This window comes from Peromyscus californicus, unplaced genomic scaffold, assembly GCF_007827085.1.
Source record: "Peromyscus californicus insignis strain IS unplaced genomic scaffold, ASM782708v3 Scaffold_4__1_contigs__length_199733344, whole genome shotgun sequence".
Classification (NCBI taxonomy): Eukaryota; Metazoa; Chordata; class Mammalia; order Rodentia; family Cricetidae; genus Peromyscus; species Peromyscus californicus.
The window spans coordinates 193,179,762-193,323,940 of NW_026294562.1; the positions used below are offsets into that span (position 1 = coordinate 193,179,762).

General features: G+C 40.0%; 3 protein-coding genes, 1 long non-coding RNA gene and 4 pseudogenes across 10 annotated transcripts in view; 5 read left to right on the forward strand and 3 right to left on the reverse strand.

Moving 5' to 3' along the window:
• Positions 1 to 11,136: 11,136 nt before the first annotated feature.
• LOC128124274 (zinc finger protein 54-like) lies at positions 11,137 to 18,844 on the forward strand (annotated as a pseudogene).
• A 14,320-nt stretch (positions 18,845 to 33,164) lies between these two features.
• On the reverse strand, positions 33,165 to 34,261 carry LOC128125159 (non-histone chromosomal protein HMG-17-like). The gene has a single exon (XM_052762232.1). It carries the CDS (start codon positions 34,244 to 34,246, stop codon positions 33,974 to 33,976), a length of 273 nt encoding a protein of 90 aa, XP_052618192.1. The 5' UTR covers positions 34,247 to 34,261; the 3' UTR covers positions 33,165 to 33,973.
• On the forward strand, positions 34,245 to 39,155 carry LOC128124275 (zinc finger protein 664-like). Its single transcript, XM_052760443.1, has 4 exons — positions 34,245 to 34,289; positions 36,749 to 36,875; positions 37,909 to 38,622; positions 38,707 to 39,155. Exons 1-4 carry the CDS (start codon positions 34,245 to 34,247, stop codon positions 39,153 to 39,155), a joined length of 1,335 nt encoding a protein of 444 aa, XP_052616403.1.
• An 8,804-nt stretch (positions 39,156 to 47,959) lies between these two features.
• Positions 47,960 to 61,452, forward strand: LOC128124276 (zinc finger protein 54-like; annotated as a pseudogene).
• An 8,347-nt stretch (positions 61,453 to 69,799) lies between these two features.
• Positions 69,800 to 105,050, forward strand: LOC128124430 (zinc finger protein 420-like; annotated as a pseudogene).
• Positions 96,208 to 101,940, reverse strand: LOC128124432 (uncharacterized). Its single transcript, XR_008222850.1, has 2 exons — positions 101,839 to 101,940; positions 96,208 to 99,917 (listed from the first exon to the last, which is right to left on the reverse strand). It is a non-coding gene; the product is annotated as an uncharacterized LOC128124432 (long non-coding RNA).
• A 3,217-nt stretch (positions 105,051 to 108,267) lies between the features above and the next one.
• LOC128124431 (suppressor of cytokine signaling 5-like) lies at positions 108,268 to 118,172 on the forward strand (annotated as a pseudogene).
• An 8,605-nt stretch (positions 118,173 to 126,777) lies between these two features.
• The window catches only part of LOC128124429 (zinc finger protein 54-like), an 18,947-nt gene continuing 1,545 nt past the window's right edge, over positions 126,778 to 144,179 (reverse strand). Inside the window, exons 2-7 of one of the 7 annotated variants that reach the window (XM_052760676.1) lie at positions 141,378 to 141,556; positions 140,299 to 140,347; positions 136,980 to 137,038; positions 132,798 to 132,905; positions 130,675 to 130,801; positions 126,778 to 128,850 (exon numbers count right to left, since the gene is read on the reverse strand). In XM_052760676.1, the coding sequence (XP_052616636.1) occupies positions 127,025 to 128,850; positions 130,675 to 130,801; positions 132,798 to 132,827 (1,983 nt within the window). In that variant the 5' untranslated portion in view covers positions 132,828 to 132,905; positions 136,980 to 137,038; positions 140,299 to 140,347; positions 141,378 to 141,556 and the 3' untranslated portion in view covers positions 126,778 to 127,024. Of the gene's footprint in view, positions 128,851 to 130,674; positions 130,802 to 132,797; positions 132,906 to 133,744; positions 134,760 to 136,979; positions 140,482 to 141,377; positions 141,557 to 144,179 lie in introns of those variants that run through there. The other 6 variants (XM_052760678.1, XM_052760677.1, XM_052760674.1 and 3 more) reach the window with 6 other exon arrangements.

Below are 144,179 nucleotides of genomic sequence, written 5' to 3' on the forward strand. Positions count from 1 at the left end.
AACCTCATGATGCCATTGTTTTTTTCTGCTGAGTAGTATTCCATTGTGTATATGTACCACATTTTGTTTATCCATTCTTCAGTTGAAGGGCATCTGGGTTGTTTCCATGTTCTGGCTATTACAAACAATGCTGATATGAACATAGCTGAACAAGTGCTCTTATGGTGTGGTTGAGCATTTCTTGGGTATATGCCCAAGAGTGGTATAGCTGGATCTTGGGGGAGATTGATTCCCAATTTTCTAAGAAAGCGCCATATTGATTTCCAAAGTGGTTGTACAAGCTTGCATTCCCACCAGCAGTGGAGGAGAGTTCCCCTAGCTCCACATCCTCTCCAGCATAAGGTGTCTTCAGTGTTTTTGATCTTAGCCATTCTGACAGGCGTAAGGTGGTATCTCAGAGTTGTTTTGATTTGCATTTCCCTGATGATTAGGGATGATGAGCAATTCCTTAAATGTCTTTCGGCCATTTGAGTTTCCTCTGTTGAGAATTCTCTGTTTAGTTCTATAGCCCATTTCTTAATTGGACTGTTGGGCATTTTGATGTCTAATTTCTTGAGTTCCTTATATATTCTGGATATCAGTCCTCTGTCAGATGTGGGGTTGGTGAAGATCTTTTCCCATTCTGTAGGCTGTCGCTTTGCCTTGTTGACCGTATCCTTTGCTCTACAAAAGCTTCTCAGTTTCAAAAGGTCCCATTGATTGATTGTTTCTTTCAGAGTCTGTGCTACTGGTGTTCTATTTAGGAAGTAGTCTCCAATGCCAATGCGTTCAAGACTACTTCCTACTTTCTCTTCTAGCAGGTTCAGAGTAGCTGGATTTATGTTGAGGTCCTTGATCCACTTGGACTTAAGTTTTGTGCACGGTGATAGATATGGATCTATTTGCAGCCTTCTACATGTTGATATCCAGTTTTGCCAGCACCATTTGTTGAAGATGCTTTCTTTTTTCCATTGTGCACTTTTGGCTTCTTTGTCAAGAATTATATGTTCATAGGTGTGCGGATTAATGTCAGGGTCTTCAATTCGATTCCATTGGTCCACATGTCGGTTTCTATGCCAGTACCAAGCTGTTTTTATTACTGTAGCTCTATAGTAGAGCTTGAAGTCAGGGATAGTGATGCCTCCAGAAGTTGTGTTATTGTACAGGATTCCTTTGGCTATCCTGGGTTTTTTGTTTTTCCATATGAATTTGAGTATTATTCTTTCCAGTTCTGTGAAGAATTGTGTTGGTATTTTGATGGGGATTGCATTGAATCTGTAGATTGCTTTTGGTAAGATTGCCATTTTTACTATGTTAGTCCTGCCTATCCATGAGCATGGGAGATCTTTCCATTTTCTGACATCTTCTTCAATTTCTTTTTTCAGGGACTTAAAGTTCTTGTCATATAGGTCCTTCACTTGCTTGGTTAGTGTTACCCCAAGGTATTTTATGTCATTTGTGGCTATAGTAAAGGGTGATGTATCTCTGATTTCCTTCTCCACTTCTTTGTCCATAGGAGGGCTACTGATTTTTTTGAGTTGATCTTGTATCCTGCTATGTTGCTGAAGGTGTTTATAAGCTGTATCAGTTCCTTGGTGGAATCTTTGGGGTCGCTCAAGTATACTATCATGTCATCTGCAAATAGGGAAAGCTTGACTTCTTCCTTTCCAATTTGTATCCACTTAATCTCCTTATGTTGTCTTATTGCTCTGGCTAGAACTTCAAGTACTATATTGAATAAGTATGGGGAGAGTGGACAGCCTTGCCTCGTTCCTGATTTTAGTGGAATTGCTTTGAGTTTCTCTCCATTTAATTTGATGTTGGCTGTTGGCTTGCTGTAAATTGCCTTTATTATGTTTAGGTATGTTCCCTGTATTCCTGATCGCTCTAATACCTTTATCATGAAGGGGTGTTGGATTTTGTCAAATGCCTTTTCTGCATCCAGTGAGATGATCATATGGTTTTTTTCTTTGAGTTTGTTTATATGGTGTATTATATTGACGGACTTTCGTATGTTGAACCACCCTTGCATCCCTGGAATGAATCCTACTTGATCATGGTGGATAATTGTTTTGATGTGTTCTTGGAGTCTGTTTGCCAGTATTTTATTGAGTATTTTTGCATCAATGTTCATGAGGGAGATCGGTCTGTAGTTCTCTTTCTTTGTTGTATCCTTGTTTGGTTTAGGAATTAGGGTAATTGTAGCCTCGTAGAAGGAGTTTGGTAATGTTCCTTCTGTTTCTATTGTGTGGAACAATTTAGAGAGTATTGGTATTAACTCTTCTTTGAAGATCTGGTAGAATTCTGCGCTGAAACCATCTGGTCCTGGGCTTTTTTTGGTTGGGAGACTTTTAATGACTGTTTCTATTTCGTTAGGGGTTATTGGACTATTTAAATAGTTTATCTGGTCTTGATTTAACTTAGGTATGTGGTACCTATCCAGAAAGTTATCCATTTCTTTTAGGTTTTCCAGTTTTGTCGAATAGAGGTTTTTGAAGTATGACCTGATGATTCTCTGGATTTCCTCAATGTCTGTTGTTATGTCCCCCTTTTCATTTCTGATTTTGTTGATTTGGATGCTCTCTCTCTGTCTTTTGGTTAGTTTGGATAAGGGCTTGTCTATCTTGTTGATTTTCTCAAAGAACCAACTCTTTGTTTCATTAATTTTTTGTATTGTTCTCTTTGTTTCTATTTTATTGATTTCAGCTCTCACTTTGATAATTTCCTGGCGTCTATTTTTCCTGGGAGACTGTGCTTCTTCTTGTTCTAGAGCTTTCAGGTATGCTGTTAAGTCTCTAGTGTGAGATTTCTCCAACTTATTTATGTGGGCATTTAGTGCTATGAATTTCCCTCTTAGTACTGCTTTCATAGTGTCCCATAAATTTGGATATGTGGTGTCTTCATTTTCATTGATCTCTAGGAAGTCTTTAATTTCTTTCTTTATTTCTTCCTTAACCCATTGGTGATTCAGTTGGGTATTATTCAGTTTCCATGAGATTGCAGGTTTTCTGTAGTTTTTGTTGTTGTTGAAATCCAACTTTAGACCATGGTGGTCTGATAGAACACAGGAGGTTATTCCAATTGTTTTGTATCTGTTTAGATTTGTTTTGTGGCCAAGTATGTGGTCAATTTTAGAGAAGGTTCCATGGGGTGCTGAGAAGAAGGTATATTCTTTTTTGTTAGGATGGAATGTTCTGTAGGTATCGATTAAGTCCATTTGAGTCATGACATCAGTTAAGTCCTTTATTTCTCTGTTAAGTTTCAATTTGGGAGATCTGTCCAGTGGTGAAAGTGGGGTGTTGAGGTCTCCCACTATTAATGTGTGGGGTTTTATATGTGATTTAAGCTTTAGTAATGTTTCTTTTACATATGTGGGTGCCCTTGTGTTTGGGGCATAAATATTCAGAATTGAGACTTCATCTTGGTGGATCTTTCCTGTGATGAGTATGTAATGCCCTTCTTGATCTCTTTTGATTGATTTTAGTTTGAAGTCTATTTTGCTGGATATCAGGATGGCTACACCCGCTTGTTTCTTAAGACCGTTTGATTGGAAAGTCTTTTCCCAGCCTTTTAATTTTAGGTAGTGTCTATCTTTGAATTTGAGATGTGTTTCTTGTATGCAGCAGAAAGATGGGTCCTGCTTTCGTATCCATTCTGTAAGCCTATGTCTTTTTATAGGTGAATTAAGTCCATTGATATTGAGGGAAATTAATGACCAGTGATTGTTCATTCCTGTTATTTTTTGGTGGTGATGTGTGGGTACTTCTATACGTTGGGGTTTACTGCTGTGGCTTTATCTGTTGCCTGTGTTTTCGAGGGTGTATCTGACTTCCTTAGGTTGGAATTTTCCTTCTAGTGCTTTCTGTAGGGCTGGGTTTGTGGATAAGTATTGTTTAAATCTGGCTTTGTCATGGAATGTCTTGTTCACTCCATCTATGGTGATTGAAAGTTTTGCTGGGTATATTAGTCTAGGTTGACATCCATGGTCTCTTAGTGTCTGCATTACATCTGTCCAGGTTCTTCTGGCTTTCAAAGTCTCCATTGAGAAATCGGGTGTTATTCTGATGGGTTTGCCTTTATATGTCACTTGGCCTTTTTCCTTTGCTGCTCTTAATATTCTTTCTTTATTCTGTATGTTTTGTTGTTTAACTATTATGTGGCGAGGGGACTTTTTTTGGGGGTCTAGTCTGTTTGGTGTTCTATAAGCTTCTTGTATCTTCATAGGCATTTCCTTCTTTAAGTTGGGAAAGTTTTCTTCTATGATCTTGTTGAATATATTTTCTGTGCCCTTGAGTTGGTATTCTTCTCCTTCTTCGACCCCTATTATTCTTAGGTTTGGTCTTTTCATGGTGTCCCAAATTTCTTGGACATTTTGGTTCATGACTTTGTTGGCATTAGTGTTTTCTTTGACTGATGAATGTATTTCTTCTACTGTATTTTCAACGCTAGAGATCCTCTCTTCCATCTCTTGCATTCTGTTGATTATACTTGCATCTGAAGTTCCCAATCGTTTTCTCAGATTTTCTATTTCCAGCATTCCCTCTGTTTGTGTCTTCTTCATTTTTTCTATTTCCCTTTTCAGGTCTTGGACTGTTTCCTTCATTTGTTTCATTGATTTTTCTTGATTTTCTCTCAGTATTTTATTGTTTTCTTCCAGGACTTTATTGATTTCTTCTAATTTGTTTGCCCTTTCCTCTAGTTGTTTACAGCGTTCTTCACATTTTTTTGTCTTTTCCTCTACACAAGCCTCTAGCTTCTTCATGATGTCATTCATAAGGCTGTTTTCTTCTGCTTCTTCCAATTTCTGATGTTCAGGTCTAGGTGTTGGAGGAGGGCTAGGGCCTGGTGATGCTGTATTGCTATTCATTTTGTTGTATATGTTTCTGCCTTGACGTCTGCCCATCTCCTTGTGCTTCGTTACTGGCCTTATCCGCACACTTGGTTCAGCCAGACCAGTGTTCCAAAAGGGAAGTCCGGAGCAAGATGGGAGCTGGGGGCCGGCCTCTAAGTCTCAGGAAGAGGCTTGGGGCTCAGGCGGATGGGCGTGGGGGCAGGGCGTGGAGACTGCAGGGTCTGCCAGGGGTCTTGGAGAAGGGGATCCTTCCCGGTGGGGCTAGCAGGGAACCTGCCCGGTGGCCAGAACCTGGGGCCAAGTTGGGCAGGTCTTCCCTGGAGTGGCTGGTGCCCAGAGATGGGGTCTGGGGCAAGGAAGGGTACTCACCAGTTTTCCAAAAGGGAAGTCCGGAGCAAGATGGGAGCTGGGGGCCAGCCTTTAAGTCTCAGGAAGAGGCTTGGGGCTCAGGCGGATGGGCGTGGGGGCAGGGCGTGGAGACTGCAGGGCCTGCCAGGGGTCTTGGAGAAGGGGATCCTTCCCGGTGGGGCTAGCAGGGAACCTGCCCGGTGGCCAGAACCTGGGGTCAAGTTGGGCAGGTCTTCCCTGGAGTGGCTGGTGCCCAGGGATGGGGTCCGGGGCAAGGAAGGGCACTCACCAGTTTTCCAAAAGGGAAGTCCAGAGCAAGATGGGAGCTGGGGGCCAGCCTCTAAGTCTCAGGAAGAGGCTTGGGGCTCAGGGGGATGGGAGTGGGGGCAGGGCGTGGAGACTGCAGGGTCTGCCAGGGGTCTTGGAGAAGGGGATCCTTCCCGGTGGGGCTAGCAGGGAACCTGCTCGGTGGGTGGCCAGAACCTGGGGCCAATTTGGGCAGGTCTTCCCTGGAGTGGCTGGTGCCCAGGGATGGGGTCTGGGGCAAGGAAGGGTACTCACCCGAAAAGTATTTTTGAATGGTTGGCTGAAGCATTTGTCAAAAGCTGGACTACTGAAAGGGATTTGTTTATGCCTAATATCCCTTGGCTTAGTGTTAATGAAGGGAATTAAAGGCACAGGGAAACTGCAATGCTACAGTGTGTATGCTGTGTAAAACCCAGTCATCTCTAATGGAAAGACCCAGAAGACATGCCCTTCACAAGTCCTATAAGATGCAAACCGGTGGTAGGGGTACCAGCACATTTGAAATGTTTCATTGTCATCCTCGTCCTTGTGCCAAACCTTACTGTTGGTGATGATGTTGCTCTACTGGACCAATGAAATGCAGTGAGTTTACTTGGGCTCCAAGGTAACAATGGCCAGGTAGCTGCAATGAACTGCCAGAGGCAAGGTGATCATTGTTATCATAATAGGCAACATAGACAAAACAATGTTTGTACTGGCCCATCCCATTATTGTCAGTGCAGGCAAGGTGAATTTTATAGTGGCATGACTCATATGGTGTTTCTAGGCATGAAATAGACAAGAATTCTACAGCACTTCTGTTTGATCTGTATGAGCAGAAAAATTCTCTAACAAATGGAAGAAAGGCTGCATAGGATCATGTAATAGACAATCTTGACAAGTGAATCAATTTCTAGACTTGAGCCAGTTTGAAGACCTAGACCCACTTGAATGAAGGCCAGGTTCCCCTGAGGAAGGATCCTGATAAGAAAACTAAAATTTTTGCAGATAGCATTTCCCCAGTTCTTCCCCAGAGAGACCATGGCCTTTTACAAGGGTAACTATACCTTGGGGAAAGGAAACAATCATACTTTCCAGGGTATGTTGGATACTGATTCTGAACTGATGCTGACTCCAGACTATCCCAAGAAACATGGTGACCCTCCAGTTAAAGTAGGGGCTTATGGAGGCCAGGTGATTAATGGAGTTTTGGCTGATGTCTCATTCACTGTAGGTCTAGTAGGTCCCCAGATTCATCCTGTGGTTATTGCCCTAACTACTTTGGCATGTCCACTGTTCTTGGTTTTGTCCAGCCCACATTTGGGAGGTCATGTTGGTGAGATTTTATAAACATAGCTTCTGATATTGTTAGGTGTGGTGGTTATTCTTGGTTATCAATTTTACTATATCTGAAATGAACTAGAATCCAGAAATGGAGGGCATACCTGAGAGACATGATTTTTGCTTATTTGGACATGAATGAATCTACTTTTAGTCTGGAATTTCAGACAGGAAGACAAATGCCATTAATCCACATTTTGAGGCTGAAGGACCAACACCTTTGAATAGGACAGAGATGGAAGGCCACACTTTCTCCTAGAAGACTACATGAAGACATGGAAAGAGGAATCATTTTGTTCACTGCCCATTTGTTGGCCTATTTTCTTGCTAGAACATCCATTCCTTCACTGGCATTGGAACCTACTTCTTTGGGATTCCAGCATATACTGAAAACCAGCCAAGACACTCAAACTGTGGACTAAGCAATACTTGATTTTTAGACATTCTGTTACATCCAGCCATTGTTGGATTACCTTGCCAGCAGCCTCTAAATCATTCTAACAAATTCTCATTATATATATAATGAGATACATCATTTTGATATATTATCAAACACTAGAGATCATGATGACTACACTAGTAGACACAATCTCACAAAAACTCTCTGGTCTTCTGTCTCTTTTAATCATTATAGCCCCTCTTCAGGTGTGTTTTAAAGATGCATTCTTTGGGCCTGGGATCTACAAATCTTCATTTTGATAAGTTGTGGATTCTTGTTTTGGTCTCTGTTGAAAAGTGAAGTTTCCTTGATTAGGGTCAAAATTTATCTTACCTATGAGTACAAAGAAATGTTTAGTTATTTGTTAGGGATTATGGTGTTTTAATAAACTGGTGTTTTTTTGTTGTCCTCCAAGATTCATGTATTCACCAGCACCAGTAGTGTAGACCGTTTTTCATTACCTGTCATTGTTTCATTTTTGTGAAGAGAGTCTTAAGTTCAATGAGAGAGTATTAGTTACTTTTTAATGATATTATGTGTTCAGACAAATAAAGCTTACCTGGAGATCAGAGAGTTGAGCTAGCCACTAGTTAGCCAAGATGCCAACACCTTAATCTTGGTCTTTCCAGGGAGAAAGCAGGAAGATCAGGAGTTCAAGGCCACCTTGGGCTACATGAGATTGAATCAGTCTAAAAATAACACAGAGCTGGTGGTGGTGGTGGCTCACACCTATAATCCCAGCACTACAGAGGTAGACAGGGATATAAGGCAGGTGGAGAAAGGATTTTGGCCCATTCAGTCTTAGAATATATAGAGACAAGTTTTCTCTACCATTTCGTTGGAGATTTCATAGAGGTAAGAATTATCTGGTGGCTGGCTGATCCCCTTCTCTGATATTTCAGTTTTCTCCCTCAATATCTGAATATTGGTTCTAAAAATAATGCTATTTAGAATCAAAATTCAGGTTACCACCAAGATATGCTTGCCACTACTGCTTCTACTGCTTTCTTAGGGCTATTGTTCCAGGATGACAGTTGATGTGGTTCATAGGCATGATAGGATTTTTGTTTGGCTCACCTCTTTGGAAGCTTGCATGGTACTTCTGAAACCATGAAAGCTATTGCTCATGGAGCAATTTACATTATTTTGAGACAATGTCTCTGTGTCTTTCCACTTTCCTAATCTCACTGTGTAGATGTCACTGACCTTGAACTCAGTTCACTACCCCAAGCCTCCTGAGTACTGGGTTAAAAGGCTTGCATGACCTTCTGAAGTATATACATAATTTTTGTTATTATTATATTTTGTTATTTTCTCTGTAGCTTTTACTAACCTGGAACTCACTCTGTAGACCAGGCTGGTCTTGAAATCACAGAGATGTGTCTGTCTTTGCCTCCTGAGTGCTGAGATTAAAGCTGTTTGCCACTACCACCTGTCCTGTCATCATGTCTTGACAATTATACAAGGTAACTGTACAGCCTCCATGATAGAATTGAGAGATCAACTGCATCTTTTGTTACCTGACATTAAAGACTTACGATACACTAAATTGGAAACTCTAATTGAAATAGATGAATAAAACACATCTAATTTAAGCAACATGAAATAATATGTAAATAACTATGTAAACAGAACATCAGTAGCAATATGACTGAGGCAGGTAAAAAATGCCTCCCCTAAAATTACCCCTGGAACAGATTGACAGGATTCCATCAGAACTCCAGAGAAAAACTAACATCACAGTTACTTGAAATACTTCTTAACAGTGGTACACACCTTTAATACCAGCACACCGGAGGCAGAGGCAGGCATATCTCTATGAGTTCAAAGAGAGCCTGGTGTTCATAACTCCATGAGAGTCAGGACTATAACATAAAACCCTTTTTCAAAACAAAACATAATAAAACAATCAAAAACAAACAATCAAACAAACAAAATCTTCTTGACACACAAAAAAGGAGATTCCCTTGACTCTTATTTTTACCTGATATTAAAGCAGATAATGGGCAGGCTGTGGTGGCACACTCATTTAATCCCAGCATGCCGAGTAGAGGTAGGTCAATCTCAGTGATTTCCAGATCACCCTTTTCAAAAAAGGGAATTCCAGGAGAGCCAGGGCTGTTACTCAGACAAACCTAGTCTCAAAAAACCAAAACACAAAACCAGATAATTACACAATAAAAAGAAATATACAGACTGTTATGGTCATTTAAAATAAATTTCTTAGAATGGTAGGGTGGTGCACACCATTAATCCCAAAACACCCAAGACAGAGGTAGGCAGATCTCTTGGAATTTATTCCAGCCTCATCTACAAAGCAAATTCCAGATCTGCCAGTGTTACACAGAGAAACCCTTATACAAAAATGATGAAATTTTTTTAATATGACTGTTTTATACTGACATACAAATGTGTACATATACACTCTCTCTCTGTGTGTCTGAGCATGCACATATCAAACACTGTCCACTCTCACCTCCTACCTGTCTGCTATCCTGGTCCAAAATTCCAACCAATTTCTCTAGAGTATTCATCTCTATTTATTTTGCTTGGGATCCCCGGAGTTTATCCAGGACCATCTGTGAGACTGTGGGTTTGGAGCTATGTGTCAGAGTCGGGTTGGCTCAGCAGAGGACTACAGCTAAAGGCAGAGATTCTTCTCCTACACTCTATCTATAGCCAACATTTGAAAGGTAAAGGGTGGGCTCTGTGAGCCTTTCCCTTTCCTAGTGTGATTGTGGTCTAGTGTGAGGTCCATGCAGGTCAGTACAGCTGCTGTTGGTTACTGATTACAACAGCTGTGTGGAGTCTAGAGCATGGCATGTCTTAGCCCTTCCTCCTCTTTCCCTTCTTATTACCTTCCCTTCTCCTCTTCCTCATTGTTTCTGGAACCATAGATGGAAGGTGTAACTCACATTTTTCAGCCAGGAACCACATGCCTTCCTTACTTTCTACTTTGGCAAAGCAAGAGTCTCTGCACCCACCAGGGATGGGTGGTGTATGTGTGTGTGTGTGTGTGTGTGTGTGTGTGTGTGTGTGTGTGTGTGTGTGTCTGTGTCTGTGTCTGTGTGTAGGGAGTGAGTCTAATCACCTTATCCTGAGTCACAGGAAACAAACTTGTTCCTGAGTTAGTAAAATGACAGGCCCACCATCTAGTGGAGAGAGCAGTACAGTGCTAGATTTATTTAACTTTTGGATTTGTTTAATTGAGTAGTCTCCATATCAACTTCCAGAATGGCTAGATTTTTGGTCATGGCATTATTATTCACTATGCTTTTTTTATACTGTTGCTGGTTGGATTATTGGCAGTATTTATGTGGTGATGTGTTGTGTACCCTAATAAAATTTGCCTAAAGATCAGAAGACAGAACAAGCCACTAAGTTGAACATAGAAGCAAGATAGTGGTGGCACACACCTTTAATCCTAGCAGTGAGGAGGCAGAGATCCATCTGGATCTCTGTGAGGTCAAAGCCACCCTGGACTACATGAGATTGAATCAGCGTAGGAGAGGAAACAGAGCCAGGCAGTGGTGGCACACTCCTTTAATCCCAGCTTTTGGCATCTCATGTCTCTGTTCCCAGTGCTGGGGAGGCACACACACCTTTAAACCCTGTGCTAAGGAGTTTGGGATAAGAAGTCGTAAGGCTGGGCAGAGAAAGGAACATAAGGTGAAGGAGACGGGAGCTCAGCATCTTCCAGTTGGAGAATCTCACAGGTTTAAGAACTAGCCGCTGGCTGTGATGCTTCTCTGAACTTTCAGCTTTCCCCCTGATATCAGACTTTGGGTTTCTATTAATAAGACCAATTAGAATTTGTGCTACAGCTTTCAGTATTAATTTTTTCCTTTTCTTTTTGACCCCTTATATGAAAGGTCAACAAGTCATCTATTCCTTGTTCCTGAAAGAGAAACTCAGAGAAAAGAAACAGAAAGAAATGGCCGATTCTCCAGTTTGTATTTTCCAGGTCGGTGGTCATGCCTACTTTTCTAGAAATGTTATATGTTCAGATATTGCAAACCTTTAATTTTCTGCTACTGACAATATTTTAAATTTTAGTATGACAATTGTTGCAAATAAACACCACACACACACATACACAAACACACATACACACACACACACACACACACACACACACACACACACACACACACACTGAAATTAACTGGACTCAATTGGTACAAGTACTGTACAAATATTGCAATTTTATTTAGCTAGAGTATTTATTGGGAACATAAGCTCTGGAGTCTTTCAAATGGGGCTTTATATTTTTATTATGGAATATGTTTTTATCAACTTATCCATCAGAAAAAAATGAAAAATTACTTGGAAGAATCAAAGCTAGAAAATTACTTAGTTTATATCCTTTTTCACCACTGCTTCTCATTATCTGCATTCAGTCCTACCTCAATCCTGTTATTTCAGCTTTCTTGATCTCTTTTTTCCATGTTCTGCTAAGCCCCCATGCATTTTGTTTCTCATAGACACATATTATTGGCCAGTTTCTGCATAAGAGGAAAAATGTGATTTCTTCTTTCTGTCACTGTGTGACCTAACTTAATATTACACATTCTATGTCTAACCATTTTCCTGCATTTTTCTCTTCAGCTGAATGGTATTCCACTATGTATGTGTACAGTCTTCATATAATTAGGTTAATTCTAATACTTTGCCATGCTGAAGGCAGTAGCAGTAAATGTGGAGTGTAAACATCTCTGTAGTGAGGTGTAGAGTTTTCAAGTTATGTTCCCAGGAGTGACATTGTTGGGTCATACATTAGTTCTATCTTCAATTTTTTTAATAATCTTGAAACTCATTACCACACTGAGTGTATAATTTTCACACACCCCCATCAACAGTGAATAAGGCTTCCTTTCTCTCCTCACCTTGCCTAACATTTGTTTTCTGGTGAGTTGATGAAAGCCATTCTCAGCCTGAGGTGAGGTGATATTTCAAAGCAGTTTTAATTTGGGATTCCATGATGGCATTTTAGGCATACCTAAAAGATATCCTGAACTCTTTTGCAATATTTATTGGCCATTTGTGTATTTGTCTTTAAAAAATAACTATTCAGCTCCTTTGAGTATCTATAAATGGCAGTATAATTTCCTTGTTATTTAATTTCTGTAATTCTTGGTAAATTCTAGGTATGAGTCCCTGTCAACAATGTCACTGGTACAGATTCTCTTCCATCACTTGGGTGTCTGTGAGCTGTGCTGATTGTTTCCAAACAGAAACTTTTTCTATTTTTGTAATCCAATTGTTTCACTTCCTCTGTTGTTGGTATTCTTTCTAAAGAATAAGGCCTTGCCTATCCCAATATCCTGATAGATCTTCTCTACATTTTCTAGGTGTCTATGTGTTTCTGATTTAAAATAAGATTTTGATCCACCTTGAATAGACTTTTGTACAAATGAAATATAAACATCTAATTACATTCTTCTGCTGTGTTGAGTTTTACCAACATCATGTGTTAAAAAGACTGCATTTTTGTGCTGTATTTTTTTGTCTCCTTTGTCAAATATTAAGTACCTTAGCTTTTCAATTTTTCTCTCTTTCTGGGTCCTCTATCATAATCTCTTATCATTCTCTTTTTAAATGACTGTACCATGTTATATTTATGACTACAGGTATACAATATAATTTCAAAATCCACACTTACATGATTTTTGTCCATACAACCTTCTCAAACTATTTTCCCCAAAAAATAAGTATCTCACATGAAATTATGACTAGTAATTTTGAAAAAATTTCCATTTTATCACATGAACAAAAAATACATTGATGTGATGTATAACTGTTGTAGAATAAGGGCTATATCTATATATATCAGTGAGTGAGGTATCCTGTGTCTTGTAGGCTTTATTTGTGGGAACTGTCCCATTTCCTTGAATCATGGTTATAAAGAGCTCATATTGAAGCATATGAGAGTTTTCACAACATCTTAGCACTATGTGAACTTAAGAGACAAAGCTTGGTTTTTTATTGCTAAGTAATACTTGGTTCCTAACACTAAATAGTTAAGGAAACTAGACAGTGCAGAACATGACTTGCACAAGTGTCTTAATCCTACTATGCATATAATGTTCTTGAGTGTAGATTCAGATTGTAGTTGACTTTGTTAAGACTGCAATTGCTGTGAAGAGACACTAAGACCATGGCACATCTTGCAAAGGAAAACATTTAATTGAGGAGGCTTTCAGTTTCAGAGGTTCAGTCCAGTATCATCATGGCTGCATAGAGGCAGACAGAATGGAGTAGTAGCTGAGAGTCCTATGTCTCCAGGAAACAGGAAGTCAACTGAGTGTCACATTGAGGGAAGCTTAAACAAAGGAGATCTCCAATCTCACCCCCACAGTGACCCACTTCCTCCAACAAGGCCATTCCTACTCCAACAAAGCCATACCTCCTAATAGTGCCACTCCCAATGGTGCCTAATTACATTCAAACTACCACAGTGGTCTACTTTTATTTCTCTTCAGTGTTTAATATCATGGTAATGATGATGACTCCACATGTTTGTTGACACCTGCTATCTGTTTGTCTCAGGAGAATTGCTACTCACATCACACACTTGGTTAGAATGCTCAGATGGAACATCCCAAACTAGAGAGATCAGAGTTTTGGGTTTTATGTTACGTTTTGCTTTTTGAAACAAGTTGTCTCTGTATAACCCTGTCTCTTCTAGATGTGGCACTGTAGGCCAAACTGGCCTCAAACTCACAGAGGTCCACATATCTTCTTCTCCAAGTGCTTGGATTAAAGGCATGCACCACCACACCTGGCTTGAGAGCAGCATTTTTGTTTCTTTTTTTTTATTGCCCTAACAGGATCCCACTGTGCAGCCATTACTGTCTGGGACTCATTAGGTAGCATTACATAGAATGCATCAGAAATAATGTCTTGAGGACACTGACTTATTGATGTGCACAATCCATCACATTTGATACAGAAAGAACTTTCCTCAGGATTGCTTTCCCTCAGTCAGTTCCTGTGAGAGTCATGACTCTGCTCCCCAACCCTGAACCTGCAAAGTTTTAAAGCAGAGATTTGTGGAATGAGCTCTGACCACCAGGTTTGCATTTATTCTTGACTCACAACTCAGACAGAATATGTCACCACTATGCAGTTTGACAGTTTGTAATAAAGGAAGAATCATAAACACTGCTAACCTAAAATCTGTTAGACAATACAGGATAACTACTAAAAAGAAACACATTAAAAACTGCAAATTTCAGGCACAAAAATTCTTATATTCTCTCCTGAATTGACCTTCTGAGCACCATGACATTTGAAAAGCACTGAAAAGTGATGGTATTTTTTATACAGTGTAAAAAAAATCCTGCAACAGGACTTCCCTCAATTTTTGTAACTATTCAGAAAGGAAATGTTCTTCAAAACTTCTGAAATTATTGTTTTTGCCTAAGTTGGCATTTTCACAATTTATTAGGAAAATTTTAGATTATATCAAATGTGGTTGATACAGATTTTTCAACCTGCTTGGTAGTGGATCAAAATGCTGATAAAATAATCTCATGTATTACCTGTTCTTGAATGTTAATTTTAAAACTGACAATATGCAATATTATTACACTCATTGTTACTGTGGAAAATAGGCAAATTCTTTGCTTACCTAGTCAAATATAAATTCTACTTTCCATATCTTTACCCTGTAATGGAATGGTATTCTTCCTAGTGTTTAAACATACAACCTGAGCTTGTTAGAATATAATCATGTAAGGCCAAAGAATGCAAGAATTGATTGAGTTGCAGTGTTTTACTATGATCTACAGGTACAGCAATTAAAGCACATTTCCTCATCATGAATTTTCATTCTGAGACATGTACACTGTGATCCTGTGGAACACAAACACCATCCATAATAGATAGTCATACATGTCCAGACCTTAAATGAGTGGGGGTTTTTTGTGTATATTGTATGTGAGCCTATTGTGTCATCCAGTTCCACACACTTAGAAAATCTATCATATGATGTGACTATATCGAAATCATCTGATTGAGTAATTGTCTTCATCGTTTACATCCCTCATTTCCTCAGGTCTACTTACATCCAGGAAAACACTCTGTCTGGTAGCACGTGGTCTAACAACTTTTTTGTTTCAGGGTCCATTGACATTCCAAGATGTGACTGTGGACTTCTCCCAAGAGGAGTGGGAATGCCTGGACACTGCTCAGAGGGCTTTGTACATTGATGTGATGTTGGAGAATTACAGCAACCTGGTCTCTGTTGGTGAGAACATTTTGCTTCTAAGTAATCATTTTTATATACTGGACTTCATAGGTTGTAAACTCTCTCAAGCTGTAAGAAACAACAGAAAACTAGGGAAAGTTTGGTAGTAGAACACTACTTTTTCACAGTATTTAATATGTTTCTTTCCATTTTGCATGTTAGAAGTGTCATGCACCCCTAATTTGGTTCCACAATGCATTCAGAAATTTAGTATCATATAATATTTATACCCATATTTTTAAGCTCCAATTATATCACTGTACCTCACATAGTTTTAATTGTGAGAAAAGCTCAAGATGTGCAAATTGAGAGGTACATTAGCATATTTATATGCTAAATATTCTGATGGGAAAGAGCCATTGGAAATCATTCCCAGATTCCTCTACTTTGTGTTTTCTTCATGTACTAACACAGTACTATGTTAGATTTCTGTATTCTTTCTAAAAATTCTAGCATGGGTCATGGGCTACATCACAGAACATGTGGTCAATGAAAGATAGACCTGGACATCTGTCCAGAGCAAATGAGAATGCCCAGGAATGTGGAGAACAGAGAGTATCCACAATTATGTTGGGTTAGTGAATTAGCAGGACAATAGCCTTGAAGGCTTCAAGTGAAAGAGAAAGCAAGAGTTGAAAATGGTTTTGTGATATTCAATTCCACTTGAAAAGATTCCTAATCATTAACTTACTGTAGTGTTCTGGCCCCGGGATGCATCCTGCCTGATGTCACTATTAGAAGACATTGGGCCTATTGCACTTGAACTCTGGTGACAGTATGAGTACAAAATGCAATGTTATGTTGACAACAGATTAGAATAATTTTACAGATTATAAGCCTAATGTGGGTTGATGAAGTAGGATTGTTCTTTAATAGCCTTCCTTACTGTCTATCTTTTTTATTACATTCTTCATTTTCTTCCCAGTGGCTGATATTCAGACATCCATCTGGAAAATATTCTCAGGATTTGGTATACAGACTAGACTTGAGAATAACCATAAAAGTAAAGAAACACAGTCCTGTGTGGAGCTCACACAGTAGAGGATAGAAATCAGCAATAGCTGCCCATGACAGCCCTGCCTCAAATAATCTGATTTCTGGTACCTGCCACAATACTTCCTTTGCCTCCATTACATAAGAAAATCTAATGTGATTTTCTAGAAAATAAATAAACCCTGTGATGGTTTTTTCTTAAGACTTTAACCTTTTAAGGATTCAGGTCTAATGAACAATACTCCTTGTTGCTATTCACTTAGTCAGTATAAATACAGTGACCTGGGATTGGATTAAACTCTTCTTCATCATCTTCTGAGAAGAAATATTTAAATAGAGACATGTATTCTAAGTATAATTAGTCCATGAGGTCTGTCACAAAGCTAACTACTAATTCCACAATTTCCTGATCCATCTTGTGCCATTATCCATTTTTCTATAGGGACAAGTTATTTATTATGAATCACAGGCCCTTGAAGGCTTTTTTGCTGTTTTGTGAGAATACATTGAAATACAGTGAAAGAAAAATATCTAAGTGGTTGCTGGTTGACTTACCTTAAGAGAAAACTGAGGTGGACAGTCATTTATCAAAAGGTTAATCATCAGCTCTACTAATCTGAACTGTATTCTTTTTCAGGGAACTATTACAAACATGATTCTGTCCATCAACATGTGAAGACTGAAAACGAGTCTTGTCAGTGTAATGAGCTTGACAAAGTGCTTCATGACCCCTCCACATGTGCTCGTGATAAAACAGGTAAAACTCCAGAAAGCTCTAATAACTACAGGTGCAGTAATTATAGGGAGGCCTTTATTGAGTCTTCAAACTCACATAGACATGAAAGCATGCACACTGGAGAAGAACCTTGCAAATCTAAAGACTGTGAGAAATCTTTAAATTTGAGTTCCAACAGTACTCGAGATCAGAGACTCTACATTGCAAAGAAAGAGCACAGGCAGGGAGAATATGATGACTATTTCAGCTCTGCACACAGTCTTCTGAAACAACCATTCTACATTCGAGAGAAAGCCCAGCAGTGTGGGAAATGTGAGAAATGCTTCAGTAATTCCTCAAGCCTCAGTGTAGGTCAGAAAATTCATACTGGAGAGAACTCTTACAAATGTATACAACGTGACAAATCCTTTACCTGGGACTCATATCTTAGAAGACAAAGTAGAGTTCATACAGAAGAGAGACCTTATAGATGTAAGGAATGTGACAAATCTTTTACCACTTGTGGAAATCTTAGAAGACATCAGAGAATTCACACAGGGGAGAAACCTTACAAATGTATGGAATGTGACAAGTCCTTTAACCAAAACTCACATCTTAAAAAACATCAGAGGGTTCATACTGGAGAGAGACCTTACAGTTGTCAGGAGTGTGGCAAATCTTTGTCTACACTTTCAACTCTTACAAATCATCAGAAACTACATACCGGAGAGAATCTTTACAAATGCAGGGATTGTGACAAATCCTTTACTACAGGCTCACATCTTAATGTACATCACAAAATTCATACTGGAGAGAAACCTTACAAATGTGGAGAATGTGACATGTCCTTTATCCAGTGTTCAAATTTTAGAAGACATCAAAGAATCCATACAGGAGAGAGACCTTACAGTTGTAAGGAATGTGATAAATGCTTTACCAATTCCTCACATCTTAGAAGACATCAGCGGGTCCACACTGGGGAGAGACCTTACAAATGTATGGAATGTCACATGTCCTTCAAACAGGACTCACAACTTAGAAAACATCAGAGGATTCATACCGGTGAGAGGCCTTACAGATGTAAGCAATGTGGCAAATCTTTATCTACTCATTCAGCTCTTAGAGAACATCAGAAACTTCATACTGGAGAGAAACCTTACAAATGTAGGGAATGTGACAAATCTTTTAGTATGTGCTCATATCTTAGACAACATCAGAAAATTCATACTAGAGAGAAACCTTACAAACACAAAGACTGCAACACATCCTTCAATCAGATTTCAGCTTAGGAGACATCAGAAACTTCATGATGGAGAGAAACCTTATAAATTCCTGGAATATGACAAATTCTTTACCTACATGTCAACTCTTAGAAGACATCAGAGAGTACACATTGGAGAGAGATTTTATAGGTGTAAAGAATGTGACAAGTCTTTCACTAGCTGCTCATATCTTAGAGCACATCAGAAAATTCATACTGGACAGAAACTTCACAAATGCAAAGACTGTGACATATCCTGTAGCGACCTTTCAATTCTTAGAAGACATCAGAAAGTTATACAGGACATAAAATACCATTGTGAACCATGTGACATGGTATTTCTATGGTGTTCTCTGTTTAAAAGGCACAAGTATACGTAATAGAAACATAAAGATAAGAAACTTATGGAAGGGTTTATTGATGTTTTAAATGGTGTAAAATATCAGAGTTTATATTCAAATAAAATTCTACAACAGTAACTGTGTGAATTGTTATTTATGTGTATGAGTACTTTTGTCTACAAAATTTTCTGTGCACTCCATGTTTGTCTGATGCCTACGTAGTCCTGAAGAGGGTATGAGAGTCCCTGAAGCTGTAGATAAATACAGTTGTGAGCTATTGTGTGTGTTGAAAATTGAATCCTAGTCCTCTGGAAGAGCAAACAGTGCTTTTACCCACTAATCCATCTCTCCACCCCAAAGGAATTGTTATAATAAAACATTTAACTTGTCCTACATCTAAACATTGAAAATAATGCCAAGCAAGGTGATACATGCTTTCAATCCCAGCACTCAGGAAGCAGAAGCAAGAAGATATTCTGTGAGTCTGAGGCCATCCTGGCCAACATAGTAAGTTCCAGGATTGCCAGCACTACATAGACCCTGTCTCAGTAATAATTATAATAATACGACAAAATACAGACATAAGTAATATGATTATGGCTGTACATCACAAAACTCATACTTCTGAGAAATGTCATAAATGTATTCCATATTATACCATATATAATCCCTATATCTTGTTGTCCATTGAAAATGAAAGTCGCCGGGCGGTGGTGGCGCACGCCTTTAATCCCAGCACTCGGGAGGCAGAGCCAGGCGGATCTCTGTGAGTTCGAGGAGAAACCCTGTCTCGAAAAACCAAAAAAAAAAAAAAAAGAAAATGAAAGTCACCAAGTTTGTTCAATTTGACAAATCCTTTACCTAGTGCTCAAATTGTTGACATCAAAGCAAACCCAACCCGAATGAACATACAAAAATGTGTTCTGCCTTCTCATTGGTTGTAAACCCAACTACATCACTTCCTAGTCACGGCCTGTCTGTATAGACCTCCAGGTTTTCCGTAATTGGTATTGAGATTAAAGGCATGTGTATCCAATACTGGCTGTATCCCTGAACACACAGAGACTTACCTAGCTCTGCCTACCAAGTGCTGGGATTACAAGCGTATGCCATCACTGCCCTGCTTTCCTTTGGCTTGCTAATAGCTCTGACACCTGGGCAACTTTATTTATTAACATACAAATAACATTTTAATACAAATAAAATATCACCATATATCCCCTTTTCTATTTTAATAAAAAGAAAAAAGGAAAAAGCTTTTAACTAAAATAAGAAAAACTATATACAAAAGTATAAGAACTATATACAATATACACAAGTAATAAATACCTAAACAATGTCTAGTTCATTTGTATTTGACAAATTCAGAGAAAATAATTCCATCCACTAGAGTATGTCCATTGTTCTTGACATTTAAAACTCACATTTGGGATGCCCTGTTGGTGAGATTTTTTTAAATATTTTTATTTTATAATTAATTTAATTTTACATATCAGCCACAGATTCCCCTGTCCGCCCTCCTCCCACACCCAGACTTCCCCCCCAAATTCACCCCCTATTCCCACCTCCTCCATGGCAAGATCTCCCCTGGGGAGTCAGCCCAGCCGGGTAGATTCAGTTGAGGCAGGTCCAGTCCCCTCCTCCCTACACCAAGGCTGAGCAAAGTGTCTCAGCCTAGACCCTAGGTTCCAAAAAGCCAGTTCATGCACCAAGGACAGGTCCAGGTTCCACTGTCTGGGGGCTTCCTAAACAGTTCAAGCTAATCAACTGTCTCACTTATCCAGAGGGCCTGGTCCAGTTCCATGGTGGCTCGGCAGCTGTTGGTTCACAGTTCATGTGTTTCTACTAGTTTGGCTATTTGTCGCTGTGCTTTTTCCAATCATAGTCTCAATATCTCTTGCTCATATAATCCCTCCTTACTCACACACATGGACTCCTGGCTCCACCTGGGGCTTGGCCATGGATCTCTGTATCTGCTTCCATCAGTCACTGGATGAGAGTTCTATCATAACAGTTAGTGTGTTCGGCCACCCAATCTCAGAATAGGTCAGCTTGGGTACTCTCTTGACATTGCCAGTAGTCTATAGTTGAGGTATCTTGTGGATTTCTGGGGACCTCTCTAGCACTCTGCTTCTTCCTATTCCCATGGGATCATCATTTATCATGGTAGACAAAGCTTCTGGCATTGCTAGGTGGGATGGTTATTCTTGGTTGTCCACTTGACTACATCTGGAATGAACTAGAATCCAGAAATGGAGGGCATACCTGAGAGACATGTTTTTGCTTATTTTTAAGTGACTGAATCCACTTCTAGTATGGAACTTTGAGATAGGTAGACAAATGCCATTAGTTCACCTCTTCAGGCTGAAGGACACACTCTTTTGATCAGGATAGAGAGACTAGAAGATATACTTTTAATCTGGCAACACCTTCTGTTGAAAGCATGCAAAGACGTGGGAATAGGAGTCATTTTCTCTCTGCCTGTTTGTTGGCTAAGTTTTTAGCTAGCATATCCATTCCTTCACTAGCATTAGAATCTTGTTCTTTGGGCTTCCAACATATACTGAATAGCAGCTGAGACAGCGATCCTTTGGGACTAAGAAATTATTGGATTTTGGGACATTCTGTTACATCCAGTCAGAGGTGGATTAACTGGAAAGCAGCCTGTAAGTCATTACAGTAAATCCCTAACACACACACACACACACACATACACACACACACACACACACACACACACACACACACACACACACACAAACACATTTCTTTTATAAATTCTGTTACACTGGAGAACTTTGTCTCATACACCAGGAGAAACAATCTCACAACAAACTCCCTGGTCTTCTAAGTCTTACAGTGTTTATATCCCTCACTTCATGAATGAAGTTTGAGCTTTAGGTGCAGGAGTGTTTTAAAGATGTATCCGTTGGGCCTGGCTCCAGACCCTGTATTTTAATTACTTGTGGATTTTTGTAGTGTTCTCTGCTGAAAAGAGAATGTTCCTTGATGAGGGGTGAATACTAACTTACCTGTGGGTACAAAGAAAATGTTTAGTTATTTGTTAAGGATTATGATGGTTTAGTAAAGTGGTGGTTGTTTCTTTTCCACCAAGATTCATGTCTGCATCAGCACCAGTCCTGTTATCATGTCTGGAAAATTACCCAGCCTACTTCATTGAAATGAGTTATCAACTGGATCCCTTGTTTACTGCCATTAAAGATATATATGATACTAAATTTGAAACTCTTATTGACACAGATGAATTTCTGGCTGGGTGGTGGTGGCACACACCTTTTTTTTTAATTTCATCATTAGTTTATTTATCCAGTTATTACTTTTGTTATTATTGTCCCAAGAATATTTATTTTACATTTTGGTTTATAGTTAAATATAATAATTAGTTTATAATAAAATTTACAGCTTTGACCACTGGGACCTTGTTTAGCTGGATTCTTTGTTTCTTTTTGATGTCCTTCAACCCTCCCTTATTGTTTATTTCCTCTTTGGCATCTTAAATTTGTCTTTATATTTTCCAAGTATATGATCTATGAGTGGCACACACCTTTAATCCCAGCACTCAGGAGGCAGAGCCAGGTGAATCTTTATGAGTTTGAGGCCAGCCTTTCTACAGAGGAAGATCCAGGACAGACACCAAAACTACACAGAGAAAACCTGTCTCAAAACAAAAATACCAAAAAAAGAAGAAATAAGTGAATTTCCAGGTGAAGATAACATACCAAATTTCAACAACATGAAATAAATATGTACACAGAACACCAGAACCAATGTGACTGAAGGAGGTATAAAATGCCACCTTGAAAACAACCACCTGACAAGATTGACTGGATTCTATCAGAACTCCAGAGGAAAACTATCTAGTCTTCAACTCCATCAAAGTCCCCAGAGAGATATAACATTACCTAAGTAAACAGGAAGTGCATTGCAAGCAAATTCCAAAATTCAGGAAATGGCAGAGACAGTTGCCTGCCTGGACAGTGATCCAAAGATCCTTTGTAATGTTGAGGTGTCCATCTTCAGTCAATAGGTCTAGAGTTTATAGTTGCTTTTGGGTCCTGTAGAATATTTGGGAGTCTTCCATGCAAAGCAGGAACTTGAAGAATCATTTCAGTGCATTTTGGCAAATTCAGTGATAATGTTCTTATGGGCCCTGTATGTCCAGGTTTTTGTTTGTTTGTTTGTTTGTTTGTTTTGTTTTTTCGAGACAGGTTTTTTTCTGGGTAGCTTTGCGACTTTCCTGGAACTGGCTTTGGAGACCAGGCTGGCCTCAAACATATAGAGATCCGCCTGCCTCTGCTGGAGGGATACCTCAGCTGTTAAAGACTAGGCTCACAACCAAAAATGTACGTCCAGTTTTTACAACACACTGTCAGCAGTCCAGACAAGAGCAGCCTCTAGCCGCAATGGCAATTTTTGCCAAGAAAAAGAGAAACTCACTATAGAGTGCCATCTTTGTCTTTGAATTAAATTGTTACTGCCAGGAGCAGACGTGTCTCACTGCTAGAAAGTCAAAGTTTTTAAACAATTTTAAATGCTGTATTCTGTAGGTCTTTAAAGTGTTTGAAAATTACCTACCTAATTGAATTATATCTATGTATACCTAGAAAACTAAACTAACATGACTAAAATTTGACTATCATAGAAGACAAATTAATTATTAATACCTATTTCTTAATTGTCCATTACAATTTTAAATGAGCTGAACAAACATACCTTAGATAAGAGTAGAAATACACATTAAAATATAACAAAATTAACTTTAATTTTGTATCAAAAAACTATAATCTATATCAATGTAAAATATTTTAAACAAGTTGTTGCTCTATAAAAGTAGATTCAATAATCTACCCTTTCATCCCATCGTATCTACATCCTACATTTCTGTATCAGCTGCTTCTGAATTGAAGCTGATTCCAGGGTATCCCAAGAAACATGGTGGCACTCCAGTTAAAGTAGGGGCTTATGGAGGCCAGGTGATTAATGGAGTTTTGGCTGCTATCTCATTAACTGGAGGTCCAGTAGGTCCCTAGTCTCATCCTGTAGTTAATTCCCTAACTATTTTGGAATGTACATTGCTCTTGGTTTTGTCCAGCCCACATTTGGGATGTCATATTGGTGAGATTTCATAAACATAGCTTCTGATATTGCTAGGTGTGATGCTTATACTTGGTTATCAAGTTTACTACATCTGAAATGAACTAGAATCCAGAAATGGAGGGCATATCTGAAAGACATTATTTTTGCTTGTTTGGAAATGAATGAATCTACTTTTAGTCTGCAATTTCAGACAGGAAGACAAATGTCATTCATTAATCCACATCTTGAGGCAGAAGGACCAACACCTTTGAATAGAATAGTGAAGGTAGGTCACACCTTCTGCTGGAAGACTATATGAAGACCTGGAAAGAGGCATCATTTTGCTCACTGCCCATTTGTTGGCTCATTTTTTGGCTAGTACATTCATTGTTTCACTGACATTGGAGCCTACTTCTTTGGGATTCCATCATATACAGAAAAAGAGCCAAGACATCCAGCCATGTGGACTAAGCAACTACTGGATTTTTGGACTGTCCTTTATAACCAGCCATTGGTGGATCAGCTGGACAGCAGCTTATAAGTCATTACAGTAAATTCTCACCATATATATACATACATACATATATATATATATATATATATATATATATATTCGTTCCATAAGTTCAGTTTCACTAGAGAACCCTGACTAATACACTAGTAGACACAATCTCACAACAAACCCCCAGGTCCTCAGCCTCTTTTAATCATTGTAGCTCCTCTTCAGGAGTGTTTTACACATGCATCCATTGGCCCAGACTCCACAACTCTGCATTTGTATTCATTGTGGATTTTTGTAGTGATATCTGTTCAAAAAAGAAGTTTCCCTGATGAGGGGTGAAAGCTAAGACTGCCTGTGGGTACAAAAAAAATGTTGAGTTATTTGTTAAGGATTATGATCGTTAACTAAAATGGTAATTGTTTGTTGTCCTCCATGATTCATGTCTTCACTCGCACCAATAATGTAGACAGTTTGTCTTTATCTGTCATTGTTCTCTTTGGTGAAGCGGTCTTAAGTTTAATGAGAGAGGTGTGGGTTATTGTTGTATGATACTTTGTTTGTGTTCAGACAAATAAATCTTGCCTGCAGATCAGAGTGCAGAGCTAGCCAGTAGTTAAACATAGAGGCCTGGCAGTGTTGGCATACACTTTTAATCTTGGTTTGAGAGGAAGAAGCAGGAAGATCTAGAGTTCAAGGCCACCTTGGGCTACGTGAGATTGAATCAGTCTAAAAGAGAAACAGAGCTGGGTGGTATTGACTCACACCTTTAATCCCAGCACTAGGGAGTTAGAGACAGGAATATAAGGCAAGTGGACTCAGGATCTTGGCCTATTCAGCCTTACAATAGATGGAGACAGGTTACCTCCAGCACTTGGTTTGAGATTTCATAGAGGTAAGAATTCTCTGGTGGCTGGCTGCTCTCCTTTTTCTGATATTTCAGTTTTCTCCCTCAATATCTGTCTATGGGTTTTTAAAATAATGCTAATTAGGACTGCAATTCAGGTTACCACCAAGGTATGCGTGCCACTACTTCTTTCTTAGGGCTACTGTTTGAGGATGACAGTTGATGTGGATCATAGGCATCACAGGACTTTTGTTTGGCTCACCTCTTTGGAAGCTTGCACCGTCCTTCTGAAACCATGAAAGCTATAGCTCATGGAGCAAATTACATGATTTTTGAGACAAGGTCTCTGTGTCTTTCCACTTTCCTAATCTCACTGTGTAAATGTCACTGGCCTTGAACTCTGAGTTCCCTAGCGCAAGCCTCCTGAGTGCTGGGTTAAAAGGCTTGCATGACCTTGCTGAACTAAGCATAACTTTTTGTTATTATTGTTTTTGTTATTTGCTCTGTAGCCTTTGTTGACCTGGAATTCACTCTGCAGACCAGGCTGGTCTTGAAATCACAGAGATGTGTCTGTCTTTGCCTCCTGAGTGCTGAGATTAAAGCTGTTTGCTACCACCACCTGTCCTGTCATCATGATAGGAATGAGTGATCAATTGGATCTCTTGTTACCTGACATTAAAGACTTCCGTTACACAAATTGGAAACTCTAATTGAAACAGATGAATATAACACACCAAATTTAAACAACATGAAATAATATGTAAATAAATATGTAAACAGCACATTAGTAGCAATGTGACTGAAGCAGGTAAAAAATGTCGCCCCTAAAACTACCCCTTGAACAGATTGACAGGATTCCATCAGAACTCCAGAGAAAAACTAACATCAACGTTACTTGAAATACTTCTTATCAGTGGTGCACACCTTTAATACCAGCACACCGGAGGCAGAGGCAGGCATATCTCTATGAGTTCAAAGATAGCCTAGTGATCATATTCCGTGACAGACAAGACTATAACATAAAACCCTTTTTCAAAACAAAACAAAATAAGCAACCAAAGACAAACAAACAAACAAAATCTTCTTGACTCACAAAAGAGGAGATTCCCCTTGACTGTTAGTTTTACATGATATTAAACTAAATAATGTGCAGGGTGTGGTAGCACACTCCTTTAATCCCAGCATGCCAGAGCAGAGGTAGAGTATTTAAGGACAGCCAGGGCTGTTACTCAGACAAACCAAGTCTCAAAAAACCAAAACCAAACCAAAAAAAAAAACCTAGATAATTATACAATGAAAAGGAATGTACAGACTGTTTTGGTCATTTATGATAAATTTTTGAGAAGGGCAGGGTGGTGCACCCCATTCATCACAACACACCCAAGACAGAGGTAAGCAGATCTCTGGGAATTTACTTCAGCCTGAAGTTTCAGGACTGCCAGTGTTACACAGAGAAACCCTGATTCAAAAACCAGGATTTTTTTTAAATAATAACTGTTTTACAATCACATACAAATGTGTACATATACACACACTCTCTGTGTGTCTGAGCATGCACACATCAAACACTGCCCACTCTCACCTCCTACCTGTCTGCTACCCTGGTCCACAATTCCAACCAGTTTCTCTAGAGCGTTCATCTCTATTAATTTTGTTTGGGATCCCCCGAGATTATCCAGGGCCATCTGTGAGACTGTGGGTTTGGAGCTCTGTGTTGGAGTCTGGTTGGCTCAGGAGAGGACTACAGCTAAAGGCAGAGATTCTTCTCCTACACTCTATCTAAAGCCAATATTTGAAAGGTAAAGAGTGGGCTCTGTGAGCCTTTCCCTTTCCTAGTCTGTGGTCTTGTGTGAGGTCCATGCAGGTCAGTACAGCTGCTGTTGGTTACTGATTACAACAGCTGTGTAGAGTCTAGAGCATGGCATGTCTTAGCCCATCCACCTCATTCCCTTCTTACTCCCTTTCCTCCTTTTCTACTTCCTCATTGTTTCTGGAACCATAGATGGAAGGTGTAACCGACATTTTTCGGCCAGGAACCACATACCTTACTTACTTTCTACTTTTGGCACAGCAAGAGTCTCTGCACCCACCAGGAATGGTTGGGGTTAGTGTGTGTGTGTGTGTGTGTGTGTGTGTGTGTGTGTGTGTGTGTGTGTGTGTGTCTGTGTGTGTGTGTCTGTGTGTCTGTGTGTCTGTGTGTGTGTGTGTTGGGGTGAGTCAAATCAGCTTATTATGAGTCACAGAAGACAAACTTGTTCCTGAGTAACTAAAATGACAAGACCACCATTTAGTGGTGAGAGCAGTACAGTGCTAGGTTTATTTAACTTCTGGATTTGTTTAATTGAGTAGTCTCCATATCAACTTCCAGAATGGCTAGATTTTTGATCATGGCATTATCATTCACTTAGATTTCTTTTATATCGTTGGTGGGTTAAATTATTGGTAGCATTTATGTGGTGATGTGTTGTGTACCCTAATAAAATTTGCCTGAAGATCAGAGGACAGAACAAGCTACTAGATTAGACATAGAGGTCACATAGTGGTGACACACACCATAGTCCTAGGCGTCGGGAGGCAGAGATCCATCTGGATCTCTGAGAGTTCAAAGCCACCCTGGACTACATTAGATTGACTCATCGTAGGAGAGAAAACAGAGCCAGGCAGTGGTGGCACACACCTTTAATCCCAGTACAGGGAAGCACACACCCTTTAATCCCAGGAAATGACGGCTGGGCAGAGAAAGATATATAAGGCTTGAGGAGACAAGAACTAAAGGCATTTGGGCTGAGACCTTTTCAGCTGAGGAAGCTCATTCAGCTTGAGACCTCTTGGCTGAGCTCATTCAGGCTGTGGAGTTGGTGAGGTAAGAGGTCATTACTGTGGCTTGCTCTGCTTCTCTGATCTTTCAGCCTTTACCCCAATATTTTGTTCCAGGATTTTTATTATGAGATCATTTTAAGACTCTTACAACAAATGTTTTTCTTTCTTCTGTGTGAGAATTGGTGATTTGCTGTCTTGCCCATGGATGATTACTTCCAAGTTCTCCTGTATTTATGTAGTCACCACATAAAATTACTGTTTCCTGTATTTACATGGATAATTCTTCTGATAGCCCTGTATAAATTTCGCCTCTAGTTATTGTCAGCAAAGCTGCTTTAGTGAAATCAATTATGTTATCTCAAGGCTATCTTCAAATGCACTTATGTCTCTATCACCTTTAAGATAATTTTTTTGATGCAAAAATAGGGTTGACATTGATTTTCTCTTCAAGATTGAAATATCATTCTACTCTCTTCTGGATTTGGGATCATCTTGGGTTTTTTCCTGTGGTTTCACATTGTTTTCTAACAGGTTTCTGTGGTGGTAGTTTGTGTATGCTCTTACAAATAAAGCTTGCCTGAAGATCAGAGGGCAAACAAAGCCAGCCACTAGTTAGTCAGAGTCCAGGCACACACCTTTAATCCCAGACTTGGCATCTCCTGTCTTTGTTCCCAGTGCTGGGGAGGCACACACACCTTTAAACCCTGTGCTAAGGAGTTTGGGATAAGAAGTCGTAAGGCTGGGCAGAGAAAGGAACATGAGGTGAAGGAGACAGGAGCTCAGCATCTTCCAGTTGGAGAATCTCACAGGTTTAGGAACTAGCCGCTGGCTGAGTTGCCTCTCTGATCTTTCAGCTTTCCCCCTGATATCAGACTTTGGGTTTTTATTAATAAGACCAACTAGAATTTGTGCTACAGCTTTCAGTATTAATTTTTTCCTTTTCTTTTTGACCCCTTATATGAAAGGTCAACAAGTCATCTATTCCTTGTTCCTGAAAGAGAAACTCAGAGAAAAGATACAGAAAGAAATGGCCGATTCTCCAGTTTGTATTTTCCAGGTCAGTGGTCATGCCTACTTTTCTAGAAATGTTATATGTTCAGATATTGCAAACCTTTAATTTTCTGCTACTGACAATATTTTAAATTTTATTATGACAATTGTTGCAAATAAACACCACACACACACAACACACACACACTGTAATTAACTGGACTCAATTACTGTACAAGTACTGTACAAATATTGCAATTTTATTTAGCTAGAGTACTTATTGGGAACATAAGCTCTGGAGTCTTTCAAACGGATCTTTATATTTTTATTATGGAATATATTTTTATCAACTTATCCATCTGAGAAACAAAAATTACTTTGGAAGAATCAAAGCTAGAAAATTACGTAGTTTATATCCTTTTTCACAACTGCTATTCATTATCTGCATTCAGTCCTACCTCAACCCTGTTATTTAAGCTTTCTTTTTTTTTAAAGATTTATTTATTTATTATGTATACAGTGTTCTGTCTGCATGTATGCCTGCAGGCCAGAAGAGGGCACCAGATCTCATTACAGATGGTTGTGAGCCACAACGTGGTTACTGGGAATTGAACTCAGAACCTCTGGAAGAGCAGTTGGTGCTCTTAACTGCTGAGCCATCTCTCCAGCCCCTATTTAAGCTTTCTTGATCTCTTTTCTCCATGTTCTGCTAAGCCCCTATGCATTTTGTTTCTCATAGACACATATTATTGGCCAGTTTCTGCATAAGAGGAAAAATGTGATTTCTTCTTTCTGGCACTGTGTGACCGAACTTAATATTACACACTCTATGTCTAACCATTTTCCTGCAATTTTCTCTTCAGCTGAATGGTATTCCATTATGTATGTGTACAGTCTTCATATAATTAGGTTAATTCTAATACTTTGCCATGTTGAAGGCAACAGCAGGGAATGTGGAGTGTAAACATCTCTGTAGTGAGGTGTAGAGTTTTCAAGTTATGTTTCCAGGAGTGACATTGCTGGGTCATACATTAGTTCTATCTTCAATTTTTTTAATCATCTTGGAACTCATTACCACACTGAGTGTATAATTTTCACACACCCCCAACCACAGTGAATAAGGCTTCCTTTCTCTCCTCACCTTGCCTAACATTTGTTTTCTGGTGAGTTGATGAAAGCCATTCTCAGCCTGGGGTGAGGTGATATTTCAAAGCACTTTTAATTTGGGATTCCATGATGGCGTTTTCTTAGGGATCCTGAACTCTTTTGCAATATTTATTGGCCATTTGTGTATTTGTCTTTAAAAAATGTCTTTAGCTCCTTTGTGCATCTATAAATGGCAGCATAATTTCCTTGGTATTTAATCTCTGTAATTCTTGGTAAATTCTAGGTATGAGCGCCTATCAACAATGTCACTGGTACAGATTCTCTTCCATTACTTGGGTGTCTGTGTGCTGTGCTGATGGTTTCCAAACACAAATAGTTTCTATTCATGGAGTCCATTTGTTTCACTTCCTGTGTTGTTGCTGTTCTTTCTAGTCAATAAGGCCTTGCCTATCCCAATATAATGATGGATCTTCTCTACATGTTCTAGTTGTCTATGTTTTTCTGATTTGATATAAGATATTTGATCCACTTTGAATGGACTTTTGTACAAATGAAAGATAAGAATCTAATTACATTCTTCTGCTGTGTTCAGTTTTACCAACACCATTTGTTAAAAAGACAATATTTTTGTCCTGTATCTTTTTGCCCCCTTTGTCAAATATTAAGTACCTTAGCTTTTTAATTTTTCTTTTTGTTCTGGAACTCCTATCAAAATCTCTTATCATTGTCTTTTTTTAAATGACTATACCATGCTGTATTTATGACTACAGGTATACAATGTAATTTCATAAATCCACACTTACAAGATTTTTGTCCGTTCTACTTTCTCAGATTATTTTCCCCCAGGAATAAGTATCTCACATGAAATTATGACTAGTAACATTGAAAAAATTTCCATTTTAACACATGAACAAAAAATACATTGATGTGATGTATAATTGCTGTAGAATAAGGGCTATATCTTTATATATTGGTGAGTGAGGAATCCTGTGTCCTGTAGGCTATATTTGTGGGAACTGTTCCATTTCCTTGAATCAAAGTTGTAAAGAGTTCATATTGAAGCATATGAGAGTTTTCACAACATCTTAGCACTATGTACACTTAAGAGACAAAGCTTGGTTTTTAATGCTAAGTAATACTTGGTTCCTAATACTAAAAATTTAAGGAAACTACACAGTGCACAACATGGCTTCCATAAGTGGCTTGATCCTACCATGAATATAATGTTCTTGAGTGTACATTCAGATTGTAGTTGACTTGTTAAACTGCAATTGCTGTGATGAGACACTAAGACCATACCATCTCTTATAAAGGAAAGCATTTAATTGAGGAGGCAGCTTATAGTTTCAGGGTTCATTCCATTATCATCTATCATCATGGCAGCAGAGAGGCAGACAACATGGAGTAGTAGCTGAGCATCCTACATCTCCAGGCAACAGAAAGTTAATTGAGTGTCATACTGAGTGAAGCTTAAACAAATGAGATCTCCAATCTCACCCCCACAGTGACACACTTCCTCCAACAAGGCCATACCTACTCCAACAAAGCCACACCTCCTAATTGTGCCACTCCCAATGGTGGCTAATTACATTCAAACTACCACACTAGTCTACTTATTTTTCTTTAGTGTTTAATATCATGGTAATGATGATGACTCCACATGTTTGTTGAAAACTGCTATCTGTTTGTCTCAGGAGAATTACTACTCACATCACACACTTGGTTAGAATGCTCAGTTGGAACATCCTAAGCTAGGGAGATTAGTGTTTTGGTTTTTTGTTATGTTTTGTTTTTTGAAACAAGTTGTCTCTGTATAGCCCTGTCTCTTCTAGAAGTGGCACTGTAGTCCATACTGGCCTCAAACTGACAGAGTTCCACATATCTTCTTCTCCAAGTGCTGAGATTAAAGGCATGTACCACCATGATTGGCTTGAGAGCAGCATTTTTATTTCTTTTTTTTATTGCCTAAACAGGATCCCACTGTGCAGCCATTACTGTCTGGGACTCATTAGGTAGCATTACATAGAATGCATCAGAAATAATGTCTTGATGACACTGACTGATTGATGTGAACAATCCATCACATTTGATGCAGAAAGAACATTCCTCAGGATTGCTTTCCCCCAGTCAGTTCCTGTGAGAGTCATGACTCTACTCCCCAACCCTGAACCTGCAAAGTTTTAAAGCAGAGATTTGGGGAATTATTCTGACTGCCAGGTTTGCACATATTCCTGACTCACGACTCAGACAGAATATGTCACCACTATGCAGTTTGACAGTTTGTAATAAAAGAAGAATCATAAACACTGCTAACCTAAAATCTGTTAGACAGTACAGGATAACTACTAAAAAGGAACACATTAAAAACTACAAATTTCGGGCACAACAATTCTTATATTTTCTCCTGAACTGGTCTTCTGAGCATTATTAGATTTGAAAAGCACTGAAAAGTGATGGTATTTCCCACGCAGTGGAAACAAATATCCTGTAACAAGAGTTCCCTCAATTTTTGTAACTATTCAGAAATGAAGTGTTCTTCAAAACTTCTGAAATTGTTGATTTGCCTAAGTTGGCATATTCATAATGTATTAGGGAAACTTTAGATTATGTCAATTGTGGTTGATGCAGATTTTTCTACCTGTTTGGTAGTGGATCAAAATGCTTATAAAATAATCCCATATATTACCTGTTTTTGCATGTCAATGTTAAAACTGACAGTATGCAATGTTATTACACTTATTGTTACTGTGGAAAAAAGGAAACTTCTTTGCTTATCTAATCAACCATAAATTCTACTTTTCATATGTACCATTTTGCTCGTTGATGGAATGGCATTGGACCTAGAATATAAACATACAAACTGAGCATGTTAAAATATAGCAATGTAAGTCTAGGGAATGCATAAAAATTGATTGATTGACAGTTTCTTTTTCTTTTTTTTATTTCCTAAAATTTATTTTATTTTATTTTTTATTAAGAGATTTTTTTTTCCCAAGCCAAACTGTATCCAGCTTTATTAAAGATACTTTCCATAAACAATCATGGTTTTTCAGGCAGGACATGGGCAGACAGTCATTAACAGTATACAAGAACTTCCAAACTCCCTTCTTGTATAGACTACCAAAATCAGAAAGCCACTATAAAACCCGATGAGTCTTCATTCGATGCTTTGAAAAGGGGGAGAGCTTAGAGTGAGGGCTGACAGTTCACATTGAGGATGTTGTTTAACAACTTTTCACAAGCCGACCCTGACTTTCAGGAAACCAAACGAACACGGCAGAATTATCAATCTGAAGATCCACAATCTTTTATAAAAGGAACCGCTGCTCTTTTGAGGACACAATGATACCACTGCAAAGTCCAGATTGCCTGATAGACCGGCAAAACCAATTTTGGGGGTCAGGTTCCAACAGGTCTCTGGTTTGAAGGGAGTTAAGTCTATGTTGATGGTACAGGGAAGGAGGACACAGAAATGAATTTAGAGTTTCCCACACAAGGCATTTTGTGCCATGGTGGCCCATATGTCAACACCAGGACGTCTCTCCTGAGAGCCAAGAGGAGTCTTTCAAAATTAGCAGGGAAAGATGTTTTCCAACATCAACCATCACCAATCCAGCTTGGGAGACATTTTGTTAGTGACACATGTTCCTTCCCCCCTCAAAACAATGAAGTGTTCTGTGTGCTAACAACATAGCTTAAAAAAAAAAAAAGTAAAACAAAATTCTGCATTTTTATAAAACTTGATAAAAAATAGTATTTCAAACTGTACAGTCACCAGAAGTACACAGTTATCAAAAATGTACACATTTCACTTGGCATCTCCAGCACCTTCAGCTTTTTGTGCCTGGTCTGTTTTGGCGTCTCCGTTTTCTGCAGGATTATTCGCATCCTTCCCGGCATCGGCCTTCCCCTTCTTCCCCTTGGGGACCTTCTCTCCCTTCTTTGCAGGGGCCTTTTTAGGCTTGGGCTCTAGCTTTGGAGGAGCAGGTTTAGCAGACAACCTTGCAGATCTTCTCTGTGGCTCGTCCTTCACCTTGGCTTTATCTCCTTTAGTATCCCCTTCAGCCTTTCTTTTAGGCATGGCGGCGGCGGGGGACGTCGGCGCTGGACGCGGGGATGCAGCGGTGCGCAGGTTTGGTCCGTCCGGGGGTCGTTCTCGCCGCTTCTTCACACTGCTCCTTATTAAGAGATTTTTTATTTGATTTACATATCAACCACATATTCCCCTGTCCTCACTCCTTTCACCCCACAGCCTTCCCTCCCCATCCCACCCTCCATTTCCACTTCTTCCAGTGCAAGTTCTTCCCTGGGGAGTCAGCAGAACCTGATACATTCAGTTGAGGCAAGTCCAGTCCCCTCCTCCCTACACCAAGGCTGAGCAAAGTGTCTCAGCATAGGCACTAGGTTCAAAAAGTCGGCTCATGCACTAAGAACAGGTACTGGTCTCACTGCCTGGGGACCCCCTAAACAGTTTAAGCTAAACAACTATCTCACTTATCCAGAAGGCCTAGTGCAGTTCTATGGGGGCTCCTCAGCTATTTGTTCACAGTTCATGTGTTTCCACTAGTTTGGCTAGTTGTCTCTGTACTTTTTCCAAACATAGTCTCAATGTCTCTTGCTCATATGATCCCTCCTCTCTCTCACTGATTGGGCTCCAGGAGCTCCACCTGGGGCTTGGCCATGGACTTCTGCATCTGCTTTCATCAATCACTGGATGAGAGTTCTATCATGACAGTTAGGGTGTTTGGCCATCTGATCACCAGAGTAGGTCAACTCAGGCACCCTCTTGACCATTGCCAGTATTTTATAGTGGAGTCATTTTTGTGGATTTCTGGGGACCTTTTTAGCACTCTCTTCTTCCTATTCCCATGGGGTCTTCATTTATCATGTTATCCCTTTCCTTGTTCACCCAATCCAGTCCTGATCCAGCTAGGACCTCCTGCTCCCTTAAGCTGTCTTTTCCCCATCGTTTGCCCTCCATTACCCCTCCTCACCCACAGTTTGCTCATGTACATCTCACCCATTACACCTTTGCTGGGTGATCCCTGTGTCTTTCCTAGGGTTCTCTTTACTAGCTAGCCTCTCTTGAGGTTTGAATTGCACTCTGGTTATCCTTTGCTTTACATCTAGTATCTACTTATGAGTGAGTACATACCATGTTTGTCTATCTGAGTCTGGGTTACCTCACTCAGGATGAATTTTTCTAGTTCCATCCAATTGCCTGCAAACTTCATGATGTCATTGTTTTCTCTGCTGAATATACATTGTTTATTGCACCACACTTTCTATATCCATTCTTCAGTTGAAGTGCATCTAGGTTATTTCCAGATTCTGGTTATTACAAATAAAGCTGCTATAAACATAGTTGAGCATGTGTCCTACTGGAATGATTGAAAATTCCTAGGGTGTATGCCCAAGAGTGGTATAGCTGCATCTTGAGCGAGATTGATTCCCAATTTTCTGAGAAAGCGCCATACTGAATTCCAAAGTGGCGGTACAAGTTTGCATTCCCAACAACAGCATAGGAGTGTTCCCCTTGCTCCACATCCTCTTCAACATAATCTGTCTTCAGTGTTTTTGATCTTAGCCATTCTGACACATGTAAGATGGTATCTTGAGTGCATTTGATTTGCATTTCCCTGATGACTAAGGATGTTGAGGAATTTCTTAAATGTCTTTCAGCCATTTGAGCTTCTGTTGAGAATTTTCTGATTAGCTCTACAGCCCATTTTTTAATTGGACTGTTAGGTATTTTGATGTGCAGTTTCTTCAGTTCTTTATATATTCTGGATATCAGCCCTCTGTCAGATGTGGGGTTGGTGAAGATCTTTTTCCATTCTGTAGGCTCTTGTTTTGTCTTAATGACCATGTCCTTTGCCCTGAAAAAGCTTCTCAGTTTCAAGTGTTCTCATTTATTAACTGTTGCTCTCAGTGTCTGTGCTACTGGTGTTAAATTGAGGAAGTGATATACAGTGCCAATGCATTCAAGAGTACTTCCTACTTTCTCTCTATCATGGTCAGAGTAACTGGATTTCTGTTGAGGTCTTTGATCCACTTGGACTTAAGCTTGGTGCACAGTGACAGATATGAATTTATTTGCAATCTTCTACATGTTGACATCCAGTTATGCCAGCACCATTTGATGAAGATGCTTTCTATTTTCCTTTGTACAGTTTTGGCCTCTTTGTCAAAAATCGGGTGTTCATACATATGCTGTTTAATGTTGAGTGGCACGATGTAACTATGATCTACAGGTACAGCAACTAAAACATATTTCCTCATCATGAATTTTCATTCTAAGACATGTACACTGTGACCTGTTGGACATAAACTCAGCATCCATAATAGATAAACATCCATGTCCAGACCTCAAATGTGTACTTTTTTTGTATATTGTATGTGAACCTATTATGTCATCCTGTTTCTACAGAGTTAGAAAATCCATCATATGATATGACTATATTGAAACCATCTTATTGTGTAATTGTCTTCATTGTCTACATCCCTCCTTTCCTCAAGTCTACTTATACCCAGGAAAACACTCTGTCTGGTAGCATGTGGTCTAACAACTTTTTTGTTTCAGGGTCCATTGACATTCCAGGATGTGACAGTGGACTTCTCCCAAGAGGAGTGGGAATGCCTGGACTCTGCTCAGAGGGCTTTGTACATTGATGTGATGTTGGAGAATTACAGCAACCTGGTTTCTGTGGGTGAGGACATTTTGCTTCTAAGTAATCCTTTTTATATACTGGCTTTATAGGTTGTAAACTCTCTCTTAAGCTTTCTTAGAATGAACAGAAGACAAGGTAAAGTTTGATAGTAGAGAACAACTTTTCTATGGTATTTAATATTTTTCTTTCCATTTTGCTTGTTAGAAGTGTCATGATCCCTTAATTTGGTTCTACAATGCATTCAGAAATTTAGTATCATATGATATTTTTACCCATATTTTAAGCTCCAATTACATCACGGTAATTCATGTAGTTTTAATTGTGAGAAAAGCTCAAAATGTGCAAATTGAGAAGTACTCCACAAATAAAGATTCTGATGGGAAAGAGCCAATGGAAATATTTCCTAGATTCCTCTAGTTTGTTTTTATTTCATGTACTAAGCAAAGTACTATTAGACTTCTGTATTCCATCTAGAAAATATTGCATGGTTCATGGGCTACCTCAAAGGACATATGGTTGATGAAAAGTAGACCTGGACACCTGTCCAGAGCAAATGAGATTGCCCAGGAATGTGGAGAACAGAGAGTATCCACAACTATGGTGGGTTAGAGTATTAGCAGGACAACCTTGGAGTCTTCAAATGAAAGAGAAAGCAAGAGGTGAAAATGGTTTTGTGATATTCAATTCCACTTGCAAGAATTGCTGATCATTAACTTACTGTAGTTTTTGGCCCCAGGATGCATCCTGCCTGTTGCAACTGTTAGTTATAACTGAGATTTTCCTTGTTCCAGAGTCCCACAGCCATGAGCTGTCACAAAGCTAATTACTGATTCCAAGGTTTCCTGATCCATCTTGTGCCATTAGACATTTTTGATAAAGACAAGTCATTTATTATTAATCACAGACCCTTGAAGGCTGTTGTGCTGTTTTTGTGAGAATACATTGAAATACAGTGAAAGAAAAGTGTCTAAGTGGTTGCTCGTTGACTTATTGTAAGAGAAAACTGATGTCGACCATCATTTATCAAAAGTTTAATAGCAGCCCTGCTAATCTGAGATGCACTCATTTTCAGGGAACTATTGCAAATATGATCCTGTCCATCAACATGTGAAGACTGAAAAGGAGTCTTGTCAGTGTAATGAGCTTGGTAAAATGGTTCATGACCCCTCCACATGTGCTTCTTATAAAACAAGTGAAACTGCTGAAAACTCTAATAACCACAAGTGCAGTAATCACAGGGATACCTTGATTGAGTCTTCAAACCCACATAGACATGAAAGCATGCACACTGGAGAAGAACCTTGCAAATCTAAAGACTGTGAGCAATTCTTAAATTTGAGTTCCAACCTTACTCAAGATCAGAGACTCTACACTGAAGAGAGAGAGCACAGGCAGAAAGAACATGGTGATTATTTGAGCTCTACATACGGTCTTTTGCAACAACCAATCTACATTGGAGAGAAACCACACCAGTGTGGGATGTGTGGGAAATGCTTCAGTAATGCCTCAAGCCTCAGTGTACATCAGAAAATTCATACTGGAGAGAAATCTTACAAATGTATGGAATGTGACAAATCCTTTACTTGGGACTCACATCTTAGACGACATCAGAGAGTTCATACAGGAGAGAGACCTTACAGATGTAAGGAATGTGACAAATCCTTTTCCCGTTGCTCAAATCTTAGACGGCATCAGAGAATTCACACTGGGGAGAAACCATACAAATGTATGGAATGTGACAAGTCCTTTAACCAAAATTCACAACTTAAAACACACCAAAGGGTTCATACTAGAGAGAGATCTTACAGATGTAAGGAATGTGGCATGTCTTTATCTACATGTTCAATTCTTGTAAGGCATCAGAAACTACATACTGGAGAGAAACCTTACAAATGTAGGGAATGTGACAAATCTTTTACTAACTTCTCAAATCTTAAACAACATCAGAAAATTCACACTGGAGAGAAACCTTACAAATGTGGAGAATGTGACATGTCCTTTATCCAGAATTCAAATTTTAAAAGACATCAGAGAATACATACAGGAGAGAGACCTTACGGGTGTCAGAATTGTGATAAATACTTTACCAGTTCTGAAGATCTTAGAAGACATCACAGGGTCCACACTGGGGAGAGACCTTACAAGTGTATGGAATGTGACATGTCTTTTATCCAGTACTCACATCTTAAAAGACACCAGAGGGTTCATACCGGAGAAAGGCCTTACAGATGTAAGGAATGTGGCAAATGTTTATCTACTTGTTCAAGTCTTAGAGAACATCAGAAACTACATAAAAGAGAGAAACTTTTACAAATGTAGGATATTTGGCAAATCTTGTACTAGATGCTCATTTCTTAGACAACATCAGAAACTTCATACTGGAGTGAAACTTAAAAATGCCTGGAATGTGACAAATTGTTTACCTACATGTCAAATCTTAGAAGACATCAGAGAGTTCACATTGGAGAGATTTTACAGGTGTAAGGAATGTGACAAGTCTTTCATCAGTTGCTCATAACTTAGACCACATCAGGAAATTCATACTGAATAGAAACTTTACAAATGCAAAGACTATGGCATATCCTATATCCACGTTTCAGTACTAGAAGGCATCAGACAGTTCATACAGGATGGAAAAATACCATTTTGAGTTATGTGACATGGTATTTCTATGTTGTTCTCTACTTAAAATGCAAAAGTATACATAATAGAAATGTAAACATAAGAAACTTATGAAAGGGCTTATTGAAGCTTTAAATGTTATAAAACATCAGAGTTTATATTCAAATAAATTTCTACAACAGTAACTGTGTGAATTGTTCTTTGTGTGTATGGTTACTTTTGCCTACACAATTTTCTGTGCACTCCATGTTTGTCTGATGCCTGTGTAGGCCTGTAGAGGGCATCAGATTCCCTGAAGCTGTAGATAAAAACAGTTGTGAGCTATTGTGTGTGTTGAATATTGAAACCTGGTCCTCTGGATGAGCAAACAGTGCTCTTACCCACTAAACCATATCTCCACCATCAAAGAATTGCTGTAATAAAAACCTTTATCTTGCCCTACATCTAAAAATTGAAAATAATTCAAGATTTCAATGCCAACACTGAGGAAGCAGTAGCAAGAATATTTCTGCGAGTCAGAGGCCATCCTGGTCAACATAGTCAATTCCAGGACTGCCAGGAATACAAAGACCATGTCTCAGTAATAACAATAACAATAATAATAATACAAAATATAGAACATAAGAAATATGACTATGGCTGTATATCCCAAAACTCATACTTCTGAGAAACGACATAAATGCGTCCCATATTATACCATATATAATCCCTATTTATTGTTGTCCATTAAAAATGACAGTCACCAAATGCATTCAATTTGACAAATACTTTACCTAGTGCTAAATCTGATGACATTACAGCAAACCCAACCCAAAAGAACACACAAAAATGCTCCAATAAAGTCTCATGATTTGTTCACCTTCAAAATCTTCATACTAGAGCTAAACCTTAACATAGAAAGAAGGTGATAACCTGTAAAGAGAGAAGCTGTCAATGTTGGTGCAGCCCTTTCTGATGGAAATGTTGAAAGTCATAAAGTCTACATAGCTGCTTGACCCAGATTCAGTAGAGCTGAGCAACAGGATGGCCACCATGCCATATTAGGCCTTGATCTTCATGTGTGGCATGCTTGGGGTGGGGGGAATTCATATTTGAGCAACTTTGGGATATTACTTTGATGGGAATTTTCTTATGAATCATTTATGACTTCCTGCAGAAGTACTGCTTCTAAGAATCCCCAGGAAAGACTTGAGCATAGCACCCCTCTTCCTTTAGGGAGATATCATCATCAACTTGAAGGTCTTCCTTATGTCCTGGGGATTGTGATACACATAAAGAAGGCAGAGATCTCATATTGAGACTCTGATATATTCTTGAAACATCTGCCCCTGTAATTACTCAGGAATATGAAAGTCAGAGAAAAACATGAACAAACATGATGAATGTACCTTGATTTTTCCTGCCTGGCCCATGGTCAGGACAAATCTCTTTCACCGTCAGTACCCCAGCTGCTCAGACCCAACCAAGTAAACACACAGAGACTTATATTACTTACAAACTGTATGGCCATGGCAGGTTTCTTGTTATATCTTAAATTAACCCATTTCTATTAATCTTTAAGTTGCCACATAGCTTGTAGCTTACCGGTGTCTTAACATGTTGCTTCTAATCACAGCAGGTGGCAGCATCTTTCTGACTCAGCCTTCCATTTCCCAGAATCCTCTTCTCTCTTTGTCCTGCCTATACTTCCTGCCTGGCTACTGGCCAATCAGTGTTTTATTTATTAACCAATCAGAGCAACACATTTAACATGCATATTCTGTAGGTCTTTGAAGTGTTTGAAGTTTGCATGCCTAATTGAATTATATCTATGTATACCTAAAAACTTAACTAACATGACTAAAGCTTGACTTTCATAGAAGACTATTTATGAATCTGTATTTCTTAATTATCCATTACAATTTCAAATGAGCTGCACAAACATACCTTACACAAGAGTAGAAATATACATAAAGTATAACAATATTAAATTTAAATTTGTGTCAAATAAACTAAAATCTATAACAATGTAAAATATTTTAAATAAGTTGTTGCTCTTTAAAAGCAGATTCAATAATCTACTCTTTCATCCTATCATATCTATATTCTACATTTCTATATCAGCTGGTTCTGAATTAAAGCTTATTCCAGGGTGTGGTGATTTTGTGTTCCCCAATATATCATGCAACCAAATAAATTTATCTGGGGTCAGAGAACAGAACAGCCACTAGACAGACATAGAGGCCAGAAAATGGTGGCACCCCACCTTTAATCCTAGCCTTGTGGAGGCATGGGTCTCTTTGAGTTCAAAGCCACACTGGAAATAGCCACGCCTTTAATCCCAGGAAGTGATGGCAGAGAGCAGAAAGGTATGTAAGGCATGAAAATAGGTGGTTAAGCTTTTAGGCTTTTAGCAACAGTTCAACTGAAATCCTTGTGGATGAGGACTGGAAGGCTTCCAGTCTGAGGAAACAGGATCAGCTGAGGAATTGGCAAGGTGAGATGGCTGTGATTTGTTCTGCTTCTCTGATCTTTCAGCATTAACCCCAGTACCAGGCTCTAGGATTGTTTTTATTAATAAAACCTTCTAACAATTCCTGCTACACCAGGGGAATCAGGAAACATGGTGGCCCTCCAGTTAAATTAGGGGCTTATGGAGGCCAGGTGATTAATGGAGTTTTGGCTGATGTCTCACTCACAGTAGGTCCAGTAGGTCCCCAGATTCATCCTGTGGTTATTGCCCTAACTACTTTGGCATGTCCACTGTTCTTGGTTTTGTCCAGCCCATATTTAGGAGGTCATGTTGGTGAGATTTTATAAACATAGCTTCTGATATTGCTAGGTGTGATGGTAATTCTTGGTTATCAAGTTTACTACATCTGAAATGAACCAGAATCCAGAAATGGAGGGCATACCTGAGAGACATTATTTTTGATTGTTTAGATATGAATGAATCCACTTTTAGTCTGGAAATTCAGACAGGAAGACAAATGCCATTTATCCACATCTTGAGGTTGAAGTACCAACATGTTTGAATAGGATAGAGATGGAAGGCCACACCTTCTACTGGTAGACATGAATGGTAGAGGCACCATTTTGCTCACTGCCCATTTGTTGGTTCATTTTTTTGTGCTAACACATGCATTCTTTCACTGGCATTGGAGCCTAATTCTTTGGGGTTTCATTATATACTGAAAAAGAGCCAAGACAACCAGCCATGTGGACTAAGCAACAGCTAAATTTTTGGACTTCTGTTATAACCAGCTTTTGGTGGATTAGCTGGAAAGCAGCTTGTAAGTCAAGACAATAAATTCTCATTCTATATAAATAAATAAATAAATATTAACTCCATAACTTCAGTTACACTAGAGAACCCTGACTAATACACTAGTAGACACAATCTCACAACAAACCTCCAGGTCCTCAGCCTCTTTTAATCGTTATAGCTCCTCTTCAGGAGTGTTTTACAGATGCATCCAGTGGCCTGGGCTCCACATTTATGCATTTTAATTGATTGTGGATTTTTGAAGTGATATCTGTTGAAAAGAGAAGTTTCCCTGATGAGGGGTGAAAGCTAAGATTGCCTGTGGTTACAAACAAAAATGTTTAGTTATTTGTTAAGGATTATGATGGTTTACTAAAATGGTAATTGTTTGTTGTTCTCCAAGATTCTTGTCTTCACCTGCACCAGTAGTGTAGCCAGAATTCATTACCTATCATTGTTCTCTTTTGTGAAGCCATCTTAAGTTTAATGAGAGAGGTCTGGGTTGTTGTTGTATGATACTTTGTTTGTGTTCAGACAAATATATCTTGCCTGGAGATCAAAGTGTAGAGCTATCCAGCAGTTAACCACAGAGGCCTGGCAGTGGTGGCATACACTTTTAATCTTGGTTTGAGAGGAAGAAGCAGGAAGATCTGGAGTTCAAGGCCACCTTGGGTTATACGAGATTGAATCAGTCTAAAAGAGAAACAGAGCTGGGTAGTGGTGGTTCACACCTTTAATCCCAGCACTAGGGAGGTAGACACAGGAATATAAGGAAGGTGGAGAAAGGATTTGGCCCATTCAGTCTTAGACTATATAGAGACAGGTTCCCTCCACCATTTCGTTTAAGATTTCATAGAGTTAAGAATTCTCTGGTGGCTGGCTACTTTCCTCTTCTGATATTTCAGTTTTCTCCCTCAATATCTGACTATGGGTTTTTTAAATAATGCTAACTAGGATCGAAATTCAGGTTACCACTTAGGTATGCTTGCCACTATGACATTCTTAGGGCTATTGTTCCAGGATGACAGTTGATGTGGTCCATAGGCATCATAGGACTTTTGTTTGGCTCACTGCTTTGGAAGCTTGCATGGTCCTTCTGAAACCATGAAAGCTATTGCTCATGGAGCAATTTACATTATTTTGAGACAATGTCTCTGTGTCTTTCCACTTTCCTAATCTCACTGTGTAGATGTCACTGACCTTGAACTCAATTCCCTAGCCCAAGCCTCCTGAGTGCTGAGTTAAAAGGCTTGCATGACCTTCTGAACTATACATAACTTTTTGTTATTATTATATTTTGTTATTTTCTCTGTAGCTTTTGCTCACCTGGAACTCACTCTGTAAACCAGGCTGGTCTTGAAATCACAGAGATGTGTCTGTCTTTGCCTCCTGAGTGCTGAGATTAAAGCTGTTTGCCACTACCACCTGTCCTGTCATCATGTCTTGACAATTATACAAGGTAACTGCACAGCCAACATGATAGAATTGAGAGATCAACTGCATCTCTTATTACATGACATTAAAGACTTTTGTTATATTAAATTGGAAACTCTAATTGAAATAGATGAATATAACACACCAAATTTAAACAACATGAAATAATATGTGAATAAGTATGTAAACAGAACATCAGTAGAAATGTGACTGAGGCAGGTATAAAATGCTTCCCCTAAAACTACCCCTTGAAAAGATTGACAGGATTCCATCAGAACTCCAGTGAAAAACTAACCTCAACGTTACTTGATATACTTCTTAGCAGTGGCACACACCTTTAATACCAGCACACTGGAAGCAGAGGCAGGCATATCTCTATGAGTTCAAAGATAGCCTGGTGTTCATAATTCCATGAGAGTCAAGACTAAAACATAAAACCCTTTTTCAAAACAAAATGAAATATATCAACAAAAAACAAAAAACAAACAAACAAAATCTTCTTGAAACACAAAAAAGGAGATTCCCCTTGACTCTTAGTTTTACCTGATATTAAACCAAATAATGTGCAGAGTGTGGTGGCACACTCTTCTAATCCCAGCATGCCAGAGCAGAGGTAGGTCCATCTCAGTGAGTTCCAAATCATCCTTTTCTATAAAGGGAATTCCAAAACAGCCAGGGTTGTTACTTAGGCAAACTCAGTCTCAAAAAACCAAAACAAAACAAAACAAAAAACAGATAATTATACAATGAAAAAGAATGTACAGACTGATATGGTTATTTAAAATAAATTTCTGAGAAGGGTAGGGTGGTGCACACCATTAATCCCAACACACCCAAGACAGAGGTAGGAAGATCTCTGGGAATTTAGTTCAGCCTGATCTACAAAGCAAATTCCAGAACTGCCAGTGTTACATAGAGAATCCGTGATTCAAAAACCAGGAATTTTTTTTTAATAATAACTGTTTCACACTCACATACAAATGTGTACATATACACACACTCTCTGTGTGTCTGAGCATGCACACATCAAACATTGCCCACTCTCACCTCCTTCCTGTCTGCTATCCTGGTCCACAATTCCAACCAGTTTCTCTAGAGTGTTCATCTCTATTTTGCTTGGGATCCCCCGAAATTATCCAGAGCCATCTGTGAGACTGTGGGTTTGGAGCTATGTGTCGGAGTCTGGTTGGCTCAGCAGAGGAGTACAGCTAAAGGCAGAGATTCTTCTCCTACACTCTATCTATAGCCAACATTTGAAATGTAAAGAGTGGGCTCTGTGAGCCTTCCCCTTTCCTAGTATGTGATCTAGTGTGAGGTCCACGCAGGTCAGTACAGCTGCTGTTGGTTACTGATTACAACAGCTGTGCGGAGTCTAGAGAACGGCATGTCTTAGCCCTTCCTCCTCTTTCCCTTCTTACTCCCTTTCCTCCTCCTCTTCCTCATTGTTTCTGGAACCATAGATGGAAGGTGTAACTGACATTTTTAGGCCAGGAACCCCATGTCCTACTTACTTTCTACTTCTGGCAAGCAAGAGTCTCTGCACCCACCTGGGGTAAGCAGAGTTAGTTTGTGTGTGTGTGTGTGTGTGTGTGTGTGTGTGTGTGTGTGTGTGTTGGGGTAAGTCTAATCACCTTATCCTGAGTCACAGAAGACAAACTTGTTCCTGAGTTAGTATAATGACAAGACCACCATCTAGTGGTGAGAGCAGTACAGTGCTAGGTTTATTTAACTTCAGGATTTAATTGAGTAGTCTCCATATCGACTTCCAGAATGGCTAGATTTTTGATCATGGCATTATCATTCACTTAGATTTCTTTTATATTGTTGCTGTGTTAGATTATTGGTAGCATTTATGTGGTGATGTGTTGTGTACCCTAATTAAATTTGCCTGAAGATCAGAGGACAGAACAAGCTACTAGATTAGACATAGAGGTCACATAGTGGTGGCACACACCGTAGTCCTAGGCGTCGGGAGGCAGAGATCCATATGGATCTCTGGGAGTTCAAAACCACCCTGGACCACATAAGATTGACTCAGCGTAGGAGAGAAAGCAGAGCCAGGCAGTGGTGGAACACACCTTTAATCCCAGTACTGGGAAGCACACATGCCTTTAATCCCAGGAAGTGATGGCTGGGCAGAGAAAGATACATAAGGCTTGAGGAGACAAGAACTAAAGGCATTTGGACTGAGACCTTTTCAGCTGAGGAAGTTCATTCAGCTTGAGGCCTCTTGGCTGAGCTCTTTCAGGCTGAGGAGTTGGTGAGGTAAGAGGTCATTACTGTGGCTTGCTCTGCTTCTCTGATCTTTCAGCCTTTACCCCAATATTTTGTTTAAGGTTTTTTATTATAAGACCACTTTAAGAATCTTACAACATATTTTTCTTCCTTCTGTGTGAGAATTGGTGATTTGCTGTCCTGCCCATGGATGATTACTTCCAAGTTCTCCTGTATTTATGTAGTCACCACATAGAATTATTATTTCCTGTATTTACATGGATAATTCTTCTGATACCCCTGTATAAATTTTGCCTCTAGTTGCTGTGGGATGGTCTGTATGTCAAATGTGTTGCTGATTGGTCAATAAATAAATCACTGATTGGCCCGTGGTCAGGCAGGAAGTATAGGTGGGACAAGGAGGAGAATAGAGCTCGGAAGTGGAAGGCTGAGTCAGAGAGACACTGCCAGCCGCCATCAGGACAAGGAAGATGTAAAGTACCGGTAAGCCACAAGCCACGTGGCAAGGTATAGATTAATAGAAATGGATTAATTTAAGCTGTAAGAACAGTTAGCAAGAAGCCTGCCACGGCCATACAGTTTGAAACCAATATAAGTCTCTGTGTTTACTTGGTCGGGTCTGAGTGGTTGTGGGACTGGCAGGTGGCAGAGATTTATCCTGACTGTGGGCCAGGCAGGAAAACTCTAGCTACATCTAGTTATTGTCAGCAAAACTGCTGTAGTGGAATCAATTATGCTATCACAAGGCTGTCTTCCAATGCACCTACGTCTCTATCAATTTTAAGATAATTTTTTTTCTTGATGGAAAAATAGAGTTGACAGTGATTTTTCTCTATAAGCTTGAAATATCATTTCACTCTCTTCTGTATTGCGATAATTGTCTAGACACCGGGTCATAGTTTGTTGCTTAGGTGTTTTCCTGTGGTTTGACATTGTTTTCAAACAGCTTTCTGTGGTGGTAGTTTGTGTATGCTCTTACAAATAAGGCTTGCCTGAAAATCAGAGGGCAAACAAAGCCAGCTACTAGTTAGTCATAGAGTCCAGGCAGTGGTGGCACACACCTTTAATCCCAGTACTCCAGAGGCAGAGGCAGAGACAGAGACAAGCAGATCGCTGCAATTTCAAGGGCACCCTGGGCTACACAAGCCTGATCCAGTTTAAAAGAGAAACAGAGCCAGGCAATGGTGGCACACTCCTTTAATCCCAGACTTGGCATCTTCTGTCTTTGTTCCCAGTGCTGGGGAGGCACACACACCTTTAAACCCTGTGCTAAGGAGTTTGGGATAAGAAGTCGTAAGGCTGGGCAGAGAAAGGAACATGAGGTGAAGGAGACAGGAGCTCAGCACTCTTCCAGTTGGAGAATCTCACAGGTTTAAGAACTAGCCGCTGGCTGTGATGCTTCTCTGATCTTTCAGCTTTCCCCCTGATATCAGACTTTCGGTTTTTACTAATAAGTCCAACAAGAATTTGTACTACAGCTTTTAGTATTAATTTTTTCCTTTTCATTTTGACCCCTTATATGAAAGGTCAGCAAGTCATCTATTCCTTGTTCCTGAAAGAGAAACTCAGAGAAAAGAAATAGAAAGAAATGGCAGATTCTTCAGTAAGCATTTTCCAGGTCAGTGGTCATGCCTCGTTTTCTAGAAATATTATATGTTCAGATATTGCAAACCTTTAATTTTCTGCTACTGACAATATTTTAAATTTTAGTATGACAATTGTTGCAAATAAACACACACACACACACACACACACACACACACACACACACACACACACACTGAAATTAACTGGACTCAATTACTGTACAAGTACTGTACAAATATTGCAATTTTGTTTAGTTAGAGTAGTCATTGGGAACTTAAGCTCTGGAGTCTTTCAAACGGGGCTTTATATTTTTGTTATTGAATATATTTTTTATCAACTTATCTATCAGAAAAAAAGAAAAATTACTTTGGAAGAATAACAGCTAGAAAAATGTTTTATATACTGTTTCACAACTGTTGTTCATTACCTGTATTCAGTCCTACCACAGCCCTGTTATTTAAGCTTTCTTGATCTCTTTTCTCCATGTTCTGCTAAGCCCCCATGTATTTTGTTTCTCATAGACACATATTATTGACCTTTTTCTGCATATGAGGTAAAATGCGATTTCTTCTTTCTGGCACTGTGTGACCGAACTTAATATTACAATTTCTATGTCTAACAATTTTCCTGCAATTTTCTCTTCAGCTGAATGGTATTCCATTATGTATGTGTACAGTCTTCATATAATTAGGTTAATTCTAATACTTTGCCATGCTGAAGGCAGTAGCAGTGAATGTGGAGTATAAAGGTCTCTGTAGTGGGGTGTGGAATATTCAAATTGTGTTTCCAGGATTGACATTGCTGGGTCATACATTAGTTCTATCTTCAATTTTTTTAATAATCTTGAAACTTATTACCACACTGAGTGTATAATTTTCACACACCCCCAACCACAGTGAATAAGGCTTCCTTTCTCTCCTCACCTTGCCTAACATTTGTTTTCTGGTTAGTTGATGAAAGCCATTTTCAGCCTAGGGTGAGGTGATATTTCAAAGCAATTTTAATTTGGGATTCCAGGATGGCATCTCTATAGGGATCCTGAACTCTTTTGCAATATTTATTGGCCATTTGTATATTGGTCTTTAAAAAATGTCTATTCAGCTCCTTTGTCCATCTATAAATGGCAGTATAATTTCCTTGGTATTTAATTTCTGTAATTCTTGGTATATACTAGGTATGAGCCCCTTTTAAAAATGTCACTGGTACAGATTCTCTTCCATCACTTGGGTGTCTGTGTGCTGTGCTGATGGTTTCCAAAGAGAAACTTTTTTCTATTCATTCAGTCCCATTGTTTCACCTCCTGTGTTGTTGGTGTTCTTCCTAATTAATAATGCCTTGCCTATCCCAATATACCTATGGATCTTCTCTACATTTTCTAGTTGTCTATGTGTTTCTGATTTGAAATGAGATTTTTTGATCCACTTTAAATGGTCTTTTGTACAAATGAAAGATAAGAATCTAATTACATTCTTCTGCTGTGTTCAGTTTTACCAACACCATTTGTTAAAAAGTCTACAGCTCTTTGAGCTGTATCATTTTGCCCCCTTTGTCAAATATTAAGTGTCTAAGCTTTTTTATTTTTCTTTCTTTCTGGGTACTCTATCATTGTCTTTTTTTTTTTTTTTTGATTTTTCAAGACAGGGTTTCTCTGTGTAGCTTTGCGCCTTTCCTGGAACTCACTTGGTAGCCCAGGCTGGCTTCGAACTCACAGAGATCCGCCTGGCTCTGCCTCCCGAGTGCTGGGATTAAAGGCGTGCGCCACCACCGCCCGGCTATCATTGTCTTTTTTTTAATTGACTGTACCATTTTGTATTTATGACTACAGGTATACAATGTAATTTCATAAATCCAACACTTAGAGCATTTTTATCCATTCTGCCCTTCCCACATTATTTTCCCCCAAGAAGTATCTCACATGAAATTATGACTAGTAATTTTGAAAAAATTTCCACTTTAACACATGAATAAAAAATACATTGATGTAATGTATAATTGTTGTAGAATAAGGGCTATATCTTTATATATTAGTGAGTGAAGACTCCTATGTTATGTAGGCTTCATTTGTAGGAACTGTCCCACTTCCTTGAATCATGGTTACAAAGAGCTCATATTGAAGCACATGAGAGTTTCCACAACATCTTAGCACTATGTGTACTTAAGAGACAAAGCTTGGTTTTTAATGCTAAGTAATACTTGGTTCCTAATACTAAAAATTTAAGGAAACTAGACAGTGCAGAACATGGCTTTCACAAGTGGCTTGATCCTACCATGAATATAATGTTCTTGGGTGTAGATTCAGATTGTAGTTGACTTTGTTAAGACTGCAATTGCTGTGAAGACACACTAAGACCATGGTACCTCTTATAAAGGAAAACATTTAATTGAGGAGGCAGCTTACATTTTCAGAGTTTCAGTCCATTATCATCATGGCAGCATAGAGGCAGACAAGATGTAGTAGTAGCTGAGAGTCCTACATCTCCAGGCAACAAGAGGTCAACTGAGTGTCACATTGAGGGAAGCTTAAACAAAGGAGATCTCCTATCTCACTCCCAGAGTGACACACTTCCTCCAAAAGGCCATACCTACTCCAACAAAGCCTTACTTCCTAATAGTGCCACTCCCAATGGTGGCTAATTACATTCAAACTACCACAGTGGTCTACTTTTATTTCTCTTTGGTGTTTAATATCATGGTAATGATGATGTCTGTACATGTTTGTTGACACCTGCTATCTGTTTGTCTCAGGAGAATTGCTACACACATCACACACTTGGTTAGAATGCTCAGTTGGAACATGCCAAACTAGAGAGTTCAGTGTTTGGGGGTTTTTGTTATGTTTTGTTTTTTTAAACAAGTTGACTCTGTATAGTCCTGTCTCTTCTAGATGTGGCACTGTAGGCCAGACTGGCCTCAAACTCACAGAGTTCCACATATTTTCTTCTCCCAAGTACTGGGATTAAAGGCATGCACCACCACACCTGGCTTGAGAGCAGCATTTTTATTTCTTTTTTTTTTTTATTGCCTAAACAGGATCCCACTGTGCAGCCATTACTGTCTGGGACTCATTAGGTAGCATTACATAGAATGCATCAGAAATAATGTCTTGAGGACACTGACTGATTGATGTGCACAAACCCATCACATTTGATGCAGAAAGAACATTCCTCAGGATTGCTTTCCTCATCAGTTCCTGTGAGAGTCATGACTCTACTCCCCAACCCTGAACCTGCAAAGTTTTAAAGCAGAGATTTGGGGAATTATTCTGACTGCCAGGTTTGCATTTATTCTTGACTCACAACTCAGACAGAACATGTCACCACTATGCAGTTTGACAGTTTGTAATAAAGGAAGAATAATAAACACTGCTGACCTAAAATCTGTTAGACAGTACAGGATAACTACTAAAAAGGAACACATTAAAAACTACAAATTTCAGGCACAACAATTCTCATATTTTCTCCTGAACTGATCTTCTGAGCATTATTACATTTGAAAAGCACTGAAAAGTGATGGTATTTCTCACGCATTGTAAACAAGTATCCTGTAAAAAGACTTTCCTCAATTTTTGTAACTATTCAGAAATGAAATGTTCTTCAGAACTTCTGAAATTGTTGATTTGCCTAAGTTGGCGTATTCATAATGTACTAGGGAAACTTTAGATTATATCAAATGAGGTTGATGCAGATTTTTCTACCTGCTTGGTAGTGGATCAAAATGCTTATAAAATAATCCCATATATTACCTGTTTTTTTGCATGTCAATGTTAAAATTGACAGTATGCAATGTTTTTACACTTGTTGTTCTTGTGGAAATAAGGAAATTTCTTTGCTTATCTAATCAACCATAAATTCTACCTTCCATATGTACCACTTTGCTCGTTAATAGAATGGCATTGGACTTAGAATTTAAACATACAAACTGAGCATGTCAGAATATAACCATGTAAGGCCAGAGAATGCATAGAATTGATTGAGTGGCAGTTTCTTTTTTTCTTTGTTTATTTCCTAAAATTTATGTTATTTTACTTTATATTAAGAGATTTTCTATTCAATTTACATGTCAACCACAGATTCCCCTGATCTCCTTCCTTTCACCTCCAAGCCTTCCCTCCCCAAACCACCCTCCATTCCCACTTCCTCCAAGGCAAGGCCTCCCCTGGGTATCAGCAGAGCCTGATATATTCAGTTGAGCCAGGTCAAATCCCCTTCTCCCTGCACCAAGGCTGAGCAAAATTTCTCAGCATAGGCTCTAGGTTTCAAAAAGCCAGTTCATGAACTGAGGACAGGTCCAGGCCTCACTGCCTGGCAGCCCCTAAACAGTTTAAGCTAAACAAATATCTCACTTATCCAGAAGATCTAGTCCAGTTTCATGGGTGTTCCTTGGGCATTGGATCACAGTTCATGTGTTTCCACTAGTTTGGATAGTTGTCTCTGTACTTTTTCCAGTCATGGTCTCCATGTCTCTTGCTTATATGATCCCTCCCTTCTATCATTGATTGGGCTCCTGGATCTCTGCCTGGGGCTTGACCATGGATTTCTGCATCTGCTTCCATCAATCACTGGATGAGGGTTCTATCATGACAGTTAGGGTGTTTAGCCATCCAATCACCAGGGTAGGTCAGCTAAGTCACCCTCTCGACCAGTGCCAGTAGACTATAGTAGAGTCATCTTTGTGAATTCCTGGGGAACTCTCTAGCAATCTGATTCTTTCAATTCCCATGGTGTCTTCCTTCATCATAGTATCTCTTTCTTTTTTCTCCCATTCTGTTCCTGATCCAGGTAGGACCTCCTGCTCGCCTAAGCTCTCTTTCCCCCGACCCTAGCCCTCCATTACCCTCCCTCACCCCCAGTTTGCTCATGTGGATCTCATACATTTCTCCACTGCTGGGCGATCCCTGTGTCTTTCTTAGAATCCACTTTACTAGGTAGCCTCCCTGGAGCTAAGAGATGCAGTCTGGTTATCCTTTGCTTTACATCTAGTATCTACTTATGAGTGAGTACATACCATGTTTGTCTTTCTGAGTTTGGGATACCTCACTCAGGATGATTTTTTCTAGTTCCATCCATTTGCCTGCAAACCTCTTGATGTCATTGTTTTTCTCTGCTGAATATTACTCCATTGTTTATTGTACCATATTTTCTTTATCTATTCTTCAGTTGTGGGGCATCTAGGTTGTATCCAGGTTCTGGCTATTACAAATAATGCTCTATGAACATAGTTGAGCATGTGTCCTAGTGGTATGATTGAGCATTCCTTGGGTATATGCCCAAGAATCATATAATGGATCTTGAGGAAGATTGATTCCCAATTTTCTGAGAAAGTGCCATACGGATTTCCAAAGTGGCTGTACAAGTTTGTAATCCCACCAACAGTGTGGGAGTGTTCCCCTTGCTCTACATCCTCTCCAATATAAGCTGTCTTCAGTGTTTGTGATCTTAGCCATTCTGACAGGTGTAACATGGTATCTTGAGTCATTTTGATTTGCATTTCCCTGATGACTAAGGATGTTGAGCAATTCCTTAAATGTCTTTCAGCCATTTGAGCTTCTTCTGTTGAGAATTCTCTGTTTAGCTCTATAGTCCATTTTTTAATTGAACTGTTAGGTATTTTGATGTGTAGTTTCTTGATATCATCTCTCTGTTAGCTGTGGGAATGGTGAAGACTTTTTCCATTCTGTAGGCTTTGATTTAATTGTACTGTTAGGTATTTTGATGTTTAGTTTCTGGATATCAGCCCTCTGTCAGATGTGGGGTTGTGGAAGATCTTTTCTCATTCGGTAGGCTCTTGTTTTGTCTTATGGACCATGTCCTTTGCCCTGAAAAAGCATCTAAGTTTCAGGTGGTCACATTTATTAATTGTTGCTCTCAATGTCTGTGCTACTGGTATTATATTTGAAGTGATCTACAGTGCCAATGCATTCAAGAGTACTTCCTATTTTATCTTCTATCAGGGTCAGATTAACTGGATTTATGTTGACATCTTTGAACCACTTGGACTTAATCTTGGTACACGGTGACAGATAAGGATTTATTTGCAATCTTCTATATGTTGACATCCAGTTATGCCTGCACCATTTGTTGAAGATGTTTTCTTTTTTCCATTGTGCAGTTTTGGCCTCTTTGTCAAAAATTAGGTGGTCATACATATGCAGTTTAATGTTGAGTTGCAGTTTTTTACTATGATCTACAGGTACAGCAATTAAAGCACATTTCCTCATCATGAATTTTCACTCTGAGACATGTACACTGTGATCCTGTTGGACATAAACACAGCATCCATAATAGATAGACATCCATGTCCAGACCTTAAATGTGTGTCGTTTTGTGTATGAGCCTATTGTGTCATCCTGTTTCCACAGAATTAGAAAATCCATCATATGATGTGACTATATTGAAACCATCTTATTGTGTAATTGTCTTCATTGTCTACATCCCTCCTTTCCTCAAGTCTACTTATACCCAGGAAAACAATCTGTCTGGTAGAATGTGGTCTAACAACTTTTTTGTTTCAGGGTCCATTGACATTCCAGGATGTGACAGTGGACTTCTCCCAGGAGGAGTGGGAATGCCTGGACACTGCTCAGAGGGCTTTGTACATTGATGTGATGTTGGAGAATTACAGCAACCTGGTCTCTGTGGATGAGGACATTTTGCTTCTAAGTAATCCTTTTTATATGCTGGCTTTATAGGTTGTAAACTCTCTCTTAAGTTTTCTTAGACAGAACAGAAGACTAGGGAAAGTTTGACAGTAGAGAACAACTTTTTCATGGTATTTAGTATTTTTCTTTCTATTTTACAAGTTACAAGTGTCAGGCACCCCTAATTTGATTCCACAATGCATTCAGAAATTTAGTATCATATAATATTTATACCCATATTTTAAGCTCCAATTACATCACGGTAATTCACGTAGTTTTAATTGTGAGAAAAGCTCAAAATGTGCAAATTGAGAAGTACTCCACAAATAAAGATTCTGATGGGAAAGAGAAATTGGAAATATTTCCTAGATTCCTCTAGTTTGTTTTTATTTCATGTACTAAGCACAGTACTGTTAGACTTCTGTATTCTTTCTAAAAAATATAGCATGGTGCATGGGCTACCTCACAGGACATATGGTTGATGAAAGGTAGACCTGGACACCTGTCCAGAGCAAATGAGATTGCCCAGGAATGTGGAGAACAGAGAGTATCCACAACTATGGTGGGTTAGAGTATTAGCAGGACAACCTTGGAGTCTTCAAATGAAAGAGAAAGCAAGAGGTGAAAATGGTTTTGTGATATTCAATTCCACTTGAAAGGATTGCTGATCATTAACTTACTGTAGTTTTATGGCCCCAGGATGCATCCTGCCTGTTGTAACTATTAGATGTAACTGAGGTTTTCCTTGTCCCGCAGTCCCACAGTCATAAGGTGTCACAAAGTTAATTACTGATTCCAAGGTTTCCTGATCCATCTTGTGCTATTAGACATTTTCGATAAAGACAAGTCATTTATTATTAATCACAGGCCCTTGAAGGCTGTTGTGCTGTTTTTGTGAGAATACATTGAAATACAGTGAAAGAAAAATGTCTAAGTGGTTGCTCGTTGACTTATCATAAGAGAAAACTGATGTCGACCTTCATTTATCAAAAGTTTAATAGCAGCCCTGTTAATCTGAGATGTACTCATTTTCAGGGAACTATTGCAAATATGATCCTGTCCATCAACATGTGAAGACTGAAAAGAAGTTTTGTCAGTGTAATGAGCTTGGTAAAATGGTTTATGATCCCTCCACATGTGCTTGTTATAAAACAAGTGAAACTGCTGAAAACTCTAATAACCACAAGTGCAGTAATCACAGGGATAAATTCATTGAGTCTTCAAACCCACATAGACATGAAAGCATGCACACTGGAGAAGAACCTTGCAAATCTAAATACTGTGAGAAGTTCTTAAATTTGAGTTCCAACCTTACTAAAGATCAGAGACTCTACACTGAAAAGAAAGAGCACGGGCAGAGAAAATATGATGATTATTTCAGCTCTACATACAGTCTTTTGCAACAACCAATCTACATTGGAGAGAAACCACACCAGTGTGGGATGGGCGGGAAATGCTTCAGTAATGCCTCAAGCCTCAGTGTACATCAGGAAATTCATACTGGAGAGAAATCTTACAAATGTATGGAATGTGACAAATCCTTTACCTGGGAATCATGTCTTAGAAGACATCTGAGAGTTCATACTGGAGAGAGACCTTACAGATGTAAGGAATGTGACAAATCCTTTTCCCGTTGCTCAAATCTCAGAATACATCAGAGAATTCACACTGGGGAGAAACCTTACAAATGTATGGAATGTGACAAGTCCTTTAACCAAAACTCACAACTTAAAACACATCAAAGGGTTCATACTAGAGAGAGATCTTACAGGTGTAAGGAATGTGGCATATCTTTCTCTACATGTTCAACTCTGGTAAGGCATCAGAAACTACATACTGGAGAGAAACCTTACAAATGTAGGGAATGTGACAAATCTTTTACTAAGTGCTCAAATCTTAAACAACATCAGAAAATTCACTCTGGAGAGAAACCTTACAAATGTGGAGAATGTGACATGTCCTTTATCCAGAATTCAAATTTTAAAAGGCATCAGAGAATACATACAGGAGAGAAACCTTACAGTTGTGAGATATGTGATAAACACTTTACAAGTTCTGAAAATCTTAGAAGACATCACAGGGTCCACACTGGGGAGAGACCTTACAAGTGTATGGAATGTGACATGTCTTTTATCCAGTACTCACATCTTAAAAGACACCAGAAGGTTCATACCGGAGAAAGGCCTTACAGATGTAAGGAATGTGGCAAATGTTTATCTACTGGTTCAAGTCTTAGAGATCATCAGAAACTACATACTAGAGAGAAACTTTTACAAATGTAGGAAATGTGACAAATCTTGTACTAGATGCTCATTTCTTAGACAACATCAGAAACTTCATACTGGAGTGAAACTTAAAAATGCCTGGAATGTGACAAATTCTTTACCTATATGTCAAATCTTAGAAGACATCAGAGAGTTCACACTGGAGAGAGATTTTACAGGTGTAAAGAATGTGACAAGTCTTTCACCAGTTGCTCATAACTTAGACCACATCAGGAAATTCATACTGAAGAGAAACTTTACAAATGCAAATCCTATATCCACTTTTCAGTACCAGAAGACATCAGACAGTTCATACAGGACTGAAAAACAGCATTGTGAACCATGTGACATGGTATTTTTATGGTGTTCTCTACTTAAACAGCACAAGTATGCATAATAGAAATGTAAACATAAGAAACTTATGAAAGGGCTTATTGACGTTTTAAAAGTTATAAAATATCAGAGTTTATATTCAAATAAAATTCTACAACAGTAACTGTGTGAATTGTTCTTCATGTGTATGGGTACTTTTGCCTACAAAATTTTCTGTGCACTCCATGTTTGTCTGATGCCTGTGTAGGCCTGTAGAGGGCATCAGATTCCCTGAAGCTGTGGATTAAAACAGTTGTGAGCTATTGTGTGTGTTGAAAATTGAAACCTGGTCTTCTGGAGGAACAAACAGTGCTCTTACCCACTAAACCATATCTCCAATGCCAAGAAATTGGTGTAATAAAAACATTTATCTTGCCCTCCATTTAAAATTTGAAAATAATGCCAAGCTTTCATCCAGCACTCAGGATGCAGTACCAAGCAGATCTGTGAGTCTGAGGTATCCTGGTCATCATAGTCTGTTCCAGGACTGCCAGAAATACAAAGACCCTGTCTCAGTAATAATAATAACAATAATAATAATAATAATAATAATAATATAATAATAATAATACAAAATATAGAACATAAGAAATATGACAATAGCTGTACATCACAAAACTCATACTTCTGAGAAATGACATAAATGTTTCCCATATTATACTATATATAATCCATATTTCTTGTTGTCCATTAAAAATGACAGTTACCAAATGCATTCAATTTGACAAATCCTTTACCTAGTGCTCACATTGATGACATCAAAGCAAACCCAACCCAAAAGAAAACACAAAAATGCTCCAATAAAGTCTCATCATTTGTTAACTTTCAAAATCTTCATACTAGAGCTAAACCTTAACATAGAAAGAAGGCGATAACTTGTAAAGAGAGAAGATGTCAATATTGGTGCAACCCTTTCTGATGGAAATTTTGAAAGTCATAAAGTCTGCATAGCTGCTTGACCCAGATTCAGTAGAGCTGAGCCACAGGATGGCCACCGTGCCATATTAGGCTTTGATCTTCATATGTGGCATGCTTGCGGGGGGCATTCACATTTGAGCATATTTGGGATATTACTTTGATGAGAAATTTCTTATGAATCATTATCCTCCAAAAGTATTGCTTCTAAGATTCCCCAGGAAAGTCCTGAGCATTATACCCCTCCTATTGGGGGGAGATATCATTATCTACTTGAATATCTTCCTTTTGTCTTAGGGTTGTGATGCACGTAAAGAAGGCAGAGATCTCATGTTGAGGCTCTGAGATATTCTTGAAACATCTGCCCCTGTAATTACTCAGGAATATAAAAAACAAAGCCAAGTACAAGCCTCCTAGTACTACTATACAGTTAGGTGATGATGTGGCATATCCAGCAAAAAAAAATAGATTGGGTGAAATACATCTGCCCTACACAGGAATTTATGTTGATGGGCAAAGACTGTTGTTAAAAATTGATTAAAACAATGAGGTGGCAGGACCTTCCTTTCTTAGTAAAGTATCTTGTGCAGGGCCACTGTCTGAGCAAAACTAAAAGAATACCAGGAATAGACATATAAATTAATTTTATAATGAAATAAAATGTGAATTTTTATGCAATAAATAGAATAATTACTGCAGCACATTGGGCCTGAGGATTTTTCTTGAGTACTCTGACCACTAAATATTGACAAAACACTACTTGGAACAAGGCAGTCTGCTTGGGCTGGCCTGAGATATTTTTCTCTGTCTAATATCCTTGAAGCCACAAGAGCTGCTAGCTTGAGAATGGGCAGTCATATGCCTCTATATTCTTAGAAGTTTGGTTATGGGGTTGGTGAGTAAAAATGATTGTAAAAGTTATCTCTGCTTTTTCACAATTTATCAATGATGACTAGAAGATGCAACACAATATTAAACCTATATCCAGAAACAAAAATGACATGATCAATGTTTTGGAACAACATGAATCTATCCGTGTTAACTGATTTCTATAAACAAAGAAGCACCTGACTGTTAATCAGACACTGTGAAAGACTCTCCAAACCATGAAGGTGTGACTCAACCATCCTTCACCTACTCCTTGTGTCCTCTCTGGAACCTGTTGACCAAAGCAGCTGCCAACATGCCCTTGCAGCATGTGACATCAGAGGCATGCTAGCAAACAACTTAGAAATCCCCAAGGCTCTGGGCTCACTGGTGCATAATCTCAGCACTCTGGAGGCAGAAGCAGGTGTATCTCTGTGGGTTCAGCCTGGTCCAAGGTCCATATCCCAAGACAACCTGGGCTACACAGAGAAACCCCAAATGAAAAAGCAAAGCAATAAAAACCAAATACTTGAGGGAACTCACAATTTCATTTTGAAGTACTGAAAAAAATGGGAAAAGGTTTACTCCACAATTTAAAATAAAATGACATAGCTTCCATTAAATGCCATTAGACATTCGTGGATATAAAGGAGACGCATGGATCCCTTCCTCATACATGATGAATGGTAAATGCCCCAATCTTACACAGTTGGTTATTCTTACTACTTCCTAAATAGTTATGAGTCTCTGAATTACCCAATACTAATTTCAAGAGGAGACTTCATTCACCAAGATTGAGAGTAGTGAAAATTGATAATTCTAAACACAAATATTTAGAGGTCAGGTTAACAAAAAGATCCTTAAAGAAACATCAATAGTTTCTCTCTTTGTACTTCCCAAGCTTTGTTTTTTTACCATGGCATGAATTTATCTTTATGGATCAGCTTTGAAATCTAATCAAAAGAGACATTGATTACGCCCATAAATAGTCATGCTACCATTATACCAGTACAAACAACTTGCCTAGAAAGATGGCATTGTATGATACAGGGTCCAGGGGTAAGTAAGACAGTTAACATCTTTTCTCTGAGAGCAGCCTACAAAATGTAACCATGAGGGAGAGTTTCTAGGTATATTCTACATTGTGCACGTTTCTCTTCTCTCTCTCTCTCTCTCTCTCTCTCTCTCTCTCTCTCTCTCTCTCTCTTTCTCTCTCTCTCACACACACACACACACACACACACTCACACAAACAAACAAACAAACAAAAACAACACACACCAAGTATTTGGTGTCTTTAGGAACAGCATACACTTACTGAACTAAAGTAAGAGCATTGGCAATGTCCTGTTTTGTTTAAGGTCTCTCTGAGACCTCCTACGCAGGTAATCAGTACTTGGCACAGAGAGTTCCATTTAATATTCCTGTGACTGGGAGCAGCATTATTGACCCATGTGGTATAACTCTGTTTAAAGTTTTAAAATTATACTTCCTATTAACTTGGAAAACAGTAGGATTTCATGAAACTTCTTCATACAGTCATCCTGTTGGTTAACCCGCCCACAAATCCTCCTTCCTTCCTGCCCATCCCCAGTTGAAAACTTAGCATGTAGTATTCAATAACACATATTTAATAATACTTGTGTTCTACTATCCTTTGTCATTGTATTTTTTATTTGTGTTACAAAATGATAGGTTCCCATGTAGCTTCTCATGGACATGTCATTTGGGTTTACCTTACAACAGTCCATCCATGCACCACATATTTGAATATTCTGCCCAGTCTCTAATTTCCTATCACCTACATTATACTATTCATCCTCTCTTCCTGCATCTCCCCACTAAAGGTATAGTTCTGCCTTACTGGCTTCAACATGTAGTCTTACTTGAACACAAAAAGCAAGAAGTTTGAAGTAGGAAGCTCATTCAGATTTACCCATTTGTCAGTTGATGAGCATCTAGGTTGATTCTGTATCCTAAATACTATCAATAAAGCAGTGTTGAACATGTTGGTAAAATTCTCATTGGAAAGATGGCAAGTCCATGGAGTTCAGCCTAGGAGTGTTCACTGTGTATCTATATTCTCTGAGATTAAACACTTTTATTTTATAGGATGATCCTTAAATACAGGCTATTAAAAGTTACATAAAGGAATGGAATATCCCAAGGCAGTAGTTCTCAATCTTCCTATTGTTGCGTCACTTTAAAAATGTTCCTAGTTGTAGTACTCAACTGTAAAATTATTCTTGTTATACTATTTAACTGTAATTTTGCTACTGATATAATCATAATGTAAGTATTTGATATGCAGGGTATCTGATATGTGATCCCAAGGGTGTTCTGACACAAGAGTTGACTGCCATTTTTGTGAGGAAAGGTGAAATACCCCATTATGCAGAGAATCTGCAGAAACTCACAGACAACTTAATAGCTCCATGAAGTCACAGAAACTGGCAAGATTCATCAGTGCCCTCCTGCATCAAGCATATATAGTCAGCAAGGACTACTGAAACTGTCAGACAAGTTCACATGCACAGAAGATGCTCAGACAAGACATGGAGCAGACATTATGAAAACTGCCTGGACCAGACAAGAGAAGAAGACAAGCTGCCTGGAAGAGGCAGTGAGTGACTTGAAAGACACTTCCAACCTTCCTTAAGCTGCCTGAAATCTGTGCAGTGATTTCCCAGGTTTCTCCGTTCAATAGGATTCTCCTTGACAGGATGATGCAGCTGTCTCTGAGTCCTTTGTGATTCTATAAGTAACTTCTCACCACCAGTTGGAAGGTCACCCCAATAAAACTCTTCAGTCCACTTAGCATTAGAGATGACTCAGTGCTTTAGAGTACTGTGTGCTCTTTCAGAAGACTCACCTTGTATTTCCAGCACCCTCACATGGGCACTCAACCTGTAACCTCAATTCCTAGATGTGAAAAGCCCTCTTCTCGCCTCTGCTAGCACTAGGATCACACACGGTACACAGACATACATGCAGGAAAAAGGACCCCAAAAAGTGAAAACAAACAGAACCTCGTTGGTTCACCAAGATAAACATTGTTGGTTCCCATCTTTGGTTTTCATTAATTCTTTATCTGCCACTAGTAGATGTTTGTAATGTTTTCCACAGGAATAGTGTCAACATCAGTGCTGTAACTGGGTAGCACAGTAGTTTTATTCCCTTCATTTATTCATTGTTTTGAGAATATGGGACTGATTTCAAATGTTCGTTCTCTAATTTTCACTCCCATAGCAGTGTTTGATCTCCTCTCCCCACATTATGTCAACATTAGTTTTCATTTCTATGCCTCATGACTGTCATTGTTGCTAGGGCATCATGGAGGCTTAAAGAAATCCTAGTCTGCTTTCCCAAATAGATATGTATCTCATTTGTTTGTTTTGGTTTTAGTCTGGGTTTGTAATTGTTTGTTATTTGTTTTATTTTAGTTTTTAGATTTATAATTTTGAATTTATTACATAGTTAGAACTTTTCTCCTCTCTACAACTTCTCCCATACACCTCTATGCTTGCACTTAAATTCACAGCATTATTTATTAATTTTTATTATATGCATATATGTCTATTTGTGTATACATATAATGATAACTAAACTGCTCAGTCTATATTATGTTACTTGTACATGTGTTTTCATTGTTGACCATTTTATATTGAATAACCAGTTAGTGTGCTCTTCCCAGGGGAGACTATTTCTCCTGCTCCCAGAACTCCCCACTTGCCTGTAATTCTCTATGTAGGGTTGAGGTATTGTGTGTTTTTACCCATACTATAGTATGTTCATTGTTCATCACATTTAAAACTCACATTTGGGATGCCCTGTTGGTGAGATTTTTTTAAAATATTTTTATTTTATAATTAATTTAATTTTACATAACAGTCACAGATTCTCCAGTCCTTCCTCCTCCCAACCCCAGGCTTCCCCGCAATTCACCCCCTATTCCCACCTCCTTCAAGGCAAGGTCTACCCTGGGGAGTCAGCCCAGAGTGGTAGATTCAGTTGAGGCAGGTCCAGTCCCCTCCTCCCTACACCAAGGCTGACCAAAGTGTCTCAGCCTAGATCCTAGGTTCCAAAAAGCCAGCTCATGTACCAAGGACAGATCCAGGTTCCACTGTCTGGGGGCCTCCTAAACAGTTCAAGCTAATCAACTGTCTCACTTATCCAGAGGACCTAGTCCATTTCCATGGGGGCTTGTCAGCTATTGGTTCACAGTTCATGTGTTTCCACTAATTTGGCTATTTGTCCCTGTGCTTTTTCCAATCATAGTCTCAATATCTCTTGCTCATATAATCCCTCCTTTCTCTCACCAATTGGACTCCTGGCTCCACCTGGGGCTTGACCATGGATCTCTGCATCTGCTTCCATCAGTCACTGGATGAGAGTTCGATCATGACAGTTAGTGTGTTTGGCCACCCAATCTCAGAATAGGTCAGCTCAGGCACTGTCTCAAACATTGCCAGTAGTCTATAGTTAAGGTATCTTGTGGATTTCTGGGGACCTCTCTAGCACTCTGCTTCTTCCTATTCCCATGGGGTCATCATTTATCATGGTAGACAAAGCTTCTGGCATTGCTGGGTGTGATGGTTATTCTTCGTTGTCCACTTGACTACATCTGGAATGAACTAGAATCCAGAAATGGAGGGCATACCTGAGAGACATTATTTTTGCTTATTTTTAAGTGACTGAATCCACTTCTAGTATGGAACTTTGAGATAGGTAGACAAATGCCATTAGTTCACCTCTTCAGGCTGAAGGACACACTCTTTTGATCAGGATAGAGAGACTAAAAGATATACCTTTAATCTGGCCACCCTTTAAGCTGAAAGCATGCAAAGACGTGGGAATAGGAGTCATTTGCTCTGCCTGTTTGTTGGCTAAGTTTTCAGCTAGCATATCCATTCCTTCACTAGCATTAGAATCTTTTTCTTTGGGCTTCCAACATACACTGAACAGCAGCTGAGACAGCGATCCTTTGGGACTAAGAAATTATTGGATTTTTGGACTTTCTGTTACATCCAGCCATAGTTGTATTAACAGGAAAGCAGCTTGTAAGTCATTACAGTAAATCCCTAACACACACACACACACACACACACACACACACACACACACACACACACACACACACACATTCCTTCTATAAATTCTATTACACTAGAGAACTTTGTCTCATACACCAGGAGAAACAATCTCACAACAAACTCCCTGGTCCTCTAAGTCTTACAGTCTTTATATCCCCCACTTCATGAATGAAGCTTAAGTTTTAGATGCAGGAGTGTTTTAAAGATGTATCTAGTGGGCCTGGCTCCAGACCCTGTATTTTAATTACTTGTGGATTTTTGTAGTGTTCTCTGTTGAAAAGAGAATGTTCCTTGATGAGGGGTGAATACTAACTTACCTGTGGGTACAAAGAAAATGTTTAGTTATTTGTTTGGGATAATAATGGTTTAGTAAAGTGGTGGTTGTTTCTTGTTTTCCAAGATTCATGTCTGCATCAGCACCAGTCCTGTTATGATGTCTAGAAAATTACCCAAGGTAACTGCACAGACTACTTGATTGAAATGAGTGATCAACTGGATCTCTTGTTTACTGCCTTTAATCCCAGCACTCAGGAGGCAGAGACACATGGATCTTTGTGAGTTTGAAGCCAGCCTGTTCTACAGAGGAAGATCCAGAACAGGCACCAAAACTACACAGAGAAACCCTGTCTCAAACCAAAAATACCAAAAAAAGAAGAAATATATATTCATTCCGTAAGTTCAGTTTCACTAGAGAACCGTGACTAATACACTAGTAGACACAATCTCACAACAAACTCCCAGGTCCTCAGTCTCTTTTAATCATTATAGCTCCTCTTCAGGAGTGTTTTACAGACGCATCCATTGGCCCAGTCTCCACAACTCTGCATTTGGATTCATTGTGGATTTTTGTAGTGATATCTGTTCAAAAAAGGAGTTTCCCTGATGAGGGGTGAAAGCTAAGATTACCTGTGGGTACAAAGAAAAATGTTTAGTTATTTGTTAAGGATTATGATGGTTTACTAAAATGGTAATTGTTTGTTGTCCTCCAAGATTCATGTCTTCACCTGCACCAGTAGTGTAGCCAGAATTCATTACCTGGCGTTATTTTGCTTTTGTGAAAAGGGTCTTAAGTTCAATGAGAGAGGTGTGGGTTATTGTTGTATGATACTTTGTTTGTGTTCAGACAAATAAATCTTGCCTGGATATCATAGTGTAGAGCTAGCCAGTAGTTAACCACAGAGGCCTGGCAGTGGTGGCATACACTTCTAATCTTGGTCTTTGGGAGAAGGAAGCAGGAAGATCTGGAGCTCAAGGCCACCTTGGGCTACACGAGATTGAATCAGTCTAAAAGAGAAATTGAGCTGGGTGGTGGTGGCTCACACCTTTAATCCCAGCACTAGGGAGGTAGACACAGGAATATAAGGCAGGTGGAGACAGGATCTTGGCCCATTCTGTCTTAGAAAATATAGAGACAGGTTCCCTCCACCATTTGGTTCGAGATTTCTTAGAGGTAAGAATTCTCTGGTGATTGGCTGCTCTGCTTCTAATTTTCATTTTTCTCCTTCAATATTTGACTCTGGGTTAAAAATAAGGCTAAATAGGATTGCAATTCAAGTTACTACAAAGGTATGATTGCCACTACCACATTCTTAGGGCTATTCTTCCAGGAGGACAATTGATGTGGTTCATAGGCATCATAGGGCTTTTGTTTGGCTCACTACTTTGGAAGCTTGCATCGTACTTCTGGAACCATGAAAGCTATTCCTCATGGAGCAATTTACATTATTTTGAGACACCATCTCTGAGTATTTCAACTTTTCTACAATCACCATGTAGATATCACTGGCCTTGAACCCAGAGTTCCCCAGCCCAAGCCTCCTGAGTGCTAGATTAACTTGCATGACCTTCCTGAACTATATATAATTTTTTGTTGTTGTTGTTGTTGGTTTGAGACAGGATTTCTCTGTGTAGTTTGGTGCCTGTCCTGGTGCTCACTCTGTAGACCATGCTGGCCTCGAACTCACAGAGATCAGCCTGGCTCTGCCTCCTGAGTGCTGGGATTAAAAGAGAGCACCACCACCCAGCTAACTTTTTGTTATTGTTATTGTTTGTTATTTGCTCTGTAGCCTTTGCTGACCTGAACTCACTCTGTAGACCAGGCTGGTCTTGAAATCACAGAGATCTGTCTGTCTCTGCCTCCTGAGTGATGGCATTAAAGCTGTTCGCTACTACCATCTGTCTTGTTATCATGTCTTGAGAATTATACAAGGTAACTGCACTGCCTGCATGATAGAAATTAGTGATCAACTGGATTTCTTGTTACCTGACATTAAAGACTTTTGTTACACTTTAATCCCAGCACAAGGGAGGCAGAGGCAAGCAAATCTCTGTGAGTTCAAAGATAGCCAGGTATTCAGAATTTGAAGACAGTCAGGACTACAACGTAAAACCCTGTTTCAAAACAAAAGAAAATAAAGCAACCAAAACAAACAAATAAAATCTTCTTGACACAAAAAAGGAGATTCCCCCTGGCTCTTAGTTTTACCTGATATTAAACCAGATAATTTGCAGGGTGTGGTGGCACACTCCTTTAATCCAAGCATGCCAGAGTAGAGGTAGGTCAATCTCAGTGAGTTCCAGATCATCCTTTCCTATAAAGGGAATTAATTCCAGGACAGCCATGGCTGTTACTCAGACAAACCTAGTTTCAAAAAACCAAAACAAAACAAAAAACCAGATAATTATACAATGAAAAAGAATTTACAGACTGATATGGTCATTTAAAATAAATTTCTGAAAGGGTACGGTGGTGCACACCATTAAGCCCAACACACCCAAGGTAGAGGTAGGCAGATCTCTGGGATTTTAGTCCAGCCTGATCTACAAAGCAAGTTCCAGGAAAGTCAGTGTTACACAGAGAAACCCTGATTCAAAAACTAAGAATTATTTTTCTATTAATAACTATTTTACACTCACATATTTTGTGTACATATACATACATACTCTGTGTCTGTTTGAGCATGCACACATCTCTACTCTCCTGGTCCACAATTCCAACCATTTTCTCTAGAGTGTTCATGTCTATTAATTTTGCTTGGGATTCCCTGAGATTATCCAGGGCCATCTGTGAGACTGTGGGTTTGGAGCTATATTTTGGTGTCTGGATGGCTCAGCAGAGGACTACAGCTAAAGGCAGAGATTCTTCTCCTACACTCTATCTATAGCCAACATTTGAGAGGTAAGGGTGAGCCCTGTGAGCCTTTCCCTTTCCTAGACTGATTGTGGTCTAGTGTGAGGTCCATGCAGGTCAGTACAGCTGCTGTTGGTTACTGATTACAACAGCTGTGTGGAGTCTAGAGAACGGCATGTCTTAGCCCTTCCTTCTTTCCCTTCTTTTTTTCCTTCTTTTAAATTTTATTTTATTTATTTTTTATTAAGAAATTTTTTATTCATTTTACATATCAATCAATGATCACCCTCTTCCCTCTTCCTGCCTCTCCATCCTCCCTCTCCGAATCCATCAGCCATTCCCTCCTACAAGAAGGTATGGCCTCTCATGGGGAGGTACATTAAAGACAGGCAAGTCCAAGGCCATCCCCCTGCCTCAATGCTCTGTGAGGTGTCCCATCATAGGCTATGACTCAAATGGACTAAATAGATATTCACAGAACATCCCACCCTAACAAAAAAGAATATATCTTCTTCTCTTTCCCTTCTTACTGCCCCCTACCCCCACCCCCCCCCACCCCCACCCCCCCCCCCACCCCCGCTTCCTCATTGTTTCTGGAACCGTGGAAGGTGTAACTGACATTTTTAGGCCAGGAACCACATGCCTTACTTACTTTCTACTTCTGGCACAGCAAGAGTCTCTGCACCCACCTGGGGTGAGTGGGGTGTGTGTGTGTGTGTGTGTGTGTGTGTGTGTGTGTGTGTGTGTGTGTGTGTGTGTGTGTGTGTGTGTGTGTGTGTGTGTGTTGGGGTGAGTCAAATCAGCTTATTATGAGTCACAGAAGACAAACTTGTTCCTGAGTTAGTATAATGACAAGACCACCATCTAGTGGTGAGAGCAGTACAATGCTAGGTTTATTTAACTTTTGGATTTGTTTAATTGAGTAGTCTCCATGTCAACTTCCAGAATGGCTAGATTTTTAGTAATGACATTTTTATTCACGTAGATTTTTTTATATCGTTGGTGGGTTAAATTATTGGTAGCATTTATGTGGTGATGTGTTGTGTACCCTAATAAAATTTGCCTGAAGATCAGAGGACAGAACAAGCTACTAGATTAGACATAGAGGCCACATAGTGGTGGCATACACCTTTAATCCTAGCAGCCCAGAGGCAGAGATCCATCTGGATCTCTGTGAGTTCAAAGCCACCCTGGACTACATTAGATTGACTCAGTGTAGGAGAGGAAACAGAGCCAGGCAGTGGTGGCACACACCTTTAATCCCAGTACTGGGAAGCACACACCCTTTTATCCCAGGAAGTGATGGCTGGGCAGAGAAAGGTATATAAGGCTTGAGGAGACAGGAACTAAAGGCATTTGGACTGAGACCTTTTCAGCTGAGAAAGCTCATTCGGCTTGAGGCCTCTTGGCTGAGCTCATTCAGGCTGAGGAGTTGGTGAGGTAAGAGGTCATGGCTGGGGCTTGCTCTGCTTCTCTGATCTTTCAGCCTTTACCCCAATATTTTGTTTCAGGTTTTTTATTATAAGACCATTTTAAGAAGCTTACATTTTTCTCTTCCTTCTGTGTGAGAATTGGTGATTTGCTGTCTTGCCCATGGATGATTACTTCCAAGTCCTCCTGTATTTATGTAGTCACTACATAGAATTATTATTTCCTGTATTTACATGGATAATTCTTCTGATACCCTTGTATAAATTTTGCCTCTAGTTATTGTCAGCAAAGCTGCTTTAGTGAAATCAATTAATTATGTTATCTCAAGACTATCTTGAAATGTACTTATGTCCCCATCAATTTTAAGATAAATTTTTTCTTGATGCAACAGTAGAGTTGACAGTGATTTTCTCTTCAAGCTTGAAATATCATTGCACTCTCTTCTGTATTTGGGATCATTGTCTGGACACCTGGTCATATTCTGTTGCTTCGGTGTTTTCCGGTGGTTTGACATTGTTCTCTAACAGGTTTCTGTGGTGGTAGTTTGTGTATGCTCTTACAAATAGAGCTTGCCTGAAGATCAGAGGGCAAACAAAGCCAGTCACTAGTTAGTCATAGAGTCCAGGCAGTGGTGGCACGTACCTTTAATCTCAGTACTCCAGAGGCAGAGGTAGAGGCAGACAGATCTCTGAAAATTCAAGGTCACCCTGGGCTACATAAGATTGATCCAGTTTAAAAGAGAAACAGAGCCAGGCAGTGGTGGCACACTCCTTTAATCGCAACACTTGGGATCTCATGTCTTTGCTCCCAGTGCTGGGGAGGCACACACACCTTTAAACCCTGCACTAAGTAGTTTGGGATAAGAAGTTGTAAGGCTGGGCAGAGTAAGGAATATAAGGTGGAAGGAGACAGGAGCTCAGCACTCTTTCAGTTGGAGAATCTTACAGATTTAAAAACTAGTAGCTGGCTGCTCTGCTTCTCTGAGCTTTCAGTTCCCCCCACCCCCGATATCTGACTTTGGGTTTTATTAATAAGAACAACAATTAGGATTTGTAATACAGCTTTTGGTATTAATTTTTTCCTTTTCTTTTTGACCCCTTATATGAAAGGTCAGCAAGTCATCTATTCCTTGTTCCTGAAAAAGAAATTCAGAGAAAACAAACAGAAACAAATGGCTGATTCTCCAGTAAGCGTTTTCCAGGTCAGTGGTCATGCCTCGTTTTCTAGAAATGTTATATGTTCAGATATTGCAAACCTTTAATTTTCTGCTACTGACAATATTTTAAATTTTATTATGACAATTGTTGCAAATAAACAACACACACACACACACACACACACACACACACACACACACACACACACTGAAATTAACTGGACTCAAACATTGTACAAATATTTCACAAATAATGCAATTTTATGTAGTTAGAGTAGTCATTGGGAACATAAGCTCTGGAGTCTTTGGAGTCTTTCAAATGGGGCTTTATATTTTTATTATTGAATATATTTTTATCAACTTATCCATCAGAAAAAAAGAAAAATTACTGTGAAAGAATTATAGCTAGAAATGCACTTAGATTCATATCATTTTTCATAACTGTTGTTCATTACCTGCATTTAGTCCTACCTCAACCCTGTTATTTAACTTTTCTTGATCTCTTTTCTCCAAATTCTTCTATGCCCACATGTATATTGTTTCCCCTATACTCATATTATTGGCCAATTTCTGCATATGAGAGAAAATGTGTTTTCTTTTTTCTGGCACTGTGTGACCTAACTTAATATTGCATATTCTAAGTCCAACTATTTTCCTGCAATTTTTATTGCAATTTTCTCTTCAGCTGAATTGCATTCCATTTTATTTGAGTACCATTTTCATTATACTTAGGTTGATTCTAATGCTTTGCCATATTGAAGGCAGTAGCAGTGAATGTGGAGTGTAAATATCTCTGTAGTGGGGTGTGGAGTTCTCCAATTATGTTCCCAGGAGTGACATTACATTACATTAGTTCTATCTTCCATTTTTTCAATAATCTCCAAACTGATTACACAATGACTGTATTAATTTTTACCCCCTGCCATCAACAGTGAATAAGGCTTACTTTCTCTCCTCATTTTGCTTAACATTACTTTTATGGCTAGTTGATGACAGCAAACTCTGCCTGGGGTGAGGCGGTATTTCAAAACAGTATTACTTTGTCTTTCCATGATGGCAGTTTAGGGATCCTGAACACCTTTGCGATATTTATTCGCCATTTGTGTATTTGTTTTTTAAAAGTGTCTATTCAGCTCATTTGCCCATTTGTTCATTGGCAGTTTTATTTCCTTGGTATTTAATTTCTGCAATTCTTGGTAAATGTAGGTATGGGCTCCAGTCCAAAGTGTTCTTGGTACAGATTCTCTCCCGTCACTTGGGCGTCTGTGTGCTCTGCTGATTGTTTCCATACAGAAACATTTTATATTCATCTTGTTCCATCTGTTCAGTTCCTGTGCTGTTGATCTTTCTAACCAGTAAGTCCTTGCACATCCTAATATTCTGATGAGTATTTTCTAGGTTTCTAAGTGTATCTGGCTTTAAATCAGATTTTTTTATCCATTTTGAATGGATTTTTGTACAAATGAAAGGTAAGAATCTAATTACATTCTCCTGCAGGATCCATTTTTATCAGCACCATTAGTTGAAAAGACCACATTTCCGTACTGTATCTTTTTCCCTTCTTTGACAAATATTAAGTAGGTTTAGCTTTCTGGTTTTCTTCCTGGGCCATCTATCATATTCTTTTAGTCTCCTCTCTCCTTTTATGAACATACCAGGCTGTATTTATTACTACAGCTATATAATGTAATTCCATAAATCCACACTTAGTGCACTTTTCTCTTTTCTGTCCTTCCCAGATTATTTTTCCCCTTAGGGTAAATATCTCACGTGAACTTATGACCTGTAATTTTGAAAATATATTTACATTTTAATAAATGAACGAAATGCATTGATGTGATTCCTATTTGCTGTATAAAATGGACTACATCTTTATATATTAGTGAGTAAAGGCTCCTGTGTCATATAGAAACTATTTTTGGGAACTGTCACATTTCCTTGAATTGTGATTATAAAGAGCTCATATTGAGACACATGGGATAGTTGTCACAACATCTTAGCAATATGTGTGATTAAGAGACAAAAATTTGGTTATTAATGCTAAATAATGCATGGTTCCTAATGCTAAAAATTTAAGTACACGAGACAGTGCAGAACATGGCTTGTACATGTGGCTTGATTCTACCGTGAAAATGATGGGATTTTTATTTTTATTCTTATTTTTTGGTTTTTCAAGACAGGGTTTCTCTGTGTAGATTTGTGCCTTTCCTGGAACTCACTTGGTAGCCCAGGTTGGCCTCGAACTCATAGAGATTCGCCTGCCTCTGCCTCCCGAGTGCTGGGATTAAAGGCGTGCACCACCACCACCCGACTACTTTTTTTCACTTTTTTGAGACAGAGTTTCTCTGTGTAACAGCCCTGGCTGCCCTGAAACTGGCTTTGTAGAACAGCCTCAAACTCACACAGATCTGCCTTCCTCTGCCTCCCAGTGCTGGGGTTAAAGGTGTGCGCCACCACCATCTGGCAAAAATGATGTTCTTGAATGTAGATTCAGATTGCAGTTGTCTGAGTTAGGATTTCTAACGCAGTGAAGAGACACTAAGACCATGGCACCTCTTCTAAAGGAAAACATTTAGTTGAGGTGGCATGTAGCTGGAGTTTTCTCCAGTCCCACCTGGGGCCCACAGCCGCTCAGACCCAAATAAACACACAGATGCTTATATTAATTAAAATTGTTTGGCCTAATTGCTCAGGCTTCTTGCTAGCTAGATCTTACACTTAAATTAACCCATAATTCTTATTTATGTTTAGCCACGTGGCTTGGTACCTTTTCCCAGTTCTGCCTTCACATCTTGCTTCCTCTGTGTCTGGCTGGGACTCCTGACTCAGCCTTCCTCTTCCCAGAATTCTCTTCTCTGTTGTCCCACCTATACTTCCTGCCTGGTTACTGGTCAATCAGCATTTTATGTATTAAACAATCAGAGCAACACATTCACAGCATAGAGCGATATCCATAGCAGTGGCAGCTTATAGTTTCTGAGGTTCAGTCCATTATCATCATGGCACCATGCAGGCAGACAAGTTGGAGTAGTAGCTGAGAGTCCTACATCTGCAAGCAACAGGAGGTCAACTGAGTGTCACACTGAGTGAAGCTTAAACAAAGGAGATCTCCAGTCTCACCCCCACAGTGACACACTTCCTCCAAAAAGGTCATACCTTCTCTAACGAAGCCACAACTCCTCATAGTGCCACTCCCGATGGGGGCTAATTACATTCAAACTACCACAGTAGTCTATGTTTATTTCTCTTTGGGGTTTAATATTATGGTAGTGATGATGTATCTATGTATTTCTTGACCCCTGCCATCTGTCTTAGGAGAACTGCTGCTAACATCTCTCACTTGGTTAGGATGCTCAGTTGTAACTTCCCAAACTAGAGAGATCAGTGTTTTGGGTTTTTTTGGTTTTGGTTTGTTTTTTCAGACAAGGATTCTCTGTGTAGCCCTGGCAATCCTAGAAGTATCACTGTAAGCCAGACTGGCCTCGTACTCATAGAAATAACATTCCTCTACTCCCCAAGTGCTGAGATTAAAGGCATACACCACCACACACATCCTGAGATTAGTATTTTTTATTTCTCTTTTGCTTTTTGTCCCAAACAGGATCCCACTGTGAAGTCCTTTCTCTCTGAGACTCATTAGGCAGCATTATGTAGAAAGCATCAGGGATGCTGTCTTCAGGACAGTGACTGATTACCGTGTATAAGCCATTTATTACTTTATAAGCCATTGCCTTCCTCTAGTCAGTTCCTGTGAGAGTAAAGGCTCTACTCCCTGAAGCTGCAGTGTTTTAAAGCAGAGATTTGGGGAATGGGCTCTGACCACCAGGTTTGCATTTATTCCTGACTCATGACTCAGACAGAACATGTCACCACTGTGCAGTTTGACAGACATAAAGGAAGAATCATAAACACTGCTAACCTAAAATCTGTTAGACAGTACAGGATAAGTACTAAAAAGAAACACATTGAAAACTTCAAAATTCAGAGACAAAAAGCTCAAATTTTCTCCTTAACTGTTCTTCTAAGCTCTATTACATTTGAAAAGTGATGGTATTTTTCATGCAGTGTAAACAAGTATCCCGTAACAAATATCCTTCATTTTTTATAACTCTTCAGAAATGAAGTATTCTTCAAAACTTCAAAATTGTTATTTTTCTAAGTTGGCATATTTCTAATTTATTAGGAAAATTTTAGATTATATCAAATGTGGTTGATGTGGATTTTTCTATCTGCTTGCCAGGGGCTCAAAAATGGTTATAAAGGTATTTCCATACACTACATTTTCTTGCATATTAATGTTAAAATTGACAGTATACAATGTTATTACACTCATTATTAATGTAGAAAAAAGGAAAATTCTTTGCCTATGAACTCAACCAAGAACTCTATCTTCCATAACTACCACTTTGCTATTTAATGGACTGACATTGAACCTAGAGTTTAAACATGCAAACTGAGCATGTTAGAATACAATCATGTAAGGCCAAAGAACATGCAGAATTGATTGAATGGCATTATATTTTGACATGATCTACAGTTAAAGCCCATTTCCTCATCATGAATTTTCCTCCTGAGACACATACACTGTGATCCTGTCAAACATAAACACAACATCCATAACAGATGGATAACTTTGTCCAGACATAAATGTGTGTTGTTTTGTGTATATTGCTTGGGAGCATACTGTGTCATCCTGTTTTCACACTTATAGAATGTGACTATATTAAAACTATCTGCTTGAGTAATTGCCTTCATTATCTACATCCCTAATTTCCTTAACTCTACTTATATCTAGAAAAGCATTCTGTCTGGTAGCATGTAGTCAAACAACTTTTTGTTTCAGGGTCCATTGACACTCAGAGATCTGACTGTGGACTTCTCCCAGGAGGAGTGGGAATGCCTGGACTCTGCTCAGAGGGCTTTGTACATTGATGTGATGTTGGAGAATTACAGCAACTTTGTCTTTGTGGGTGAGAACATTTTACTTCTAGAATCCCTAGCTAATCCTATGTACTGGCATTATGCATTGTAAACTCTCTGTTAAGCTGTCTTAGAAAGAACAGGAGACTAGGAAAACTTTTGTAGTAGAAAAGAACATTTTCATGGTATTTGATTTTTCCTTTCCATTTTCCATGTTAGAGGTGTCATGCACCCCTCATTTTGGTTCCACAATGGATTCAGAAACTTAAGATTGTATAGTATTTATACCAATATCTTAAAGTTCCATGTCCATAGTTGTATTTGAGATGGTTTTAATTGTGAGGAAAGAATCAAGATGTGCAAACTTAAAATTCTCTCTAAATATTTTGAAGATTCTGACAGTAAATAGCTATAGGAAATCATTCCTAGATTCCTCTACTTGGTTCTGTTCATGTACTGAACATGATATTATGTTAGATATCTGTATTATTTCTCAAAATTCTAGCATGGGTCATGGACTACCACAGAGAACATGTGGATTATTGTATGGAAGGTAGGCCTGGTCACCTGTACAGAGCAAATGAGATTTTCCCGGAATGTGGAGGGGAGAGAGTTGAGGGTGGGCTAGGGAATGAGCAAGACAACAGTGATGGCTTCAAGAGAAAGGTTATGCAAGAGCTGAGAATGTTTTTGAGATACTCAATTCCACATGAAAGGATTCCTGATCATTTAACTCAGTGCAGTATCCTGGTCCCAGGATACATCCTACATGTTGTAATTATTAGAACAAGTGCCTATTACACCAGAATTATGGTGACAATGCTAGTAAAAATGCAATTTTATTTGACTTTGCTGACATCAGATTAGAATCATTTTATAAATTATAAGCCTAATGTGGATTCATGAAGTAGGATTTTTCTTTAATTACCTTCCTTGCTGTCTGACTTTATATTCCACCCTTAATCTTCTTCCCAGTGGAGAATACACAGACACCCTTCTGGAAAATATTCTAAGGAGTTGGTGTACAGACTAGACTTGAGAATAACCATATATGGAAAAGTAAACACAGCAGTGTATGGCTCTCAAACTATGGATGGTACAAATAAGCAGTAGATGCCCATGACAACCCTGCCTTAAATGATTTAGAGCCTTTTATGTATGGAAAAGTATTTGGTTTGCCTACATTACTTTTGTAGAATCTAATGTGTTTAAACATAGGGACATGTATTCTAAATATAATCAGTCAATGAGCTTCATCTCAAAGTTAATTATTGATTCCTCATATCCATGATACATCTTGTGCCATTAGACATTTTTAATAAGGATTTGATATCGATTACTAATCACATACCCTTGAACTATCATGCTACTGTTAGAATAATTTGATGACAGTGAAAGAAAAATGTTTAAGTAGTTTCTGGTTGACTTATTTTAAGAGAGAATTTAGAGAGACAGTCACTTATCAAATGTTTAGTCTTAGAACAAGGCCTATTAATATGAGCTTACTCATTTTTCAGAGAACTATTTCAAATGTGATCCTGTCCATCAACATGTGAAGACTGAAAGTGAGTCATGCCAGTGTAATGAGCTTGGCAAAGTGCTTCATGACCCCTTTACATGTGCACTTTATAGAACAAGTGAAACTGCAGAAAAGTCTAATAACTATAGAGACAGTAGTCACAGGGATGCCTCTATTGACTCATCAATTCCAGATAGATATGAAAGTGTGAACACTGGAGAAGAACCTTGTAAATCCAAAGACTGTGAGAAATGTTTAAATTTGTGTTCCAACATTACTCAGGATCAGAGACTCTACACTGCAAAGAAAGAGCACAGGCAGGGAGAATATGATGACAATTTCAGATCTGCACAACATCTTTTGCAACAACCAGTCTACATTGGAGAGAAACCCTACCAGTGTGGGAAATGCAGGAAATGCTTCAGTACTGCCTCAAGCCTCACTGTACATCAGAGAATTCATACAGGGGAGAAGCGTTACAAATGTAAAGAATGTGACAAATCCTTTACTATGAAGTCAAATCTTACAAACCATCAGAGAATTCATACTGGAGAGAAGCCTTACAAATGTAAGGAATGTGACAAATCCTTTAATGTGAAGTCAACTCTTACAAAGCATCAGAGAATTCATACAGGAGAGAAACCCTATAAGTGCAATGCTTGTGGCAAATCCTTTTCCCGTTCCTCAAGTCTTAAAAAACATCAAAGAATTCATACAGGGGAGAAACCTTACAAATGTAGGGAATGTGACAAATGCTTTACCCAGGACTCACATCTTAGAACACATCAGAGGGTTCATACTGGAGAGAGACCTTACAAGTGTAAAGAATGTGACAAATGCTTCTCACGGTGCTCAATTCTTAAAACACATCAAAAACTTCATACTGTGAAGAAAGCTTACAAATGTAGGGAATGTGACCAATCCTTTACCTTGGACTCTTATCTTAGAAGACATCAGATAATTCATACTGGAGAGAGACCTTATAGATGTAAGGAATGTGACAAATCCTTTTCCTGTTGCTCAAATCTTAAAAGACATCAGAGAGTTCACACCAGAGAGAAATCTTAGAAATGTATGGAATTTGACAAGTCCTTTACCCAGGACTCAGATCTTAGAACACATCAGAGAGTTCATACTGGAGAGAGACTTACATATTATAAGGAATGTGGCAAATCAATTTCTGTAAGTTCAGCTCTTAAAGAACATCAGATAACATATCAGAGAGAAACTTTACAAATATAGGGAATGTGACAAGTCTTTTACTGCATGCTCATATCTTAGACAACATCAGAAAATTCATATTTCAGGGAAACCTTACAAATGCAAAGACTGTGACACATCCATTAATTGGATTTAAGGTCTTAGAAAACATCAGAATCTTCATACTGGACAGAAACTTTACAAATGTCTGTAATGTAGCAAATCCTTTATCTACATGTCAAATCTTAGAATACACCAGAGAGTTCATACTGCAGAGAGACTATAAAGATGTAAGGAATGTGACAAGTCTTTTACTAGCTGCTCATATCATACTGGAAATTCATACTGGAGAGAAGCTTCACAAATTCAAAGATTGTGGCATATCCTATATCTATCTTTCAAATCTTAGAAGGCATCAGAGAGTTCCTACTGGACAGAAAAAAATACCATTGTAAATCATGACATAGCATTTATACAATATTGTCAACTTATAAATCCTGAGTATGCATAATAGAAAAATAAAGATAAGAAACTTGAGAGCCCACCAGTACCTTACTGCACTAAGAGAGCCTTTGTCCAGTGACTGATGGAGGCAGATACAGAGATCCATGGCCAGGCACCAGGCTGAGCTCCAGAAATCCAAACAATGAGAGAGAGGAGGGATTCTGCAGGCAGGAGACTAGTGGAAGCCCATGAACTGTAGACTAGTGGCTGTGGAGCCCCCATGGGACTGAACTAGGCCCTCTGGATATGGAAGATGGTTGTTTGGATTGAACTGTTTGGGGGAACCCAGGCAGGGGGATCAGGATCTGTCCCTGGTGCATGGGCAGGCTTCCGGGATTCCTGTGCCTGGGGTGTGATGCCTTACTCAGCTTTGGTGCAGTGGAAGGGAGTTTGGACCTGCCTAGGCTCAGTGTGCTGGGCTCTGCTGACTCCCCATGGGAGACCTTGATTTGGGGGATTTGGGGGTGTGAGGTGGCTTGGGAGAGAGGGCTGGGGGATGGGATGAGGGAAGGGGGGGTCTGTGGGTGGTATGTGGAGTGAGTAGAAAATTTCTTAATAACGAAAAGTGAAAAAAGAAACTTGTGAAAGTCTTCAATGAAGTTTTAAATCTTATAAAATATCACATAGTTTGTATTAAAATAAAATTCTGCTATAGTAACTATTTGAATTATTCTTTATGTGTATGGGTGCTTTTTCTAGAATATTTTCTGTGTACTACATGTTTATCTGATGCATGCAGAAGAGGGCATCAGATTCCCTGAGTCTGTAGTTAAAATAGTTTTGAGCTGTAGTGTGTGTTGAGAATTGAACCCTGGTCCTCAAGAAGAGCAAAGAGTGCTCTTATCTTCTACCATCTCTCCAGCCCTGGGGTAGAGCTGTAGTAAAGCCATTTAGCTTGTTCAACATCCAAAAACAGATAATAGTGCCATACAAGTTGGTGCATGCTTTCAACCCCAGAACTTAGGAAGCAGGGGCAAAAAGATCTCTATGAGTCTAAGACCATCCTGATCAACACAGTGAGTTTCAGGACTGCTAGGATGACATAACCCCTGTCTCAATAATAATAATAATAATAATAATAATAATAATAATAATAATAATAAACAACTGTATCACACACACACACATACACACACACATATATATATAATCTCACACATATACACCAAGTGTTTGGTATCTTTAGCAACACCATGTCCTTAGGGTGGTCAAGCAAAAGCACTGGCAATTACCTGTTTGGGGTGCCTCTGGGGACTCCCTGACCAGTAAGTCCTAGGCAGATAACCATTATGTGGTACAGATCGTTCCATTTGATACACCCGTGACTGGGACCAGCATTATTGAACCATGTGGAATACCTGTTTAATGTTTTAAAGTTATATTTCTTATTAACTTGCAAGACAGTGGGATTTCATGAGGCTTCTTCATACAGTCATCCTGTTAGTTAACCCACCCACTCCTCCTCCTTTCTTTCTGCCCATCCCCAGTTGAAGATCCAGCACACATTATTCAATGACCCATACTTTTTTAACACTTGTGTTCACTATCCTTGCTTATTTTATTTTTTACATGGTTTGCAAAATGATAGGTTCCCATGTAGCTTCTCATTGACATCTCATTTGGGTTGACCTTACAGCAGTCCCCTTTCTTCTCCATTTGCGCTGCACATATTTGAAATATTCTTCCCACTTTCTAATTTCATATTACCTATATTATACTATTTATCCCACTAAAGGTGTATTTCTGGCTTACTGACATTTACTTGAACACAAAAAGCAACAAGTTTGAAGCTAGGACCCACATTTTCATTTACCCATGTGTCAATTGATGAACATCTAAGTTGATTCTATATCCTAGATGTTGTTAACAAAGCAACAATAAACATGATGGAAAAGTTCTTATTGGTAAGAAGACAAGTCCTTGGAGTTCATGCCCAGGAGTGTTTACTGAGTACTAATTTTCTCATTAAACACTTTCATTTTGTAGGATGCTCCTTAAAACACAGGTTATTGAAAGAGATGTAAAGGAATGTATTGCTCCAAGGCAAAAATTTTCAACCTTCTTAATGTTGTGACCCCTTGATAATGTTCTTCATGTTGTAGTGTCCACAAATGTAAAATTGTTCTTTTTCTACTTTATAACTCCAATTTTGCGACTGTTATGAATCAAAATGAAAATATCTGATATGCAGGATATTTGATATGTGATGCAAAAGGGGTCCCGATGAAAGAGGGAAGGCAAAATATTTAATCCTGCAGAGAATCTCCAGAAGCTCAGAAATAGACATCTTAATATCTCCAAGAAGTCACAGAAACTGGCAAGATTCACTAGTGCCCTCCTGCCTCAAGCTACTGACACTCAGATGAGCTGAACTGCACCAAAGATGCTAAGACCAGCCATGAAGCAGACACCAGTCAAGCTGCCTGGACCAGAAAAAACAAGACAAGGTGCCTGGAGGAAATAGTAAGTGATTTGAAAGAAACTTCCAACTCCTTCCTTGTGCTGCCTGCAAGCTGTGCAGTGATCCCCAGGTTTCTGTTTCCTTAGCCATCACCCTCACAGGGTATTGCAGATAATATGCTTCAATAAGCAAGCTCTCACTGACATTCTTCTAAGTCACCCAGTATAATTTACTGGCCCACTTAGCTTTAGAGATTACTCAGTGGTTAAGAGCACTCTCTGCTTTTTAAGAAGACTCATTGGAATTCCCAGTAACCTCACATGGGCACTCAATTTGTAACCTCAAATCCAGGGCATCCAATACCCTCTTCTCACCTTTGCTGGTACCAGGAACACACATAGAGCACAGATATACACGCAGACAAATCACCTCTAAATAAGAAAACAAACAGAATTGTTATTGGTTCATCAATGAGGTTTTGTTGGTTTCCCAACTTTTGTTGGTAATTGGTTCCTTATATATGATAAATAGATGTTTGTCATTGTTTCCACAGGAATAATATCACATATCAGTACTGTAATTGTGTAGTGCAGAAATGTTCCTTTTTTCATTTATTCATTGTTCTGAAAACACTAGACTGATTTCAAAAGTTGATTATCTAGTTCTAATTCTCATAGCAGGTTTGAACTCCTTTCCCCAAATTTATGCCAACATTAGTCATCATTTATATTTTTTTAATTTAAAATAAATTTTCCAGAGACTGCAACTGTTCCCTGAGACAGAGCCCACAAACACCTGATTGGACTAAGAGGTGAGTCTTTATCCTCATATCCAAACATCCCAGCCCCTAGGCTTTGGGCCCAGGGCGGCCCCTACACCACTACCCATAGCAGTCCCATTTTCAGACCAGTTGGCAGGCAAACCTCCTGCAGACAGGTCAGACTACCACCATCCTCTATCAGACCCTGTAACCCAAGCCCCACCTCCCACAAATTTCACCCACCCTCTAACACTGCAACTGTTCCCTGAGACAGAGCCTGCCAGCACCTGATTGAACTAAAAGGTGAGTCTTTATCCTCATACCCGAACACCACAGCCCCTAGGTTTGGGGCCAGGGGCACAACCCTACACCCCTACACCACTACCCATTGCAGTCCTAGTTTCAGCCAGGCGGCAGGCAGATCTACTGCAGATAGATAAGACTACCACCACCACCCACCAGACCCTGTAACCCACAAGCCCCACCCCTCCCAAACCACCCACTCCAAGATTGCAGCTACTCCCTGAAACAGAGCCCACGAGTGCCAATTGGACTAAGAGCTGCTTCACTGAGACAAAGAGTCCATCAGCACTGACTAGACCAAGAGCTTCCACTGGGCCAAGAGTACTGATCAGACCAAGAGAGGCTCCCTCGGACACAGACACTGCTTGCACCACGTGGAGAACGAGATGGGTAGGTGCCAGTGCAAAAATACAGTCAACAACATAAAAACCAATATGGCTCCATCAGAAACTCCATCAGTAAGACCTGATATCCCAACACAGAAGAAACAGAAGATATCTACCATAAAAATGACTTTAAGAAGATATTAGAGATCTTAAAAGAAGAAATGAAAAATTCCCTTAAAGAAATCGAGGAAAAGTCAAACAAAAAATGGGAAGAAATCAGTAAATCCCTTGAAAGCCAAGAGCAAGCAAATAAACAAATGAGGGAAACAGTTCAAGATTTGAAAACTGAAATTGAGACGATAAAGAAGACACAAACTGAGGGAGTGCTTGAAGTGGAAAATTTGAGTAAATGAACAGGAACTACAGATGCAAGCATAACCAACAGAATGCAAGAGATGGAAGAGTGAATCTCTGACGTTGAAGATCTGATACAGGAAATAGATTCATCCTTCAAAGAAAACACTAAATCCAACAAAGTCATAACCCAAAATGTCCAGGAAATTTGGGACACCATGAAAAGACCAAACCTATGAATAATAGGAATAGAAGAAGAAGAATACCAACTCAAAGGCACAGAAAATATATTCAACAAAATCATAGAAGAACACTTTCCCAACCTAAAGAAGGAAATGCCTATAAAGATACAAGAAGGTTAGAGAACACCAAATAGACTGAATACAGAAAAAAGGCCCCTTGCCACATAATAATCAAACCATTAAACATACAGAATAAAGAAAAAATATTGAGAGTTGCAAAGGAAAAAGGCCAAGTAACATATAAATGCAGAACCATAAGAATAACACCTGACTTCTCAATGGAGACTCTAAAAGCCAGAAGGTCCTGGACAGACATTATGCAGACACTAAGAGACCATGGATGCCAACCCAGACTATTATACCCAGCAAAATTCTCAATCAACATAGACGGAGTAAACAAAATATTCCATGATAAAACCAGATTTAAACAATATCTTTCCACAAATCCAGCCCTACAGAAAACATGTGAAAGAAAAATCCAATCTAAGGAAGTTAGATACACCCATGAAAACACAGGCAATGGATAATCCCATACCAACAAATACCAAAGAAGGGAAACATACAACACTACCACCAAAAAAGAACAGGAATTAACAATCACTGGTCATTAATATCCATTAATATCAATGGTCTCAATTCACCTATAAAAAGACACAGGTTAACAGAATGGATATGAAAACACGATCCAACCATTTGCTGCATACAAGGAACACACCTCAACTTCAAAGACAGATACTACCTCAGAATAAAAGGCTGGGAAAAGACTTTCCAATCAAATGGATTTAAGAAGCAAGCTGGTGTAGCTATCCTAATATCTAATAAAATAGACTTCAAACTAAAAGCAATGGAAAGAGATCGGGAAGGACATTACATATTTATCACAGGAAAAGTCCAACAAGATGAAGTCTCAATTCTGAATATTTATGCCCCAAATACAAGAGCACCTACATTTGTAAAAGAAACATTACTAAAGCTTAAATCGCACATCAAACTCCATACACTAGTAATGCAAGACTTCAACACCCCACTCTCACCAATGGACAGGTCTGCCAGACAGAAACTTAACAGGAAAATAAGGGAACTAACAGACATTATGACTCAAATAGACTTAATAGATGTCTACAGAATATTCCACCCTAACACAAAAGAATATATCTTTTTTTCAGCACCCCATGGAACCTTCTCCAAAATTGACCACATGCTTGGTCACAAAGCAAATCTCAACAGATACAAAAAAATTGAAATAGCCTCCTGTATCATATTGGACCACCATGACTTAAAGTTAGATTTCAACAACAACAAAAATTACAGAAAGCCTACAATCTCATGGAAACTGAATAATTCCCAATTGAATCACCAATGGGTCAAGGAAGAAATAATGAAAGAAATTAAAGATTTCATAGAATTCAATGAAAATGAGTGTACCACATACACAAAACTTATGGGACACCCAGAAACTTGTGCTAAGAGGAAAATTCATAGATCTAAATGCCCACATAAAGAAATTGGAGAAATCTCACACTGGTGACTTAACAGCACAACTGAAAGCTCTAGAACAAGAAGTAGCAAGGTCACCCAGGAGGAATAGACACCAGGAAATAATCAAATTGAGATCTGAAATCAATAAAATAGAAACAAAGAGAACAACACAAAGAATCAATGAAACAAAGAGTTGGTTCTTTGAGAAAATCAACAAGATAGATAAGCCCTTATCCAAATTAACCAAAAAGCAGAGAGAGAGCATCCAAATTAACAAAATCAGAAATGAAAAGGGGGACATAACAACAGACAATGAGGAAATCCAGAGAATCATCAGGTCATACTTCAAAAACCTGTACTCAACAAAATTGGAAAATCCGAAAGAAGTGGACGATTTTCTGGATAGGTACCCCTTACCAAAGTTAAATCAAGACCATATAAACTATTTAAATAGACCAATAACCCCTAAGGAAATAGAAATTGTCATTAAAAGTCTCTCAACCAAAAAAATCCCAGGACCAGATGGTTTCAGTGCAGAATTTACCAGATTTTCAAAGAAAAGCTAATACCAATACTCTTTAAACTGTTCCACACAATAGAAACAGAAGGAACATTACCAAATTCTCTTTATGAGGCTACAGTTACCCTGATACCCAAACCACAAAAAGATGCAACAAAGAAAGAGAATTACAGACCAATCTCCCTCCTGAACATTGATGCAAAAATACTCAATAAAGTACTGGCTCACTGAATCCAGGAACACATCAAAAAAATTATCCACCATGACAAAGTAGGCTTCATTCCAGGGATACAAGGATGGTTCAACATATGAAAATCTGTCAATATAATACACCATATAAACCAACTGAAAGAAAAAAAACACATGATCATCTCCTTGGATGCTGAAAAAGCCTTTGACAAAATCCAACACCCCTTCATAATAAAGGTTCTATAGAGATCAGGAATACAAGGAACATACCTAAACATAATAAAGGCAATTACAGCAACCTGACAGCCAACATCAAGTTAAATGGAGAGAAACTCAAAGTGATTCCACTAAATCAGGTACAAGACATGGCTGTCCAATCTCCCCATACTTATTCAACATAGCACTTGAAGTTCTAGCTTGATCAATAAGACAACAAAAGGAGATCAAGGGGATACAAATTGGAAAGTAAGAAGTCAAACTTTCACTATTTGCAGATGATATGATAGTAAACATAAGTGACCTCAAAAATTCTACCAGGGAACTACTACAGCTGATAAACTCCTTCAGTAAGGTGGCAGGATAACTCAAAAAAATCAGTAGCCATCCTATATACAAATGAAAAAGGAGCTGAGAAAGAAATCAGAGAAAATTCACCCTTTACAATAGCCACAAATAATATAAAATACCTTGGGGTAACTCTCAGCAAGTGAAAGACCTGTATGATTAAAAACTTTAAGTTTCTGAAGAAAGAAATTGCAGAAGATATCAGAAAATGGAAAGATCTCCCATGCTCATGGATAGGTAGAATTAACATAGTAAAAATGACAATCTTACCAAATGCAATCTACAGATTCAATGCAATCCCCATCAAAATCCCAAGACAATTCTTCACAGACTTGGAAAGAACAATACTTAACTTTGTATGGAAAAACAAAAAACCTTGGATAGCTATAAGAATCCTGTATAATAAAGCAACCTCTGGAGGCATCACAATCCCTGACCTCAAGCTCTGACTTTATAGCTTATAGTAATAAAAACAGCTTGGTACTGGCATAAAAACTGACACATGGACCATTGGAATCGAATTAAAGACCCCTGACATTAATCCACACACCTATGAACATGGGATTTTCGACAAAGAAGCCAAAACCATACCATGGGGGAAAAAAAGCTTCTTCAACAAATGCTGCTGGCATAACTGGATGTCAACATGTAGAAGACTGCAAGTAGATCCATATCTGTTGCCATGCACAAAACTCAAGTTCAAGTGGATCAAAGGCCTCAACATAAATGCAGTTACACTGAACTTGATAGAAGAGAAAGGAGGAAGTAGTCTGGAATGAATTGGCACAGGAGACCACTTCCTAAATATAACACCAATAGCACAGACACTGAGAGAAACACTTAATAAATGGAACCACCTGAAACTGAGAAGCTTTTGTAGAGCAAAGGACATGGTCAATAAAGCAAAATGACAGCCTATAGAATGGGAAAAGATCTTCACCAACCCTATATCTGACAGAGGGCTGATCTCCAAAATATATAAAGAACTCCAAAAGCTAGACTTCAAAATACTGAACAATTCAACTAACAAATGGGCTACAGAGCTTAACAGAGAATTCTCAACAGAAGAAGCTCAAATGGCTAAAAAACGTTTAAGGAATTGCTCAACATCTTTAGTCACCAGGGAGATGCAAATCAAAACAACTCTGAGATACCATCTTACACCTGTCAGAATGGCTAAGATCAAAAACACGGAAGACAGCTTATGTTGGAGAGGATGTGGAGCAAGGGGAACACTCCTCCACTCTTGGTGGGAATGCAAACTTGTACAGCCACTTTGGAAATCAGTATGGCAGTTTCTCAGAAAATTGGGAATAAATCTTCATCAAGACCCTGCTATACCACTCTTGGGCATATACCCAAGGAATTCTCAATCATACCACAAGGACACATGATCGACTGTGTTCTTAGCAGCATTATTTGTTATAGCAAGAACCTGGAAACAACCTAGATGCCTCTCAACTGAAGAATGGATAAAGAAAATGTGGCACATATACACAATGGAATACTGCTCAGTAAAAAACAATGATATCATAAAATTTGCAGGCAAATGCATGGAACTAGAAAAAATCATCCTGAGTGAGGTAACCTAGACTCAGAAGGACAAATATAGTATGTACTCACTCATAAGTGAATACAAGATGTGAGGGAAGGGATGGCCAGACTGGAACTGACAGCTCCGGAGAGGCTAGCTAACAGGGAAAGACCCTGAGAAGGACACATGAATGGCCAAGCGAAGCAGAAGTGGATGAGATCTACATGAGCGGACTGGGTGAGAGGGGTGGCAGAGGGCGAGGAGTAGGGGATGGGAACATAGGGAAATGGGAGGGTCGAGCTGGAACAGGGACAGAGCAGGAGGGCAGGGAGGGAGATACCATGATAGATGAGGACTTCATGGGAATAGGAAGAGGCAGGGTGTTGGGGAGACTCTCAGGAACCCACAAGGATGACCTCACCTTGGTATGCTGGCAGTGGTCCAGAGGGTGCCTGGACTGGCCTACTCCTGTGACCGGTCTAGCAAATAACCTAGCTGTCATCATAGAGCCTTTGTCCAGTGACTGATGGAGGCAGATGCAGAGATCCATGGCCAGGCACCAGGCTGAGCTCCAGGCATCCAATTAATGAGAGAGAGGAGGGATTCTGCATGTGGGGGACATGGATATCATGATGGGAGGATGTTCAGAGATGACCGGCCACACTGGTGGAAGCCCATGAACTGTAGAATAGTGGCTATGTAGGCCCCATGGGACTGGACTAGACCCTCTGGATTCGGAAGATGGTTGTTTGGTTTGAACTGTTTGGGGGACACACAGGCAGGGGATCGGGAATGGTCCCTGGTGCATGGGCAGACTTTTGGGAAGCCAGTGCCCATGGTGTGGTGCTGTGGGATGGTCTGTATGTCAAATGTGTTGCTGATTGGTCAATAAATAAATCACTGATTGGCCCATGGCCAGGCAGGAAGTATAGGTGGGACTAACAGAGAGGAGAATTGAGAGAACAGGAAGCTGGGTGGGGGAGACACTGCCAGCCGCCATCAGGACAAGGAAAATGTAAAGTACCGGTAAGCCACAAGCCACGTGGCAAGGTATAGATTAATAGAAATGGATCAATTTAAGCTGTAAGAACAGTTAGCAAGAAGCCTGCCATGGCCATACAGTTTGTAACCAATATAAGTTTCTGTGTTTACTTGGTTGGGTCTGACAGCTGTGGGACTGGCAGGTGAGAGAGATTTGTCCTGACTGTGGGCCAGGCAGGAAAACTCTAGCTACAGTGTGGTGCTTTGCGTAGCCTTGGTACGGTGGGAAGGGGCTTGGACCTGCCTAGGCTCAGTGTGCTTGGCTCTGCTGACTCCCCATGGGAGACCTCGATTTGAGTGATGTGGGGTGACTTGGGAGAGAGGGATGGGGGTTTGGAGGAGGGAGGAGGTGGGATCTGTGGGTGGTATGTGGAGTGAGTAGAAAATTTCTCAGTAAAGAAAAATGAAAAAAAATAAGTAAGATAATACAAGAGACAGGAAAAAAATAAAATAAATTTTCATTTTACATACAAACCCCAGTTCCCTCTCCCTCCCCTTCTCCAATTCCCCGACTTCTTCCCATCCCACCCTCATTCACACCTCAGAGGGGATAAGACCTCCCTTGTGAAGTCAACAAATTCTGGCATACCAAGTTGAGGTAGGATCAAGCCTCTCCTCCCTGCATCAAGGCTCAGCAAGGTATCCCACTATAGGTAATGGACTCCAAAAAGCCAGTTCATGTACCTGAGATAAGTCCTGGTCACACTACCAGGGGCCCCACAAACAGATCAAACCACACAGCTGTCACCCACATTTAGAAGGCCTAGTTTGCTCCCATGCAAATTCCCCAACTGTCAGTCTAGAGTCCATGAGCTCCTACTAGCTTCGGTCAGTGGGTTTTGTGGTTTTTCCTATCATGATCTTGACCCCCCACCCCCACCCTGCCTTGCACATATGGCCCTTCATCCCTCTCTTCAACTGAACTTTAGGAGCTCAGTCCAGTGCTGTGGATCACTGTATCTACTTCCATCAGTTACTGGATGAAAGTTTTGTGGTGACAATAAGAGTAGTCACCAATCAGATTACAGGAAAAGGCAAGTTCAGGCACCCTCTCCACCATTGCTAGGTGTCTTTTGTGGATTCCTGGGAATTTCCCTGGCACCAGGTTTCTCCCTAATCCCAAATGACTCCTACTCTCAAGGTATCTCTTTATTGCTCTCCCTTTCCATCATTCCCCTAACTTGGTCATCTTGATCCCTCATATTCCCATCCCCTTCTCCTCCCTTCTACTCCCTCCCAGTTGATCCAGGAGAATTTAACTATTTCCCCTTCCTGGGGCCCTTCATGCTTGTCCCTTAGGGTCCTCCTTTTTACCTAGCTTTCCTGGGGTTGTAGACTGTAGCCTGGATATACTTTGATATGCATCTTATATCCATTTATGAGTGAGCACATATTATGTTTGTCTTTCTGGGTCTGGGTTACATTACTCCGAGTGATTTTTTTTCTAGGTACACCCATTTGCCTACAAATTTCATGATGTCACTCCACTGTTTTTTTTACCGCTGAGTAATACTCCATTGTGTAAATGTACCACATTTTCTTTTCCTTTCTTTTTTTTTTTTTTGTTTTTTTCAAGACAGGGTTTCTCTGTGTAGCTTTGGTGCCTGTCCTAGATCTCACTCTGTAGACCAGGCTGGCCTCTAACTCACAGAGATCTGCCTGGCTCTGCCTCCCGAGTGCTGGGGTTAAAGATGTGCACCACCACCACCACCTGGTGTACCACATTTTCTTTATCCATTCTTTGGTTGAGGGGCATCTACGTTGTTTCCAGGCTTCAGCTATTACAAATAATGAGCTATGAACAAAGTTGAGCAAGTGTCCTTGTGGTATAATTGAGCATACCTCAAACACTGTCCACTCTCACCTCTTACCTCTCTGCTATCCTGATCTACAATTCCAACAAATCTGTCTATAGTGCTCATCTCCATTCATTTTGTTTGGCATCCCCTGAGATTAACCAGGGGTTCATGTGAGAGTGTGGGTTTGGAGCTATGTGTTGGAGCCTGGTGGGCTCAGCAGAGCACTACAGCTAAAAGCAGTGATTCTTCTTGTACAATCCAACCACAGCCAACATTTGAGAGGTAAAAGGTGGGCCCTGTGAGCCTTTCCCTTTTCTAGACTGATTGTGGTCTAGTGTGAGGTCCAGGCAGGTCAGTACAGTTGCTGTTGGTTACTGATTACAACAGCTGTGTGGAGTCTAAAGAATGGCATGTCTTAGCCCTTCCTCTTCTTTCCATTCTTATTCTTTTTCCTCCTCTTCTTCCTCAGTGTTCCCAGAGCCATAGATGGGATGATGTAACTGACAATTTTAGGACTGAGACCACATACCTTACTTATTTTCTGCATCTGTGACAGCAAGGTTCCCTGCATCCTCCTGGGGTTAGTGTGTGTGTGTGTGTGTGTGTGTGTGTGTGTGTGTGTGTGTGTGTGTATGTGTGTGTGTAAGCATATTTAGCATGAGTTACAAAAGAACCACTTGTTTGATAGTAAAATGATAAGGCCACCATCTAGTGGTGAAAGCAGTACAGTTCGGCATGAACTCAGCCCTGGGCTGTTAGCAATGGGCTGACCACTGACTTCTTGAGACACCTTTTTCTTTTCAAAATCCAAGTCCCTGGAATGTGTCTCCCCAAGTCACAATTGCAGTATTTGGTTTCAGTTTGTCATGTGTTAACATTGGGAGGTTGGCATCTGAATTTAGCCTGTGATCATTTGTTTAAATATGTAGAGATTAGGCTGCCTGTCTTTTATCTGAAGGGATCACAACTCACTATGGGGTCAGATATTGGCATGCAGCATCATCCTAGATCCAATTCTGGTCTAGGCTGACAGCAAGAATGTGGAGAGGCTGTGTATATCAGGTCAAGGGCAGCCTGACAGCTGCAGATGCATGGAAGGCAGCCTGAGACCGAGTGTGAGGAACTGGTGCATTGGGGTGCAGTGTAGGGGAAGACCTTAGAGTGGAAGAAGCTAGAGGAATCAAAGCGATTGAATTTGGGGATACCAAGTGAGGACTGGGAAGTTGCACTGTGGAGCAAAAGCCATAAATGTCAAGGACCAAACTGATCTTCCATGTTTGCAAAGTGAGGAATCACTCAGTGCAGACCTGGCTGCAAAGGATAAGGCCAGATACTCCTTGGGATTCGAAAACTACTCACAGCCACATATTCCAGGCCAGGAGTCCTGGGAAAGTCACCAGTCAACAGCACAGTAGCAGGAAATGCTGGGTGGGAACACAGGAGGGAAGGGCACCAAGGTTGGATTAGTTTCTCTGCTGAACATAAGAAAACTGGCTTTGAATTTCTGCCGTGGATGTCTTACCCTTGTCAACAAATTTCAGATTATATGATTTGGAATAATTATTTATTTATTAAGAAATTTTCTATTCATTTTACATACCAACCACGGGTCCCCCCTCATCCCTCTTGCCACCCCCCAGCCTTCCCCCCAACCCACTCCCCATTCCCACCTCCTGCAGTCAAGATCTCTCATAGGGAGTTGGTAGAGCCTAGTGGATTCAGTTGAGACAGGTCCAAGGCCCTCCTCCCTGCACCAAGGTTGCACAGTGTCACATCTTAGGCATTGGGCTCCAAAAAATCCGCTCATTCACCAGGGATGGATCCTGATCCCCCTAACTGGGGGTGCCCCAAGCTAAACAATAGTCTTGCATATTCAGAGGGCCTAGTCCAGTCTCATGGGGGTTCCACAGGTATTGGTCCATAGTTCATAGGTTTCCACTAGTTTGGCTGGTCATCTCTGTACACTTTCCCATCATGATCTTGATGTCTCTTTCTCATAAAATTCCTCCTCTCTCTCATCAATTGGACTCCTGCGGCTCTGCCTGGCACCGGGACATGGATCTCTGCATCTGCTTCCATCGGTCACTGGATGAGGGCTATATGATGACAGTTAGGGTATTCAGCCATCTGATTACTAAAGTATGCCAGCTCAGGTACCCTCTCAACTATTGCCAATAGTCTATGGTGGAGTCATCCTTGTGGATTCCTGGGAACAGCCCCTAACACTCTGCTTCTCCCTATTCTCAAGGTGTCTTGATTTATCATGGTATCTCTTTCCTTGCTTTCCCACTCTGTCCTGATTGTGGTGGTATTGTGTTCCCCAAAATATTGTGCACCCTAATAAACTTACCTGGGGTCAGAGAACAGGACAGCAACAATATTAAACATAGAAGACAGGCAGTGGTGTCACACACCTTTAATCCCAGCATTCCAGAGGCAGAAATCCTTCTGGATCTCTGTGAGTTCAAGGCCACATTGGAAACATCCAGGCATGGTGACACATGTCTTTAATCCCAAGAAGTGAGCCTTTAATCCCAGGGAGTGATGGCAAAAACAGAAAGATATATAAGGCGTGGAGACCAGAAACTAGAAGCATTTGGCTGGTTAAGCTTTCAGGCTTTTAAGCAGCAGTTCAGCTGAGATTCATTCTGAATGAGGACTCAGAGGCATCCAGTCTGAGGAAACAGGATCAGCTGAAGATCTGGCTAGGTGAGGTAGCTGTGGCTTGTTCTGCTTCTCTGATCTTCCAGCATTCACCCCAATACCTGGCTTCAGGTTTGATTTTATTAATAAGACTCTTTAAGATTCATGCTACACCTGTTCCAGCTCAAACCTCCCATTTTCTTATGTTCTCATCTTCCATTCCTTGTCCATTACCCCCCTACACACACACACACACACACACACACACACACACACACACACACACACACACACTTCCATTTTTCTCATGTAGATCTCATCTATTTATCCATCTCTGGGCTATGTATGTGACCATCTTACACCTGTCAGAATGGCTAAGATCAAAAAGCTTATGTTGGAGAGGATGTGGAGCAAGGGCAACATTCCTCCACTGTTGGTGGGAATGCAAACTTGTACAGCCACTTTGGAAATCAGTATGGCAATTTCTCAGAAAATGGGGAATCAATCTTCCTCAAGACCCAGCTATACCACTCTTGGACATATACCCAAGGAATGCTCAATCATGCCACAAGGACACATGTTCAACTATGTTCATTGAAGCATTATTCGTAATAGCCAGTACCTGGAAACAACCTAGATGCCCCTCAACTGAAGAATGGATAAAGAAAATGTGGTACATATATACAATGGAGTACTACTCCACAGAGAAAAACAATGACATCATGAGGTTTGCAGGCAAATGGATAGAACTAGAAAATATCATCCTGAGTGAGGTAACCCATACTCAGAAGGACAAACATGGTATGTGCTCACTCATAAGTGGATACTAGATATAAAGCAAAAGATGACCAGACTTCAATCCATGGCTCCAGGGAAGCTACCTAGTTAGGAAGACCCTAGAAAGAGCGCATGGATTGCCCAATGATGGAGAAGTGGATGAGATCTACATGAGCAAACTGAGGGTGAGGAGGGTAATGAAGGACAAAGAACGGGGGATGAGAGCTTAGAGGAGTGGGAGGTTCGAGCTGGAACGGGAGCATGGTGGGAAAGCAAGGAAAGAGATACCATGATAAATCAAGACACCTTGAGAATAGGGAGAAGCAGAGTGTTAGGGGCTGTTCCCAGGAATCCACAAGGATGACTCCACCATAGTCTACTGGCAATAGTCAAGAGGGTGCCTGAACTGACCTACTCTGGTGATCAGATGGTTGAATACCCTAACTGTCATCATACAGCCCTCATCCAGTGACTGATGGAAGCAGATGCAGAGATCCACAGCCGGGTCCCAAGTGGAGCTCCAGAAGTCTAGTTGATGAGAGAGAGGAGGATTATATGAGCAAGAGATATTGAGACCATGATTGGAAAAAGCACAGAGACAACTAGTCAAACTAGTGGAAACGCATGAACTGTGAACCAATAGCTATGGAACCCCCATGGAACTGGACTAGACTGTAGCTAGAGTTTTCCTGCCTGGCCCACAGTCAGGACAAATCTTTGTCACCCCGCCAGTTCCACAGCTGCTCAGACCCAACCAAGTAAACACAGAGACTTATATTGCTTACAAACTGTATGGCTGTGGCAGGCTTCTTGCTAACTGTTCTTACAGCTTAAATTAATCCATTTCCGTAAATCTATACCTTGCCACGTGGCTCGTGGCTTACCAGCATCTTCACATGCTGCTTGTCCTGGCAGTGACTCCTTCTGCCTTCCTGTTCTTTCTTTTCTCCTCTCTGTTAGTCCCGTCTATACTTCCTGCCTAGTCACTGGCCAATCAGTATTTTATTTATTGACCAATCAGAGCAACGCATTTGCCATACAGAACATCCCACAGCACTAGACCCTCTGGGTAAGCAAGACAGTTGTTTAGCTTGAACTGTTTAGGGGGGCCCCCAGGCAGTGGGATCAGGACCTGTCCCTAGTGCATGAGTTGACTTTTTGGAGCCTAGTGCCTATGGTGAGACACTTTGTGCAATCTTGGTGCAGGGATGAGGGGCTTGGACCTGCCTCAACTGAATGTACCAGGCTCTGCTGACTCCTCAGGGGAGACCTTGCCTTGGAGGAGGCGGGAATGGAGGGTGGGTTGGGGGGGAGGCTGGGGGCGGGAGGAGGGAGGACTGGGGAATCTGTGGTTGGTATGTAAAATGAATAGAAAATATCTTAATAAAAAAGAATTTAAAAATTCTATTATTAGTTCTCTTTGTGTGTGTCTCTTGGTCTGTCACACACACACCATTATATAGACACACTCTGTGTATGTGCCTCAAATATTGTCCATTCTCACTTCCTACCTCTCTGCTATCCTGCTCCACAATTCCAACTAATCTCTCTGTTGTGTTCATCTCCATTCATTTTGCTTGGGACACACTGAGATTGACCAGGGCCACATTGAGACTGTGGGTTTGGAGCTATGTGCTGGATCCTGGTTGGCTCAGCAGAGGACTACAGCTAAAGGCAGTGATTCTTCTATAATCCATCCATTGCCAACATTTGAGGCGTAAAGGGTGTGCCCTGCGAGCCTTTCCCTTTCCTAGACTGATTGTGGTCTAGTGTGAGGTCAACGCAGGTCAGTACAGTTTCTGTTGGTTACTGATTACAATAACTGTATGGACTCCTTCCTCCCCTTTCCCTTCTTATTCCCTTTTCTTGTCCTCCTCCCAGTGTTCCCAGAACCACAGATGGGATGCTGTAACTGGCGTTTTTAGGGTTTGGATCACACACCTTATTTTCTGCATCCGGGCAGCCAATAGTCTCTTGCATTCACCACTGCAGTGAAATTTTTTTTTCTTATATTTTATGTAAAAGCGCCATTAGCGTTACTCCCAAACGAACTTGTTTGAGTTAGTTTAATGACAAGACCACCATCTAGTGGTGAGAGCGGTACAGCGCGGAACGAACTCAGCACTGGGCTGTTAGCAATGGGCAGACCACCAACTTCTGGAGACACCTATTTCATTTCAAAACCCAAGTTCCCGAAATGTCTCTCCCCAAGGCACAGTTGCAGTATTTTGAGTTGGCTTGTCAGGTTTGTGTTGGAGATGGGACGCTGGCATCTTAATTTAGCCTATTATCGTTTTGTGTAAGTTGTAGACCAGGAGGCTGGTAGTCAAGTTGAGGTTTGGCTGCCTGTCTTTTATCCGAAGGGTTCAGACTCACTGTGGGGCTCAGATATCCGGGTGCAGCGTTCTCATAGATGCAGTTCTGGTCTAGGCTGGCAGCAAGCATGTGGGGAGGCTGTGCAGAGCAGGTCCAGGGCAGCCTGACAGCTGGAGCTGTGTGGAAGGCAGCCTGAGACCGAGTGGGAGGGACCGGGCTCACAGAGGCGGGGACACACAGCAGGAAACAGCTGTTGGGAAGATGTGGCCCATTGGCTGGGTGTAAAGGAAGCGAAAGCGTGGGAGGGGTTGGAGGACTGAAGTAAACGAAAACTGGGACACAATGTGAGCCGGGGAAGTTGGAGAGGAACCAAAGCCAGCAGTACCGAATGCCCATCCCTGTCGTTGCTTGGGGGCTGGCACGGTGGGGATTCTCATGGTGCAGACCCGGGTGAGGAGGACACGGCGGGGTGTCGCGGGGACACGAAACCTCCCCGGAGCCGCAGTCGCCGCGCGGGGCGGCCTAGGAAAGTCACCAGTCAGCAGCGCAGTGGCGGGAACCGCAGCCCGGCGGCCCTGGAACCTCCCAGGTCAGAGGAGCTGCGGGGCTGGGACACGGGAGGGGAGGGACCGGGGTGCGAGCAGTTTCTCTGCTGTTCATAAGGAAGCCGGATCTGTAGTTCTGCTGTGGATGTCTTTCCCTATGGTGTGTTTTAAATCATATGGAATAAGCCTGTTTTTTGCTTTCAATTAATCTTCTGATTGCTAAAACATTCTTGTAAAAATAATCTAATCGGATATTTGAATGTATCTGTTAAGATTTGCAAGCACGATTCTCTTTGCAATGATGGAAACGACAAAGCTCTTGAAGTTTACAATCATCCATACTAACTTCCGTGTTGTATCATTTCCCTACTCAAGAGCGTGGCACATTTACCCGGAGAGTTGGATTCGCTGAGATTTAGATAATAGTCATGAAAGGAACGCCTGCAAATTTCATTGAATCTGAAAGTACATTTTTTTTGCGAGTTCCACAATATACTTGTAAGCATTAACTTTCAAAAGTAAACTTTTATCTACCATTAATTTTCCATCTGAGACATATGCACACTGGGTTGTAAATACAGCATTCTGAAAAGTGTCTTTGCCAGACCTGGTCGCCCATGCCTTTAATCCTCAGAAGGCAGAGGCAGGTGGATGCAGTCTGTTGGAGGCTGGCAATGTATACATAGTGACTTCAGGAACAGCCAGCACTACACAGAAAAAGCCTGTTTCAGGGGAAAATATAAAACAACAACAAAAAGATATTTGAATGCATTATAATGTAGAATTATATTAGAAAACACCCTTTGAATAATTACAATAAGTCATCTATATCAGAAAAAATGTCTACAATAGTCTTTTGTCTCCTTAGTCCAAGAAAAACACTCTGTCCATGGACACATGACCAAACTGTGATTTTTTTTTTTTTTTTTTTTTTTTTTGGTTCTTGTGTTTTCTGTGTTTGAGACCTGAACTCACAGTGTTACTCTGTCTAGCCCAGAACTCACCATGTAGACCAGGCTGGACTGTAAAACACAGAATTCCACCCACCTGTTTCTCTCAAATGCTAGGATTAAAGGTGTGCACCAACAGGATGATTCAAACTTTTTTTTTTCCTTTGTGCTCTGTGGACAGCCAGTGGTGTGACTGTAGACTTCTCCCGGGAGGAGGGGCAATGCCTGGATCCTGCCCTGAAGGCTTTGTACTAGCACTGGATGTTGCAGAATTGCAGCAGAATGGTTTCTGTGGCTGAGAATTATTTGCTTGCAGTCTCCCTCAGTATCTCTTGACAAATTAATCTGCCAGTGTGTGAGCTTTGTGTGGATGAGTCTCACATCCCATAGAATAAAGTGAAATCCTCAAAGGAAAAAAGAAAATTTCCATGAAATGTTCTCTCTTCTTTGTGTGTGTCCCTTTGGGAGGTGTAAGGCTTCATCACTATTGGTCCATGATCAATACAGAACCTCACTAGTATATAATATTCTCTCCCCAAATCATTCAGTACGATTTCTGCCCGAGTTTTAACCGAGCTGTGACTGGAAGTGGGATTCAAGTTACTATAACTAAAAATGCTTTCTAATTGTTTTCTGTATTCTGACCCTGCAGGACAGTTGGGGAATCATTTCTATAATCCTGTTTTTAGTTTTTTCTTCATCTCCTGAGCACAGTCCTGTGTTAGAAATCCAGGTGCTTCCTGAACAATCTCTTTCCCATGTGCAGGGCTCACTGATCACATGACCTGCTCACCTGTGCTGCAGAACAAAGTGGCCTGGAAGGAGAGAGGAGACAGTAGCTAAGAATCCAGGTATGGTGGAGACGATGGTGAAGGAGTGGAAAGGGGATCAAGTGAATGTGGAAGTGGGATATAAAATCAGTTTTGCTACATTCTGTTTCACTAGAAATAATTCTGGAGACTCCCACTGAGAAAAATCTCCTCAGGATTATCCTAATGAGCAGACTTTCTACAGAAGAATTGATAATGGAGTCAAATACAATTTTATTTGACTATGCATGTGAGTGACGCTGTCCTTACTCATTCACATCACTGATCATGTTTTCATGCCATTATTAAATCATTTTTATTTCTTTGATTTTAATATATTATAAAAGTAATGAAAATTAATACCTTTACGGTTGGTTATTATATTCAGAGTTTTTGAGCTTTTGGTATTCTAGCACATTCTCTATCTTTTTAGGTTAATGTCTCCATTCCTGAAAATAATGCCAACAGTGTTTTGATAAGAATCAGCAAGTATATTTACAGCCTGCTAAACTCCATCTATACTGTCTTGTATTGTCTGTTGGCAATAAGGATCAATATTTAGAATGCAGTAGGGACTTATGCTGATTTAGTAAAGTACTGGTTGTAGTTTCTCCTCCAAGATCCATGCCTTTACTAGCCCTGGGGAAATAGGCTAGGTTTCCAGTACCAGCCATGATTTCTCTCTGGTTGAGAGGGTCTTAATCCAATTAGAAGCTGTTGATTACCACCAAGGTCTGTGTACCACTCTTACACCGTTAGGGCTATCATGCAGTGCAGATCATTGTTGTGGTTCATAGGCATCATAGCTGGGCAGGACTGTTGACTGGCTCCCACCTTTGGAAAGTTGCATGTTGCCTTCTGATACCATGAAAGCTAGTCCCCAGGGAGGAGGCGTTGAGGTCATGTCCAGCTGGAGTTCTCTTGGATTTGTGTCTGTAATATGTGGCTTCTTCAACATTAGGGACTCAACTACTTCTAGGAGGAAACCATGGGCAACAGCAATACTTTGTAATATTTGGAAGTCTCTTGGACAAGTGTGACCAACAACTTCAAAGCAGGCTTCTTACACCTGGTGTTGGTCATTTTGTTAGAAATTCTATGGCTCTTCTGAGGAGAATCATCAGTTCATTTGGGAGATTTTCGTTTATACTTAAAAGTGTCTCTTACAGAGACAGATGTATTATAGGCATTTTTTGATGGATGGATAAGAATCAAGGAATAGATGGATTCCTTATGAATTTTCCAGACATCCTTACTGTTATTTTATCTTCCTTCTTCTGTGTTCATATCTATCCCTTCTGCCTAGTTAAATCCTCAACCTTGTTTTTCCATTTCCTCCTTCAGATCACTTGGTCCCTGTTACTCCATCTCTATTACTCACCCACACCCAACAGTGATCTCTTTTCACTTTTCTGGTTACTACAGTCACTCCAAGTTGCGTACGCACATCTGAAGATTTGTAGCTGGGAACTTCTCTGATAGAGATCATGCATTGTTTCTTTCTGGGGCCAGGTTACCTCACTCAATATGATCTTTCGTAAGTCAATCTATTTACCTGCAGAGCTCAGGATTTTAATTTTCTTTACAGCTGAAGAGTATTCCACAGCGTATATGTGCCACACTTTCACTTATCTATTTGTCAGTTGAAGGACATTTAGGTTGTTTCCATTTTGTAGATATTGTAAGTAGAGCAGCAATGAACATGGGTGAGGAAGTGTCTGTGGAGCAGGATGTCAAGTCTTTGAGCTTGTACAAAGGAATGGAACAGCTGGGTCATGTGCTGAATTTATTTAACTTCAGGGTTTGTTTACTTGAGGATTGTCTAGTTTGATTTTCAGTATGGCGAGTTTTTTTGTTTATGGCATTTTTATTTCCTATGGTTTTGTTTATGTTGTTGCTGGTTGGCTTATTGGTAGTATTCTTCCTTCTTTTTGAGAAATAGTAGTTTGTTGTCTTGCCCATTGATGATTACTCTCCAGTTCTCCTGTATTTCTCTCTTCTTTACATGAAATTTATTATTTCCCATGTTCTCATGGATGATTCTCTGTCACTCCTGTGTATGTTTTGCCTCTGATTTATTACCCGAGTGCTGCTTTAGTGAAATCAATTGTGTTAATTGGTGACTATCTTGAAATGCACTTATGTCCCCATCAATTTTAAGAGAGTCGTTTACTTTGTGCTACTGGATACTTGATGGTGATTTTCTCTTCAAGCTTCAAATGTCTTTCCATGCTCTCCTTCCTGGTTTTGGGATCATTGACTGGACACCTGGTAGAATTCTATTGCTTGGGTCTTTTCATGTGGTTTGACATTGTTCTCTAACAGCTTTTAGTATTAATTTTAACTCTTCTATTTTGACCCCTTGATTTGAAAGGGAAGTGTCCATCTATTAATTGTTCCTGAAAGAGAAATTCAAAGAAGAGAAACAGTAAGAAATGGCTGATTCTCCAGTAAACATGTCGCAGGTCAGTGGTTGTTTCCACTCTTTATCTAAATCTGTTATACTTCGATGTATCAAAGGCCTTTAATTTTCTGCTTCTGATAATTTTAAAAAAATTTATTATGAGTAATTCTGCAGAGAGACAAACAACAAAATCACACACTGAAATTAAGCAGACCCAAAGACTATGCAACTCAATGTCCTTTTATACAGTTAGAGTCATCATAGGGAACAGAAGCTCTGGAGCCTCACATGGGATTTTGTATTTTCACAGTCAAATATATTGTGATTTCCTTATCTACCACCAAAACCCCAAAAACCTTTGACAGAATTAGAACTAGAAAAGAACTTAGTTTTATATCCTTTTCCATAACTGGTGTTCATTATCCGCATTCAGACCCTGATAATTTAACTTTTCCTGTTCTCTCGGAGTTCTCCATGTTATATTGTGTCCACATATACATTGTTTCTATATACATATATTATTGGGTAGACTCTGCATATGAATGAAAATGTGGTGTCTCCTTTCTAAAAGTGTATGACTGCACTTAATATTATACATTTTTGGGTCCATCCATTTTCCTCCAGATTCTTATATTTTTTTTCTCTTCACCTGAGTTGTTCTCCATTTTATTCAGTTTTCATTATTCATTCATCTGTTGATAAATAATTATTCTGATTCCAGTACTTTTCCTTTGGTGATTAAAACACAAGTAAACATGGGGTATAACTATCTCGTAGTGGGATGTGTTGTTCTCTGAGTATACGGCCAGGAGTGAAAGAACTGGGTCATCTGTTACTTCTCGCTTCAGTTTTTTCATTATCTCCAAACTGATTCCCACAATGGTTGTATTAATTTGTACCATCCCTTCATCAACAGTGAAAAAGGTCTTCTTTCTCTCCATATCCCCTGGAAAATTTACTGTCAGGTTAGTTGATGACAGCCATTCTACCTAGGGTGAGGCAGTATTTCTGAGTAGTTTTAATTTTTGTTTCCATGGTGGCCTTTTTGGGATCCTGAACACTTTTGCAATGTTTATTGGCCATTTGAGGTCCTGTCTTTAAAAAGTGTCTATTTCGTTCATTTGACCATTTATTGACTTGCAGTTTTATTTCCTCGGTATTTAGTTAATTCTTGCTATGAGCCGTATCCAAAATGTCACTGATACAGCTATACCTTAAACATTTTCTGATGTGTTTTTGGACTTCCCTCAATTTTTATTGCTCTTTGGGAGTGTAGTGACATATTCTTCAAAACTTCTGAAATTGTTATTTGTCTCTATTGGCTTATGCATATTATTAGGAAAATTTTGGATTATAGCAAATATGTCTGATGCAGATTTTTTTTATCTGTTCTTAGTGGCCCAAATATTCTCATAAAATTAATTCAATAGACTACTTCTCTTATATGTTAATGTTAAAATGACAGTATACAGTGCTGTTACAATTCTTGTTAGGGTGGAAAAAAAACTAAATTTTGGGCTATAAAATCAGTCCTATATTCTGTCTCCTATCCCTACCCCTTGCTATTTAATGGAATAGCATTGTACCTAGAGTTTAAACATCACAACTGAGCCTGTTAGAATAGAGTCATGTAAGGCCTAAATATACACAGGACTGTTTTGGGTTTTAGCATGATCTATAGGAACAGCATTTAAAGCACATTTCCTCATGAATTTTCCTTCTGAGACATGTCTGCTGTGATCCTGTGTAACATAAACACAGTATCCAATAAAAGATAGATAACTGTGTGCAGACCTTAAATGTATTTCTTGTTTCATGTATACTGCTTGTAAGACTATTGTTTTATCCTGTTTTCACAGAGTTAGAACATTCGTGAGAGAATGACTGTATTAGAAATCATCTTTTTGAGTAATTACCTTAGCTCACCTACATTCCATCTCCTTATATCTAGGAAAGCACATCCAGGTAACAAATGGTCAAACCATACTTCTTTGTTTCAGGGTCTGTTGACATTCAGGGATGTAGCTGTGGACTTCCCCCAGGAGGAGTGGGAATGCCTGGACTTTGCTCAGCAGTCTTTGTACATTGATGTGATGTTGGAGAATTACAACAACCTGGTCTTTGTGGGTGAGAATATTTTGCTTGTAGAATTCCTAACCCATCTTTTGTTTGTTGACTTCATAGGATGTAAAAATCTGTTCATCTGTCCTGAAAAAGATACAGGAGATAAGGCAAAATTTAGTAGTAGGCAAAAACTTTTTTATGCTATTTAGTTTTCTCTTTCCATTTCCCATTCCAGAGGTGTTATCCACCCTTCATTTTGGTTCCAAGATTCATCCATAAGCTCAGTAGCATATAATATTTCCACTCATATCTTTAAGCTCTATGTCCATTATTGCAATTGATATGATTTTAGTTGTGAAAAAAATTCAAAGATATACACACTGAAAATACTAAATATACTGAAGACTTTGACAACAGATATCAATCAAAAAATCTTGCCTAAATTCCTCTGCTTTTTGTTTTCATGTACTGAGCTCAGTACAGTCTTAAGACTCCTGTATTCTTTCTAAAAGTTCTAGCATGGGTCATGGGCTGCCTCAAAGAACATGTGGATTATGTATTAGAGGTAGGCGTGATCACCTGTCTGGAAAGAATGAGATTGCCCTGGAATGTGGAGAGGAGAGAGTAGCCACAACTAGGGTGGGCTCGTGAATGAACAGGAGAACAGTGAAGGCTTCAGGTGAAAGAGAAAGCAAGAGCTGAGAATGGTTTTGTGATATTCAATTCCAGTTGAAAGGATTCCCGATCATTTAACTTAGTGTAGTGCCTGGCTCCAGGATTTATCAGTCTGTTGTAATAGCTGTTAGAAGGATTGTGCCTATTGCACTTGAACTATGGTGACTTAATACTAGTACAAAATGAGTTTTATTTGATTCTGCTGAAATCAGATTGAAATAATTTTACAAAATTTAAGTCTAACATGAGTTCATGAAGTAGGATTATTCTGTAATTGCATTCCTTATATGTATATCTTCATATTATATCCTTCATTTTCTTCCCAGTGGAGAATACACAGATACCCTTCTGGGAAATAATCCCAGGGGTCGGTATATAAAGTGGACTTGAGAATAATCCTATGAGGAAAGTTAAGAAATATATAGCAGTGTGTGGAGACAGTGGAGGTTAGAAATAAGCAATAGATGCCCATGACAGCCCTGCCTCAAACGATCTAGAGTCTCTGATGTCTTCTAGAATTCTGTCTTTGCATCCATTACATTTGAAGAATCTAGTGTGCTTTTCTAGATAGAAAAATAAACCCTTTGATGCTTTTAAGTAAGACTTTAATCTTGAAAGGAATTGGGTCTTCTGAACAGTATCACTTAGTATAACCTAGGATTAGATTAAACTACTCTGCATTAATTTCTGAGAAGAAATATTTAAAGATAGAGACATGTATTCTAAATGTAATCACTCAGTCAGCTCTATCCCAAAGCTAATTCTTTTTTTTTCCAAAGGTTTATTTATTTATTATAGTGTTCTGCCTGCATTTATGCCTGCAGGCCAAAAGAGGGCACCAGATCTCATTGCAGATGTTTGTGAGCCGCCATGTGGTTGCTGGGAATTGAACTCAGAACCTCTGCAAGAGCAACCAGTGCTCTTAACCCCTGAGCCATCTCTCCAGCCCCCAAAGCTAATCCTTGGCTTTCAATTCTTTTTTACATCTTTTTCCCAGTTAGAGATTTTTAAAAAAGATGAGATATCTGTTATAAATCACTGACCTTTGGAGGCTGTCATGCTGTTTTTATGAGAATCCATATAATTAAAATGAATGAAAAATGTCCATTATTGGGAGTTCTAATCTAAATAGTTCCAGGTTCATTTATCTTAAAAGTGAACTTAGGGAGACAGTCATTTGTCACATGTTTATTATTGTAACAAGTCCTATTAATCTGAATTGTACTTATTTTCAGAGAGCTATTGCAAATGTCATTCTGTCCATCAACATGTGAAGACTGAAACAGAGTCTTGTCAGTGTACTGAGCTTGGCAAAGTGCTTTATGACCCCTCCACAAGTGCACCTCATAAAACAGGTGAAACTATAGAAAACTCTAATAACTCAAGATGCAACAACAATCACAGGCATGCCTCTATTGACTCATCTCATCCAGATAAACATGAAAGCATGCACACTGGAGAAGAACCTTGCAAATCTAAAAACTGTGAGAAATCTTTAAATTTGTGTTCCAATATTACTCAGGATCAGAGACTGTACACTGCAAAGAAAGAGCACAGGCAGGGAGAATATGATGACTATTTCAGCTCTACATACAGTCTTTTGCAACAACCAATCTACATTGGAGAGACACCACACCAGTGTGGGAAATGTGGGAAATGCTTCAAGACTGCCTGGTATCTCAGTGTACATCAGAGAATTCATACTGGAATTAAACCCTACAAGTGCAACGTTTGTGAAAAATCCTTTACCCAGAGTTCAAGTCTTAAAATACATCAAAGACTTCATACTGGGGAGAAACCTTACAAATGCAAAGAATGTGGAAAGTCATTTCCTCAGCTGTCAGCATTTCATAGCCATCAGAAATTACATACTGGAGAGAAACCTTACAAATGTAAGGAATGTGACAAATCCTTTACAAATTGCTCACATCTTAAAAGACATCAGAGAGTTCATACTGGAGAGAAACCTTACAGATGTAAGGAATGTGACAAGTCCTTTACCCGGGACTCACATCTTAGAAGACATCAGAGAGTTCATACTGGAGAGAGACCTTACAGTTGTAAGGAATGTCACAAATCTTTTACTAGGTGTGAATATCTTAGAGCACATCAGAAAATTCATACTGGAAAGAAACCTTACAAACGCAAACTATGACATATTCTATATACATATTGCAAGACTTAGAAGACTTCAGAAAATACATACTAGAATGAAAAATAGCATTGTAAATAATGTGATATAGCATTTATTTGCTATTTTCTCCTTACAAATCACAACAGTATATATAATAGAAACATAAAGACAAGAAACTTGTGAAAGCCTTTAATGAGGTTTAAATCTTAGGAAATATCACAGAGTTTATGCCAAAATAAAATTCTCCAAATGTTACTCTAGTAAAAGCTTCTTATTTCTTTTAATGTGTACGTGTGTTTTGCTACTGAGAGCTGCTGGTAGCAAAAGGCCATGGGAGTATACAGCAAGTGACAACTAGTGTTCAGAAGATCATCCTGTCAGAACCAAGGATTCTGGTGGAGGAAACCATCATGCAAGGCGTTTTGGAATAACTGCCTTTTGAATGAATTGGCTGTTTCTTGTTGTAAACTTCTTATGCAATAACAGCTATGATATCTTCCCATTACCATGCATTTTCATAAAATGTATATATGTAATCTCATGACTACATCTCAATCTATGGGCACATACATCTGTGGGTGGTCAGGAAGATAACTTTTCATTTATCTGTATAATTTGATATATAGAAAATATACTAGGATATGATTCATAGCCAGATCCATTTTCCCGTGATACTGTAGACACTTAGAGCCCGCTTTGTTCTATTTGCTCAGACTAACACAGAGAATAATAATTTCTCCTCAGTCTAACACAAACTGCACACGTTTAGCTCATTTTTACCTCAGAGCAAATTCAAACTAGACTAAAGCCCTTTTGATATGGATCCTAAGTTTAAAACTTTACAGTTATACAATAGGTCAAAGCCACAGGTGTCTAACACAAAACACCCTAAGAAAAGCCTGCCAATTCTTCACCTGCCAAGTCTGCTGATAAAAAGCTGTGTCTCAGAGTTTGTGGCACTGAGCACTGCCCCCCCTCCCTCTAGTCCTGAAACCTTGGAACCTTGTGTTACTATGGTAATGACTCTGTTCCTTATCATCTATTCTGGAAATGTGCTATGACCTTGAGAGTTTTGAAACTTCTCAGGATGGCAAGGAGTCTCCTGTTAGAAATATGAGGAGTCAGGCAAGAGAGGAGCTAAGAATGAGAGCAGAAAAAAAAAAAAAAGTAGAACTAAGTGTCATGAATTGTGGCACAGGTGTGTGGTTTCACAAGGATCCATAGAAAGAAGACTCAAAGGCACCTTAAGAATGAATTTAGCCTTTCATGGCTGCAGGGGGTTCCAGTCTCTAAGGATTGAAGCACTTTCCCTTTGCCCAGGGCATTTTTATTTTTCTCAATATTTACACTTTAGCAAGTTGATTTCCTTATACTCAAAACAACCTGAAGGAGCTCCCAGAAATACAATGCCAAGTGCAAATTCCTCCATTTATCAGGTATCACAGTTTTCCGGGTTTCCTGAAGGAAGTTTTACATAGGCCTTTGTATCCTTGGGAGACTCAGAAACAAGATTCACATAGGGTGACAAGAGAAACAAAAGGTATTGGTTAAACAAAAGCTGGATTAGGGCTAGGTGCTACTCTGGAGACAGGCCAGGAGTAGCTCAGCAGGAATGAGGCCACATCTAAGAACTAAGCTAGAACAAAGAGGACAGGGGAGAAATGGAGGAGAGAGTTGAACAGAAGCTGTAGATTTAGAATTAGCTTACTTAGAACAATGAAGAAAATGGACTGAAAGCACAGTGTATGTGGATTCTTTAATATTCCAAAGATTAGATTTCCAGCTGGTTGTAGATTCTCCTGCAGACCCTAAGAGAAGGTTATTTGGGGCTGGACCTAAAAAGCTCTTGTTGCTTTGCCTGCTTGTTTTACTGTGCACAACATGTAGGCCTGGTGCCCCTGGAGGTCAGAAGGATTATCAGATCCTCTGAAGCTGTTCACTGAAGGTTCTGTCCCTGAAATGCATTCAATTTGACAGATCCTTTGCCTAGTTCTGAAACACATTAAAAAAAAAAAAAAATTCATGGTGGCCCACCCCCCTACCCCCACTCCAGGAGGTATTTTCCATTCTGGTGGTGGGATGGGGGAAGTGGAGATGGTGACAAGGGGGAGGTGGCCGGGAAGGGGTGGGGTTGGGGGGTGGGTGGGGCATCCTGCCTATCTGGGTTCTCAAGTCTCCATCCTGAGGAAGCTAGGCTGCACTGGCTTGGCAGGAGCCCAGGACGGCATTCCTTACAGTGGGACTTGCTCTGTCGCTGACTGAGCTGCCCCGGCCTGTCCTGCCTGGCCACAGGTGTCCTCCATGAGGCCGCTCTGAGTGTCCCCCACAGTATCCAGTGCTGTAGCTAGAGTTTTTCTCTCTGGATCCCGCCAAGCCCCTGCAATCCCGTAGCCCACTTATAAAATAAACATACAGACGCTTATATTATTTAAACTGCTCGGCCATTAGCTCAGGCCTACATTGTCTAGCTCTTACTCTTATACTCAGCCCATTTTTGTTAATCTATATGTCGCCACGTGTTCCGTGGCTTTACCTGTTGCCTCTACATGATGCTCCCTGGACGTCGGGTTGGCGACTATCCCTCTCTGACTTCCTGCTCTCTCAATTCTCCTCTCTGCAGGACAAGGAGAGAGGAGAATGCTGAAAAATAAAGGCTGAGGTGAGAGGAGACGCTGCCAGCTGTCATGATGAGAAGCAGATGTTAAGATACCGGTACGCCACAAACCACGTGGCAACTTATAGATTAATAAAAAGGGGTTGATTTAAGATATAAGAACAGTTAACAAAAAGCGTGTCACGGCCATACAGTTTATAAAAATATAAGTCTCTATGTGTTTACTTGGTTGGGTCTGAGCAGCTGCGGGACTGGTGGGTGAGAGAAATTTGTCCTAACCCGTGGGCCAGGCAGGACCAGGAAAACTCTTGCTATACAGGGCCTGTAGTGGGTAGCCATTCCAGCTTTGATCTGGAAGTTCCAATCCCCATTGAGACTTCGGCAACTGTCACGCCTACAAGGCGGGGCCAAAGGAGGCACCTGGAGACCTGAGATCTGGATGGGCCAGCGCTCCCTCTCTGTTCCAGGACCCTGGATGGTGGAGGTGGGTCAAGCAGAGCTCCAGAGAACACCGCTGGACTGCGATACACCTTCCCCAGACCCCGCGACCTACCTGTCCCTTAACTTGTAAGTTACACCATTAAATAAATCTCCTTTTAACTACGTGGAGTGGCCTTAATAATTTCACCAATAAGGGCCCCCAAGCAGCCGCCTCTCCTTGACCAGGTCTCCACTCCTGGTGCAGTCCTGTGCAGTCCTCCTCAGGCAGGCACCTCTGCACCTCGGTACAGGTGGCACTGCCCTTGCCCTGGGATGGCTCGATGTAGAAGAGCAAGACAAGCTGAGACATTGAGCCCCTGCACACTGTACCAGGCATTGTGGGAACTTGCGGGAAGTAGGCTGTTGCTCTTCTAAGCAATGGATAAAGAGGTGAAAATGTGGAACAACTTGAAACACAGGTGCCAGGCTCTATTCAGCCATGAAGGAGGAAGCCAAAGTGAGTGTCTGCATGAGCTCCAGCAGGTTTATCTGTCAAAGAGAAAAGCGTCAATCTGGGAGAGTCCGCTCCCCGGCAGCAGAGCAGTCCCTTAAGAGAAAGTGTTGTCTTATAGCTGGGACTGTCTTTCAAAGATTTTTTTTCAAGAGGAAACCAAAATTGTGCTGCGGAGATGGCTCAGGTTATTGAAATAAGCATCGAGAAGGACAGTGACTCGTGTGCAAACCTGGGAAGAAGGCTTGCCTGAAGAAACTCCTACTCTCAACACACCCAGTGCTGAGGAAAGAAGAAACATTCCTGCAAAGACCAAGAGTACATTGGATACTGAGAAAAAGTTTGGTAGAATTCGAAGCAGTCTTCAGAGGTTAGCGCAGCACTACGGAGTCAGCTCCATGCAAGACATGGACAGTGTTTCCAGCCAAGTGGTCAGGAGCCGCTCTCTGAGGCAGAGGATCCAGGACACTGTGGGTTTGTGTTTCTCCATGACATCGTGCAGCATGCAGTCAAGCCTCTCTTTTCCAATAAAAGAGAAATTCATCTTTCTGAATTAATGCTGGAGAAATGCCCTTTTCCTGCTGGTTCAGATTTAGCACAAAAGTGGCATTTGATTAAGCAGCATACAGTTCCCATGAGCTCACATTCAACATTTTTTGATACATTGGATCCCTCACTGGTTTTTCCAGAAGATGAAGAAGATAGCCTCCCAGAGAGAAGGCAGTTTAGTATCGAGGAAGGGGTGGACCCCCTTCCCAATGCAACAAGCACACACATTTGAAGCTAGTGCACAGGTCAATCCATTGTGTAAACTGGAACCGAAGTTAGCCCCTGAGATGACTGAAATAAGTGGAGATGGTTCCGCAGTTCCACAAATGAATTGTGTCTCAGAAGAGAATTCAACCACCCTGTGTCTGCAGACTAGGAGGCAGAAGCAGCGCCAGATGTCCAGGGACAGCCACTGGCTCGTTAGCAGACAGGGAACTTGGAAAGTTCATATGTAGATCAATTACATGCACAGCCTTGTGCCGGATTTGCTTCAGATCACAGGGAACCTCTGTTACTGGGGTGTGATAGACCGATAGAAATCAGAAGCTCTTCTGGAAGGAAAACCTGAAGGCACGTTTTTGCTCAGGGACTCTGCACAGGAGGACTACCTCTTCTCGGGGAGCTTCCGCTGCTACAAAAGACCCCTGCACGCCCGAATGGAACAGTGGAACCACAACTTCACCTTCGAAGTCCACAACCCTGGCATGTTTCACTCCTCCACTGTCACGGGGCTTCTGGAACATTATAAAGACCCCGGATCTTAGCTGGACGATGGTGGTGCACACCTTTAATCCCAGCACTCGGGAGGCAGAGGCAGGAGGATCTCTGTGAGTTCGAGGCCAGCCTGGTCTATAGAGCGAGATCCAGGAAAGGCGCACAGCTACACAGAGAAACCCTGTCTCGAAAAACCAAAAAAAAAAAAAAAAAAAAAAAAACCCAGATCTTGCATGTTTTTTGAACCATTGCTTACAATATCACTGATTAGGACTTTTCTTTCTATCCTGCAGTATATCTGCCCTGCAGTGACCTGCAGGTGCACTATGTATGATGGGATCGGTTGGCTCCCTCTGCCATCAGTGTTACAGGATTTTTTAAAAAAGAGTATCACTATAAACAGCTGGTTGGAGCAAAAACCAGTCAAGGCAAAGTAACCCCTGTGACCAAAGTGCATTACCTAGGTCTGTTCTCATGTGCATTGGACAGTACACCCATAGGAAGCACAGAGTCAGCTGCTGGGACTTTTCACCCAGAACGTAAACCTAGTCATTAGCCTCTAACCAGTGGGATCTTCTGCTACACAGACAAAGGTGCCTAGAAACAACAGATGGGGTGCAGGTGTCCAGGGCTGTAAAAATGCAGCTAGTTGGCAAGCAGTATAGTTTTAAATGCCTGTGACGCCTGAGTGAGGCAACTCTGGAGCATTTGCTATGAAAAATTCTATTTCTTACTGAAGAACAAAATATTAATATTGGATGGGTATTTCAACAGTGTGACTAATGTTTGAAATTATTTTTTTCGAAGAATTTTTCTATAACCTTCCAAAAGTAGTTATGTTTGTACTTAACTATAAATCAAGCTTTGAAAGTCCAAAACAAATAAGTAAAGACTCCCTTCCTTTCAGAGGAAAAAAATGCATTTTTTTTTTTCTGGCCAGAGGGCATTGTGCAGTGTTGATGTGGTTTATGGTCAGTCTCCTTTTCTTCCCAGAGATAGACTCTCAAGGAAACCAATGTCTCTAAGATAGTTCTTAAAACTTAAGACTTAAAGGTTAGTAGTAGAGTCTTGTTTCAAAGCCCTCAGTATTCTTTTGTGATGAGCGTTGTGACTTCATACAGGCATGCGGTTGGATTTTTTTCCTAAGTTGACATGTGCAGTCCACATATTGTTTCATCAGAATTGGATCTTTTCCTGTGCCCTTGAATTTGTGAACCTGGAGTGAAATGAGACTAGAAGATGCCCAGACACATCAGATAATAGTGACTACACTGGTTGCTGATACTGAATTATATTAAACTATAAACAATCATTTGGACAGCAATATTTATCTCTTTGTTGTAAGCTCATAGCCGAATTACTTAAGTACAGTTTATAGCATTTTAGTGCAGTTAATTCTTCATAGAAAACCTAAATTGCAGATTTAAAGGTACTGTACAACCATGATATCTGTAAATAACATTACTTGGCACCTTTTTGTCACTTAGAATAGTACATAATATAACTTGAGTGACCGTTTCGGGAAGTACCATCAGATTCTAGTGTTGCTCCTCAGTGTCAGACTGAGTTCTCAGCTCTGTCCTAGACATTTGCACTATAGTACCCAAGTCCACTCTCATTGTCTGTCACTGTGCACTGTACCCACTGGTGAGCGCTTCTGGGTCCACGCCAGCTGCTGCAAGGGTTATTTTATGTCCCTCTGGCTATTGTCAGACTACTGAAAAGAGATGCTGTATTTGTGTGTAGCACTAACCTTTTGACTGCTAATGTCTGTTTCTGCTTGCTGTGCCTTGTTCTGGCTGCTTTTTTTGGTCTAAGAAAGTATATTTGGTGTTTGCCTTGTTAAAAAAAAAACTCATGAAAGATACCGTAAAGTGTAGTTGGACTTTCTTTTCAGCTGCCAGTCCCCAAATAATGACACAGAGACTCATTAATTGTGAAAGCTTGGCCTTCAACTTAGGCTTGTTCCCACCTAGTTCTTACAACTTAAATTAACCTGTTTCTATTAATCGATATTCTGCCACATGGCTCTTTTCCTCCATAATGACTTGCTCCATGGCTCACTGGCTTTTCCCGGGCACCTAGAATCATTTCCAGTTACTCTCTCTCCTCGGAAGTCCTGATTATTCCCTCCTGTCCAGCTATGGGCCATTCAGCTCTTTATTAAACCAATCAGAAAATGCCTTTCACACAGTATGATCAAATATCCCACAACAACAAATTGCTCTAAAACAATTCTTATCTTTTGTTTACCTTCAAAATAAACCTTGTAATTATACAGAAGGTAACAACTTGGTCATGCTCAAATACAGCTTAGAAATCCTCAAAGGCAAAGGGTGTGGTCATGAATGTTTTTAATCCCAGCAGTCTAGAGGTGCTTATAAGTGAATATTGGCTGTAAAGTAAAGGATAACCATGCTGCAATACATATACCTATAGAGGCTAGGTAACAAGGAGGGCCCAAGAGGGAATGCATGGATCTTCCAGGGAAGGGGAAATAGAAGAGGTCTCATGGCTAGACTGGGGGCAGGTGCAGATGGTAACATGAGGGGTTAGGTTGGGGAGTGAGTGGAGGAGGAGAGCACTGAAAGAGATGATTGGAAAGTAGGGGCACTTCATGGTCAGGTTGAAACCTAGTGCAAAGGAAACTCCCAGGAATCTACAAGGATGACCCCAGCTAATACACCTAGCAGTGGTGGATTATGGGGCATTTACCCATCAATCCCACAGCTCCCCAGAATTTTCTTGAGTGTGAGCAGCAGGAAATATTAGATAGAAGGATTTAGATTGTGGATATAAACAGATAGAAAATAAAGGATAGCCTCAAGAGGGCCTGGAACCTTTTCCAATGGGCCCCCAACTGTCTCTGCCCCAGGGTATTTATAGAGATGCCAAGGGGTGGAGCAAAAGACCTCCTCCCCCAGCACAGGCAAGCGTAGACCATTTCAGACACCTGCACTCAGGCCCATGGCCCTAATTATCCTCTATGTGAACCAGATGGGTAAAGCCACAAGGAACCTGAAAACGGGCTCCCACGGGTCCTCCTTTCTTAATAGATAAAAAAAAATAACTCATTAATAGCTTACAGAAATCTCCATAGCTGTTATACCTCCCAGTATGGGAGTAGAGGATGATAAAGATGGCATTTCTCTTTTGGATTAGGTCCAAGGTGATTACAGCAGTCTTTAGCTGCATCAAGCCCTCTTTAAACCAAAAACTCTTAAAGCAACTACAAATTTAAAGAATCCCTTAGCTTCATCATTACCATTAACAGCTTAACATAAATATTGCTACACATAATCATAATTCTCCCAGTCTTACAACACAAAGCAAACTCTTAACAGAATCATTTGAATTAACATAAATGGTGCTATATATAGTTAATGTTCTCAGTCTTACAACTTTAACTCTTAATAGAATCATTTGAATTTCTTGCTAACAGAACATAGGAAAAACTTCTGATGTATTCACATCAAACTTAAATATTTCCTTAACTCCACAAAACCAGGGTGCATTAATACCAATAGGTTAAGCATAATTTCTGCAAACATACATTCAACCTTAATTCACTCATAACTCCTCCTTTTCTTTATAATTTTTTAAACAATCTCAAACCTAGTTAGAAAACCCAAACTTTTCTGTTTAAACAGTTCCACTTGTAACACAAAACCAGTTCCGTAAGTAATTCAATTTTTACATAAACAGTTCCATAAAACAATTCATGAATCACCAGTTAATAAAGCATATATGCATAGATAAAATTGCATCTTTAGTCTAGGTAGAAACAAAAAATTTCTTCATTTAAACAGTTCCATTTTTAACCCAATTCCAGAAAACAGTTCATTACAATAAACTCAAAATTGTCCCATTGCAATGAAATCACTACTGTTCATTTCATTTCTTAAGTCCCAAAATTCAAATAATAAATTCTGGTACGAACCTTCCAAATTTGAAGAAATCCATAACAAAAATCTTTTTCTAGTTTTATAGTATTATTTTAAGTTCAAAAAGTTCAAAAAAGTAAATTCTGGTATCAGGCTTTCACTTCCAAATATGAAGAGACGTTTTACAACCAAAATTTTTTGCAGTTACCAATTTTAGTCCAAACAAGCATCTCTGCAACTTTTATTCTCAATCCAGAGACCTTTTTAGGTATGATAATATTTTAAACTGCACCATTTTTGCTGTTAGCTCAAGTTTTTCTGTATTGCATTGATTTTTCCATGGATCTCAGTTGTGGATGCCTTGTGCTGGTTCTGGCGTCCGCCATTTTTAGCTTCTTAGCGGCTTCTGGAGCTTTTGGAAACCACTCAGACTGCCTGCTTTGCAGTCTACTAGGACACTAACTTCTGTATCTCAGGTTCTTTCACCATATACATTAAGCATAGATTCACAATCAACATTTACACTTTTTCATAAACTCACATGTAACATGTGCTTAAGCATAAAATGACACTCAACATTTACACATTTTTACAAACTCACATATAACATATTAACATCTACTTATTTACACTCCTTAAGGAAAAATAGAACTACATTAGCATATATATTTCTTATTCACTTCTTATATTCATCTTATATTCATTCTATCTTATTTAAACTTACATTTACAACTAGCATCTTTACTTCTGACAAGCTTATTACTACATGTCTTAAGACTACCTTAGATACTTCTTGCAAGCTGATATTCTTAAAGGAACTCTATAGATCTATTTTACAAACTTATATAGGGCTACCATTACCATATATTTAACTTAGCAAACACCTAGAGATTTCTAACAAGAGAATAATTTCTACAAACTCACATATCTTTTCATCTTTTTCTACTTCTTACTCTTAATTATTATCACTATCTCTATTAGAAAGAGTCTCTTAACTAGACAGAAAGTATGTATATCATTTCTAAAGTTTAGAGTTTATAGTCAGCTTTGCTATAACAACACTGGGATTTAGTGAGTGTTGTCATAATAGAATTGTGATACTTGTTGCTAGGGGACTGTAACATTCTCGGGACGAAGCCACACCCCAAAGTTGCCAAGGTCTCTCGGCTGTTCCTGAAGCGGCAGAGATGCACTGTCACTGGTAAATGGTTTTTAACTAGAGATTGTCCCTTCACCCAAATTCATAATAGCTCCCCTAAGTGCTTCAATTCACACAAACGTTTCTATTACAGCAGTACTTTTGGTTTGTTCTACCGAAAAACTTCACTTCATGCTGAGCATGAAATTACCATATTTAGCTGCTGTAAAGCTCTTCGAAAAATAATGCACAGCTATTAGGTGATATAAAGTATTTTTCTAAAGGAGCTAGTAAAGCCAAAAGTGGCACAGCTCCAAACTCTATTTCCTCACTGTTTGCATTAACCAGTGACAAAACCTCAGAAACACTAATTGAACCACTTTCATCTGGTTCCTTTATAGGAACGTTATTGGAGCTGACCTACCTTAGTTTCACACTCCTTACCAGCCGCTCCGGTAATTACCCAGCTTCATTCTCCTCTTGTGAAAAAACACAAACATGACTCCATATTAAAACAGGATCGGGACCCTTCCATAATCCCGAGCAGGATCTTTCCATTTCACTTGAGCAAAAGTCGCTTGGATGCCACTGTGACAAAATCTATCTGCTGCAGACTGCTCATGGACATCCATATTCAAAAAGTTCAGAACAAAAAGAGCATGATTTAATGCATTATGTGGTGATTGAGGGTAAATTTCTTCCTTTTCTATTTTTATTTTTTGAAGTTGTATTTTAAGACTGCTATGAGCCCTTTCCACAATACCTTGTCCCTGAGGATTATAAGGAATACCTGTTTTATGTATGATTTCCCATTGGGTAAAAATTGTTGAAATGCCTTACTACTATATCCAGAACCATTATCAATTTTAATAGTTTTTGGTATTCCCATATACAAAAAACACTTCAAGCAGTGCATAATTACATGTTTTGTAGCTTCCCCAGGTTGTGCACTAGCCATTAAAAATCCTGAATAAGTGTCAATGGTCACATGTACATATTTTAATTTGCCAAATTCTGCAATATGCGTAACATCCATTTGCCACAGATGATTAGGAGGAAGACCTCGAGGGTTTACCCCTAAGTGAGGGACAGGAAAATATTTGACATACCCCAGATTGTTTAACTATTTGACGAGCTGCTTCTTTGGCAAGATTGAATTACTTTCTCTTAAGCTTTTGCTATTTTGATGAAGAACATGTGACTGTTGAGACGTTTCCACTTGGGATAATGCTAATATCTTTGTTAACTTATCAGCCATGTCATTACCCTCAGCTAAAGGACCAGGAAGATTGGAGTGAACTCTAATATGACCCACAAAGCAGGACAGCTTTCTTTTGTGAATATCGTCTTGAATTTGTTGAAATATTTTGACTTCATTGCTGTTAGTTCCAATATTTTCAAAAAAACTGTTATTATTCAAAGGAGTCAAGAACATAGATGTTCTTTCATGAAACATATCCTTCATTAGCTTACTCAGAGGAAAAGCACTTTCAGGATTTAGTATTTTCATTTCATTAGCTTTAACTCCTGATATTATTAGCAGCTGTGATATTTAGCATTGATTTCTTATAAGGAACTTTCAGGTGAAGTAACTATTCTTTTGGGTTTTTTGTTGTTTTTGTTTTGTTTTGGGGTTTTTTTGTTTGTTTGTTTTGTTTTGTTTTGTTTTGTTTTGTTTTGTTTGCTTTTCGAGACAGGATTTCTCTGTGTAGTTTTGTGCCTTTCTGGACCTTGCTTTATAGACCAGGCTGGCCTTGAACTTACAGAGATCCGCCTGGCTCTGCCTCCCCAGTGCTGGGATTCAAGGCATGTGTCATCACCGCCCGCCAGCAACTACTCTTTTGTAAGACAGATTTTCTGAAGTTTGTTTCCCGTCTTTAAAGCAGTCATTTCTTTTTTGAATGCCTGTTTCCTTGTCTCCTTATTAGATTTGCAAAGGAATTACTCATTGCAAGCAGTTTGTTCAAAAGGCAAAGAACTTTTAATTTCAACATAAATTTCTTCAAATCTAAGACAAAGTTCAGTGTGTAAACTGCTTTCCCTTGTTTTAAGGATTTTAAAGTGGCTTGTTTGTGCCAAGCGGTAGTGGCGTGCGCCTTTAATCCCAGCACTCGGGAGGCAGAGGCCGGTGGATCTGTGAGTTCGAGGCCAGCCTGGGCTACCAAGTGAGTTCCAGGAAAGGTGCACAGCTACAAAGAGAAATCCTGTCTCGAAAAACCAAAAAAAAAGTTGCTTGTTTGCTCTTATAGGTAGCTTTTTGTCTGATCTGAGTTCTCAAGAGGTAAGATTAAGCTTTCTAGCATTGCTTTGAAAAGAAACTTTATTCTGAGCTATAAAGTTTTTGGACAGTATCGCCATCTTTAGCTGAAATACTACATTTCCCAGAATTCATTTCTCTTCATCAGCTTACTGTTACGAGCTAGTTTATGGACTCCATTTCCCATAATTCTTTTTGGGTCCGGGAGTCAACCTCCAGTTCTCTTTTACCAGACTTGCTTACAAATTCTTGCCTGGGAGGTTTGAACCAAGTTTTTTGCTTTTGCAACGGGAGATTTGAACAGGCATTTTACATTTTCAACTAGGGGACATTGGGAGATTTCTGGTCTCTCCTCAGCTGGCTTCAACAGGTGTTTCTCCTTCATCAGACACAGGCCCCAAATCAGAACTGCATCTGCCTTGTTAGCGGGCATTGAGGCTGGCATTTCTGATAGCAACTTTCCTCGGGGCTTGTGCTTGCCTTAGCCAGTCAGTGAAAAACAAAAACATTTACCACAGAGCTTTTCCATAGCTCCTTTCAAGAGATTTTCTCCCACTGATTTTATTCTCATTTTGCTTGTTCCTTCCTCCCAGATGCAGAGCTTCAGATATCTCAGGCTGCTCTGTTCCTCTGCTAGCTGCCTTTGGAGGTAGTGGCTTTCTTCCCCCCAATCTGCCTCAAACTCTTTCTTAGTAGCTTTCACAGGTCATGCATTTTCTGGGAAGGAATCTGTCCCTTCTCCATTTCTTCAGAGAGTCAGTTCCCAGTTTGGTCTCAGTTTATGCCCTTTGCCCCAGAAACAGTTTTTGACACTAAAGTGGTGGCTTTCCCTGCTACTAAAAGTAAGGGCTTTTGTCCATTTCTGTTTTGGGAGTCTGTGTGGTTTTTGTACAGACTGAAAATTTAACAAGAGGTTTTTGCCATTTCTAAACTCCCATTAGGACAGGTGTTTTGCCTCATCAGGCCTTCACCTGGCCCAGTCCCCCAGTGGGTTGCATTTGCTTGTGTGGGTGCTCAAGGACAGAGCTTATGCCAGAGGCAGTCACCCCTTCGGACTACACTCCCTCATCTCACCGGGAGTCAGTTGAAACAGCTTTTCTCAAAAGATGCTTTCTCTGACAGAAAAGAAAGCTTTACTCCTGGATAGTTCTGTTCTGCCCTGGCTAGGCTCTTTCCCCAGACAGTGTTCTGACTCAGCAGCACAACTGCTTCAGACACAGTTCAGCTTTACTGTTTTCCCCGAAAGGTCCTTACTCTGATAGGAAAGCTTTTCTCAGATTTTTTTTTTTTTTTTTTTTTTTTTTTTTTTTTGCAGCTGTGGATACTGTATAGCCTCACCTATCAACCTAGGACTTGTAGGAAAGCGGATAACTGTGCCATTCCCCCTGGCTTTAGCTTTTATGTTCATTACCAATCTTCCCCTGGGTCCTGCACCTTTCTGTCTCAGCTCTGTGTACCAGAAAGTTTGCAACTGCAGGAACCCTAGTATCCCCGAAATGGATTTTAACTCAGAGACACTGGCCAGTCGCCTCTGGTTTTTTGGTCAGAAGCGAGGATACAACGCATTGCTTCAGAGGACCTTTGCATTAGGACGATTAGGAGCACCTTTTCACTCTGAAACGCTCACTCAGAAACAAAACCCTTGATGCCTCAGCTTGGCTGTAACTGAAAAGCTTGGCTTTTTTGCTTTTCTCAGGTAAAAACAGTTTCCTGCCCTATTGAGCTCTTTGTGGCTCTTCACCCTTACTCTCCAGAGTGTTTCCCTCAGGGGACTTTGACCCACTGCCTTTTACTGGCTTGAAGAGACAGAGCTTAGAAGAGGTTTTTAGGAACTTGTCCCTGCCTCCTGTATTGCAGGGAGGATTTTTAAAGCTTGAAAGAAAACTTAGAGAGGTTTTGCTGTCTTAAGAAGTTTGTTGTTTTCCCTTAGAGCTAATCACAGATGGTCCGCATACTAATATCTTCAGGTGATTCTAATTTATCCTTCTGAAAGAGAGTTCTGAAAGGCTTTAGTTTTTAAGTTTGAGAGCTTTTGAGAAAGATTAAAGCTTTTTAGAGAGATTTTCCCCAAAATTTTCCAAGAAAAGCTTTTAGTTTAAGAGAAAGATTTTTTTCCCTCAAGAGAGAAAGACCAACTTTTCCCAAAACTTCCCAACTTTAAACTTTTTGGCTTTTTACACCCCCATTTTTTCCTCAGGGAGAAAACACTTTCTCCTGCTGCTTGGACTTAGCATTTCAGCTGTCCCCAGGTCAAAAGCTTCCATAGGAAACTTCTTCTTCCCCATAAGCTCAAAAAAGAGCTTTTTTACTACCTGTAAAGCCCAAAGGATTTTTTTCCCCAGTTTGTGTTCATAGCCCCAAAGTTAGTAAACTGGAGAGTTTTTCTGTCTAGTTGCCTTACTTATTTTTTCTACACGATCTTACACTTCTCAGTTTTTCCTACACTACATTACTACACTATGCCTTATATTTTTCACAGATAGAAATTGAGAAAGGGATAGAAGATAGAAAATTTTGACAGAAGAGAATTGCGCTGCAGCATCGGACAGTCAATGCCAGACAGCCCTGGGTTGGGGTGGTGGTGGAAGTGAGGTGATGGGAGGAGAGGAGGAAGGGAAAAACTACAGATGGGATGTAAAATAAATGAATAAATTTAATTAATAAAAAATTAAAATAACAAAAAGTTAGTCCAAGGCAGATGACCAGAACCTGGTACAGAAAGTTTCATCTAATAGCCCTGATGTCTGGGAGCAGCATTATTCACTCATGTAGGATACCTCTGTTCAAAGTTTTTAAATTATATTTACTGTTAACTTGTAAAATAGTGAGATTTCATAAAGCTTCTTCACACATCCTTCCTTTTGGGTAACCCACCCACTCTTTCTTCTTTCTTCCAAGCCTATCCACAATTAAGTATCTAGCACACAATACCCAATGCCCCATTCTTTTAAAACACATGTGTTCTACTACCCTCTCTTAACATAACATTTACTTGAGTTACAAAATGAGAGATTGCCATGTAGTTTCTTCATGGACATCTCATTTGAGTTGACCTTTCCACAGTCCCCTCTATTCCCCACACTGTAGTATGTATTTGAACCATTCTACCCCTAGTATTCCCACTCTCTAATTCCATATCACCTATATTCTACTATCCACCCTCTCTTCTTACATCTCTCCATTCATTTCTCCACACACAGCCTTACATAAATACACAAAATAAGTTTGAAGTGAGTACCCACATATTAAATAACCCATGTATCTGTTGATGGATATCTAGGTTGACTCCATATCCTAGAATACTGTCAATAAAGGAGCACTGAACATTATGGGCAGGTGCTCCATGATAAGATAGAAAATCCTTAGAGTTCATGCCCAGAAGTGATTGCTGTGTATCACCTTCCTCTTAGAAGAAACCCTTCAATTTTGAGGAAACTCCCTAAAAACACAGGAATTTAAAAGAAAGGTAAAGGAATGGGATGAACAGAGTTGAAACAGTATATCCAACTGAGAAGCTCCCAAAGCTCGGAAATAGAAAACTTCATATGTTCAGGAAGTCACAGAAACAGGCAAGATTCATTAGAGCCCTCCTGCCTCAAGCATACATAATCAGTAAGGACTGCTGACACTGTCAGACAGCTGAGCTGCACAGAAGATGCTCAGACCAGCCATGAAGCAGACACAGTCCAGCTGCCTGGACCAGACAAGAAAAGCTGCCAGGAGGAAATAGTGAGTGGCTTGAAAGACATTTCCAACCTCCTTTGAGCTGCCTGCAAGCTGTGAAGAGATCCCCAGGTTTCCAGCTTCCTTAGCCATCACCCTCACAGGTTGATGCAGCTGTCATTGAGTTCTTTCTGCTTCCATAAGTAACCCCTACACTCTTGTAAGTCACCCCAATAAAACTCACTTTTCAACTGCACTTAGGGATGACTCAGTGGTTAAGAGCACTGTCTGCTCTTTTAGAAGACTCACTTTGAATTCCCAGCATTCTCATATGGGCACTTAATCTGTATCCTCAAATCTAGAGCATCCAATGGCCTCTTTTGGCCTCTGCTGGCACTAGGAACACACATGTTACACAGACAAACATGCAAGGAAAACATGCCAAAACAGAAAACAAACAGAATCCTCATTTGTTCCCCAAGTTAGAATGTTTTGGTTCCCAACTTTGCTTTGTCATTGGATCCTTATCTGTAATAAGTAATTTTCTGTCATTGTTCCACAGGAATAATGTCACACATTAGTGCTGTAATTGGGTCCCAGTCATTTTCTTTCTCTTATTCATTTTTTAAGAACATATAGACTGACTTCAAAAGTGGATTCTCTGGTTCTCACTCCCACTGCTGTGTCTTCCTCCTTTCTCCACACTGATGCCAATGTTAGGTATCATTTCTATTCCTGACGATGACCAGTGTAGCTAGGGCAACATGCAGACTTAAAGGCTAGTATGCATTTCCTGATAGGTTTATAACTTGGTTTTGTTGTTGTTGTTGTTGTTGTTATTTTGTTTGTTTTGCTTTTGGCTTGGTTTTAGCTTAGGTTGTTGTTATCCTTTGTTCATTTGTTTTATCTTTGTCTTCCTTTTTGACATTATTATTTTGGGATTGTTATATAATTACAATATTTCTCCTCTTGTGTTCATCCTATAAAATCTTCCAATATGCCTTACCTGCTGTCTTTCAAATACATGGCTTTTTTCTTCATCAACAGTTAATACATACATATATGAGTATGTATACACATTCCTACACTACTCAGTCATTATAATGTGATTGGTATGTATGTTTTCAAGGCTGACTATTTGGCACTCAATAAACAACTGGTGTGTTCTTTCTAGGGAGAGACCATTTCTCCTTCTCCCAAGACTCCCCTGCTGTCTTTAGTTCTCTGTCTAGGGTTGAGGCCTGTGGGCTTTTCCTCACCCACTTTGGCATGTTCATTGTACTTGTCCTTGTTTTGCTCACATTATGTGGGTGTGTTGGTGAGATTGTAGAGACATAGTTTCTGACATTACTAGGTGTGATGGCTACTCTTGGTTGTCAACTTGACTGCATCCAGAATGAACTACAATTCAGAAATGGATGGCACATCTTTGAGAAATAATTTTTGCTTGGATAAAGGAGGTGAATCCACTTGTAGTCCAGAGCTTTGAGGTGGGAAGACACGCACCTTTAAAAATGACCTTGAGGCTGGAAGTCACACCTTTAATCTAGGCCACATCTTCTGGAAACCTATAGAAGGACAAGGAAGAATAAAGTATTTTGTCCATTGTCTGCTTGTTGGCTCATTTCTTTGCTAGCACATCCATTCCTTCACTGGCATTGAAGTCTACTTCTTTGGGATTCCAGTATATACTGAAGACCAGCTGAATCATCCGTCATTGTGGATGGAGCAACTATTGGACTTTTGGATTTTCTCTTCAAAGCTATCCATTGATGTATTAGCTGGACAGTAGCCTGTAAATTATTCCAACAAACCTATGTATACACACACACACACACACACACACACAGAGAGAGAGAGAGAGAGAGAGAGAGAGAGAGAGAGAGAGAGAGAAATTCATTCTATAAGTTCTGTTAGTCTAAAGAATCCTGACTATGCAGATTTTGGTACCAGAAGTGCTCTAGAACAACAGAAGTATAAGGATGAATTCTTTAAGTACCTGGAATATGCTTTTCAATTTAACAGCACCCTCAGATATTGAAGCCTCTCCAGTCACTCCCTCTTCTTGGAGCTTGGAGAATACTGAAAGTCCATGGTGTGAACTATATTACAAAGCTAAGGAGATAAATGCATTTTGTTATCCTGATTCATCAATTGTGAGTAGCAATGTATTTGGGGAATCTATATATAAAACTTTTGATGATTTGTGAGAAAATAAGGGAAATGATGTACCTAGTCGGTTGTTCTTAGCAACTCTGAATAAATTGATACAGGATAGAAATGAGCTCCTTGATAAAACTAACCAATTTCTATCATTTCAGATTACTGTGAAGGACATCAAAGAACTTACTGATAAAACTGACCAGCTCCAGATGCAAATAAATAGTTTAAATGTTTCTTAGTGTGAACTGGAAGGGAATCTTCTCTCCAGCAGCTATAGAGCTCAAGTTTCAGAAAATCAAACTGAAGCCCTCATTATAAGGTAGGCTGAACTACAACAAAAATTCAAATCGCAGCCTCAGTGTAGGCAGTTGAAGTAAGGGCATTAAATGGTAAAGAATGGGATCGTGTAACCTGGGGTGGGGATTGTGGAAGGACACTATTAAAGCTAAGAACTTTGACTCCTCAGATTCTCAAGGGTTTATCTTACCTGAGGAAGTAGTACCCTCAGCCCCACCCCTTGAAATATTACTTTTTCCACATTTGATGAAGAAACTAATCCTTCATTGTCTATTAAACCAGAAGTGACTTTCTCTGAAGGAAATGTCAGGCAAGATAATACTGATGTTCCTCAGGGTCCACTAATTGTTATTTCTAGACCTATAACCAAACATAGCCAAGCAGGCTCTTAGAGGGGTGGAAGTAAGTGTAGTCCATGAGGAGGTGTGCTACACTACTAAAGGGCTTAATGATTTTGCCGATTAATTCTAGCATAATTCTAGGAATATGTGTAGGAATTGGTTTTAATAGTGTGGGATAATGGTAGAAGAAATCTAAAACTAGATGAGGCTTAGTTTATCAATATCCCTCTGAGCAGAGATTCTGGGTTTAATATGGAAGCTCTCATAGTTAATCAAGGTGTCAAAAGTCTAAATGAATGATTGGCTGAAGCATTTGTCAAAAGATGGCCTACTCAAAGGGACTTGGAGATGCCTGATCTCTCTTGATTGAGGGTTAAACAAGGGATTTTAAGACTCAGAGAAATTGCAATGCTAGATGGGGTATGCTGTGTAAAACCTATTCCTCAACCATGCGAAGGCCAAGAAGAAATGCCCTTTACTAATTGTATAAAATGCAAAATGATGGAAGCAGCACCAGCACATTTGAAGAGTTTGTTGTCCCCCTTGTCCTTGTGCTGACCCTTATGATTGGAGATGCTGCTGCTCTATTGGATGAAAAAATGCACTGGGTTTAATTGGGCCCTGAGGTAGCATAGGCCACAAGGCAGCACTGAATCAATCACCACAGGAACAGTGATATTATTTATCATAATGGGTAGCATATACAAAAAAAAATGTTTATAATGTCCTAACCCTGAATGGCCAGCATATGCAAAGTGAATTTTATGGTGGTATATCTCTTTTGGACCTTTGGTACTGGCTAACCAATCATGGTCTCTTCAGGCATAAAATAGAGAAGCCTACTGAATAAGCAGAAAAATTCTTAAACAAATGAAAGAATGGCTACAATGGATTGTGACAAAAGGCATTCTAGGCCACTGAGTACATTCCAGACTTGAGCCAAATTGCAAACCCAGAAATTCTTAAAAAGGATAGTGGGGTTTCCCTGAGAAGGACCATCGCAGAATATCTAAGAAGTTTTACCGTTAGGAATTCTCCATTCCTTCCTCAAGGAGACCTATGGCTGTGCACAAGGTACCATACATTGGGAGAATCGAAATAATCCTACTTTCTGCTACTCTAGAAGTCTTGATTCTAGACAGGGGAGCATTCCTATCAGGACTGAAACAAGCATTCTATTGAAATGTAAGTGCAGACTCCCCCTGGTCACTTTGGGCTTCTAATGCCCTTAAACCAACAGGCTGAGAAAAAAGTAACTGTGGAAGACTTATTTTCACTATGTAAATATGTGTCACTGTGATTGGGTTAATAAAGAAGCTGCCTGGCCAATAGCTGGACAGGTAGAGTTTAGGTGGGAGTTGCAGAGAAGAGAGCATGAAGAAGGGAAGGAGTCTCTTGGAATTTCAAGATGCAGAGACATGAACTTTTCATACTGAGAAAAGGTACAAAGCCACATGGAAGAGTATAGATAAGAAATATGGGTTAATTTAAAATGTAAGAGTTAGCTAATAACAAGCCCGAGGTTTTGTCTGAGAATTTATAATATTAAGCCTCCTCATGGTTATTTGGGAACAGCTGTTGACACACTGTGAAACTCTGCCTAAAACTAACAACTCCTAACAGTGTTAGGAGGGATGATTGATCCATATCACCATGGGGAAATAGGACTGCCTCTACACAATGCAGTGAAGATTATGTCTGCAGTGCAGAAGATCCTTTAGGGTGTCTCTTAGTGCTACCATATTGTGTGATTAAAATCAATGGGAAACTACAATAGCCTAACACAGGAAGGTTTATAGAGGGCACAACACATCAGGAATGGAGGAATAGGTCACCTTCCAGGAAAGGAGCCAAGACTTGCCAAAGGTTAAGGAAACACAGAATGGGTAGTAGAGGAAGGTAGTTATAAATACTTAAGGCCATGTGACCAGTAACAGAAGGGAAGATTATCATTGACATTAGTGTTTCTATTGTATTTTCCTAAGAATGTTTTTGCACAGATAATTGTTTTTTTCCAATTTCTTTGTCAAGTGATGTAACATCAACTAAGAGAATTATCAATGGTTATCTGTATTTAACTTCTAGATACTAAAGTCCTGTCCACAAGAGACATTGACATCTATTCTAAATTACCAATGTGCTTGTAGTAGTATGAGAGCAAGTTATATCATGTTAGGTATAATTATGACATGGTTAAAAACATAATGCATTTGCAATTCTATTTGGTATAGTTATATTTAGCTGTTATTATGACCTGTTTATTGTCTTCAATTGGAAATTAATCATGGCATAAGGAGATATAATTGTGTGTCAAGTTGACAAGAAATGGACTTGTAATGGCTACACTTGTCTAATTCACTACATCAAACTACAATCCAGAAATAGAGGGCACACCTGTTAGAGAAGACGTTTGCTTGGTTTGCTGTGTGAGTCCACTATTAGTCCAGACATTAGAGGTAGGAAGACAAACACCTTTGATCCATATCTTGAGGTGGGAGGACACACGCCTTTGAAAACAATCACGAGGCTGGAAGATACACTTTTAATCTGAGCCATACCTTATGCTGGAAGTCTATGTAAGGGCATGGAAGAATAAACCTTTTGCCCTAGTCTTTTTAGCACATCCATTCCCTCAGTGGCACTGAAGCCTTCTTCAAGATTCCGGTATATACTGAAGATCATCAGAGAAAACCAGCATTGTGGTTGGAGCAATGACTGGACTTTGGCCACTTGTATGGTTTGACTCTAGTATGAAGATTTTTGAAGGTGAATAAAAAAATTTATCAGAGTATTTTCCTGAATGATGAATATTCTTTTATCTCTGTAATTTCAGTACTATGTAAAGGATTTGTCAAATTCAATTCATTTGGGGAGCCGAGATAGACAGTATATATTCTCGAACTTTATGTTTTCACAGAAGTATGAATTTTGTGATGTACAACACAACTAGATGTGAAAGTAAAGGTTTTGTAATTTTTTTTTGTTACTTTATTAGGATTCTTTTTGGTTGTGACAAAGAGTTTATGTAGTCCTGGCTGTCCTGGAACTCAGTATGTAGATGATGTCCTCTGACACAGAGATCTTCTTGTCTCTGCATCATGAGTGCTGGGAACAAAGGAGTGTACCACCACACCTGGCATTAGTATTAATTTTTGGATGTTGAACAAGATAAATGTTTTTATTACATTTTTTTTTTTTTACCAGGGGCTGGAGACATGGCTTAGTGGGTAAGAGCACTGGTTGCTCTCCCAAAAGACCAGTGTTCAATTCCCAAAACATGCATGGCAGTTCACAATGGTCTGTAACTCCAGCTTCAGGGGATCTGATGACCCCTTCTGTACTCTATCTCTATAAGGCATACATGTAGTGCACATACACAGTTACAGGCAGAATATACATACACATTAAAAGAAATAAAAAGCTTTTTCCACTGTTACATTGCAGAATTTTATTTTAATATAAACTCAAGGATATTTTTTTAAATTTAAAACTTCAATGACTTTCACAAGTTTCTTATCTTGCTGTTTCCATTTTGTATACTGTTGTGACTTGTAAGCAGAGAATACTAGAAAATGCAATGTCACATTATTTACAATAGTATGTTTCTCTAAAGTATGAATTTTCTAATATTTCCTAAGCTTCAAACTCTGGATAAAGGATGCATCAGTTTTTGCATTTTTATTTTTTCTCTCCATTATGGATTTTCTGATGTCTCCATAAACCAGAAGAGTAGGCAAAAGATTTGTCACATTCCTGACAACTGTAACGTCTCTCTCCAGTATTAACTCTCTGATATTTTCTAAGATTTGAGTCATGGGTAAAGGACTTCTCGTATTCCCTATGTTTGTAAAGTTTCCCCCCAGTGTGAACACTCTGATGTCTTCTAAGATTTGCTCGAAGGGTAAAGGACTTGTCACATTCCATACATTTGTAAGGTTTCTCCCCAGTATGAATTCTCCGATGTCTTGTAAGATCTGAGCAATTGGTAAAGGATTTGTCACATTCCTTACATCTGTAAGGTCTCTCTCCAGTATGAACTCTCTGATGTTTTCTAAGACTTACAATATGGATAAAGGCCATGTCACAGTCTTTACATTTGTGAAGTTTCTCTCCAGTATGACTTTTCTGATGTTCTCTAAGATATGAGCAGCTAGTATAAGACCTGTCACATTCCATACATTTATAAGGTTTCTCCCCAGTATGAACACTCTGATGTCTTTTAAGATGTGAGCAACTGGTAAACGATTTGTCACATTCCTTACAACTGTAAGGTCTCTCTCCAGTATGAACTCTCTGATGTATTTTAAGACTTGCAATATGGATATAGGACATGTCACAGTCTTTGCATTTGTGAAGTTTCTCTCCAGTATGAATTTTCTGATGTGTCCTTAAACCAGAAGATTGTGCAAAAGATTTGTCACATTCCTGACAACTGTAAGGTCTCTCTCCAGTATGAACTCTGTGATGTGTTTTAAGATGTGAGTCCCGGTTAAAGGATTTATCACATTCCATACATTTGTAAGGTTTCTCCCCAGTATGAATTTTCTGATGTCTTCTAAGGGTTGAGTTCAAGGTAAAGGATTTGTCACATACCTCACATTGGTAAGGTTTTTCACCAGTATGGATTATGTAATGCCTGTTAAGAAGTGATAATTTAGGGAAGGATCTGTCACAGTCACTGCACTTGTAAAGCTTCTCTCCATTGAGTCTGTAATGCCTTCTAAAATGTGAAAGCTGATGAAAGACCTTGCCACATTCTCTATAAGTATAATGTCTCCCAGCAGTATGCATTTTTTGATGTTTCTTTAGAGTAGAAGAGTGGGCAAAGGATTTGTCACATTCCTTACATTTGTAAGGTTTCTCTCCAGTATGCCTTTTCTGGTGGCTTTTAAGTGCTGACAACTGACAAAATGACTTTCCAAATTCTTCGAATTTGTAAGGTTTCTCCCCAGTAAGAAGTCTTTGATGTATTTGAAGACTTGAAATCTGGGTAAAGGATTTTTCACAAACGTTGCACTTGTAGGGTTTAATTCCAGTATGAATTCTCTCATGTTCCGTGAGGCCTGAGGCAGTACTGAAGCACTTCCTGCATTCCCCACAATGATACGGTTTCTCACCAATGTAGATTGGGTTTTTTTGCAAAAAATTGTATGAAGAGCTGAAATAGTCATCATATTCTCCCTGCCTGTGCCCTTTCTTTGCAGTGTAGAGTCTCTGATCTTGAGCAATGTTAGAATACAAATTTAAGGATTTCTCATAGTTTTTTAACTTGCAAGGTTCTTCTCCAGTGTGCATGCTTTCATATCTATCTGGATTTGATGAGTCAATAGAGGCATCCCTGTGATTATTGTATCTTGAGTTATTAGAGTTTCCTGTAGTTTCACCTGTTTTATAAAGTGCACATATGGAGGGGTCATGAAGCACTTTGCCAAGTTCATTACACTGATAAGACTCCTTTTTAGTCTTCACCCGTTGATGGACAGGATTACATTTGCAATAGTTCTCTGAAAATGAGTATAGTTCAGATTAATAGGGCTTGTTCCAATAATAAACATGTGATAAATGACTGTCTCCCCAAGTTCTCTTTTAACATAAGTCAACATGGAACTATTTAGATTAGAGCTCCCAGTAGTGGACATTTTCATTCACTGAATTGTATGGATTTTCACAAAAATGGCATGACAGCCTCCAAAGGTCAGTGGTTTATAACAGATATCTCATCTTTATCAGAAATTTCTAACTGGGAAACAAATGGAAAAAAATAATTAAGGCTTGTGAATTAGCTTTGGGATAGAGCTCACAGAGATTATAGTTAGAATACATGTCTCTATCTTTAAATATTTCTTCTCAGAAATTGATGAAAAGGAGTTTAATCTAATCCCAAGTTAACGGTATTTATACTTAACTAAGTGATAGGCAATGAAGAATACTGTTCAGAAGACTCAATTCCTTTTAAGATTAAAGTCTTACTTAAAAGCATCAAAAAGTTTATTATTATTATTTTTTCTAAAGCAAGGCATTAGATTCTAGAAAAGTAATGGATGCAAAGACAGTATTCGGCCAGACACCAGAGGCTCTAGATCGTTTGAGGCAGGGCTGTCATGGGCAGCTATTGTTTTTTTCTATCCTCCACTGTCTGAGATCCACACACTGCTGTGTTTCTTAATTTTCCTCATAGGGTTATTCTCAAGTCCACTCTGTACATAGACTCATGAGATTATTTCCCAGAAGAAAGTGAAGGATGTAATATGAAGATATGCGTACAAGGAAGGCAATTACAGAATAATCCTACTGCATGGACTCACGTTAGACTTAAAATTTTGTAAAATTATTCCAATCTGTTTTCAGCAGAATAAAATAAAACTGTACTTTGTACTAATATTAAGTCACTATAATTCTTGTGTAATAAGACACAACGCCTTCTAATAGTTATTACAACAGACCGATACATCCTGGGGCAGGATACTACACTAAGTTAAATGATGAGGAATCCTTTCAAGTGGAATTGAATATCACAAAACCATTTCTCTTTCACCTGAAGTCTTCACAGTTCTCTTGTTCATTCACGAGCCCACCCTAGTTGTGGCTACTCTCTCCTCTCCACATTCCAGGGCAATCTCATTCTTTCCAGACAGGTGATCACGCCTACCTCTAACACATAATCCACATGTTCTTTGAGGCAGCCCATGACCCATGCTAGAACTTTTAGAAAGAATACAGAAGTCTAAGACAGTACTACACTCAGTATATGAGAACACAAAACAGAGGAATTTAGGCAAGATTTCTTGACTGATATTTCTTCTCAAATTATTCAGTATATTTAGTATTTTTGGTTTGTGTATCTTGAACTTTTCTCAAAATTAAAACCATGTCAACAGTGATAATGGATATGGAGCTTTAAGATATGAGTGGAGCCGGGCGGTGGTGGCACACGCCTTTAATCCCAGCACTCGGGAGGCAGAGCCAGGCGGATCTCTGTGAGTTCGAGGCCAGCCTGGGCTACCAAGTGAGTCCCAGGAAAGGCGCAAAGCTACACAGAGAAACCCTGTCTCGAAAAACCAAAAAAAAAAAAAAAAAAAAGATATGAGTGGAAATATTATATGCTACTGAGTTTATGGATGAATCTTAGAACCAAAATAAAGGGTGGATGATACCTTGAAATGGAAAATGGAAAGAAAAAAGGAAATTGCATGAAATAGTTCTTTCCTACCACTAAACTTTGCCTGGTCTCCTGTTGGTTTTTTTCAGGACAACTTAACAGATTTTACATCCTATGAAGTCAACAAACAAAAGATGGGTTAAGAATTCTACAAGCAAAATGTTCTCACCCACAAAGACCATGTTGTTGTAATTCTCCAACATCACATCAATGTACAAAGACCGCTGAGCAAAGTCCAGGCATTCCCACTCCTCCTGGGAGAAGTCAATAGTCACATCCCTGAATGTCAACAGGTTCTGAAATGAAAAAGTATGGTCTGACCACATGATACCTGGAATTCTTTCCCAGAAATAAGGAGACAGAATGTAGATGAGTGAAGATAATTACTCAAAATGTGATTTCCAATACTGTCACATTCTATCATGAATGTTCTAACTCTGTGAAAACAGAATGAAACGATAGTCTTACAAGCAGTATACATGAAACAGAAAATACATTTAAGGTCTGGACTTGGTTAACTATTTGTTATTGGATAGTGTGTTTGTTACACAGGATCACAGGGGACATGTCTCAGGAGGAAAATTCATGATGAGGAAATGTGCTTTAACTGCTGTTACTGTAGATCATTCTAAAAGACTGACACAAATCAATCCTGTGTGTACTTGGGCCTTACATGACTCTATTATAACAGACTCAGTTGGGATGTTTAAACTCTAGGTCCAATGCCACATCATCAAATAGCAAAGGGGTAGGTATGGAAGACAGAATATATGACTGATTTTATAGACAAATAGTTTTGTTTTTTTTTTTCAACATTAGCAAGGATTGCAATAGCACTACATACTGTCAATTTTAACATTAACATATAAGTGTTCTATGGAATTAATTTTATGAGAATCTGTGGGCCACTACGAACAGATACAGCAATCTGCATCAGCTATATTTGATATCATCCAAAATTTCCATAAGAATATGCATAAACCAACAGATACAATTAACAATTTCAGAAGTTTTGAAAAATATTTCATTTTTCTCCCAAAGAGTAATAAATATTGAGGGAAGTCCAAGAACACATCAAAAAATGTTTAAGGTATAGATAAGAGAATCTGTACCAGTGACACTTTGGATAAAGTATTTACCAAAAAATTTAAAATATTACCAAGAATTTGCCAAAAATTAAATTCATTAAATACCAAGAAAATAAAACTGCAAATCAACAAATGGCCAAAGAACTAAATAGACACTTTTCAAAGTCAGAAATTCAAATGGCCAATAAAGATTACAAAATCATTCAGGATCCCAAAAGACAACTGTGGAAAAACAAATTAAAAGTATTTGGAAAGACTGCCTACCCCAAGCTGAATAGCTGCCATCAACTAACCTGCCAACAAATGTTTGCGGGGATATGGAGAGAAAGGCAGCCTTATTCACTGTTGATAGAGAGCAGGGTGCAAATTAATACAGCCATAGTGGCAATCAGTTTGGAAATTATCAAAGAAACTGAAAGAGAACTAACAAATGACCAAGTTCTTTCCCTCCTGGCCATAAACCCAGAGAACAACCCACCCCACAACAGACATATTTATACTCCATGATTACTGCTGTTTTAATCACCAAAGAAAAATTATTGGAATCAAACTAATTATCTGTTAATAGATAAACAGATGAATGGATAATGAAAACTGTATAAAATGGAAGACAATTCTGCTAGAGAAAAAAATAGAGTAAAAATTTGCATGAAAATGGATGGATGCAAAATGTGTGTAATATTAAGTGTAGTCATATACTTTTAGAGAAAAGACACCACGTTTTCACTCATATGCAGAATCCACCCAGTAATAAATGTATGTAGAATCAATGTATAGGTGGACACAGTATAACATGGACAAAAGAGAACAGGAAAGGTTAAATTATCAGGGACTAAATGCAGGCAATGAACACCAGTTATGAAAAAGGATATAAAGCTAAGTGCTCTTCTAGTTCTAATTCTGTCAAAGGTGTTCGGGGTTTTGGGGGTGGATAAGGAAATCAAAATATATTCAATTATGAAAATATAACATCCCATGTGAGGCTCCAGAGCTTCTTTTCTCTATAATGACTGTAAATGTATTAAAGGGCATCGAGTTGTATAGTCTTTGGGACTGCTTAATTTCATTGTGTGATTTTGTTGTTTTTCTGTTTGCAGAATTGCTCATAATAAAATTTTTAAAAACTATCAGAAGCAGATAATTAAAGGCTTTTAATACATCAAAGTATAACAGATTTAGATAATGAGTGGAAACGACCACTGACCTGCGACATGTTTACTGGAGAATCAGCCATTTCTAACTGTTTCTCTTCTTTGAGTTTCTCTTTCAGGAACAATGAAGAGATGGTTGCTTCCCTTTCAAATCAAGGGGTCTAAAAGGAAGAGTTAAAATTATACTGTTTAAAGAACAATGTCAAACCACATGAAAGACCCAAGCAACAGATTGCTACTGGGTGTCCAATCAATGATTCCAAAGCCAGGAGAGCATGAAAAGACATTGGAAGCTTGAAGAGAAAAATCACTATCAAGCATCTTGTTGCACAAAGAAAATTACTCTCTTAAAATTGATGGACACATAAGTGCATTTCAAGGTAGTCACCAATTAACACAAAATTGATTTCACTAAAGCAGCACTCACGTAATAAATTAGAGGCAAAATATACACAGCAGAGTCTGAGGAATCATCAATTAGAACATGGGAAATAATAAATTTCACGTGAGGAATAGAGAAATACAGGAGAACTGTGAAGTAATCATACATGAGCAAGACAGCAAACCACTATTTCTCAAAAAGAAGAATACTACCAATAATCCAACCAGCAACGACATAAAATTAAACCATAGGAAATTAAAATGCCATAAAAAACTAGCCACACTAAAAATAAAAATAGAGAATCCTCAACTAAATAAACAAACCTTGAAGCTAAATAAATTCAGCACATAACCCAGCTGTTCCTTTCCTTGGTATAAGCTCAAGGGACTGGACATCCTACTCCATAGACACTTGCTCACCCAAGTTCATTGCTGCTCTATTCACAATAGTTACAAAATGGCAACAACCTAAATGTCCTTCACCTGACAAATGGATAGTGAAAGTGTGGCACATATACGCTATGGAATACTATTCAGCTGTGAAGTAAATTAAAATCATGAGCTTTGCAAGTAAATGAATGGACCCAGAAAAGATCATATTGAGTGAGGTAATCCATACCCAGGGAGACAGACATTGCAATGATCATAGAAGTTCCTAGCTCCAAATCCTCAGATGTGAGTACACAACCTGGAGTGACTGCAGTAACCAGAAAAGTAAGAGATCACTGTGGGTTGTCGGAGAGTAACAGAGATGGAGTAACAGGGAACAAGTGTCTGAAGGGGGAAATGGAAAAAAGAAAAAGGGGGGTGAGGATTTAACTATGGAGCAGGGACAGATATGAACACAGAAGGAGGGTAAAATAACAGTAAGCATGTCTGTAAAATTCAGAAGGAATCCATCTATTTCTTGACTATTATCCATCCATCAAAAAATGCCTATAATACATCTAAGTCTGTGTAAGCATATACATTTAGAGTATAAATAAAAATTTCCCAACTGGATTGATGATGCTCCTCACAAGAGCCATAGAATTTCTAACAAAATGACCAACACCAGGGGTAAAAAGCCTGCTTTGGGGCCATTGGGCTGGGCCCCCCGGGAAGGTTCCCCTTTTCCAAGATCCCCCTGGAAGACCCTGCAGTCTACACCCCACACACTTCCTGAGAATTGGAGACCAGCCCCCAGCGCCCATCTGGACCAGTGGTGAGTGCCTGGGGTCATACTCTGAGAAGCCTGCCCCTAGGTCCCATCCCTGGGAACCAGCCGTTCTGGGGAAGACATGCCCAACTTGGCCCCAGTTTCCGGTCATCTAGCTGAGCCCCCGGGAAGGTTCCCCTTCTCTAAGACCCCCAGCAGACCCTGCAGTCCACACGCCCTGCCCCCAAATCCATCCGCCCGAGATCCCCCCCTACTTCCTGAGAATTGGAGACCAGCCCCCAGCGCCCATCTGAAACCAGAGGTGAGTGCCTGGGGTCATACTCTGAGAGGCCTGCCCCAGGTCCCATCCCTAGTCACCAGCCATTCTGGGGAAGACCTGCCCAACTTGGCCCCAGTTTCTGGCCATTGGGCGGGGGCCCTGAGAGGGTACCCCTTCTCGAAGACCCCCAGCAGACCCTGCAGTCTACAGGCCCTGCCCATCCAACGGAGACACCTCCCCACCCCTCCCCCACCCCCCCCCACCCCCCCACCCCCACCCCACCCCCCCCACCCCCCCCCCACCCCCCGCCAACTTCCTGAGAATTGGAGACCAGCCCCTAGCACCCATCTGGACCAGAGAGGCTTCCTGAAATGCCAAAGCTCTGTATGAACCAAGAGCACTGATAAGACCAAGAACAAATCCATGAGGAGATGGGCATACGTCAAGGCAGAAGTACATACAACAAAAAAAAGGGCAATACAGCAACACCAGAACCTAGCCCTCCTCCAACAGCAAGACCTGAACATCACAAAATGGAAGAAGCAGAAAAAAGCAACCTTAAGAATAACATCATGAAGATGCTAGAGGCCTACAAAGAAAAAAATCAAAAATGAAATTGAGGAACAGACAAACAAAAAATGGGAAGAATGCTATAAAAAAAAACTAGAAGAAAAGAAATAAAACAGAAGAAAATAATAAATCCATGAAAGAAAACAATGAAAAAGCAATGAAACAGATGAGGGAAACAGTCCAAGACCTGAAAAGGAAAAGAGAAAAAATGAAGACACAAACAGAGGGAATGCTGGAAATACAAAATCTGAGTAAACGAACAGGAACTACAGATGCAAGTATAACCAACAGAATGCAAGAGATGGAAGAGAGGATCTCTGGCGTTGAAGATACAGTTGAAGAAATAGATTCATCAGTCAAAGAAAACACTAAAGCCAACAAAGTCATGACCCAAAATGTCCAGGAAATTTGGGAAACCACGAAAAGACCAAACCTAAGAATAATAGGGGTCGAAGAAGGAGAAGAATACCAACTCAAAGGCACAGAAAATATATTCAACAAGATCATAGAAGAAAACTCCCAACTTAAGGAAATGCCTATGAAGATACAAGAAGCCTATAGAACACCAAACAGACTAGACCCCCCAAAGAAATCCCCTCGCCACATAATAATTAAACAACTAAACGTACAGAATAAAGAAAGGATATTAAGAGCAGCAAAGGAAAAAGGCCAAGTGACTTATAAAGGCAAACCCATCCGAATAATACCCAATTTCTCAATGGAGACTTTGAAAGCCAGAAGGATCTGGACAGATGTAATGCAGACACTCAGAGACCATGGATGCCAGCCTAGACTAATAAACCCAGCAAAACTTTCAATCATCATAGATGGAGTGAACAAGACATTCCAAGACGGAGTCAGATTTAAACAATACTTATCTAAAACCCCAGACCTACAGAAAGCACTAGAAGGAAAATTCCAACCTAAGGAAGTCAGATACACCCTTGAAAACACAGGCAACAGATAACACCATAGCAGTAAACCCCAAAAAAGAGAAGCACACACATTCTACTACCAAAAAAACAGGAATGGACAATCACTGGTCATTAATATCCCTTAATATCAATGGACTTAATTCACCTATAAAAAGACACAGGCTTACAGAATGGATACGAAAGCAGGACCCATCTTTCTGCTGCATATAAGAAACACACCTCAAATTCAAAGATAGACACTACCTAAGAATAAAAGGCTGGGAAAAGACTTTCCAATCAAACGGTCTTAAGAAGCAAGCAGGTGTAGCCATCCTAATATCCAGCAAAATAGACTTCAAACTAAAATCAATCAAAAGAGATCAAGAAGGGCATTACATACTCATCACAGGAAAGATCCACCAAGATGAAATTTCAATTCTGAACATTTATGCCCCAAACACAAGGGTACTCACATATGTAAAAGAAACACTACTAAAGCTTAAATCACATATAAAATCCCACACATTAGTAGTGGGAGACCTCAACACCCCACTTTCACCACTGGACAGATCTCCCAAATCGAAACTTAACAGAGAAATAAAGGACTTAACTGATGTTATGTCTCAAATGGACTTAATCGATATCTACAGAACATTCCATCCTAACAAAAAAGAATATACCTTCTTCTCAGCACCCCATGGAACCTTCTCTAAAATCGACCACATACTTGGCCACAAAGCAAATGTCAACAGATACAAAACAATTGGAATAACCTCCTGCGTTCTATCAGACCACCATGGCTTAAAGTTGGATTTCAACAACAACAAAAACTACAGAAAGCCTACAATCTCATGGAAACTGAATAATGCTCAACTGAATCACCAATGGTTAATGAAGAAATAAAGAAATTAAAGACTTCCTAGAATTCAATGAAAACAAATATACCACATACCCAAACTTATGGGACACCATGTGCCCCACCTGCAGGGCTTCAACGGTTTCTCGACCACCCTAAGGACGGAATGATAGAGACAGGAGATACAAGGAAATACACCAAGTCTAGATTCTGATCAAGGTGCAACTTTATTTTTCTCCAAGAGGGTTTATATAGTTCCTGCAGGGTGAGGGGAGCAAGAAGCTGTCATCTGCATAAGGTGGGACAAGCTAACAGGATGTTTGTATAGGATGTTTACAGTGTGAAAGGGTCAAAGGCTCTGCCTCAATGTCCTGTTGCTAGGCAACCTGACTGTAAGATGATCTAGTTGCCTGTCATTAGAGATTCTGTCCTTGTCCCTGACATCTGCCCCTTCTTAGTAATAAATCTAAGGGCCAACATAAACCAGGTTCGAATCGTCTAAAAGGAGGGCTCTGAAAGAGGCTTTGCATGGAGGATTACAGAGGCCCTATCCCTCTAAAGGTTGTGAAAAAAGGGTCCGAGAGGGAATGTCTCTCCAGACTCAAGCACCACAGGCGTCCCCATAGTGCAGGAATCAATGGACCGTGCAGTTTTTTGAGGGAGCGGAAATGGTTAAGCGCAAGGCTGCAACTGCACACCCGCTATGCAACAGGGCATATAATCCAGGCTCTCGGGATTTTGGGGTACCATGGTCCCCAGCCTGTGCAGTCCCAGCTGCACTCCAATCATGCCTTGAGTGAGCCTTTTTCCCACACACAGGTGCAGCCTCCCCTGAGTGAAGGGGTCTGTGTGGGGCATCTCTCGTCAGGGGAAATTTCAACCCTGGAGTCCTGAATATCAAAGCAGTGGTAATGAACCTGGATCTGCCTGGCCGGCAGGTCTGTTCTTTGGCTTTGGATGAACCCAGTGAGCCAGGAAAGTGCCCATGGCCCAAAGGCAAGGACCAGGAGCAGCAGGCCTACAACAGGTCCTAGGAGGGAGGGAAGAAGGGTTGTTAGCTAAGGGAAGTTGGAAAACCAATTCTAGAACCACCCAAGCTCTTTTTCCTTTTTTTTTTTTTTTTTTTTTTTAAGTCCTTTTTCTAACCTACCATACTGTCCCTGACTACCCCGGTGTGGTCTGTAAAGAAGCAACATTCCTCTCTGAGCCCAGTACAAAGGCCACCCTGTTGTAGAAAGAGGAGGTCCAGGCCTCTCCTGTTCTGTAAAACTACCTCAGCTAGGGAGGAAAGGGATGACTCAAGGGCAGAAATTCCCTGTTCAAATTGGGCAATATCCTCGTCTATGGACAGTCAAAGCTCAGAGTAATGTTGGTTGGACAGGACCAGAGAGGCAATTCCTGTGCCTGTTCCCGTTGCTCCAACCCCCAAAAGGACTGCTAAGGTGATGGCAGTAACAGGCTCCCATCAAGGCAGTCGTCTCAGCGCGGCTTCTCTTCCTAGAGATCTAGGAATTGATCTGAGGAATAATAGGTTAGTCTAGGTGGAAGGGACCTAAGTGCCCTGAGTGGCATCTCTGGTGCTACCCTGTTTGCTATGCTACCTGCCAGCCACAGGCTGTGTCAAGCTGGCCCAACATGGCTATGACCACCTGTGACACCAAGGCCAGCAGGTCAGACAAGTCTTTCTGACACCTTGGATGAAAATTCAGCACTGTCCTTGGAAACATGACCCCTGCTGTCAGACTGGATTTGTGACAAGCAGTGTCCCTGCTCAGCCCAGAACATGATTGACCATGGGACTTGTATACTGTGTGAAAGGTCTCAAACACAGTTTGCTGTAAAGTTCCCACTGTCCCCCCCACAGGAACTCTGAGCAGAGTGATAACAGAGCTAAAAGGCTGGTGGGGGTTGTCGTGGGCGAGGACAACAGCCTGGAGGGCTTGCCGGAGGGACAGCATTTGAAACAGAAGAAGTTTCCTCAGGAGAGGGGCTATCTCTCCTGGGCAGATCAGGTATATTTACAGCTCTAACCAGGCGTTCTGGTAACCATCTGGGAGCAGAGTGTATCTGGTCAAGAATGCAGACCGAACCTCGTCCCCATATAAGGACCGGGTCGGGGCCCTTCCAACGCCCTGTGAGGGGATCTCGTCACATGGCTAGTGGCCGGGTGGCATCTGGAGAAGGGTGCCAGTGCCTGTCAGCGGCAGAGTGCCCTGCAGCATCTAAGGTGAGAAAGTTGAGAACAAACAGAGCATTGCTCAATTGATCTCTGGGGGAGGTAAAATGAAGGTTAGAAGACTTGAGGCGAGCCAAGCATGTCTTTAGGGTCTGGGGGGCTCGTTCTATTATGCCCTGTCCCTGGGATTGTAAGGTATCCCTGTGGTATGAATAATTTGTAGACTATCACAAAATTTTTTGAAGCCTGTGATGGTATAAGCAGGGCCATTGTCTGTCTTTATCTTAGCTGGTTTTCCCAAGGCAGAAAAGGCAAGAATCAGGTGAGAAAGAACATCCTTTGTGGCTTCCCCAGCATGAGGAGAGGCGAAGATAAAGCCACTAAAGATATCTATAGAGACATGGATAAATTTTTGTCTGCCGAATTCGGGGCAATGAGTAACATCTGTCTGCCAGATTTGGTTGGGAAGGAGGCCTCGAGGGTTGACTCCCAAGTGAGGGGCAGGGTGAGAAACAACACAAGAGGGACACTGTTTGACAATTTCTCGGGCCTGTTGTTTAGAGATCTTAAAAAGAAGATGGAGGGTCTGAGAATTTAAATGGTGGATGTTATGGGCAGTTTGGGTCTGTAGGACTGAGCCGACCATGACAGGGAAAGTTAGCCTGGTGGCGGCATCTGCCTGTGCACTGTCATCGGTTAACGGTCCAGGAAGATCACTATGGGCTCTAATATGACCTATAAAAAATGGGTGTTGGTGAGTCAGGACAAGCTGTTGAATCTGGGAGAAAAGTGGGGTGGCGTTGGAGGTAGGCCTTATGGCTGGAGAGGTTTCTAACAAGGGGATGGAAAAGGCAATATAGGCACTATCTGTATAGATATTAGTAGGTTGATCAGAATAGGTCTGAAAAACCTTTAAAATTGCTGAAAGTTCAACCAACTGTGCTGACCGGAAAGGCGTTAGGAAGGAGGTAGGGCAGCCTTGGGCCACAAAGGCTGCAACACCATTAGCAGAACCATCGGTAAAGACTGTAAGTGCATGAGAAATGGGACCAGTTTTTGTAATTTTTGGAAAGATGAAGGGATGTAGCAGGGCAAAATGGAGCAAGAGGTCATCTGGGAGGTGATTATCCAAGGTCCCTGTAAACCCTGCCAAGGCAACCCCCCACTTATCTAAGGTTTGGAACAAAAACTGAGTTTGATCCTTAAAAGAGGTTGTGAGTATGATATCAGGGTCCTTACCAAAATATTGGCGAGAGGTCTGTCGTCCTTTCATAATGAGTGAGGCCACCTGTTCGGGGTAGACGGAAATGACTCTCGAAAGGGCAGCGGACATGTGGACCCAGAGGAGTATCTTGCCTTTAAGTTTTGGTTCTTGAGCATGTTGCCAAAAGACTCCTGTGGGTGTGTGTGGTGTGGGCAGAACTATAAAATACAGAGGTATGGCATAGGAAATCTGAAAGCAAGACTGTTGGTTAATGGCAATGGCTATCTGAATCAAAGCCTCGTTGGCTGCAGGGGAAAAGCACACGGGGTGATGTGGGGTCAGGGTCGCCCCGAGGATCTCGTAGAGGGGAAGGAGAGAATCCGTAGGAAGTTTAAGATGAAGCCTAAGCCATTGGATATGGCCGAGCAATTGCTGGAAATCATTTAGGGTATGGAGATGGTCAGTGCGTAACTGGACGCGAGGAACGAGGACCCGGTTTGAATGGAGTTCCAACCCCAGGTAATTGAAATGGTCCACAAAAATGGGAAGACGAGAAACATAGGGAGGGGGCGTTGTGGAAGGGGGAACTGCCGGAGATTTTTGAGGTGGTATAAAAGGGCCCAAGGACTCCTATGTTAAGGGGAGATTTTTGCAGGGGGGCCAGTCTGGATTATGGTAACGGGCCGCCCTTCTCTAGGGAAGCCTCCTCGGTGGGGTCTAAGGGGAGTTAGAGGTCAAATTATTAACAGGGATGAGGATGGGCAAAAGTGGACTCCTGGGCACTGTTAGGTTTAAAAGTCGTGAGCATCCCCTCTTCCATAGAGCGCAGGTCGTGAACCGAGGGACAGACTGAAGGCGGACCAGAAAGGGCTCGGGGGTCTTAGGGCAGGTAGAGGGGGAGCAAAAGGCTTCTTTGAAGATTTTTTTTCTCCTACATTAATAAGCTCTTGTATGTCAGGAATATTTATAGACCCTGAGAATGTCAATAATCAACAAAGGCTTTAAGGTCTTTTATCTTTACCCTAGTTCCTTGTATCTTGAGGGGCTCATTTAGGCCAGAAATAAATAAATCTCGTGACGAAGTTGCCTGTCCCATGGCTCGTCACTTTCTTACCTGCATCGTCTCCTCCGGGATCGCGTCCTGAACCAGGCGATTTCAGGGGGATCCAACAACTTCACCAAGGCCTTGGTCTTCCTCCGGGAGACGACGTTCCGAATCCTCAAGAGGTGGTTTCATCCACGTTGGGCGCCAGTTTGCCCCGCCTGCACGGCTTCAACAGGTTTTTGACCACCCTAAGGACGGAATGATAGAGACAGGAGATACAAGGAAATACACCAAGTCTAGATTCTGATCAAGGTGCAACTTTATTTTTCTCCAAGAGGGTTTATACAGTTCCTGCAGGGTGGGGGGAGCAAGAAGCTGTCATCTGCATAAGGTGGGGCAAGCTAACAGGATGTTTGTATAGGATGTTTACAGGGTGAAAGGGTCAAGGGCTCTGCCTCAATGTCCTGTTGCTAGGCAACCTGACTGTAAGATGATCTAGTTGCCTGTCCTTAGAGATTCTGTCCTTGTCCCTGACAACCTAAGAGGGAAATTCATAGCACTAAATGCCTACATAAAGAAATTGGAGAAATCTCACATTAGTGACTTAACAGTACATCTGAAAGCTCTAGAACAAGAAGAAGCAAACTCACCCAGGAAGAATAGACGCCAGGAAATAATCAAATTGAGAGCTGAAATCAATAAAATAGAAACAAAGAGAACAATACAAAAAATTAATGAAACAAAGAGTTGATTCTTTGAGAAAAATGGACAAGATAGACAAGTCCTTATCCAAACTAATCAAAAGACAGAGAGAGAGCATCCAAATTAACAAAATCAGAAATGAAAAGGGGGACATAACAGACAATGAGGAAATCCAGAGAATCATCAGGTCATACTTCAAAAACCTCTACTCCACAAAACTGGAAAATCTAAAAGAAATGGATAATTTTCTGGATAGGAACCAATACCTAAGTTAAATCAAGACTAGATAAACTATTTAAATAGTCCAATAACCACTAAGGAAATAGAATCAGTCATTAAAAGTCTCCCAACCAAAAAAGCCCAGGACCAGATGGTTTCAGCACAGAATTCTACCAGATCTTCAAAGAAGAGTTAATACCAATACTCTTTAAATTGTTCCACACAATAGAAGCAGAAGGAACATTACCAAACTCCTTCTATGAGGCTACAATTACCCTGATTCCTAAACCAAACAAGGATACAACAACAAAGGAGAACTACAGACCGATCTCCCTCATGAACATTGATGCAAAAATACTCAATAAAACACGGGCAAACAGACACCAAGAACACATCAAAACAATTATCTACCATGATCAAGTAGGCTTCATCCAGGGATGCAAGGGTGGTTCAACATACGAAGGTCCGTCAATGTAATACACCATATAAACAAACTCAAAGAAAAAAACCACATGATCATCTCACTAGATGCAGAAAAGGCATTTGACAAAATCCAATACCCCTTCATGATAAAAGTCTTGGAGCGATCAGGAATACAGGGAACATACCTAAACATAATAAAGGCAATTTACAACAAGCCAACAGCCAACATCAAATTAAATGGAGAGAAACTCAAACTCAAAGCGATTCCACTAAAATCAGGAACAAGGCAAGGCTGTCCGCTCTCCCCATACTCTGGGTTCCAGAACAGCGTGTGTCAGCTCCCACCAGTCCTGTGGTATAATCCTATTATAAGCTGACCAGGTGTTTAACATTTGCTTTACATATGGGGAATGCATGCCATAAGATACTATTGCTTCCTTAAACCTTCGTAAATCTAACATTTCAATTGGAGCCCAAATATTTTGTGTATTCATTTGATCAGGTAACTGCTGTACGGTTACCGGATAAATTAAGGATGACTGTGTGAAAACAGGCTTTCTTTCTGTAACCTTATGATCCAATCTTGAAACAACTTCACTGTTAATTTCTTCCGTCTGAATTTGAATTTCTCTATAATTCATTTTAACAGCTTTTTCTAAAACTTTTATCCTGGCACTTAAATTGACTATCTTTTAAAATAGTAAAATGAGGATAAGAAAAGTAATAAAGTGCATAATTTGATCAACATTAATCTTCTCATATAGTTGTTCCATTGTCAGACTGCCTAAAATTTCAAACAAAGCCCAATTTTCTTCCAATGTACACAGAAAACCCTTTTTTAAAAAATGTGGGGAAAAAAATCTCTTTTAAATAGTTTCCTTTAAAATATCTGATATCTTAATTGACTTACCAAGTCTACGTAGAACAGTAGAAATTGGAGGAAATTTCAAAACAGCCACCTAGTGTTTGAGGTGTGAATCCAAAGAGAGAGAGAGAGAGAGAGAGAGAGAGAGAGAGAGAGAGAGAGAGAGAGAGAGAGAGAGAACAAGAAAGCATAGCCACAAGTTCTGGCTAAAGCTTAAATCCAGCCACATGTTCCCACTTGAGCCGAGTCAAGCCTTGGCTCAGGCTTCCTTAAGCTCCAACCACGTGCGTTGGCTTTACAGCTAGGGGCCCTGTTCGGCAGGGCAGGCCTGAGTTTTTTGTAGCACCGGCTTTAAGCAAGTAGCTCCAGCTGCGTGCAACTGCTTGGGGCTACGGTCAGTCCGGCCTGAGACCAAGCCGACCTGGGCCCGAGCTAGGGAGCCGGGCCGCCCAGGCGGGAAACCGGACCTGCCGCCAAGCCAAGCGGTTTTTTTTTTTTTTTTTTTTTTTGGTTTTTTCGAGACAGGGTTTCTCTGTGTAGCTTTGCGCCTTTCCTGGATCTCGCTCTGTAGACCAGGCTGGCCTCGAAATCACAGAGATCCGCCTGCCTCTGCCTCCCGAGTGCTGGGATTAAAGGCGTGCACCACCACCGCCCGGCTAAGC

What these genes read in the sequence shown, in the direction of transcription:
- LOC128124275 (XM_052760443.1), top strand. Translation starts at nt 34,245, where the DNA reads ATGGCGGCGGCGGGGGACGTCGGCGCTGGACGCGGGGATGCAGCG. An exon ending in CTGGACGCGGGGATGCAGCG is followed by an intron (nt 34,290 to 36,748) that starts GTGCGCAGGTTT and finishes TTTTTGTTTCAG; the next exon opens with GGTCCATTGACATTCCAGGA. An exon ending in TAAAACACACCAAAGGGTTC is followed by an intron (nt 38,623 to 38,706) that starts ATACTAGAGAGA and finishes ATCAGAAACTAC; the next exon opens with ATACTGGAGAGAAACCTTAC.
- LOC128125159 (XM_052762232.1), bottom strand. Translation starts at nt 34,246, where the DNA reads ATGCCTAAAAGAAAGGCTGAAGGGGATACTAAAGGAGATAAAGCCAAG.